Consider the following 139365-nt stretch of genomic DNA (forward strand, 5'->3'; position numbering starts at 1 on the left):
GTAGATTGACTGTAGCCACTGGAGAAACCATATGTCCGTGTTTTTAGTGCAGCTTCATAGTGTCATGTGAGAAAACAACCTTATAAGCTTGTGATTTAGTGCCGGCGGTGGTTGATTGGTTGTTGCCGGGGTGGCAACAACCACTCAACCACCGCCGGCGTCATGGGTCTGATTCTCAGCCTTGAGCATTTGCTGAATGTCTCTACCTTCTCTTTAGCCATTTCACACTACAGCCTTCGGGACAGAATTGTGATTCCATGTGATGGCAGAATGTACTGTATGTCTGGCCACAGTGAAGCTGAGTAATTCACCGGCCGGAGGAGCTGTCGGCACCTAATTGGTGTAAATGGACCATTTTATTCCCCCACATATGTCCTGATCTTTGGGTCGAGGTTAATACAGTGCATCATGTTTGGTTACATCCCACTCTTAAGATGTGTTGCTACTGAATAGATAATATGTCCCCCTAGAAATATAGGTTTCCAATGTCTTTGTCAAAATTCATATCTTCTTGTTTGTTAACCATGAATATCTTCTGTACAGTACACTTTCAGCATGATTTTTTTTTTTAGGATTTCATGCTTTTATCAATTTCCATGTTCCTTTTTGCTGTACGAGTGGTCAGAACTTGAAACTTCAATGTCTCAGATCTACACAGAACTCGGATATAAATCCCTATAATTCTAGGGGAACAAAATAGTTTTGTGCATTCAGTGTCAGTGACGTTCTATCTATATTTCTAACCAGCTCCTCTTTTTGTCGGCAGGTTCTGTGATGAGGTGTTTCACGGCCCGGTCTCGGTCCAGGAGAAGTGGATCGAACATTTGCAGAAGCACATCCGGACCCTGGGATACAAAGGCAAAGCGTCTCCTCCCTCTGCGCCAGTGAAGGCCCCGGCTCTGGTCCGCGCAGTCGCCGTTTAACTAAAAAATACCTGCGTTCAAAAGAAAACAAAAAAAAAACGTCTATTCAAAGAAGATCCAGTTGTGTCCTCCAGAGGGCAGTTGTGAGCCACAAAAAGATTATGATCACTGTGGTATTTAGTGTGCCGTGTTAAATGTATCATGATATTTCTGAAAGAATGTTTGTGCTACTGAAGAGACCAGCCTGTGTTTATTTCTCATTTATTAGACATTTCTAAAGTAAAAATCTCCAGATGTTTTTATACTTACTTTTTAGCTACAATCTGATTCTGATTTCTAATGTCTTGTGTCAGTCAATGGCACTTCAACCAGCATCAATGTGTACCTTAAACTATATGAACTTCACTGTGTCACTGCATTTGCCTTTACGTGAGAAATTAGTACCTGTAATTGCTATTTTCTTGAGGCATAATAAAAAAAAAAAAAGTTTACAATGACATTTCTTTCAGAGTGGTGAGTTCATCCTACCCACATATACACATAAATGCTGTGGGAAACGGCCCATTTAATTAAATTTTCTCCTCCATATACCGCTAAAGTGGTCATTAACTTTAACACCTTTTGTGATTGAGCCGCACGTTAACCACGACCTGCTGCTGGATGAACTGATGAAAATGGGATGTGTTGGAACAAACTGACAATATTTGCAAATCAATGTCAACTAACTGACTCAATTGAATACAGATCAGGTAGATTATTATCTTTGTAGCATTAGTTGTGAGTTTGACGTTCTGCCCTTCATTTCATAACCAGTGTGTCATTGTAAGGGTGTTTTCTGTGTATAAAATGACTTCATATGTGTCAAACTATAACCAATACATTCAGTTTTATGCTCTGTTTTAAACATAACCTTTCTGGTGGAGGGAACAACACCAGCTGGTCTCCATGGAGATGTTACTGCTTTGCATGGAACGTTCCACAATTACAAATATACAGCATTAATTCAATAATGATGGTGATTTTATTGCTCAAAATGACCTTGCAATGCACGTTTTCTCTGCACCACGCGACGGTCTCCACGGATATAAAAGCTTCATGCCATAATGTGGCACATTCTAGGCAAAGCAGTAACATGGCCGTGCAGACGAGCAGGATGCGCCCCCTTCAGCCATCAGAAAAGTTACATTGTGCACCTTTAACTTAAAGAGGATTTGATTTTTCATGACCCAATTTCATCATCACATATTCATTATTAATTGACTGTTTATTAATCTTAGCGTTTATATTATTACCAAAGTCTGGAGCAGAGTTAATGTTCTGAAATGGGGAAACTTGACAGTGGAAGAAGTGCAGATCCCAGGAATATGATTCATAATGCAGTTCACATTTACTCCATAGATGGTCCGAGCGTCTCTGCTCTAAGTCACTGTCTGTGGATGATATTACCTCCAATGGCCTCGGAAGACTCATTACAGCAACAAACGACTATTGGTCACGGCTAAGCTCCGAGCCAACCTTCAGAGTGACGGATAAACGTGGCACTAGACCCGTTTGTTTAGAGAGGGTTACCTGGCCCGACTGTTTGTCAAAGCAACACTCAACACTGGATAAAGGTGTGAGGAGAAAACACATTTAAAACATCTGTCTTCATGAGTTGGGGAATTGAAATTTAATAATAGTTGAAAGAACAGGGCAGTGGGTTGAGGTCCTGAAATTGAAATGTAATCAAATTAGGGTGCAATGACCAGGCGCAGACAAGAAATTCACAAAAGTGTCAGTTTTTAGAGATGCTCTGTCCAACTTTCTTTCCCTGCTCAAACTCAAATGTCTCTTTTTAAACATTTCAAGTATAGCACCCAAAAATAGGAGCAAAACTGTCATTGCACACTTCACACATCAATTATCGTCATATTATTCTGGCTGTTCTGTGAGTGAACGAAATGGTTGCCTTCACATTTACATGAATTGAAAGCAGACATGTAACAAAAGCGCGTCATGTAATCTCCACTGTGGTGTCTGTCTGCTGCAATACAACCTCCTCTGGATGATAATGTCTCTTCAAAGACTTAATATCTGAAAAGTCCCAGCTACTTTAGGAGGTCACATTACATCTGACTGTAAGAAACAGGGGAATAGAATACAGTTTTGAATGTGTTTTCTTTGTTTTGATTTCACTTTTACGTCTGTTAGACTCGTGGGTGTTTGACATGTCCCAATATTCTGAGCACAAAATGATCAGATTACACTTGTTTTTGTCTTTTTTTTTGTCATTTTATTTTTTGTTAAAGTGACACCATGTGACGTTCTGGAGGTGTGTGATTCCATGGAAATTGAAAACCATACTTTGGAACTTCGAATAATCAATTTGTCTTTGTTTAGAGAGAGCTCAAGGTGACCAGAGTGCTTCACAATAAAAAACTAGGGAGTGTCTGCAGTGCCGCGGCGCGCAGCCGAAACTGCCATGTTATTTTTGTGCCGGCCGCGCGCCGCGGCTCCTGAAACTGCGCCGCTATTTGACCGCGTTTTAGCGCCGTTTTAGACCTCGCCGGGTTAGGGTTAAGGTTAATGTTAAGGTTAAGGTTAAGGTTAGGGTTAAGGTTAAGGTTAGGGTTAGGGTTAGGGTTAGGGTTAAGGTTAAGGTTAAGGTTAAGGTTAAGGTTAAGGTTAAGGTTAAGGTTAGGGTTAAGGTTAAGGTTAAGGTTAAGGTTAGGGTTAAGGTTAGGGTTAGGGTTAAGGTTAAGGTTAAGGTTAAGGTTAAGGTTAGGGTTAGGGTTAGGGTTAAGGTTAAGGTTAAGGTTAAGGTTAGGGTTAAGGTTAGGGTTAGGGTTAGGGTTATGGTTAGGGTTAAGGTTAAGGTTAGGGTTAAGGTTAGGGTTAGGGTTAGGGTTAAGGTTATGGTTAAGGTTAGGGTTAAGGTTAAGGTTAAGGTTAGGGTTAAGGTTAGGGTTAGGGTTAGGGTTATGGTTAGGGTTAAGGTTAAGGTTAAGGTTAGGGTTAGGGTTAAGGTTAAGGTTAAGGTTAAGGTTAGGGTTAGGGTTAAGGTTAAGGTTAAAGTTAGGGTTAGGGTTAGGGTTAGGGTTAGGGTTAAGGTTAGGGTTAAGGTTAGGGTTAGGGTTAAGGTTAAGGTTAGGGTTAAGGTTAGGGTTAGGGTTAAGGTTAGGGTTAAGGTTAGGGTTAAGGTTAGGGTTAAGGTTAAGGTTAGGGTTAAGGTTAAGGTTAGGGTTAAGGTTAGGGTTAGGGTTAAGGTTAAGGTTAGGGTTAAGGTTAGGGTTAGGGTTAGGGTTAGGGTTAAGGTTAGGGTTAAGGTCAGGGTTAAGGTTAGGGTTAGGGTTAGGGTTAGGGTTAGGGTTAAGGTTAAGGTTAAGGTTAGGGTTAGGGTTAAGGTTAAGGTTAGGGTTAAGGTTAGGGTTAGGGTTAAGGTTAAGGTTAAGGTTAAGGTTAAGGTTAGGGTTAAGGTTAAGGTTATGGTTAGGGTTAGGGTTAGGGTTAAGGTTAGGGTTAAGGTTAAGGTTAAGGTTAAGGTTAGGGTTAAGGTTAAGGTTAGGGTTAGGGTTAGGGTTAGGGTTAGGGTTAGGGTTAAGGTTAAGGTTAAGGTTAGGGTTAAGGTTAGGGTTAAGGTTAGGGTTAGGGTTAGGGTTAAGGTTAAGGTTAAGGTTAGGGTTAGGGTTAAGGTTAGGGTTAGGGTTAAGGTTAAGGTTAGGGTTAAGGTTAAGGTTAAGGTTAGGGTTAAGGTTAGGGTTAGGGTTAAGGTTAAGGTTAGGGTTAGGGTTAGGGTTAGGGTTAGGGTCAGCCATGACGCTATAAGAAAAGTCAGGGTTAGGGTTAGGGTTAGGGTTAAGGTTAGGGTTAGGGTTAGGGTTAGGGTTAGGGTTAGGGTCAGCCATGACGCTATAAGAGAAGTCAGGGTTAGGGTTAGGGTTAGGGTTAGGGTTAAGGTTAAGGTTAGGGTTAGGGTTAAGGTTAGGGTTAGGGTTAGGGTTAAGGTTAGGGTTAGGGTTAGGGTCAGCCATGACGCTATAAGAGAAGTCAGGGTTAGGGTTAGGGTTAGGGCCAGCCATGACGCTATAAGAAAAGTCAGGGTTAGGGTTAGGGTTAGGGTTAGGGTTAAGGTTAGGGTTAGGGTTAGGGTTAGGGTTAGGGTTAGGGTTAGGGTTAAGGTTAGGGTTAGGGTTAAGGTTAAGGTTAGGGTTAAGGGTTAGGGTTAGGGTTAGGGTTAGGGTTAGGGTTAGGGTTAGGGTTAGGGTTAGGGTCAGCCATGACGCTATAAGAGAAGTCAGGGTTAGGGTTAGGGTTAGGGCCAGCCATGACGCTATAAGAAAAGTCAGGGTTAGGGTTAGGGTTAGGGTTAGGGTTAGGGTTAAGGTTAGGGTTAGGGTTAGGGTTAGGGTTAGGGTTAGGGTTAGGGTTAGGGTTAGGGTTAGGGTTAAGGTTAGGGTTAGGGTTAAGGTTAAGGTTAGGGTTAAGGTTAGGGTTAGGGTCAGCTATGACGCTATAAGAGAAGTCCTGCGGTTCCCGTGCGGTTCTGCAGCCACGGCCTAAAAATTAAGGCAATACAAAAACTGTGTAAAAACTGAGTGACTGAGTGTTAAAAGCCAGTTTGAATAAACACATTTTGAGCCTAGATTTAAATTCAATTAGATGTAAGGACACAGGTTTTTATACATATTTAGTGCAATAAAAACCTGAAAAACAACAACAAAAACATACACCGGTATCACTTTATAATAATTACACCTTGATTTGCCTTAACAAAGCATGAGCAAATTGTTTTTCAAGCATGATTCGGATTCAGACTTAATAACTAATTAATAATGGTTAGGGTTAGATTCTTACTTAACTAGTTACTAAGCCTGACTCATTATTAATAAACTATTTGTTCACTAAGAATGAAGTCTTTGTTCATACTTTAATCGGGCAGGAATAAGTGTCTATTTCTGTGGGTCTTTTAAGTATTTTATTGATTTAACTGGTGTTAATTCACTGCTGGGCTACTCCTGCTGTTCAAATACACAGCAGATTTCATGTAAGTATCACTTTTCAGTTTTGGGGCAGACGTGACCTCACACAGCCCAGAGTCTAAACCAGGCCGAGGCTCTCACCTTAAAGTCTGCTGCTGCGAGCGGATATTTAGTGAGAAACAACACACAACAAGACTTGAACATTAGTGCAAGTGACAGAGATGTCCATTAAACACAAAGCAACTCTTAACATGTTGTCACATCTATAGACTATATTCTCATTTTCAGACATCTTATTTGAGTGAAGTCGCTATTGAAAGTTTAAGTCAAATTGTGAAATAGCAAATTGGAAATCAACAAAATACAAAATTTAATAATTTAAAACACAGGCCAATTTACTGCAATATGTCAAACCATGTGACATAAGGAGTGTGACTGAGCACCATATACTGTAAATGCCCATTAGGTTTTTTTACTTAGAAAAACTGACACATTTTGTGGTCAGATTTTGCTGATGTAGAACTTATGTCTCACTGGTTAACAAACAAGTTCTGGTTTAGTCCTGGTTTAGTCCTGGTTTAGTCCTAGTTTATTCCTGGTTTAGGGCAGTGGATACTCAATCAGAGCAGTCATAGTAAAGGAAATTTTAGTTTACAAAAGTTTACTGACTGGTAGTGAATACTATTAGGTTGGAAATTGCCCAAAGAAAAGAAAATACAAAATACAAAAATGTAATGTAAACATGAGTCAATTTACATATAAAAAACAAAAACAGCATTCAACACTTTAAAATGTTGAATGCTGATCTTCAAAAGTAAATTGGCTTTCATTATTGGAGCGATGACTTAAGCCGGAGCTCAGATGAGTCTGTGTCAATAATCCAAACAAACCGAGCGGGACTCAAGGTCAGTGGAGCAGAGTGGACTCATAAATCATGATACGGCAGTGAAAAGTGATCCTCCACCTGCGAGTTACACCACCAACTCTCAAACGTCCTGTTTGTCATTTGTATCATTTATGTACAGTATTTCAAAAAGAGAACATGTTTTCATTCACAGTGAAGACTTGGTCCAGAAACAGAAGACTGAAGAATAGAGAAAGAAAGAATAAATACATGTGATACAAACAGAGCCTTTGTAGAGGTTTTAGAATGAAGGATGGTTAAAGTCAGGGATCATGGAGTGATGGACAGATTTCATTTTGGAAGGACAAAAGTGACACAAATGAGTCAAGAGATTATCCCTGTAAATGGCTTCAGGTGTTTTTGGAAATGTGTTGGATTATTCTGGAGTAGAATTGTAATGTTGAGTGACCAAAACAAACAATTTTCCTGTTTTTAGATCTGTGGAGAGGTGACACGTCTCAGTATAATCACATTAAAAACTCCACATAACTGACTGTAATGTCCTTATTATGCCCTTTATGCTGCTGCTCAGACCATACTGTCTATAACACGGCTTTACTGTGCTAATGTTTAGCATATTGCACCTTTGTAAGGCAGAAAAAAGTATGCACTGTTTGATGCTATAAACACAATGTCTTTGTTTTCTATGAAAATGAAAATAACATTTTGAATTTAATTGAGTAAGAATTTGTTTTTCTTCAAATGTATTTATTTATGGCATGGCATGTGCTCATATTTTTATTTATTAAAACCTAAAACCTAAAACATGAAATGCGACACAGAAACATCAAGACAGCAAATCGAATAAAATATGTCAAACTAAAATTACAGCTTCTTCCGTGTCCAGAGTCCTTCTGGTCCAAAGACTGTCAAAAGGTCCATTTTCAATTGAGTCTGAATGTAATTTTTTTCAATTTTTCAAACGTCAGCTATAAAATGGGTCCAGTTCTTGGTTGTTGGTGAAGTTTGCACAATCCATTTCTTTGGTAAGCCATTTTTCAAGGCAATTAAAAAGAGGTTTTCTCACAGGTTTTATTCAATGCTGTTCACTCAGTTCAAAAGAGTTCATTCATGACATCTGCGCTTCTTTCAAACACATGTGCACATTATTATGACTCTTTACCCTTTACTTCCCATTCTTGTAGTCTCTAATCTCCTTCCCAATTCAATCAATGGATATTATTTTCAGGACTTGGCTACACAGATGTACTGACTCGAAAGTGCAACTCAAGCTTGTTTCCCATCCGCAAAGACATTTCCACTGAGGTCCAATAACAATTAACAGATTCAGTTTCTGGTTCATTGAGAAGGAAGTCATTTCACTAATCCTCGTTGGACAAGCACTTAAACAGCTGCACAAAGCCAACACAGAATCTTAAATGAGCTGAAAGCGTCTGTAAACTTGGTGCAAAGGGCTTTTGCTTGACGCTGCCACATTTCACCGATCCATGACATGTGAGAGATATTTCAAAATGATTTAAATAACCGAAAACATGTTTCTGAGCAAACTGTTAAGCCACTTTGGTGTTAAATGTTAAATGCACCACATAAACATTCAAAAGCATTGTAATAAAACTGACAATTGCCATCTTCCACATTAACCATCAATGTATGTCTAAACTGGCGACATGTACAGAACTGAGAGAATCATCGGAGAGCTCTTTTTAACGTCTGTCTAACATCACGTGGACACAGAGAGACCACAGTTTGGCTCCTTTCGAGGGTTCTTAATGTGAGCGTGTCGGGTTTCGAGATGTCCACAAACCTTGTACTTCGGTTTCTTATTGAAAGAAAGAAAAATTGGGCTAATCATGTATGTCTAAGTCGCCCGATAAGATGACTTAATGTGGTTTTGAGGGAATTATTGATCTTTTACTGGAAAAGTTACACATTAAATAGGACAGATACTGAAGATGCTTGAATTCAGCACGAAGGACACTTGTATTTTCTGTTGTTGAGAAAACTACAGCATCACCCTCGTCCGCTTGGCTTAAATATTTATAGCATTTACCTTTTGATTTGGTTTGGGCTTTGGGGAAAGTCATGTTATGCAAAATGTAAGGCAAGGCAAGTTTATTTGTAGAGCACATTTCATACACAAGGCAATTCAAAGTGCTTCACAAAACAGGGGGGGAAATGCATTCAAATCACAAAGAAATGACTTGTTATATATCTATTTTGAGTTGCCTCATCATCATTCATTTCACATGTATTTATAAACCAGATTATTGTCAAAAGTGATTCGATGACGTGTGTAATGTGGGGACTGTGTGGTTGTTTAAACTAACAATTCATATCATTGTTTGGTTTGAAGAAACACGTCCAATACACAACTTTGCCAAGACGAAATAATAAATCCTTCCTGGATCAAGATTTCATTTTAAAAATACACAGAGAATAAACACATTTTCCCCCCTTTAAGTGGCTTTAACCTCACATATTTAATAATGGACTCTGGAGTGCTGTGTTTTTTCCCTATTGACCTCATTCCGTCCTGCCAACCTTTTCCTCTTTATTGCACTTCTGGTCAAGCAGGAACTCCGGTCTAATTACAAAATAAAACATAATATCGACATGCGTAAAATCACCTGAAATCAGAGTATTTAGTGACAAGACAAATTGAATTGGAGCGTTCTCTGTTCATCTAAACGCAACGTGTTTGAGCTCAGTGGGTCATTGTCTTTTCCTGCTTTGTACCAGTAAGCAACCCCTTCGATAGCTCAGTTGGTAGAGCGGAGGACTGTAGAGGACACAGCTGGAATCCTTAGGTCGCTGGTTCAAATCCGGCTTGAAGGAGTAATTTTTTTCTCCTCATATTGAATTTTTCTGAACGTTTAGATCAATCATTACATTTTAGGCAAGATCTATGCGAGCGGAAATACACTCATGCATTAATTTACATTATTTTTCAATATAGATCCACTGCATTAGAGTGTGATGTACTTATATTTGGCAGGTATTGCTCGGTGACTCTGTTGTGTCCTCAAACAGACACTCCCTCTCAGACTCTTAACACTGAGCAGATCGACTCCACATTTGGAACAATCAAAATTCGGCACAAAATGTCTGAGAGGCTCTGCAGTTCTGTGTTTACAATAAAGCCCCGCGTAATGGTGGTGGTTTTGATCCTCTGTAGTGCTCCTGTCGAATGTGGCTCCCGAGTGTCAGCCGGTTCATAACATCTCATTACAAGTCGTCGCTCATCGCTGGATTTGTGTCCGGCCTCGACTTTGTCTCCAGCAAACTCACAATGATACTAAAAAAGCTATGAATAGATTTTGGAACTCTACACTACGCTATGACGTTTCCAACATGAAATTAATATGAAATTGGTGGAACAAGCCTTGAGCGTGCGACTAAACCAAAAGACGAAAACAAAAACAGAACCACGTCAAAGTCAAAATGTTAAATTCAGTTATTGGATCAAAAACTAAATTAAAAAAATACCCACAACGTCTATTTAAGTCTCACTGAGATTCAGAATCTATTTTATTGACCCAAACTCCACAAACAAAATATAACATACAGAACACATAGGGATATAAAATAATATGACATGTTTGAAAGCTTGTTTGTTGTTGTTTGTTTAATAATATGTCATTACTGTAATAAGTAATGACATATTTTTATTATTATATTATTATAAAGACATTTCCGGACTGAAAACAGTTTAGTCTCTGTCGTGGTTTTTCATTCTTAATATTTGAATATGTATAAATCTATAAATCACTTCACCCTTGTGTCTTGGATGTTGTGATGGCAACATGTTTTGAGCACGTCTTATTCTTTTCATAAAAACATTTGCAATAATCAGTCACGCTCTGTGAAACAAACATGGAGCCAACCAAAGCACATGGCAGACTTAGACCAGTGGTTCTCCAGCGTTTAACACAGAGTAGAAAATGTTTAATAATAATATTTGGCATTCCAAGTACTGCAGATGTAACCCCGACTGTATCAGGTCTAAATGGGGGCTGAAAATGGAGTAAAACAAGCATAAATCACGGATAAGCTAGAAATTCATCCACAAAAGAGGACAAAAACAATAAAAATCTGCATCTGGTGTCGTTTTGTTTAGTTTAGTTTAGTTTAGTTTAGTTTGGTGTTTTTTTTCCTGCCTGTGCACAACGAATGAAATCTAGTTATTGTGCCAACTCATACATATACTTATTTTGAAGCTGACAGTGATTAATAAGCACATGTCTTAATTCGAATTACATAAAAAATAAGTAGAATAGAATAATCAATTTGCAAAAGGTCACAGTTTGAGACAAACTTGTTTAGACCCATCCGAGCAAAAAAGGTCCAAAAGATGAGCAATAATGTCTACTCAAGGTTGACTCTCAAAATAAGATTTGCATATATGCTTTGTCGTGGTTTTTTCTCTATTTTAAATATACTTGTGTTTCCAAATGACGTGAAAGTGGCAGCAACATTGTGCAACATTTAACATAAAAAGAGCCCTCATAAAGCCAGAAACGTTTGGATGGGAGTGATCTTTACCGAGCGTTTAGCCTCCTCCAATATTTTCCACATGTAATCCACGCACAGACCTCAGTGTCATAAGACAGATGCGCTTGAGAGCCTCCTGAAATGGCAGCGGCTCCCTAATGACCTTTCCATAATGAATGCTGTTTACCCACTTGTATCGACGACCTGTTGGTGAAGTGCAATTTGCTGTGGGCCCCATGACAGCGGCCACAGACCTCGATTTGATTAAATCAAAGCAGGGAAACCGAGGGAAGAGGCCGGCGTAGATAAAGAGATGCCATAATGCCCTTCCACGTTTGTCCGCTGCATTTCAAGCTTTTCAAATGAATTACAATCCCGTTTTAGACGATCTGGGAGGAAAGCCAACAGGCGGTGCCTTCGAATGGGGGACTAACAACTCAAGAGATAAGTCAACAGAAGGGAGTCACTTGTGTTTTATGCTGTTTTCTTTCATCCTAAACTTGTTACAGGGAAACACAGCACCCAAGCGACTGTAGATAAACTCACATTTGAAGAAAAATGTTGATCCAAATTGAGCAAAGGCATGTCTCTTGCTTAAAGGAGGGGAATGTCATACGGAGGTACAATGAACTCATGGAAATAAAATAATATTACCCATGTAAATGAAAGTTGGTCATTTATGGTTTCATGGATTTTAATAAAATAAAAAATAACAAAAGAAAACAAATAAATCATGTTGTCAGGTTGAAAATGATCTCTCTTCACAATTTTCCCACGTGGACTATGAGCAGTATTATGTGTGCAGCCAGTGTGTTGCACAAACCAATGAAACAGTCCAATACCCCACCTAAACATTTGGAAACAGTGTTTCCATCACCCCTGAGCCTCTTTCCTCACTTTGCTCTGAAGAGTTCAATCATTTGGAAAGCCCTTAAAGATGGTCAGCAATGGTTGAGAAATCATGTCTTTATGATTTGATATTTTTAAGTTCAAAGTATTAAAGGAAAGTTTGGTGAAAGGACGAAGATTTGTTTAAAGAAGACATTTTGCAAACTGTTCTTGACAACAAATGGATAAGTAGTGGTCTGAGGAAGGGCATCTGCATTTTTGCGATCTGCCATCAGAGAAAATGCATCACTGTGTACTTTTTCTGATTCATTGAGACAACAAGGCAGTGTGGGATTGGAAGCAAGAGGCGCCACTGGGTCAAGTTACAGGCAAGATCTGTGTAGAAGCAAGAAGCAAGAATAAAACACTTCACAGATGAGTTGAATGCCATATGTCAGAACAGATAAAACAATAACACAGAGACAATCAGTTGCCTGACCCTTCTATATTTGGTCTAGAATCGCACCACAAGGGGCGTAAAAAATAAAAAAAAATAAAACACAAACACAGGATCTAATTTGTAGCACATGCTTCTCAAACACAGGGGACTTAGCCTCTGAATATAACATTCAGAACAGAATATATAACTTCTTTTACCTCAGACTTGCATTGTTTAGTGTTTCTCTTGTGTAAATCTTGTGCAATACTGTCATATTCATGTGCAATAGTGTTTTGTGCAATATTCTCTGTCCATATAACAGCTGTAAATAAGAGTGTCACTATTGTTATTATTATATAGTATAAGAGTTTTTATAAGAGCTTTTTTATAAGAGTATTTTTAATAAGTTTTTTATAAGTTATCTGTTTTCTACTATTTACTTCTGTACCTACTTTGTGTTGCAGCATTAGAATTTCCCAATTGTGGGACAAATAAAGGCTTAACTTGTCTTGAATCCACTCCATTTCTCGGTCATTTCCTTTTTCCCTCATGAGCTGCCATGTTTATTCATACACAGACACACGATGAGGGGCTTTTTAAATTCCGTATGGATTAATACCGTTTCTTCAGTCTTTTCTCTCGGGCTGTAATTTGTCTCCTGTCCGCCTGCGTACGACAGCAAAGATCAAACGATTTAACTAAGATCTTTGAAATGCATCATGTACGAACAACCTGCATCTGATTTGTTCATTTAGTCGATATTTTGTTCCCAGTTTTAGGTGTGTGGTGATGCCCTTTCTGTCACAACTAACCACAAACTGTGAGTGGAAAAAGCATGTGCTAGTACGAGCTTTGGACTGGCAGCGTTTGGGTTTGTGAAAAACAGTCTAAACCCACTGCAGCGACCCCAAATTATATCTGTTACAGTGCTATTAATATTGTTGGTAAGCGATGCCTTCAATAAGCATTTTCACATTAGTTCAGGTCTATTGGCTGCAGATTTTGGTGCATGTTTATCATCGTGTTTTCTCACAGTGTCAATACTGGCAACACTTTGCGCCGAGGGAAACATAAATCACACTTTTGACCCACTTCGTAACCAGCGATGAAGCGATTAAAACCACATTTCCGTCAGTTTTCAACCAGTCTGCAAGGAGGACAGTGAATATAAAGAAGCACAAATTGACACATGATTGTAAAGGTGCCTAAACGTGATTGGAACAAGTCTCGACGATCTGAAACTGGTAATAACAAATGTATCCGGCTGTTGCATTTACAGAGAAATGGAAATTCAATAGAGCAATGTTGGCTCCAACCTTCAGCACAGAAGATACTTGCCCTGATGTGCTGTTCGCTGTTCTCGCTGTAGAACAATGAACCTGACAACAACGTATTACAGTCGCTTTCAAAATCAAAACTACGAAACACTTTTTGCAAAACCTAAAACACTTTTTGAACACAGATTGCTCTTTGCATGTTCTACAGTCTATCCACCTAATGCTTAAAAGAAAAATACTATTTGTTGTATAATTTTTACACATATTTGCAGCATAAACCTCACTCTCAAATGACAGAAAGTGTGATGGTCCTACAGGTCACTAACTCACACACACACACACACACGCACACACGCACACACACACACACACACGCACACACACACGCACGCGCACACACACGCACGCACGCACGCACGCATGCGCGCGCGCGCACACACATATTACATATCACTTTTCACCTGGTTACAGCAGCGTTTCCTCATCATTCGCATTCTCAAACTTGTATTTTGATTTTGCATGTTTGAGTTAATCCTGTAATGTCCTGCAACAGAGACTCAAGTGCTCCCATTCCCATTTCCACCTACCTCCTATCCCCGCCCACATCCCTCCTCTTAGTTGCGATTATTAAAAAAATTCAACCTGTTCAAAAATGTCAGATTGCCATTTTTTAAACAATTAAAACATATATGCTACGTCACTGTGAAGAGTCTTAACAGTTCTGCAGTTTTGAACAGGAAGTCAAAGGGCTTGTTTTGTGGTTTACAATTAAGAAAATATAAAATGATGATGTACTTCTCTTATACATCAATACTAAGTATACAAAAAAAAACACAGTATGGCTCCTACAAGTTCATAATGTTCATCAGCTCTGCATTTATTTGTAGAGTTCAAACGGATTTTGTTCTATAGATTTTTACTGAAAAACACTCGGAAAAGAATCATATTTTAAACGGAAAAGCCTTGTTTGTGTTGCGTTCTTGTTGAAGTTTACACATTGACACTAGTGTGAATATTTGACACAAACACTGGAAAATACTACACTGTAAAACGAGGTTAGCTCCAGTTTGCAGCCGGGACGATGTGAGACACTGAGCTCTGCACTGAAGCTCCACAGCACTTGACCATTTTGTTGGATTGTGGTCAGGGGCCGAGGGCCAAACGTGTTGTTCAGGTTTAGAGCCGGAGAGACTGACATCCTTTTGGTAACGCTCTTCACACAGGACGCTCTGCAGTGAAGGCACCTGTGCTTCTCCGTGCTTCAGGACACACGCTGCAGATGTGAAACTGTCTGTCTTCAAGATTCATTGACAACCACTGGTGGAACAAGTACTCAATTCTGTTACTTAAGTAAAAGTACAGATACTGAAGCAAAAGAAATTCAAGTAAAAGTAAAAGTAGCACATAAAAAGTCCACTTAAGAATATGTTTTAAAGTATTAGCATAAAATGTACTTTAAGAGTAAAAAGTATTTCACACCGATTTTGACACAATTAAAGTTAAATTTAGTCATTTTGATGAAATTATTTCACTGAGCTTTGTCAACAGTAGCATTTTTCTAGTTCGTATTGTTGTGAAATCATAGACAAAGCAGATATAAGAGTACACTTTCTCTAATAAACCTGTGCATAAGCTTTCAGCGGCAAAATTATATTGACTTTGGTAATACTTGTTGTGCATTGTCAATCAGGCTTTGCTGACACAACAACTTCAAACATAACAGGCTCGTCCTCCAGGCCAAACAAATATGAAAGTCACTGCTTCTGCACCACACTAAATATAACTACAAAACAGGTTAATATGTTATGTAAATCCTCACTAATGAAGTGGAAACGGCAGCAGGTCATTTCTCTGTCTGGGACAAGATAATCTATGTGTGGGTGAATTTACGTTTCTCCTATGAATGATTTTGTGTTGTTGCAGAAGCACCACTCACTTTTGGGTCCATTTATAATAATAAAAAAAAAAAAAACAGTGTGCATCCGTTTTTGCAGTTATTACAGTGTGCTTTTCTTACGTTGTGATAAATGACCCTTTTAGGAGAGAGGACAAACCATCTATCAGGTTAAAAAGGTTAGACAAGGACGTTAAGCACAGCATGATCGCCTCCATCAGCAAAACCCTGCTGGCTCAAAGACATCACTGCATCGATGTGTGTGCCATAATGCGAGAGGCAGCACGAGCCAAAGGAGAGAGAGGGACATCCTGCAGTCGTGTTAGTGTGGTGTGGCTCTTCTGGTTTTACTAACTTCAAATAAAGTCAGTGAAAGCATCAGTATTTATTATTTATTGTAATAGAAAACTAGTTCATCATTTTGTGTTGAAGGTGTACTATGGGTTTGTCACTTACTTGTCTCTATAGAGAAGGTATTTTTCTGCAATCTCAAACAGTGTGTCAATAAACATATCTACAGTATCTTGAATTTACTGAATTACGTGTGTTTTATTGCTCAAAATGACAGTGAACACATGCATTCTTACTGTGAGCTGCCACACCTGCCGCTCCACAGATCTGGAGTCTACGTTTGTGATCTATATAAAGACACTCTAGACTTTCAGAGACAAGGCAGAAGATGATATGAACTCAAGAGGCAAAAAATAACCAAGTTTAAGGAAGTTTGTGTTTGTAAATGGATTAATAAATGAGACCCCTGATCTATAGCTTGTCCTGGTGGTGCCACTTACGTGTCTCTGTGGCAATAGATAAGTTTAATGGCATACACTGAAACTTACCACACAAAGAAAAGTTATAATATTGTTAAAATGTTACAGTTGTACCAGTGCATGTGGAGCTCATGATTGTGACACATCAGTAGAATTTTCAGTCACTGGTGCTCTAATGTGATTTTAAGATGCTTAATACTAAACTCAGCCCTCATTTTGCCACTATTATCATAACTCATTGTTGTGTGTGGCACCTTAATGCCAAAGCAAGTTCAATGGCAATAAACCCCTTTCTGATTCTGATTCATTCATACGTATTCTGACTGATGAATGAATGAATGTATTTACCAGTAGTGACCCAGACGTTTATTGCTCCACAGTCCTATATTTTACTTTTTCACTATATTTTGGCTAGTATATCTCTATGGCCGATTAGCGCACCAATTGTAAATATTTCCATGGTAATGTTTTCTTCTTTCAGCCCCAGGGCAGCTGTGACTACTACAGAGTTGTCTTACCATCTGGAGTAAATGTGATATAAAAACATGCCATTATAGAGGGCCCGTGGGGGAAAAGTCAAGTTTGTGTTCTATCCACACATCTGCTCCTTCTCTGAAACCTAATGAATGAAGACTATTTACCAGATTGGCCCCATATTTTCCAAGTGCTTAACTTATATATTTTTCTATACCGTTTGACAAAGTGATCATGGCGGCAGGAAGAATGAACATCTGAGCTCCATTTGAGTAGTCAAGTGTTTAAAGCTCTATATAAGCTTTATGGTGTTTACATGCCACCTGCCTGACGTTGTTTAGGTAATAGCTGTAGCAGCATCTAAAATGGATGATTTATTGGTTTATTTATAGCAAATAGCACTGATTGCCAAAACATTCTTACAAAGTAAAAACTCAGTTCCATCTTACACTAGGTGGTGAAAAAAATATTATAAACGGCAGATTATCTGTAAAAATGATTAAATTAAAGCTGGCATACCTGATTTTGTCCCTTGCTCTGACAAACCGACAAACCCTTTGGCACCTTGTTAATATTCACATTCATTCATTTTTGGGCTCGCTCACAGCTTTAACTCTACTTTTTCAGACATCAAAGTGAAACTAGGGTTGACCGCCCCAAGCGCAGCCAATCAGAGCGCTGCTTTTGGCTCTTACTTCCACGTCGACAAGGCAGAAAATACTTTATTATTATTAGCTGCAGACAGCGTACATCTGCCTATTTTTTGTTAGAAAACACAAAAATGTACTTATCTACAGACAAACAAAAATGGGTCACCCCAGAGAAATGAGGACTGGGATTTTACCTCAACTATCCAAACTAAACCAGGAAATGCACAATGTACCACACAACAATGTTTTGGTACCACACGAATTAGAAAAAAACCTGTACCGCAGTACTGCAGTTGTCAAGCCCTTTAACCTTTATATTATGAAACCTTTTAAGAGGAATATATGGAAAGTCTTGCATGCACCTTCATCAAGGATCCAGATGTGCTCCACGAGCTCCAACGTTGATGGTTTTTACAGCTGCATTTGGAAAAACACATCAATTTCTTTCTTTGATTGACAGTGATGTCTGGGAGGAAACAGTGGCCATGTTTGTTTTCATTTTACAAGCATGGCTGGCACCGAAAGGCCACATATTACGCAGATTGGAGCTTGGACACAAGCATAACTCCAGGCTGGCGGCAAGTTCAGTGCGGAGTAGGGCACTGACACCAAAATTGGTTTGAAAACACATGAGAGAGACAGCGGATGGGAAGGCTCTCCCAGTTGGCTATAGACTTAGACCGTAATGGGCTAAATGGTCCCAAAGATTACTGCAGTATGGGGCTTTTGGCAGAACTGACATGCTAAGAGTCAGTTCCCAGAAGTAGCCTACAGAGTTATGTTTGACTAAAGTACTTTTATTTTACATAGAAGAAGAAAAAAAACACTATTGTTGACTTCATGGACTGTTAAAGTCTGAACTGGGGAATCTTTAACGTTGACATTGGTATTATTATTGAATTATTGCGGTATTTTAAGCAAACAACGGCTGGCAGAGCTGTAATAATAACAATGTCTGTCTAGTGTTGAACTCCACAACATTGTACACGACAGTATGAATTGCCGGGGCAGGTTTCAAAGATGAACCCTTTATAGCCTCGGAAACGGAAAGCCGAACTTTAAGAGCTGTGACATTTTGGCCACTGCATAGTCACTTACTGTTTCTAATCATGTGGTTTACTCCGATTCAACAAAAAAACTCAATTGAAAACACATGGATCATAACAGAGATGGACAAGACCACCCAAAGACAGCTCACATAACTGTAGAGGAATCATTTTGATTTAGATTCTATCATGATTTCGAAGCGCATTGTACATTTTATAGTCCAGTTTACCAAATTATTGGTCTTGGACAATCACTGCCGTCTGATGGTCTTCCCCTCCCTGAGCCTTTTTAGTCCAACAATCAAAAGTCTGGCCCTTGAATGCATATTTCCTGTAGTGGAAGAAGACCCCCGCCGCTCTATTATCCTCATCACTTGCTCCTGGAAACGGTGCGTTTTTGGTCTCCGCACTTCACCTACTCTTCCAATACTAAGTCTGTACACTTTATGAGGTTCCTCCTTCCCTCCACTTTTCCACCGACCACAGAATCAAAGGCTACATTCTTCAGGTCTGACCCTGCCATTTTTACTTGTAAAACAAAACAATTTTAATCTGAGTTCTAAAAAGGCAGCTTGTTTTTGCGTTGCACGTCTTGAAACGAGTGGATTTTGGCCTCAGCTTTCTCCCACAACTGTTTTGCGGTTTCATTTTAGTCCATGCAAAATCTGAACCTTCTGCAGAGCACTCTTTGCGTCAAGTACATCTCACATTTGTATTATTTCAAAAACTTGAAATGGACAGGTCGTCAGCTTGCCAACTACCAAAACAAATAATTGTTTAAACTACCAGTCTACATACCTGATGTTTTAGTTAGTAGTTCATGACAGACTGTGCATTTCATTAAAACATAGTGAACATGATTATATACTCAATTGAGTAAAAATTGTGCCTATTTTCCCACGGTTTGACCATTTTAGTGAAGTTTACAACGTTACTTCCTGGTTGGACATGAGCAGCAGATGTGACATTGGTTGAGGTCATTCCACAACGGTTACCTAGCAACTGTACTGTAAACATAGGGCCAAAATCCCTATAAATTACACAATGGCTATGATTTGACAAACAATACTTGATAACACATTTATTTTGTTGAATGATTGTTTAAACTGTCAGAAAATGGTGTCCGTTAATTGTCCCTGTGTTTTGGAGGTGTTCATTCAGTTAATTCCTGTAATTCGCAAACTTTCCTAACTGCAACTTGACTGAGGTAAAACTATGATAAATATTTACCACCAAACTACGTCAGACTTGGAAAAAACCTGTCATATGCACTTTAAAGTGAACAGTGAGATGTACTCAGAACTGCACCTACAAAAGGTGAAACTCATGAATACATCTAGAAGGAACTGATGTTTTAAATTTGTTTTTATTGAATTGAATTGAATTAATTTGTGGCAGGATATTAAGGTTTCTGTCGAGATACTAGACGCCGGCTGCTTTTGGTGGGTGCCACACACTCTAATAAAGTAACACCAGATACAGCTGATATTTGTCCACAATAGAGACTGATTTATTCTTTTCATATCCCTTCCACGTACGTGGCTCCTGCTCAGTGCTATGGATCTTCTCTGCACCTGTTCGCCACATGCTGCTCTTTTAGCACCTGGTTTGTGTATCTACAGCTCTTGGAAACTTGTGTGTAATCCAGTTAACAACGGATCCAGCTTTCACAGCAAATAAATAATATACAAATGATTCACTGGCACAAACTTTACATTTAAATATTCTCATTATAAACTCTAGTGTCTTGTGAATCTGTTTAATAGCCCTGTTGTGATGGGTCATATTCTCCAGACAGATAGTGTAGAAAAGCAACATTATATTGTGATCAAATTGTGCAGTTCAGCATCTTCTTCCCATATGTCAATAATGCGTGTACATTTATTACTGGAGTCAGCATGATATCAACAGGATCCGCTGGAATATCACTTTCTATTGATTGCCTGAAAATAGCGGGAGGAGAATCTAATAATAACTTTTTACGTCAATTGCTGTACGCAGAATGTCACAGTAGAATTCAAGATATTTACTATATTTACCATAGTACAAAGATATAATTGTGCTGTGACAGTAAATGTATTTGAGTTATGCTATACCGATACATGACCATAAACTATTTCTCCAGACTTGGGACTGGCACAAAAAGGAAAGTTTCTTACTCTTGTTTGTTGTGAGGGATAATTTGTGGCAGAATAGGCTGAATAAAGACTCTTGACATGACAGCAGATAAGAAAACCTAGGGGCACAATGGGCCCGGTGGTACCATAGCAAAAAAGACTGGCCCTTTCCAAGTATGTAGGCTCTTGAGCCGGTCACGTGACATGGACATTACAGGCACAACATGATCTAAAGAGTAGAAGTAGTAACAGTGTCAACGCTTACAAGACATGAGGGGGTGCACTGAAGGTTAAAACAGACGCGATTGAAAGAAAAAAACGTGCGTGTGTTGGCTCGGGTCCTTCACAGCCTTCAGTCTGCCTCAGGAGCCGGAGCAGGAGCCGAGTGAAGCGGAGTCAGACCGTAGACATGGAGAGGACGCGGGGACGAGCGCATCTCACTGCTCCTGCGAGGGGCGAGAAGACACGCACTGCTGTGGGATTTATTTCTACTGTTTAACACACGTTCAAAAGGCAGAGGAGCAGGCCGCTATTTTTCAAACAGGGTGAGTAGGTTTTTTGTTTTTAAATAATATATAAAAGCGTCCAAACTGTCACAGGGGCAACGAGCCCGTCCAAATGAATGAGTTACTTATTTACAGAAGGAAAAACACTCTCTAATTACTCAGCATCATTCACAATACAAGGCATACATTTTAATGGCAAATGAATATCACAATTTTCTTGAGCATTAATTAATTGTTGTTGTTGTTGTTTCATTAAAAACTAAAGCTTTTTGCTGCTTCTGAAAGTTCATGCCTAACTGTGATTGGTTAAATGGACCTGTCACTGTCACAATGTGCCTATGTTTACATGCAAACAGAAAATATGATCATTATCTGATTTATGGAGATATCGTATTAATTGTAATGTAAAGAGGTACAGCTTGTCATAGTGTTATTGCCAGAACAGGGTTTGACAAAGAAAATGAAGCAAAAAGGCTAAACTAATAAGGAAAAGATAAAGATGAAAGAGAGAACGTTAAAGATTGAAAGAGTTATTTCAAATTTATTATACTTCATCTGGAGTTTTTGATGATCAGATTGAGCGTGTGCATGTAAACAGTAAACACACACACGCACGCGCACACACACACACACAATCTGATTTTACTATATTGGGTTCTCTGATTATTCTAGTTATCTGGTGTTTTTCTGTCCTTGTAAATGTTCAGTTCATGATGGAGACTGACCAATAGAAGCAGTGGGAGGGGTTTGCGCATGGAGCTGAATGAATCCGAAAATCACTGAATTAAAATAAGAATATCACCAAAAGAGCATGACATCACAGATTAGCTCGTGATTCGATTTTAAACGCCATTTTGCCGATTCACTTCAATACGCACCAATCACTGTCCCTGGTTCCTGCTGTTGTCTCAGTAATTGGGTGCGTTCATGTTGACTATATTTCTGAGGAGGCTGACAGGCTTAACTGCTCTGTTCAAATGTGACTCTGAGGCCCCAGTAAACCTCTGTCAGCGTAAGATTGAATGTGAGTGAAAGACTGTAGAACAATGCCATGGCAATTCCAATGTCAAGTTAACTGTTTTCATGTCTCCTCTGGGGGTGCAGGGTGCCAATTCCCCCCATGTGTGCTGTAGATTTTTCTCACATGGCAATTTGCTTCCATCTTTGCAGAGCAGGATTAAGCAGCTTTTTCATAAGATAACCTCAGAGTGATTCAGAGGTATTGGCTACTTCAACAATGGAATCACTATACTTTACTTCTCATTACTTCTAAATTAATCCAAAACAGGTGGGCCCACTGCAAATCAATAAAAATGTCCTCGTACTATTACGGCATCATTATATTACAGCAACAGTGGTAACAGGAAGGCATTGTGAGATTCCACAAAGTTACCACATTTAATTTACTTTTATGGGGGATATAAAAATCGATATAGTATGCAGGTGCAACACATGGCAAAAGTTCAGAAATTTGCCCATGTTTTTCTTTTAATCCTAAACCAACTCAAATATGAACTGCTCACCCAACACAAGGATAGCGTTTGCTGTTTGCTAATTAATAATTCCAAATAACAGTAATGAAAACTGTATTTATACAGCACGGTAGACCCTCAAATCCAGTGGTAAACTACCGTATTTTCCGGACTATAAGTTGCACCAGCCAAAAAATGCATAATAGAGAAGAAAAAAACATATATAAGTTGCACTGGAGTATGAAATGTGGTTGCAAGTGTGAAAATAACAAATAATATCACATATAAGTCGCACCGGAGTATAAATATAAGTATATAAGTATAAATATAAGTATAAGTTGCAACCAGACCAAAACTATGAAAAAAGATGCAACTTACAGTCCGGAAAATACGGTACATCTGTAGCCACAGCTGCCCTGGGCTAAACGGAATTGAGGCTGTAACCAGTATTTCAGTATTTGACTTGCACCCTTTTATTCCTTCTCTTGCAGACTTCCTTTGGTATGAATCTAACCATGCGAGTTGTGGAGCGATGTTAGCCCTGAGTCACTACAACTCCACCAGCTCCCTGCTCCGTACACGGCTATGCAATGACAGTGAAGGGAGCGTGGAGGCCAGGCTGGCTTTGGATGTCCTCGCCCGACAGGAAAACTTCACTTTTGTGCGCCCGACGACAAGTGGAATCATAATTGTGGTGCTGTCTATGACTCTGGGTATAGTCTCCAACATAGTGGCGTTGTTTATTTTGGCCAATGCCTACACACTCCAGCGAAGACGATCCAAAGCCACTTTCCTGCTGTTTGCCACTTCACTTGTTGTCACTGATTTCATTGGACATTTGATTCCTGGAGCACTTGTTCTCAGACTTTATCTTTCTGGAGGGGTTCGTCCTGAAGACCACAGCTCCACAGATGGGATGTGTCAATTCTTGGGGGGCAGCATGGTGTTTTTTGGCCTGTGCCCGCTGTTCCTTGGATGTGCGATGGCAGCGGAGCGTTGCCTGGGTGTCACTAAACCCCTTCTGCACTCGTCTTTGGTCACAACCACACGAACAAAAGCCAGTCTATGTGGGATTTGGCTGGCTGCTCTCTCTGTAGCCTTGTTGCCCTGCTTCAAGTTAGGCTCCTACACCTATCAGGACCCTGGGACGTGGTGCTTTATAAAGGTCCTAAATGACATTGGAGAGGTGGATGTAGCATTTGTGGTGCTCTTCTCAGGATTAGGTCTGACCTCACTGGCTGTAGCGCTGGTCTGTAATACAATAAGTGGACTGACGTTGGTTTTGGCACGGCTGAGGAGGAGACCGAGGACGCATCCTTCAGCAAACACCCACGACATTGAGATGGTGGTGCAGCTGCTTGGCATCATGATCACTTCCTGCATCTGCTGGAGCCCTCTTCTGGTGAGAACTGCAAAGTACAAACAATGTCAGTTATCAAAGTGGGGCTAATCCAAGGAACAACAAAGCCTACTGACTACCTAACCTAATGTATGCATATTTCTACATTTTTATCATAACATTTAAAAAGACAAAGTACATTAAAAAGATTGCTTACAAAAATGATTCATCCATCAATTTTGCAGTTAAGATAGATATTAAGCCCACAATGGTGAAGTTATTAGACTCTAAAGCTATGTTTTTAAATCTATACGATATTCACATTGTTACATATTAACCCAAAATGTCTATAGGGCAAAAAATATAAATTATGGCAATTTACAAATAATAAGCGATGCAGTGCTTTTTAAATTGTTTTATACAATTTTCTCTTGCAGGTCTTTGGCTTGATGACAGCATTGCACTCTTATACTGGATCTATTGGAGAGGATTTGTTGACATATAAAACTTTGATGCTGAAGGGCGTGAGACTGGCAACATGGAACCAAATCCTGGATCCTTGGGTCTACATTCTGCTACGTCGCACTGTCCTCCGGAAGATCTACCTCATCGCCAAGTGCCAGGCCGGTCTAAGGAGCAGTGTGCTGGGGCGCTGGGAGCCCACGTCCTACCCGAGCTCGGACAAGAACCAGGTGGATCAAGTCTAACTGGAGAAGAGGCTGTAGTATGCACTGTCAACAGCTGCCTAAAACTGTATCAAAAACAGCATTCTGCCAGGAGCCCTTAAAAATGAATAAAAATCCACCCTGCATTTGCAAATTAAATCATTTTACTGTTGTGTTGGTCCAGGAATTCTGTCAGTCATCAGTCAAACTTCATACTAATCTAACATATCTCACTACTAGACCTCCCAATTTATGTAAAAAAATGCATGTCTTTTTTATGTGTCTATTTGTGGGTAGTTCATTACATATGCATACCATTTACATAATGGGCTGTGTTCACATTATGTCAGCCAATAGTGTGAGGCGGATTGAGGAACTTTTTACCTTTTAGGTTAATGTCTTTCTTATTGAAACAAAAAAGCACTAATTGTTCTGTCAGCTCAATATGAAGTGAGATTAGAGGGGATTTTGGATATCATATTTAGTTTTTGAGTAATCCTAAAGAAAAATGCCATAAATACTAACATATTGCCTCATTTTTTGGAGTTAAAACCAACAGGCTTAGAATTAGGCATCAACAAACCCTGTACGACTCATCAATATATCGTCAAGTGCAAAGTTTGAAGTGTTGTACTTCTTTAAGAAGCGGCCTTTATATATATATATATATATATATATATATATATATATATATATATATATATATATATATATATATATATATATATATATATATATATATATATATATATATATATATACATATCCACATATCTACAAAAAATACATTATGAGAAAACAACATTTGAAGTTACAATGTCCCATTTATGGATGGAAATGGATTCAATAATAAAACAATGTTGTTTTTAGGTAAAAGCATATTATCTTGAGATAACAAACAGACCAAACTGACCGTAGTGTTTCGCTTTGGAGTTCATTTGTGTACCCAAGCTCTAGGAAAGAGTGTCAGATAAATTTTTTTGGCCCTCAGGCCTCATTACTGTTCCAAGCCTCTTTAAAAGTACAGTATGTTAGCTCAGTCAAAGACATGTAAAATGCATCCATATGAATAGTTTTCTGATGAACATTAGTGTTCCCCTGGTAAAAAGTTTGGACACTGCTAAACATTTGTTGGTTGAATTGCCTAAAACATCTTTTGACCAATTACATTGTCAATGGAAATAAAACTTCCTTAAACATGTGCCTGTTTTTTGTGTCCAAATGTATTGAAGTTCATACAAAAAAGTTCAAATTAGGAGAGACAAAAGTAATAGAAGAAAGTAATTCTGTCTCCTATTGTCCCTGATGGGGGCGTACGTGGGGGGCGTGTAGACCAAGCGTGACGTCTATACTGTGCGACAGTGGATCCAAGCAGCAAACAGAGGCTAAAAGCTAACAATATCATCATCTAGAAAAGGTTACCTCGGCAACAACTACTTACCTTTTTCTTTATAAAGGGTAAGTAGCGTTTGAAAAGCATATGCAAACAGATTCATTAGTAGTTGTTTGGTGTCGTTCATCCTTTGTACATCTACGAAGAAGTAAAAGAACCACTGCTCAGCTAAAGATGTAGCGCCATTAACTATAAAACCGTAATTTGTGCATTATGACTTATTGATTCCTGTTTAACTCTACCGAAGTGCTGTAAATTGGATCACCTATTCATCTGTCAACAAATAACCCTGAGTAAATTGCTTGGGTGATTCATTTCTTTATTCGCATGTCGTGCACACGGCGCCACCCCTTGGCTTATAAGTGTCTGTTTTATTTACACATCACGCATCCGTTTCAGTAAAGCATCATTGCAAAGAGATCTCTTGTTTTATGCACAGTTTAGTGCTGTTGCGAGGAGCATGGCCGCTCAGACAAAGTGGGACGAGCGCGAGGCTTATGAGGAGCTGCTGTACTGGGACGAGATGATCCAGAGGGGCCACCGGCTGCACCCACACGACTATGACAGGTACACACCGACCCCCCTTTAGAGAAGTTAGATTATAGATGGGAGTCAAACGATATGTTGTTTTACCCTTTCAGATATGAAGAGTTGAGGTACTGGTATGACTGCCTTTGCTATGAAGAAGATCTAAGACAATACCATGACTATCTTGCAGCTGTGGAGCAAATCGAAGGTCAAATGCAACAAGAGGTTGGTACTGTAATAAATTATGCATTTTTGTTTCTGTCCCATAGCCTTTTTGTTAACCTTGAATACAACAACTAAATACAATCTCCTCTAAAGCAAACATGTCCTCGACCGTATGATCGTCACGTGATGGCCAAACATTCGGATATCTATCCTTCGGCAAAACTCCTGGATGCTGTCCAAATGATCATCTCCCATGTGGAACACGCTATGAAGTCTGTTTCTAATCAAATGGATGCTACACCCACGTAAGAAACGCCTTTGATTTCACACTCTGTATTGTAGAGCAATTAAACGTTTGTTTGTGTGAATAACTTCTTTTCCATCATTTTAGCGACTTCAGTGATGAACAAGGCCGTGTCTTGCGTGGCGTTATGAGGGTCGGGTTGGTTGCTAAAGGACTTATACTGAAGGGTGATAAAGATCTTGAGCTGATCTTGCTTTCATCAAAAAAGCCAACAGTCTCTCTCCTCAGACAAGTAACAGAAAAGCTAGCAGTAGAGCTAGAGGTATATAATTAAAAAAACGATTTGTGCTGTCACAGCCAACATTTGTTAATACCTTGTTCTTTTGCTTCTTAACTTTCAGACTATTTCACCAGGAATGTACACAACAGCTGACAGCCCTGAAAATACTGCTATTGTTGTCCAAAGCACCACTAAGCCTATCCTGACTCTTCAGGTCTATTTGACGTCTCCTCTGGTCAGGATTGTAAAAGACACAGAGACAAATGAAGGTATGTATAACATGGACCTTATGTGTGACGCCAAAACACACCTCGACTTCACTTCATAGCTGTATTTCATCAGTGGAACTGTGCAGTGAATGTCTTGCTCCGGAACAATTTAATATTGGCTCGTGCCAAAGTGGTCGTCGACTTACGATAAACTTGGTTTTGTAAGCATTTAGATTTTAAATTCCAAATTTGTCTAATTTCTTAGTCCAATGTTAAAGCGCGGCTTAATTTAATAGTAACATTTGACACCATCTGCAGCAAAACTGATTTAAGTGTCATTCAGGGTAGTTTCTACTAGTGTTTTAAATAACATTTATTTCTTTTTATCCTTTTACGTTAATGGTGCTGTGAAAGTGGTCAGGTTTGTAAATATAGATTTGCAGTAATAGGAATTATTGGACCGACATTAGGAATGCAGTCCTAGTAGATCCTGTTCATCATCAAGCTGTGGAACTGTATCAAGTATGAACTCTCTAGGTCAAAACAGGGACTCAGTTTTGCTGCACTGAAGGGAAAGTCAAACTGTTGAGTGCTTGTAACTTGTTACTGATCATCTTCTAGTTTGTGAAGTTTTTTAGGAAAGCTGGACCTTTGACCAATTGGATACGCTGTCTCAGGAAAGGAGGAAACTGCCAACCCTGACCAAAGGAATGTGGAAAGGATAAATTATATTTACAAGTTAAATGTTAATACTATTTGAAATTGATTTGATTTACCTTTCATCAATTTTTATTTTCATGAAGATGAAACATTGGTTAATTTGTTAGGAACTTGGTTTCTCCTTTCCTCAATACCTCTGGTTTGGGAAAGCTACTCCATAAACTTCAAGACAGAGCCAAGCCCTTGGTCAAACTGTACCTTTTCTTCTTACTCCACCTCGTCAATAGAAACGCAAACGGTCACCGATCCGCCGGACATTCTGGATAGGCAGAAATGCCTTACTGCCTTGGCATCTCTTCGCCATGCCAAGTGGTTCCAGGTTTGCATTCACGTCCTTATTTGTACGTAAGATTGTCTAGTCTTTAATAATATTAACTTCTCTTCACATCCAATAAAACATCAAACTTGATTGAACGGAATAAAAAAAGAAAATACTGTGTCATTGGTGACAACATTGGCATATTAACCATTCTCCAATATGAAGTAATAGTTGAGCCATCTCAAAATCAACCCTGGTTTTCACTTTGTGTATTGCAAATTAGAGTTGATGGTGAGATTCGCTAATTCAACTGTCTTTAAAGGAATCTACACCCTTTGTCTTTTTAATTGTATTTTCTCCATAGGCTAAAGTCAATGAGCTGAGCTCTGCGCTTGTTGTGATCCGGATCTTGAGAGACTTGTGTAACCGCGTTCCCACCTGGCAGCCACTCTCTGGATGGGTAGGTTTTGTTTTTCTTTCTAAACATGGCACATCCATTGATATACATTGTTTTGAATTTGCCTACCTGATCATAAAGCTGTATGTTTTCTTTAGCCTCTTGAGCTGCTGGTGGAGAAAGCCATTGTGACATCTGAGAGACCTCTGGGAGCTGGAGAGGCTTTGCGCAGATTCTTTGAATCCATCTCTTCTGGACTGCTTTTAGAAGGTTGCTCACTGCCTTAAGTGTAACATTGAAGGTTTTATGTGACTGCTAAGGTCATTTGTTTTTGCTCAAAGATGGCCCTGGAATCAAGGACCCCTGTGAGAAGGATCCTGTAGACGCCATTAAACACTTGTCAACGCAGCAGCGTGAAGACATTACAAAGAATGCACAGGTAAATTATTACCATTTAAGTTAAAAAAAAAAACACTCGTATCGTCTTGACATTTATTTTTTTACAGCATATCCTGAGGCAGTGGGCATTTGGACAGATACACAAAGTCCTGGGAATGGGTGCAAAACCCAAGAAACCCCAGAAACCTGAGGCCTCCTCTGCAAATGTTTTAGGTATACTAGTGTACTTCTTTTGCTTTTAAAGGCTCAAATTTGACAATGATGTTCAATTTGTGTTATAGCACCAGGACCACGCTTTTACCCTCCAGCTAAGAGACCTTTTTCAGCTATAGATGCCGTAAACGAACAGTCACATCTTAACAGCAAACAACGCAAGTTTCAAAAGCGCTTTCAGAGAAAACCATGTTAGTAACTAAATCAATCATCAGCTCATATTGGGGTGACAAATGTCGATGTTGATGTGATTATGTGCCTCCCTCACAGTCAGTGATGACATAAACATGAATGCTGTGATGCGTCTAAACCAGTACAGGCCTGGCCTGGCGTATCGCCTCACATCCCAAAGTGGGCCTGTGCATGAGCCAGTGTTCACGATGGCTGTGGACTTTGATGGGAAGACTTATGAAGCTACAGGTCCTTCCAAACGATCAGCAAAGATTAATGTAGCCACCAAGGTACATTTTAATTAGACCTTTAAACTGTGTATACATACAAGCAAGCAATTTTGTTGTAGTGAATGTAAACTCTGACTTTTAGGTCTTGCAAGATCTTGGTCTTTCAACTGCTGCCGCTGAATCTAATAGTTCAAATGGAGGACAGGACAAGGGGAAAGCCACCGCCACCGCCACAACCACAACTACATCTGAGGAGGTGGGCATGCTTCCTGTAACTGTGATCTGTGAGACACAATTGTATCTCTAACAGAGATCCTATTTTTTGGGGCAGGGAGGTCTAGGTCCCATATTGACCAAAAATGGCAAGAATCCAGTGATGGAGTTGAACGAAAAACGCCGCAGTTTGAGGTATGAGCTCTCGGCAGAAACTGGGGGATCCCATGAGAAGTGCTTTGTTATTGAGGTCAGTGTCATTAAAATGTACTCTAATTTACCAAGTTGAGTATATTGACAAAATTATAATAATTTTACTGCATTTTAGGTTGATGTTGATGGACAAAAATTCAAAGGAAGTGGCTCAAACAAGAAGGAGGCAAAGGCCCGTGCTGCCCTGGCTGCTTTGGAGAGCTTATTCCCTGAAGATCCTTCGAGATTTTATCAAAAGAAGAAGGTCACCTACACAGATATGGTAAGAGATCGTTTTAAACCTGAAATATACAAATTACTGTTCTTTTTAATGTTTTGAAGTGACCAAACAATCGGCTAAGTATACTTTGTTCCCAGCACATCCCGGGCTTTGGCACCATCCGTGGGATCCCCACTGACACTGGGTCTCGGGGCAGAGGCCGAGGCAGAGGCCGGGGCAGAGACAAACCCACCTCTGGACCCAGCTACAACAAAAGTAAGGAAATACTCACATCCAAACACTCAACTAAAACAAAGGTGCTTTGGACTTCTTTGACTTTTCTTCTTCCTGTTTTTAAAAGCCAACTATTGCTATGAAAGCAGCACTGGCTCAAGCTATCGTACGTGTCTAATTTAAGCAAAAATATTAAACCGTACCTTTTTGGCTGAACTAGCACCCATCAGGCATAACATACTAATATTGTGTTATGACCATAAACATATCAATTTCCAGTTGTTACTATCAGTTTGTGAGAATGAGCATCACCGTCTTCAATCAATGTTAAAATCCAAAGGACTTAAGAATTAGATTTTAAAATATACTAATTTAAGTCTAGTTCATATGTACAATAAAACATTGGGAAGTTGAACTCAAAAATAATAATCTTTGGACTTCCGGAAGCAAGTGAAGGTGGGTCAATTGTCTTTGCCCAAGGACAGGGGTTCCCAAACCTTTTCAGGCCGGGACTCCCAAAATAACTATACAACCAACTCAAGACCCCCACAGTAAAATGAAAGACGTCTCCTAATAGTTTCAATTTGTAAATCTATTTAAATAAGGCTGATTTGTATATTTGTTTTGTAGTTTATTGTGTTGTATGACCCAATTTCACTTAAACATTCTGTCTTTTAATAAAAAAAATGGACACCACTGCCTAAGGACACGCAGCAGTGTGCTTTACCAGTAGAGGGAAGTAAACTGTACCTCTGGGTCTGTGGCCAAACATCAACTCAATGACTAAACACCTTCAGAACACAGAACAACTCTCTGTTAGTGCTGTGGTCATTATGTCATGCCTGATCAGTGTATTTGGATCTTAAAAGTATGCTATTGTAAGCTTGAACTCAAAAGTGTCTCATTTCATAGATAAACTCTATGGGAGCGGGAGTGACATCAGCGCGACGGAGACCAGTAACAACTATGGCACCTTTTACCCCGAAACTACTACACAAGCTGCTGCCGCCGCCGCCGCACCACCTGCCTCCAACACAGCCCCCATCCCCACTACCACCACTTCACAGCCCAATTACACAGCAATGCCGCCCCCTGTTGACCAGCAAAGTCCCTACAGCTACGGCTATGGAGGAGAGAAGAAGAAGATGCTGACTGAAGAACAAAACTATTCCTTGTACTCCACCGCTTACCCCAGTTCAGTGACAGGAGGGCAGGACTATAGCACCTATGGTAAGATATTTGGATCAATTAACATGTTCACCGTATTTAAAAAAAGACAAAAAAAAACGGTGCCTCGTTGTGTATATTTCGCCACATTTGATACCCGTGTGTTACTATTTCAAAAGGTTTTGTTCATGAACATTAGTTTTATGGGTATAGGCATTGTTAATAGATTTACTGTTAACAATGTTTAATGATTGGCTTTAAGATCTTCATTCTTGACTAAAAATACAAGTATGAAAAATTGCCTGGAAATGTGTTCAAAGAGCACATACTCTTGCGTGTCACTGGCCAATTTTACATGTACACCAGAAATCTGATCATTATCTGCTTTCTGAAGTTGTCAGACTATTGAATTCAACTGAAAACAGCAAAATTGATTGACATGATTGATGGACCTGTGCATGTGTTAATGAGGAATATACAGGGAGGAAAAAGAAAACTAGTGTAGCAAATGCAATGCGTTACAGACAAAATATAATTGAAGAAAATCTTTTTTACTTAATATGTTCAAATATCTTATTGTATGTTTTATTGACACTTTATCATGATATTCTGTACTGTATTTGCTTTATGTGTATTTTGTGAGCACAGGGTAAACATGAAAAAGAGCTTCTCTCATTGAGGCCCTCCCCTGTATAAAAGTCAAAAACAAACATGTAAACATACAGCTATAGTCAGATTGATGTTATCCAATTACTCCAGTTATTGGATTTTAGCACGCAAAACAATGAATGCAGCGCACAATCTATTGAACTTTGCTCAGGTCATTTGTAAAGCGCTGCAGGCAAACTGATTATATCCGTGGTGAAAAAATGCCCTTTACTATTACATTCTTACACCGAATAGTTATAGATTTTAATTTTGTTTTCTCAGGTTGGGGACCGCAGACCTGGGACGCTCAGAACTACACGTACCAGAGTTACACGGGACAAGACCAGACTTCATACCCGGGTTACAGTGGTACCAGTTACTAATTGGCATTGTGCTGCATTTAAAGTGGATTTGTCAAGTTTTATTTCTCTCGTCACCTTTTACCTTACTTGATGTGGGATGTACGATGAAAGCAGATGTTTTCTTTTTACTGAAGGACTGGGTCATATCGATGTTGAATGGAAGTACCTTAATAATCCCTTTCTCTTTGTGACCCTTTGTCATTTTCATATTGCAAACTGTTTCTGTTACACTTTCTTTCACACAACACTGTTTAAGCTAAGAGTATATTTGTGTGCTCTACCCCTTGTCAAATAAATTATTTTAGTGGAATTGGCTTTGGCTCCTGTTTTGATGTATTGTCAAGTTTTTTACACAAGCCACCATTGTTATTGCTACACATTCATGCTTATGAATAGTGGGAAAATAAGGACTACTGCAAAACAAAACATGATGGCAAGTCAAATGGGGTAAAGTAAGACACTATTGAGAAGTATGTCAATGCAACAATGGAACAACAACTGTGTTTGTTCTACATTGTTTCCAAAATCTGAAAATAAAAGGGGAGAGAGAAGGAAAGGTGTGATTAACTTGGAAATGTCTGGACACTCAACATAACATCCACAGAGTCACATGTTTCCCTGAAAACGCTTTAGTCTCGACTGAGTCAAAGATATGAGCCATGGTCATGCCTCGTGGGTGTGGGCTGCCTCTGTGTGGCCTGAGAGAGCAGACTGTAGATGTAGAGGGGCCACAAGTCCAGCCGTGAGTCACTCGATCTTTTGTGATGCATTTCTAAACTCCACATCAGGATTAGTATCAATTGACATATTGATGCATTGTGACCCTTCACCTTCTCAGTTGCATGCAACAACATGCTTTGATTAACTTCATTAGTTCCAGCTTGTATTTGTTTGCTGCAGCCAATGACATGGCAACTAAAGTGTTGTTGTTCGGAGGAGGAGGAGGAGGAGGAGGAGGACTTGGTTCTGCAACAGCTGACCACACACTATTTAGGCTGCGCTTTTACTTCCTTGTTATGGAGTTTTTGTTTTTTTCCATTTGGGTTACGTCTGGACTTTGTATAGCTAGAGCTAGGTTTAACTAGATATATTTCAACTGTTCTGTTTTTAAGATGGTACTTGCTCTGATCTCCATCCTCATTGCCGTTCCAGTGGCCTCCTGCTTCCCAGCGGCCTACCAGGAACTTGTAGAAACTGGCAGTAAGTATCAAATCATGGCTAAAGGGGATATTTAGCTTTTAACCATGCATTCCCTTATCACTAACTCACACTTTTTTTATTTTGATTGATTGATTGATTGATTGATGTGTTTGGTTAATCCTGCGTTTGAGGCTTGAATGCTCCTACTCCTATATAGGGTTAAAAAAAAAAGTTATAAATCAGTATTAGTTTTCAAAATGTAAAATAATGATCTACGCATGATATTGCTCATACTATATACTGAGAAAAAAACATTACTTTAAATGCTTTAAACATCTTTCTTTAATGCTGTTTTTTCCCTGATAGAGAACAGGACTTCTATAAAGTTCCTGGCCATAGGGGATTGGGGCGGAGTGCCCTATCCACCGTACATCACTGCTGTGCAGAAGACTACAGCTCAAGAGATGAGTAAAGTAGCAGAGCAGGTGGGAGCAGATTTTATTCTGGCTCTTGGAGACAACTTCTACTACAAAGGTGTGGACAGTGTGGACTCACCTCGATTCAAAGCAAGTTAATCCTTTTCAGGATGCATTGTAGATTTGATCACATCTACTATGTATCACGTTGTAAATAATGTTGTTTATGTGCAGAGCACGTTTGAGTCAGTTTACTCGGCCAAGTCACTGAGGATCCCCTGGTACGTCGTGGCTGGGAACCACGACCACATTGGAAATGTGAAGGCTCAGATTGAGTACAGCCAGAGGTCCAGCAGATGGTCTGTTTAATACAAATGCATGTAGAGCAGATGGTTTGTCCCACTTTGTCTTAATGGTCTTTTGTCTGTAGGAAGTTTCCTGACTATTATTATGAACTGAACTTCCGCATTCCCAACACTCATAAGTCCCTGACCATCATCATGCTGGACACTGTGATGCTGTGTGGAAACTCAAACGACTACTCGGACGCACAGCCCAAAGGTCCTCTGCGGCAGGTGGATGCAAACCGTCAGCTGGTGTGGCTTCAGGACAGGATCGCCCGCTCCAAGGCAGACTTTCTGTTGGTGGCGGGACACTACCCTGTGTGGTCTGTGTCTGAACATGGGCCCACCCAGTGTCTGGTGAAGCAAGTGCATCCTCTGCTCGTCAAATATAAGGCTACAGCTTACCTCTGCGGGCATGACCACAATCTGCAGGTCAGTACATAAATCCTCCTGATAGATCCTGGAATATCAACAAAATAATACAACTTTTTCTGTTCTCAGTACATTGAGGAGTCCGGTGTTGGATATGTGGTCAGTGGAGCAGGGAACTTTCTGGACCCTGATATCCGTCACTGGAACCATGTTCCCAAAGGCTCGATAAAGTTCTTTACAGGACAGGCCTCGACTTTGGGAGGGTTTGTTCATGTAGAGGTGGCACAGGACAAAATGATTGTTACCTTTTACCAGGCCAAAGGCACTTCTCTTTATCGCACTGTTCTTACCCAGAGGAAACTCGACTAATACTCTTATTTTTACTTATAATTAAATAATTTAAATTCCTTATATACTTTTGCATCTGCAAAAGGTAATTTTGTTGTCTTCGACTTATGACCTGACACAGCAGATTTTAGAAGACAAACCTTTAAATATTCTTTCTTAAATTGTTGAAAAGTGCTTTAAACAGGATATTTTTCTGTTATTTTAACTGGTGAGACCACTTTTTGGTGGCATATATACTATAAACTGATTTCTAACATGTTATTTTGGTCTGATTAATTTGTGTACTACCCTCAAAGATGGTGTGCGGGTTAAAAACATGTTTTTGTGTGTTGGAGGGAGGGGTGTCATCCAGACCTGAAGATAGTGCTTTATCCAGTATCTACTCTTGAGTTTTGAATGGCCTTTGCTGTCAGGGATGTAACCTCATGTTGCTCTGGTGAAGGACTAATCCAATCAGGATGTGTTACAATTTGTTAGTGTCATCATGCCACATTAGGCTAAGAAGTAAGTTAATGCCAATAAAGAACCATAAGCCTGAGAAAAGTCAAGGGCAGGAGGGATCACCTAACCCAGGCTGACCTAAACCTGGACCATGGCCGCTAAACTAATATAATGTACTAATGTACTTTTATTTTTATTTTCAGAGAAGTGAAGTTTTGACTCAAAGAGACTTAAAAATGTTCTGTTGTCCCATTTGAAAAAAATGTAGATAAGATTACTTTGATTTGAAAAGTATTTTCAGATTGTATACAAATGAACTGTTAACCTCACACTCAAATCAGTTACAATAAATCAGGCATGTCTAAACTAGGGCCCGGGGGCCAAATGCGGCCCTCAGACCATTTTTTGTTGGCCCTCCAGCTTCCTGCTATGTCGGCCCAAACAACAAAAAATAGTACTTTTTACTGTGAAATTGTGAAAATTCAGGCATATTGATGTTATACCAACCTAATATTAATGTTCTAGGTATAATTAAAGCTGTGGAGGCTCATCGCAATTACATCAAATGCAAAATTTTGAATGATTCACTTTGATTCACAACAAATTCGACATTGTCAAGTTGTTTGTGGCCCTCTGCCCCGTTTAAGTTTCAAAATGCGGCCCTTGCAATAAATGATTAATTAAAACGCAATAACTTCCCAATATTGTTCAACATAAATTCTTATATGTTGTGAGTTTATGGATTAATGAACTTTGTCTTAATCGTAGAAGCAGGCCAAGTCTGATTATCTAATTCTATAAAAGACCCTGAATTAAAAGATAAGCTTCTCATCTAATCCTTTCCCTCCTAATCTCAATCCTTGACTCAATACTTATCGTTCAATGATCACTGAAATGTTTAAATAACATCTGCAAATAGAAAATCCCTCATATTAAAAAGTATTAATTTTTATTAATGTGAAATTCAATAAAAATATATTGACTAAATAATTGGTGACAACAAACAATAGTCGTCTCTTAACAGATCCAAAAGACAGTGTTTCCATGTTGTGTAACGGGAACAAGTGTTTAAAATCAGACTAAACAAATCCATCTGCACAGCTGTGTTCAAGCCGCACTCCAGCTGTTTGAACAAAACATCAGGATTACGGCTCAAACAAACACACAACATACGACAAATGTGTGGTTACAGTTTCAGAACAAATGTGTTGTGCATTTGACTCATTGTAAACATAACTTTGACAGTCCAGAGACCACAGATCATTGATTTATAGACTAGTTAACTGTATTTTGTTATACAAAGTATTTTGTTTTTCTGTTTGTTTGATAGATTTTTCTCAATTAATGGCTACCCGAATCATTCATATAGTGTAAATGTATGTAACATCTGATTGCTGAGCAACAAAAATCGTTTTGATTAGTGTAATAATTGGAATTAAAGCTACTGTGTCACATTTGCCACGTTTACTAATTGAATTGGACAGACTTTTACTTAACCCCACAGTAAATAATGAGGCTTCGTAGCCACAGTATATTTAAGATAAATAAGGTGCACACAACAGCAAACATAATTTAAGTTTGTTGCAGTCACGTTCTAGAATTTGATATATCACAAATTCAGATGGAGGGCAGGGCCTTTATAAAGCTTTGAAAGATTTACTGCACAAATGTTGAACCTTACCATTATTTGTTTGGGATTAACTTAACAAACCCTAAACTGACACTTTAATCATTTGTATTGACAGACAAAGTGTTAAAAAGTGTTTTTGTTTCATGTGGACAGGCCCGGTAATTACAGAGGTATGAACCATAAACCAAGCGAAAAATCTGCAAATAAACAGCAAATCCTATTAAATCTGACACAAATATGCAAGATCACCTCATAAAAGAATCCTTCTGTGGTGTGAAATGTGTATGCAAGAAGTAACAAACTGATTGTGTGACATCCCACGCATTGTCGCAGTGAATGAAAGCTTAATTGCTGTAGAGAATTGAGTAAGACAAAAGGATTCACATTAAAGGGAAGTGACTTATTTCAATGTAAATACATAAGAAATAGTGTCTCCACTTCTGAAATTAACACTCACATTGTTGCCATGTTCCACGAAATACAATAACAAATGATTTGAACTTAGTGTTGAAGTAGTGAAACGATTGTATCAGGTTTCCACAGGGACAAATAGTTGGCTGAGAAGTGGAGAGTGATCTTGGTGCACTAACTTGTTACAAACCCTATTAAGAAGAATTAAGAACTAAGAAGACAAGACAGGGTCAAGACTCACATGTCAACTCAAGCCTCCAAAATAAAATCATGTTTCCACTTTTTGCACGTTTGCAGATTCTTTTATGCTCTTAAAATAATATTCACGAGGGCAAGAAGGTTTGACTGTGGGCCTTTCTGTGTGAAGTTTGCAACAACGTTCATTTTGCCTTCTTGTGTCTGGGTGGGTTTCCTCCAGGAGCTCCGGTTTTCCCCATAAACCCAAACATGCACAATAGGTAAAAATCCTCCAGCAAAGGGTCTGACCAAGCAGAGTTTAAGATCTAAAGATGGCTCCCCGGGCGCTGTGCTGTGCAACCCAACTGGTGGCCCACGTGGCATTGGAGTCAAATGCAGAGGACAATGAAATGAACCATAACATTATGAATCACAAAGTTTGCAGATTATCTTATCCACACAAATTGAATCCGCTCCCTCGTTTATGACTTATCCTTGGCAGTTGGCACCCTATCCAAGTGAAAAACAAAAAACTGTACAGCACACGCACATACTGTTTGTTGGTTTTAGGTTTAAATTCTTAGGGGAACAGGCTTTTCTCTCCTGTTTGTAGCGTCGTTATATCTGTTGTTTTGGTATCTGTTCAAGCTTCACTCTCCCTGGGGCTCAGGTACTCTTTGAGGTGCATTGGGCTGCTGATGTGGTGAATGGCGTGGGGGAAGAACGAGGGTATGTACGGGATCACTGCCACCATAGGGCTGTGGACCGGGGTGTCGATGTGGGGCGTCATGGGGATGACAACGTCGTCCTGTTCCCACACGTGGAAGGCGTTCTGGTGCGCGTGGCTCACGGAGGCTGTGATGTGCAGCGAGCTCAGGGCCTCTGCCTCCCCATCCTTCTTCAGGTCATCCTCTAACGGTCCTAACAAACAATCTGGACAGAAAATAAGGACACAAACATTATAATTCATCATATTCAGTGCTTTTCTGCCCCTATTTTACGGCAATTGTTGCATGTTGGGCAAGATGATACATTCTGGACATTCTTTTTTATTAACATCCATTCATTTTGACTGAAATACCTGTTATATCCAGCATGAGGTCTTTGATGAGATGACCCACGATGGCATAAGCCACAGCGACCATCACCAGAGCAGCCATGAGGAGGTACAGCACAGATTTAGGCAGCTGGATCAGGTCTCTGGGAGGGGGCTTGTATTCCTTATAGAGGGGTTCCATGTTCTGGGCTGAATACAGGAACGGGTTGGCTCCTTTACCTGTGTAGTTGAAGCTGTCCATAGTCCCAGAGTATCCAGTTTGACAGAGTGGAATTAGTCCATAGTTGTTCAGATTAAAAAAATCAAAAAAAAATCAGGGGGTTCTACTTAAAACAACAAACATTAAAACAGCATATGGGCCACTTCTATGCCATATCCAAACACATTTAAATAAAGGGACTGCGGGGCTGGCATCATTTGGTATTTAAAAAAGAATAATAATAATACACTTTTGCTGACTACGCTGTCCTCGTGGTTGGCTGTGTCAGGTCTGTGTGCAACGAGCTCTCCGGGGGATTAATGAGTGAGGAGAGTGAGGGAGAAGAGAGAGAGACAGATTACAGTCCCCGTCACAGCCCAGATCAATCAGCCTGTGCCCTGTCCCTACACCAATCTAGCACTGCCCTGTCCCACTCAGATTAGCCTAATCCAATATAGCAATCTCCACTCCCTCCACCGGGCCCTCTCTTCTTATATCAAATAGCCACAGGCCCTTAAATAAGACATGCCATAATGCTAAACAGTAGAGGCGAAATGAAGTAGGACATATAATAGGCTACATTTTCTAAATCAGACCTCAAATCAAAATCAAAATGATTTTAAGTCTTTATAACAATTAAGCAACTGGTTTGAATTTTCAGGGTATTAATTGTACTTTTCATTACTCTTAAGGAAGTGAAAATAGGATAGCCTCGATAAAATAACACACTTTTGTGGAGGAAGTATCGTATTCTCCTATTAAATGTAAATTTCTTTAAACTATGTCTTAAAAAATGTCTATAAAATATCATTCACATGTATCTGACAGTGGTTTTCATTTGCCAATTTCTCTTAGATTTTTTTCATATTTTGGGATATTCTGTTTTTTGCCATTTAAATCACGGTATGTTAACTTTCTTCTGTTTGATTTATTATTATTATTATTATTATTATTATTATTATTATTATTATTATATTTAAGTAACTTTGTATTAATATAAGCCTGTTTTGCCTCCTTGTATTATTATTATTAATCAGATTAACTTTACTATTATTTTTGGTGTGGTTAGGAGACAAAACTATAAGTCATTATAATAGATCCATGTATAATACTACGTTCGCAAAGTAACCAGTGGTAACTAACTAGCCGTTTGCTACAAGGCTACTAAACTTTGCTAATTTGTTTGTGACAGAAGAAGTAAGAACTTTCTGTCATTTAAAGAAAACACTGTTGCTATAATCAGGGAAAAGGGTGACTGTTGTCTTAATTATAGTTATATATACTTTTCAGACAAGCGTAATTGTTATTTAGTTTGATGATGACGTTAGCTAACATATTAGCATTAGCATACACGTTTAGCTAGCCGTCCACATTAGCTCTACAGTTTTGATTTCAAAATTTTCTCATGTTTCAGAGACAAACGACCATGAATTGTTTCTTTGACGATGAGTTACCTTCAAGTGCTTTACCTAATTCTAAAGGAGCACAAACGGTGAGTTAATTAAGAAAACACCGACTAGACACTGAGTATGGCCCCCAATCATCAGCATTTATCACTCATTAAGATACTGTTAAGTCGGTCATTATATTTAAAAATGTGTTAGTAACATTGTAGTGCATAATGTTTGTAAAATAACGCTTCGTATCTTAAACTATTTGCAGATGACTGGTGCTTTGTCAAAGGGAGACACCAGCCACTCCTCAAGTATGAATGAGTCTGATCAGTCTTCCAGGTAACACACTGAAGTAAAGCTGCAGCTGCTGATCAGATAAAACACCATTTATTGTGTTGAAGTAATAACTGTAAGCTATTTTGGTTGTATGTATATGATAAGCATGGTTCAACTCAGAAATAAAGTGGAAGAATTGGTGGAAAGGATCAACACAAGCCGCTCCAGTGACCAGAAAGAGATGGAGAGCTATCAGAAGACATTCTCTGACCGGGTATATCCTCCTACTAACGCTTTACCTTTTCTTATACACCTCAAATTACATAGATATATTGTATACATTTTGCATTGGCCAGTTGGCAGAGATGTGTCAGCAGTTGAAGGATCATCTGTACTCAGTGTATGAAGCCAACAGTGTTAAGATAGAGGAGAAGCTGACTGAGCTGTCTGTGATCTTGAACAACTGTGATCAGTTCTATGAGGAGCTGCATGAGGCCACCCAGGCCCTGTCACGTCTCAGAGACACGTTCTGAACATCCAGATACACACACTGCACTCAACTGTTCATTGAAGCACACAAATGTTTACAAGGCTGTTTTTTTTTTATATTCAATGCAGCTGCTGAAATGCTTATTTAATAATTGTATGTAATTTTCAACAAAAATAAAGAAACTTTTCAACACATTTAATTTGAGGTATTTTTATAGCACATTTTAAGTTACAACAAACAAATTATTCATCATTAAGTTCATACACTAAGACCTTTACAAGCTCTAAGTTGATCCCTGTACAGAACGTCCAAAAAATAGTTCCTATGAGGAACAAAGCTTCATCCCAAAACAAAATGCTGTTACATTTGAAATACAATTTTATTGCTACATATGTGACCTACAATAGATTGCACACGTTTTTCATGTTTTATAAAAATCCAAATTTACTTTCCAACAGTAAATGACTGAAGTCCAGTGATAGCTCTGCCCAAGATCAGTGCATGTATGTCATGAGTTCCTATAAGAAAAACAGAAAAAAAAAGTTTTATGTGACTTGTACAGCATTAACATTGAGATAGCAATATAAATGCTGCCCTCTGGTGGTAGAGATGCGTAAACATTGTGAAGAGAACCAGAAATCAATACTATTTGATTTACCCTCATATGTGTTTACAGCCTCCAGGTTCATAACGTGGCGGATGATGTGGTACTCGTCCGAAATCCCATTTCCTCCCAACATATCGCGGGACTGTCGTGCAATGTCTAGAGCTTTGCCACAACTATTCCTCTTCAGCATTGAGATCATTTCAGGAGCCGCTCTGCCATGGTAAAGGATCAAGGTGTTTTAGCAATTCCATGTGCAATAGATTACTTTCAACGCCAGCAGAAACATACTTTTTCTCATCAATCAGCCGCCCCAGAGCCAGGCACGATTGTAGACCAAGTGAGATTTCAGTCAACATATCAGCCATTTTCTTCTGCATGAGCTGGTTTCTGGCAAGAGGCACACCAAACTGGATTCTGTTTGGGGAATATAAAAACACATTTAATTGTCACTGATAAGCGTTTCAAATATGTTTTTGTCCTACTTTACAGTACAATAATAGCATAGTGATAGGATGGAAATAGCATGGTAAACGGTAACTGGGATAATGCCATAAATAAATGTCGGAGTAGTCCCTCATTCGTCCAGGAGAGTTCCATTGTAGAAAAAGGTTCAGTTGATGTCTACAGATGACTACCACTGAACCCTTTACTACAACGCAATGCATAAATACAACTTTCTTCTAGTAGTAGTCTTTATACTGGGTTAGGGTCAGGACTAATTCTTATAACCATGAAATTACAGTAGAATGACAGATATGACTCATGCTATTTCCATGATATTTGCTGTATAGTTAAGTGCTACCAATTGTTTGTCTAGATATATGATCACAACATCCACCTGTCCAGGGTGTACTGTCTGGCGGCATGGAAACAAAACTCTGCCGCTCCCAGGGCCCCCCACGCGATGCCGTAGCGAGCATTGTTGAGGCAGCCAAAAGGACCCTGTTTGGCCACAGAGAGTGTTATTACGGTTTATGTCTTTGGTCAGAGCAGCACTAACAGCAGAGACAAAGCACTTACAGCCAGACCAGACACATTGGGCAGCAGGTTCTCCTGAGGGACCTCCACTTCATCCATCAGGATCATACCAGTCGCAGAGGCTCGCAGGGAAAATTTTCCTTCAATTTTAGGAGTGGTGAACCCTTTCATCCCGCGCTCCAAAATGAAACCCCTCACTCTGTTGTCTTCACATTTAGCCCAGACAACGGCAATGTCTGCTTCTGGCGAATTTGTGATCCTGGCAGGAAATAAAATACAATCATAATTTTTACTGTACTGACTGGTGCATCTTTGGTGTTGTTCATCTGTCACAAAATGACTCACCATGTTTTTGCTCCACTGATGCTGAAAGTGCCACTTGAAGGGTTGTATTTAGCTTTGGTCTCCATGCCGCTAGGATCACTGCCGTGGTTTGGTTCAGTCAAACCAAAACAGCCCAGGATTTCTCCACGAGCTGCAACACAAGTCAATTAATTAAAACCCTCTATTGAAATATAAGATAAGATAAGATAAGATATTCCTTTATTGTCCCACATGGGGAAATTTCATTGGTGCAACGCAGGTAGATACAGAGGTAGATACAGAAGAACAGATCACTTATAGGAAGTCTGAAAAACACTTTCAGTAGAAGATCTCCTATAAACAAAAACTCCCATAGACAAGATAGATAAAAATAAATAACTAAATGAATAAATACATAAATACCATTGCAATACAATATAGGTGTAATTTTAACATGCACAATGTCACTTTTCTGGTGGAAGTTACGGCACTTGCTTGTCTCCATCATGATATTATTGCTATTCATGAAATAAGTTTAATGCTTTGTTTCTGTAGCATCTCCATAGCGACAAGCAGCAGGCCAACCCCTCACAAAGAAAGTTACAAAGTGTGTATTTAACATATAGAATGAAACAGTATCTCACCGAGCCTGGGCAGGTACTTGTCCTTCTGGGCGTCTGTGCCATATGCATTGATTGGATGCATGACCAGTGAAGACTGAACACTCATGACTGACCGATATCCACTGTCCACTCGCTCCACCTCCCGGGCAATCAAACCATACGCTACGTAACTAGTGCCTGCACAGCCATATCCTGAAAATAACCCAAAAAAACAATGTTATAAAGCGTTACAAATGTCACCAGAATAATACATCTCGCATCTAAACCTATGAAAATTCACCTTTAATAGTTGGTCCCAAAACTCCCAGCTCTCCCATCTCAGAGACAATTTCACGGTGGAACTCTGAAAGACAAAACCCTCAAATATTTACACCTATTCTCCAAACTCTAATCCTGTATTCATGCGGCTGACTCACTTTCATGTCTGTTTGCCATCAGGATGCGTGGCATGAGTTTGTCCTGACAATAGTCCCTGAAGGAATCCCTGATCATAACTTCCTCCTCTGTCAGCTGACCCTCCAAATTCAAAGCATCCCGCCAGTCGAAAGTCACCTTAGCTGTGTGGAAATAAGAGCGGCCCTCACTGATTATGTCACACGCATATGTAAAAGAAACCAGAGCCTATGAACCAATGTTTACTTACGTGGTTTAACAGATGTCTTCGGAACTTCTTCAGCATCTTTAAGAGAATTTCAAGTGGGTTATTAAGTGTTAAAGACAATATTAAGGATAGGTTTATACTTCATTTGCTACAGTATTTATTTCAAGGAGCCTTTTATGGTGTTTCCTCAACAGTTTTAACAGAATAATTAACACATACCGTTAAGCTGTGCTGAAACTGTCCCTTGTGCTCTAGATGTCAAAACTGCAGCACATTTGTGAGAATTGGCCAGAAGGCGAAAGGCAGCACTTTTAAGGGCCATTTAGCTGAAAAAAATAGGTGGAATGATATAATATTAGTAAGTATACATGTAAGTGAATTGTTGGTCACAGTTAATCACAATGAATAGATTTGTACAGCAACTAAAAGCAACTAAAGGTGTCAAACTCCTTGAGCTTAATGCGTGGTGTTATGTCATGGAAGGCTTGTAACAAAGAGATGTTTTAGCACAGACAAGCACACAAAGAGCTCAGTATTTAAAGACCAGAAGAAAAGCACAGTACCTGGTGGTCTTCTCCCGGTGTGAACGGCTCAAAGATCGATCCAAAAGACTTGGAAAAAGCCTTGTGAAAGTTGCTTAAGTAACTCCAGCCCAGTGAAACGTCACATGGATACGTAACAGTACAGACGCTGCTGCGGGACAGTGGCAGAAGCAACACGAGCCCTCGAGTTGAGCAACTTGTTACACAACTGACCTTCACCGAGTTCAAGCTTTGTTCTGAAATATCTTTTATGTATTATTTAGATGACCATACAGCTCAAGTAGCGTGTAGTATCCCGACTGTTCAGTTAATAACCAATATTAGATTTTTTTCCACCCCGAATATTTGTAGGTTATAGAGACGTGGAGGGTGTGGCCGCAGCCTGCAGCTCATTGGCTGTTCAATAAGGAAACAGCGCGTGTCTGTCCCGCTCACTTCAACCTACAGAGGGAGTCACAAGAACAGCACCTACTTCACTGAGGATCACAATGTACGCTGCTGTGGGAGTAGTAGTAGTAGTAGTAGTAGTAGTAGTAATAATTATAATAGTAATAGTAATAGTAATAGTAATAGTAATAATAGTAATAGTAGTAGTAGTAGTAGTAGTAGTAGTAATAGTAATAATAGTAATAGTAATAGCAATAGTAGTAGTAGTAGTATTAATAGTAATAGTAGTAGTAGTAATAGTAATAGTAGTAGTAGTAATAGTAATAGTAGTAGTAGTAATAGTAACAGCAATAGTAATAGTAGTAGTAGTAGTAGTAGTAGTAGTAGTAGTAATAGTAATAGTAGTAATAGTAATAGTAATAGTAGTAGTAGTAGTAGTAGTAATAGCAGTAATAGTAATAGTAATAATAGTAGTAGTAATAGTAGTTGTAATAATCTCAGCAGCCCTATTCTTCCACAAAAAATAAATACATGAATAAAATAACACAGTTTTATAGGTTTTAATACTCCACCTGCATAAACAGAGGCTCCTTAAACATCTGCCTCACATTACAACAAATTCAAACTTTAAATCAAAGCCTTCTGTCTCAGTGTGATCACATTTCAGAGTGAAGTGAGCAGCACATTCCTCTGAAGTAGCTGCGGTGAGATTCTGATTGGACCCGCTGGAGACGCTCGTGCTCAAATGCACATGTTCCTGCTGTGCGCCCGGAGTTGGAGTCCGACTCTCAACAATTTGCTGCATGTCATTCCCTATTCTCGTTCCCATTCCGCGTTACGGTTTCCGGCCGAGTCCATGAGACCAAAATAATCATCAAAATAACGAAAAAAAGTAAAGATTCTGTTTGGCTAACAGAGCCGTCACTCAAAAGAATGTCGCCTTCTGATTGGCCCCCACACCCCGAGGGCGGCTCCTCCCGCAGTGGTCTTTCTGCTGGGATGGTCCTCACTCCGTTTGTAGCGGCAGCAGCGTGTTAGTTATTGGTGTTTTTCCCTCTCGACATTTCCATGGTAACTGTCCTGTCCGCTTTGATAGCTTGAAGAGTGCCGTGTGCAAGAATGGAGATGGAGGAGAAGAACCCGGACCCCAAATATGGTGAGAACAGATTTTACTCTTTTGGTCTTTATTTTCTTTGGGCGTAGAACTGGAAACAATGACTGCAATGGATGGATGGGTGTGGACTTCAGATCTAGCGGACCATCCTGAGCACTGCGGCTCCTCGAATAGCTCTATTTATGAAACACCACTATTCCCTCCATGTTAAGACCCCCATATAAAGACCTCGCCCATTTGTTGTTGTGCTGAACAGCGTTGAGGAGCGATACGCGATGTCAGTGAATTGACATTATGTGCGTTTCCTCCCCTATAAAGGCCAGACCCCGATTTGAAGGCAAAGACTTATTGAATTGAATTTTGAATTAATTGCCTGTAATTTCCCTCATGAATTAGGACACCATTCATTGATTATTACTTTTGGAAAAGTAGTTTTAAAGAGACCCCCATTTATCATAATAGCCCTGGCTATGTGTGTGTGTGTGTGTGTGTGTGTGTGAGAACAGGCCTTCGACAGCAAGATGGATAAGTGTGTTGGGTTTTTTTTTTCACTTGCTCTCCAAAACCATCTGTAGCTTGTCAAATGGTGTCTCTATCCAAAGCCAACCACAAACAGATTATGTTATTATTGTGTTGTAACAGTTTTGTGTATAATAGAAGAAAAACAGTCTCTGGTTGCTGCTCCAGACATGACTCACTCAGTGCTGATTATCATGTGTGTCATGCATGTATTTTCTGCACTGGCACAGGCTCTGACCATAGCTGATATTCTGTGGTCTTATGCTGAGTACGTTCTGGGTAGTTCATGTGCGCCGTCGAGTCATGAATTCTTGATAATCAGTGTTATTGCTGTCATGTTAAGAGAGAAAATGCCCGCTCAAGAGGAAAAACCACAGCCCAGACTCACGTTACAGTTCCACTAATGCCCTCTGCCTCCAAGATCTACCCATTCTTTCACAATAAGCCGCCTCAAGAGCCCACACCCGCAATATGAAGTGCACATCTTCCGCTCTGTCCATAGTGTTTCCTTGCTACTTCCCCCGTTACCATGCAAACACCCGCTTTCCCCTTCCCCTCCGCGAAGGCTAAAAGGCCACGCGCCATCTGAAAATAGAGATGAAGCTTTAACAACGACACAGGCAATGCACATTTGAGTTCACACGTCACTATAGACTAAATGATTTGAAATTCTCGCCGCTCGTGTAGGCAGGTCTGAGCGTGCTTTACTCGGCTCTGTTCAGCCTTGTACTCGTCCCACTCAACAGACAAGCTCCGATCCCATCCAACAGAAAGTGCCAAGATCTTTTACCGCTTTTTACACACGCTACATACACACACGGACAGTGCTAAATGTTTGACCCTGATGAAGACCATCTGTTACGATGCTTGACAGAGTTAAAGAGAGGGATCCACTCATCCAAGGGAGAGTTTGTCACTTTTAATACTTCCGAAGTGGCTTTGGTGCTTCTTCTTGTTCTTGTTTTCAGGCTAATTAGCGCTAATGTCAGAGGTTGTAGAAGATGTGTTCAAGTCGAGTAGCGCTTCATTACGCTCAATCGCAGTATATTAAGTAATCAAGTCAAATTAACTCTGAAAACAGCATTAAAGCAGCTGGTTCATACACAACCTCAACAGCCTTTAATATCATCACTGCTGTAACTCAAACACAACAGAGAGTCTAAAATCTATGTCCTGATCCCAATTTAGCCCACAGTTTTTAGCCTGACATCTAATTAGAAAATTACAACGGTGAAATGGTGAAGAAGCTAATCAGATTATTGTGTCATGTTGTCGTTTTAAAGTACAGATTGTTCCTGAGTATTGGCCATAATTAGGCTATGGTGTCATTTTACTATAAAGGAGTTAATTATTTTTACATTTGTTATAGGTTATACTTTAAACAGCAACAAGGAAACATGCTATAATTGTTTTTATTTAGCTATTTTAGGGATGGGTGGTATTGGCAAAAATCATTATCTTGTATTTTTGTGGGTAAATATCTTTCAAGTTTAAAATGAACCACACAAAAAAGCAGAAATATCACTTGATACTGTTGTTTGGGTGATTACCGTAGCCGTTTCTGTGTCTTTTTAAATAGTTTTTAATTGTAGACACTCAACATTTCCCAAATCCCCCTCCAATTATACAGGGATTAGGATATATTGGGATATATTAGGCATGATGGTTCGGAGCACTGACTTGTTATGGCCCGATTCAGAAAAACACTACGTCATTACCCATTTGAACTTGAAAATCAGACATGCAAACTATTTTCTGCATCCTCTGGGACTCCGATCATCTCACGCTTTTCCAAATGAAGAAATACAAAATACGATTCACGCTCTTGTTTGAGAAATCGGTCACAGCTTCCGTGTATAAACAGCGGCGCAATGTAATTATCTTCTAATTGCATCAACTTGGCTAATTACAAAAACACGCAGGGCCATTTATAAGACGTTTAGTGGTTGGTGGTGAGCGCATTAGCCGCTGGGCCTTTTGAACACAATAAGATAAGATAAGATATTCCTTTATTGTCCCACATGGGGAAATTTCATTGGTGCAACGCAGGTAGATACAGAGGTAGATACAGAAGAAAAGAACAGATCACTTATAGGAAGTCTGAAAAACACTTTCAGTAGAAGATCTCCTATAAATAAATAAAAACTCCCATAGACAAATAAATAAATACATAAATACCATTGGATGTGATCACGACAGTAATTGCACATGAATATGTGTCACGACAGCACATAGATTGCACATGAATTTCACAGTAATTGCACATGAATTGCACATGAATTCCAACAGCAATTGCACATATGACAGAATTGCACAATTCAATAAGACGTTGTTTTACGACACAAAACAGCCAAAGAGACAGCTGATTGACTGGTTTAATAAGACCCCTTAGATTGACTCATTCTCAAACAAAAGCCGTACAGAAAACCAGATTGAAAATGGACGCTTTTGTGCATTTGGTGTAAACAAGCAGGAACATCCTTGCAGACATTTCCTCACAGCAATAAAGGATTTTTCAGCCTTTCATGATGCTTTTTTTAGCTGTTTGTGCCTCGAGTTGAAATATAATGAACATGCATCAAAAGCTTACTGCAGGTTCGACCATAGTGCGCCTCTCTATCTTTATTTATACTCTCAAGTGACGTCATGATGTTGAATTGAAGAAAACATGTTGTATTCTAATGCAGAATAGATGATTTTAAAGGTTCTAGTACATAAAAAGCCATTAAAAACGCATAAACATAACTTTTTTCAATACTTATAGTTCTTTATATTTTAGTTTTTGGCGTGCTGCTTTGCCCTTGTCGCAGGTTAGTGTTTCCGATCAATAGTTGGCCTTGTGTTTCTTGATATGGCGTACTGCAGTCCCATCACATGCAGGAGGTGGGTTTGTCTGTGCCATATTGTCTACACGCCTCCTGTGTCAAATATGCAGAGATCGAGATAAGTGACTTCACAGCAATAAGAGACATTTAACTGTGAACGGTCACAGGAGCAGAGCGTCACTGTGTTAGTGACAGAAATGTGAAACATATTTTTAGTATTCATTTAGTTAATAATTATGAATTAGTTAAACATTATAAATTTTTCATAATTAAATTAACATTGTATAACATCCAGGGCTGTGTAATTAAGATAATTATATCTAATTCAAGTCATTTTAAATTGTCTGTGATCACTGGGTCAGTATAAGCCTATGGTTTGGAGCAATTAATTGGACATTGGCACCGACTAAAATTCTGACTTGTTTATGTTCATGAAATGAAGAATAAAAGTAGGGGTGGGCGATACTGACAAAATATAGTACAAAATTCAGACAATGTCATGTCAGTCCAACTAAAATGTGTTAAAATATGTCTTTGAAAATATTATTGGAGGTTTAATTATCAAACAAATGTGAAATGTCTATAAAATGAATCACAGAAGTGCAGAGATGTCACCTTCTACATGTATTTAACCTTGTAGTTTTTTTTTTTTTTTTTTTTTTTTTTAAATAAACATACTAGTCAATATTCAAATTTTGAATATCTTCAAACCAACATTAACAATATTATCTAAATTCGGATCTCTTGCCCACCTATAACTGGAAGCCAATTGTATTTGTTTTCAATTAGAAAATATACAATACAATCAGTATGATGAACAACTGCATAGTTAATTTGTCTCAGGTGTCAGCAGTGTGAATTATTAATTCTCCTTTTTCGGAATAAGTCCTGACAATTCTTGGAATACAATTAAATAATTAAACACAATTGAAATGTTTACTTGTTATTCTGTCAAAAATAATGAGAAATGAAAATGCAAAAATGCTGTGGAGTCCTCATTAACTACTTTTGTCATGTTCTTGGTTTTAATATTTGGTGCTTTGTCTAAAGAGTGAAGCGAGAGGCGCCTCATGTCTCGTTTTACCAGTCCCCTGTCAGTTTGAACACCTGTTGTGTCTGTTCCCCTGACACACAGCCACAAGAGGGACCAGAGAGACAGAATCTTATATTTGTCTAAGAGGGAAGTGAGATTTAGAGGGTCATATTATGAAAGAAAGCAGGAAATGTGAATTCACAACATAGCGAGGTATTGAAACGGAGTACAACAAAATGACAAACTATAAAAAAGGTAAGATATGATAAAACATCAAGGTTCATTGTGACTATTAGCTAGCTCTATTATGAGTAGTTTTTTGGGGTTTGTACGTGAGTCTGAATGTCTAGTCTGGTCGTCTAATAAGCCACGATCTTGTGTTACAGTCTGAAACGGTAGAGCTACGTGTGTGTATCAAGTATTATAGCCAAATGTCAGCGCAGCAGATATAGCCAGAAGTGAAAAGACATAGTGCCTGGTTTGTGCCGCCAGAGCTTGTACACTATGTCAAAGGATGTGACACAGTAGCATTTTGCAAAAGGATGTCGTAGCAACACAAGCACAACTCTGACAAGCTGCTTTCCTGAACGAACAGATGGGGGAGGAAAGAAAATATGTTGTTAAAATGGGATCAAATAAAGACCTGTCATATCATCTACATAGACACAGAGTCAAAAGTAATGGCAGTATTTGGCAATGAGGCTTAAATTAGGCTCAATTACAAGGGAAGAGGCAGAGAAATTGTGTTTTATATTTGTATTTGCCATCGCTGGACATGTGTTGCAACAGTAGATCACAGCCATAGTAAAGTGTGGGTGAGGGTTTGTCTCTGCTGCGTCTGAGGTGTTTCCATGGCGCCTGCCGTCTGTAGGGAGACATTTTGTGGGTTGCTGCTTGCCATGACAGTGAGGCTGAAAAAACCCTTTGTGTTGCTCGATGTACTGCAGGTTTATACAGTATAAATCAAACGGTAATATGTGGTTCAGCAGAAAAGAGGGCAAAGTCTTACTGCAGGAGGCTCTGACGAAAGAGTGGCATCGCTGTACAAAAATACACATTGTTGGAAACGAGAAGTGAAACCTAAACATATTTTCACCCAGGGAATCTGCTCTCAGTAACAATAAAGAGCCATCTTCTAGCTTAAGGGCTCCAGGTCGTGAAAAGGAGACTTAGATCTCGATTGACAACATGATATAAACATGGTCGCCATATTTTAAAAACTATTGAAAACTATTGAATTCATATTTGGCTTGAGTTGATGTTAATTACTGGCATTGGTCTTAATGGAGTGACTCAGAATCAGCCCCGTGAATCATATATCAGTTTACACAAATGTTTTGGCCGGTTAATGTAGAGTGAAGTAGTTGACTGAGCTTAAGCTGTCTGTTTATACATAATACATTTTTTCATCATCATGATCATCATTAGCTTTATATTGGACGCTTACTTATTCCATAAAATAAAAGACAACACACGGACAAACGTACAACAAAGACAAAAGGTACAGAATTATTTCCGTAGAGGCTCCGACGCCACTGTTTGTTTTATGTTTATGAGTTATAATGAACTTGTTCTTTGCAAATATATAATTCACCTTTTTCTGTGTGTTCTAGGAGAGTCCAGAAAGTTTGATCCAAGTTTCAAAGGACCAATCCAAAACAGGTGAGACGATCATGAGGTTTTGTATTTGTCACAAACAGTGTTTGAACTCTCTCCTCCTCCTCAGGGGCTGCACTGACATCCTCTGCTGCATTCTCTTCTTCCTCGCCGTGTTGGGATACTTCGCTGTGGGTATTCTGGGTGAGTCCGGTTATCAAAGTTACACATTTGCAAAGCTGTGAATTTTGCACTGAATTCATTCATGGATGATTTACAGTTTTTATTTAAACCAAGAAAAAATCTGTTAATTGGGCTGAAATACTTTTTAAAGCTGTATTTTGATCTGAGTTTGGACTATGTAAATCTCATAACATTAAATATTTGCCATTTAATAATGACATTTTAAACAAATGAGTATTTATTTTTCTTTTCCATGTTAAATTTTGGTTGTTGTTTTGCAGCCTGGTCCCAAGGCGATCCCAGGAAGGTGATCTATCCGACCGACAGCAGGGGGCAGTTCTGTGGACAGGCCGGGACGCCCCTCGCGTGAGTCAGACACACCCATTATGTGCCACTGAAAGCCCTGGCCCTGGACAACAACATAATGTCATCAAATATCTCTGACTGAGTTCTGAGTGATGATGATTTGATTCAATATCTATTTCCTTTTTACAGGAACAAGCCATTTTTGTTCTATTTTAACATCCTAAAATGCGCCAGCCCATTGGTTCTGCTGGAGTTACAGTGTCCCACCACACAAGTCAGTATTTCTAAAAAACATTATTGACTTATTTTTGTGTTTTCAACTACATTTATTGCTGTTTTCTGGGATTCAGCTTTGTGTGGAGAAATGTCCCGACAAACATCTGACACTGATAAAAGCCAAACTTATGGGCGAGCAGGAATACTACAAGCAGTTCTGTAAGGACGGAGTGGACTTCAGCAAGGTAAATATTTCTTCTTTGATTACAATTACACATCGCAAGTATCTGAACCTGATGTAATGGTTAATAGAGTCCTCCTGAGCTCCTGAGAGACGGCCTCTGTCCTGCCATGCTGATGCCGAGTAAACCCTGTAAGTCTGTTGTTCTGGCTTTACATAACTAATATTAGGAATTATAACAACGCTTTCTTTGTGCAGTCACGCGGCGCTGCCTTCCTGCTTTGGGCACGATGAAAGGCGGAGTCATTGTCGTGGGCAATGAGACCAGTTTCGACACCGGAGAAGGAACCAGCATAAACGCCACTGATGTGCTGGAGGCATCAAAGTCAGTCTCATTTCCATCATTTGTATACGTTTTTTTTTTTCAAATTCAAAGTTTTTTAAATGTGAAGTAGGAGACCACACGCGCAATGAAGAGTTAAAGGTTGAATAGAGGATTTTTGGTGACAAATCAGAGTCTCATTTCCTCGTGTTTGGTATCTCGTGCTGTTTCATCTGACTGCATCATTGCATGTTCCATTGATTTTAACGTTCCATTTGCATTGCTCTATTTTTATAGTAACCATTGGTTACTAGGCTTCTACCATTAGCTCTTACTTGGTTTAGTCTTAATTTAGTTTTATTGTGAGATGTTAATCGTGTCAGTGAAAGCATAGAGTTCAGAATTTGGAGGAATACATTTTAGTATTTTTGTGTTGAATTACAATTATTAAAAGTTGTTTATATTCTTGAAATCAAGTTCAGTGGACATTTTCCTCAGATTGGAGTTCATGTTAGTCCACTGTAGATGACTCCTGTGACACATACAGTTTGACAACCTTGAGCTGCAGCGGTACCAACTTGTTTATGTTTTTTTCAATACAGGAAGTCAAATGCGGTTGTTGAAGCACGTCAAGTCGCGATGAGGATCTTTGAAGACTACACACAATCCTGGCACTGGATACTGCTGTAGGTCTTTTGCTGTCCTCACACTCTCTTCACAACACTGTACGGGCCTATAATATTCAAAAGAGAAGGGAGGGCAGGTAAAATGAGTATTGTTTGTGTTTACATTTTGTTGTAAAATGGCAAGGTCAAGTACACAATCTTTCTACACTTTAAACTAAGACAAATAGCCTGGAACCGTGTCCTGTCTGCACAAATTAATAAAAAAGAAATAAAAAGAAATAACACGGAGGACAGACAGACAGCGAGGACTTCTGCAGAATAAACACGCAACGCACTAAAACTCTGTTAATCTGAGCTAAATGACAATATTTTGCTTAGAATAATACAACATGCAAGAGAAGTTTTCTGCTTTTGAGTGACGTGGGCAACAAATACACGCCTGGGATTGGATCGTCCCAAAATTTGACAGCTGCCTGGCTCTTTCTTCTGAAATTTCTTATGCGTATTCCAATGTAATCTGTAGAGCTCGCGATCAAACAGGAAAAACTTTACATTAATGATCAGATCGAAAATGTCAATAAACCGGTGCCAAATATCCATGGAGATAAGTAAACCAAAGAACCAATAAGCTGCTGGATCACAACTGGTAAATACTTTCGAATGACGTTTAACAGCATCTTAAAATCTACATTAACTGAAAACTCGTGACAATCAGAGACATTTCTTTTCTTTGGGGAAACAGTCTCTTGCCCCCAGGCTGGAGTATCACTCGCTCTAGACTATGTACAGTATCTGTACAAATATAAGCATCATTTTCATATTTGTAGCATTTATAGAGCCTAATTGCTACAACTGACATGACTTTTCCATTCCCGTCACAGTGGGCTGGTGATCGCCATGGTTGTCAGCTTGATCTTCATTGTGCTGCTGCGATTCTTGGCTGGAATTATGGTGTGGGTCATGATTATCCTGGTCATTCTCGTCATTGGTTATGGTAAGGGCGGGAACCGTTTGGTACCGATTAACAGCGCTCTACGCGGCTGTTAACTTTGAGCGATGCGATTTTTTTCCAGGGATTTTCCACTGCTACATGGAGTTTGCCAGTCTGAAGGGCGAGCCAGGAGCCGATGTCACCATTCGAGATCTGGGCGTGCAGACGGACTTCTCTGTGTATCTGCAAATCAGGCAGACATGGCTAGCTTTCAGTACGTGCATTCAACCTTTACACTTTGGGTCATTTTACGTGTAATAATCCTCAAAAACTGCTCTCTTACAGTGATAATCCTGTGCATTGTGGAGTTTGTCATCATTTTGCTGCTCATATTCATGAGGAAAAGACTTCTCATTGCCATCGCCCTCATCAAAGAAGCCAGCAGGTCAGCGTCGCTTTGTAGTCACGTGCTGTCGCTGTCACATTTACTCTGTTTTCACTCTATGTAATCCTTGTTTTTAAAGAGCTATAGGTCATGTGATGTCTGCCCTGTTTTACCCACTGCTGACCTTTGTCCTTTTGGCCGTGGTGATTGCGTACTGGGCCATTACTGCTGTGTATCCTTCCATAAATTATGTTGTGTTAGTTATAGAGCATTTTCTATCCGCGGTATGTTTTGTCTAGCGTATAGAATCTACATTATATTCACACAACCACATTTTTTACGGCACTGCAGACATTTTCCTGAACCCGTGTGCCCAGATTCTTGTCCACCTCTAATGAGCAGGTGTACAAAGTGTTCAATAACTCGGAGTGTGAATATGCACGGGACACTTGTGACCCCAAGGTAACATTAACATATTATCATCAGTACAACACAGACAAAACATGCGATTGAGACTTCACGTTTGCGTTCTCTGTTAAATTAATATGATCGTTCTCTCTCCAGACTTTCAACACGTCCAACATCTCGCAGCAGTGTCCAGACGCCGAGTGCCTGTTTGCGTTTTACGGCGGCGAGACCCTGTATCACAAATATCTCATCCTGTTCCAGTTCTACAACGTCTTCCTCTTCTTCTGGTGCGCCAATTTTGTGACCGCCCTGGGGCAGGTCACTCTGGCGGGGGCGTTTGCCTCGTATTACTGGGCCTTTAAGAAGCCGGAGGACGTCCCAGCTTACCCCATTTTCTCCTCACTGGGACGAGCGCTAAGGTATCCACACAGAAGTTTGTACACCCTATCAAAGACTTTAATTTAATACCACTTTTTATATTTTTAACTTGTATAATATGCTGCAATAAAATAAGAACCAAATGTCCCATATTTTTAGAGAAAAAACATGTTGTCCCTGTAGTTTGGACCTCTACAAACACATTCTTGGGATTATTGTGTATGTTTATTGGTCCATATTTCAGTTTTCTCTCAAATGTTTCTGCTCCTGGAGAAAGTTGTTTACAATGTGCACTTTGAACACAGCAAATCTAATCGCAATGGCAAATCGCAATTCCATTTTTTTACAGAGTTGTTCAGCCCGTACTGTATTTGTAACACAATCTTAATTTATGTTCGGATCAGTCCATATTTGTTTCAAACGTGACCAACCCGCTCTAATCTCTCATCTTGCCATAATTTACCATCTTTAATGCCATTTTACAGGTATTATTATGTATTACAATAGAAAACCTGGTTACTGATTATTGTTTTTAGGCTGGGAAGACATTTCGGCACGACATTTGAAATTCATTAAGCATAAAAAGAGGTTATATAAACATCATGCATTTTTCTTTCGTTTTAATTTGGATAAAACAAGAAATGCAAACAAAAAACAAGACACAGAGAGAAGAGGAAACATTTAAACAAAGACAGGCATTTGTTGACTGGCATGTCTGACCCAATTATGTCTGGCAATAATGTCATTTTCCTGTATGTCCATAGTTATTTGTGGCCAGACCTTGAATGTCACGTCGTGGATTTTTCGAGCGCCCCTAAAGAGCCCTAGAATGGAAACACAATCAAACATGATATGCTTCTCCAGTTGTTCCTTCTATAAATATTCTAGCCGAGTTTAATCTTTGTCGCGTCCACTGTTGGAGAGAACAGAGAAATGCCTGAAAGTTTTGGGGAAATTGCCTCTGCGTGTGACAGATGGCATTGTCTGTAGGAGGATTGGCGACTGGGAAAAGAGTGTTTTTGAGCTCTCAGCCAGACTCCCTCCTTCTGTTCAGATACCACACGGGCTCCCTGGCGTTTGGCTCCCTCATCCTGTCCATAGTCCAGGTCATCCGGGTCCTTCTGGAGTATCTGGATCACAAACTGAAAGGTGCAGACATTTTAACAAGGAGTCCAATTTTCTGTCGTACATTTGTGGGGTGCACGGTGGCACCTCTGGTGATCTCTCTGGGTGGAGTCTGCATGTCCTCCCCGTGTTACCGTGGGTTCTCTCCGCGTTCTTCGGCTCCTCCCACCGTCCAAAGACATGCATGTGTTAGTGTTAGGCAAAATTGGTGACTCTAAATTGGCCCTAGTGAATGAATGTGAGAGTGAACTGTTTGTAATGTCTATGTCTCTGTGTTGGCCCTGCGACAAGTTGGCCACTGTCCAGGGTGTACCCCCGCCTAAGGCCCAAAGTCACTGGGATAGGCTCCAGTCCCCCGCGACCCTGAAAGGGAACAAGCGGTAGAAAATGGATTGCAAAATGGATGCATTTGTGATGTTATAACGAGTGTTTTCCTCATTCCCAGGGGCTCAGAACAAGTGTGCCAAATTCATGCTGAGCTGTATGAAGTGCTGCTTCTGGTGTCTCGAGAAATGCCTCAAGTTCCTAAACAGGAACGCCTACATCATGGTGAGTTTACTGAGCTCATTTCAAACCCTGGACGTCTGTGTTTGTGTGTGTGTTGGGATAAGTGGTGTATTTTTTCCACACAGGTCGCCATCTACGGGAAAAGCTTCTGCTCTTCTGCTAAAGACGCGTTCTTCCTACTCATGAGAAACATCGTCAGGTCTGGATCATTTATAACTCAAAACTATAAAACTTTCCACACATTTCAGCTCAGCTCAACTTTTTTTGTTTTACAGAGTGGCTGTTTTGGATAAAGTCACAGATTTTCTGCTGTTTCTTGGAAAACTGCTTATTGTTGGAATTGTTGGTGCGTTTAAACTTGAGTCATATTTTCCCTTGGCGGCTTATGGCGGATTAGACTACACATTTCACTCAAATGTAGTACAATTATATGATATTTTACCAAAAATGTAGCCTAGTTTTCATATTTTGTCACTTAGTTTTTGACACTTCTTTTTTGGACATGAGCAGCATAAGTAGAAATTATTTATACCAGTAAACAAGGGCCAAAGCTTGTCTAATTTACACAATAGTTATAATTTGATTAATTAAAAAGCATTACATGCAAATGTGATCATTGTGCTTAACTAGTCCCTGCATTTTAGATGGAATGAAATGGAATCACTCACTCACTTCCTGTAATATTAAACTTTTTTCTTTTCAACGTTACTTCACAAAAGGCCACTAGACTTATATAAAACTATATTAAGTATTTACTACAGGTACTATCTCACCAAACTAAGTAATAAGTAGAAACACATATGCACTTTAAGTTATATAAAAAAGCAGCATAGAAAACAATAATATAATTATTATTTTTGCAGGAATCTTCTCTTTCTTCTTCTTCTCCGGGAGAATTAAGGCAGTTGAAGATGCTGCTCCATCTCTCAACTACTACTGGGTGCCAATCATGGTGAGATGAACACATGATCTTATAATCGCTGCACACTGAAGTATATTTAACAAAAATCAATTTTAGTTACATATAAGTATGTGTACGTTACATATTACCTGATTTTATTCTTAATATTTACAAAAAAGCCAGTCTGTAACGGCTGCAGGTGCTTAACACTTTGTGGCTGCTTTTTAGGACAGAGATATTTGTAACACAAGCTGTACTAAGAACTCTCAATTACAGTTTCATTTTAAGTCCTGTTGTCACTCACTAATATAATATTCAGTGCAGTTCATTATCAGTCCATGTAAAGTCACTGTGTTTTTATTTAAAACATTAAAATGGCCCTAAAGTCCAGAATAAATTTCAACTGATTTTAGTTTATTGAACTTATAACTACTGTGTATTTTTCAGACGGTTGTTGTGGGGTCCTACCTCATCGCACACGGATTCTTCAGTGTTTACGGCATGTGTGTCGACACACTCTTCCTCTGTTTCTGTAAGTACCTTTATGTAACAAAAAATAATTATTTTCTTTAAAACTACTTTATTTTTATTGCTACCTTTTCTAACTCTCCTTCTCGTTTCTCTCTCCCACAAATTTTTTCACATTCATTTTCACACTTTTAATATTATTTCTGGCTTTTATTTAATCCATTTTCCCCATTAACCATCTCAATCACATCACATTATGTACACTTAACACTGAAAAGGCGAAGATTTAGAAAGAAACGACGGCTCCTCGGACAAGCCCTACTTCATGTCGCCCGAGTTACATGACATTTTGTCCAAAACTAAGACGGTGGAAGAGGAGTGCGATGGCGCCGAGCCACTGGAATCGGTAAACGTGGATGAGGTCAAGTGCGAAGAAGAAACTCCACTACAGCAGCAGCAAGATGGAGAGATTCAGCTAAAGCAACAATCTGTGCTCACGAAGGAGAACGAGGAAGAGCAACCGCTGCAGGCCAACGGCGATACTACAACAGAGGAGAGCAAGGTGGTGCAGAACGACCTCCACGCTAACAACATCGAACAGAAGCCTGAAATCAAAGAACCCGAGGAGAAGGAAGAGGCAAAGGTTGAGAAAAAGACTGAGGAGGCGCCTACTCCAAAAGAAGAGGTCAATACAGAGGAAATAGTTGATAAGAAAGATGAAGATCCCAAGCAAGACACTGACGCAACATCCGCTTCTCCAAAAGAATGAATTGCAGAGCGTTAAAATGAAACTACAACCGTTTTCGTGGTATGGACCTGTTCAATGTGTGGCAAATCCTTTTAAATATTCAGATTATCTTTTTTGCTTTGTGAGTGTTGTACCATCTCAGCTGAAGGAGTGGACTAACCGCGACGACTCAAGCAGGTTTGATCAAAGCCCAGTGCATCTCTGTAGCTTGGAAATGGCTTCTGTGGCTCAAAGTTGGTCAGTGTTGGTTTTATATTGTGAAGATCCGTCAAAAACAAAAACAAAAATCTAATTGTGAGTGCTGAACCTGTGCCTGATGTTCTGTTGTCTTAATTAATGCAATTCAGGATTGCCATGTTTACAGTCAAACAACACGTCCGAATGGTGACGCTGCATTTCGCAGTTTACAATAATACCAGCTGACGCCAAAATGAAACGGACATATTTGATAAACTGGTCTTGCTTTTTCCACATGGGACTTGTGTGTAAGCTGCAGTGTCGTTCATATTTGGCCTCAGGCTTGTCAAAATCCATAACGGTGTCCCGAGTATTGTATTGCCACCTTCTTGCCTCTCAGAATGCTGTAAGAGTGCTGTGATTGTAGAACTAACTCTTGTGACCTCTCTTTGCTGACTAAGGCTGCATCATATGAGAACAATGTTGGGATTTGAAATTGAAATGTTGACTACTGCAGTGTGATAATTGTGTATGCTCTTGTACGCTTATGTCGGTCGAATCAATCCACAAAGGATAGGTTGCAATGTACTTGTCAAACATTAAAAATAAGCAGATAATAATAGAAATAAACCAAAACGTGACTTTTTAACACAATTGTATTTTGTCACACAACACATTTTACATTGTTTTTTTAATTGATTTGGAGTAAAACAACGAAGACAAGTTAGTGTCCACTTTATAAAAAAGAACCATCACACAAGGCGTCGCAACTTAAAATCTCTTAACAAACTAAATAAAAGGCCCATTTGCCCCTCTGTGCATGTCATTTCACTCAAGGGTGTGACAGTAAAATAACAGTAATCAATCAGATATAACACTGTAACTATTTTGTAATGTTTTTTTTTTTTTTTTGTCTTAAAATTAACTTAATGAATTTGAATTGTATTTGTATAAAAAGGTAAATTGTGGGACATGTCATGCAGCCTTAAACGATACCCACGTGTTTACTGACCTGCGCCGGCCTTGCTCTGTCTCTCCTCTGTCTCTCTTCTACTGTCTAAGTGCTGCATGATGTCCACTTGGTCTTTGAATGCTTGCTAACATTTTGTCTTGATGCTTTTGTAATTCTTCTTCTTCTTTGTCATCTTGTGAAATGTGTACAATGATTTTCCAACTGATGACATTCCATATTTACTGGACAATGTATATCTTTATTAAAAGTGATTGTATTTAATACAAAGTGTACATTTTAACTGGGGGATTTCTAACTGTGAGCAGGTAAGTTTATATCGTAAAGGGTACAATAATAAACTGTAGATAGTTAAATATATAACCTTCTGTGTGTGCCACAGTGGAAGACCTTGAACGTAACGATGGGTCAGCGGAGCGGCCGTTCTTCATGTCCCAGGGCCTCCTCGAGCTTCTGAATAAAACCAATGAACAGCCCAAACAAGTGGACTGACTCACACATGTCATGAATGTGCTTTTGTATCTTCTCAAATACAATTACTAAAAAAGTCCAAGTGCCGTCTTGTTCAAGATGCACTCGTCTATTCATGGGGTTCAGCTTCCTGTTTATGAGGGATATTTTGAGGAACCTTGACGATTCAAAAGATGTAATATTTTGTTTTGAATTGTTAATTATTATGGCAACAGTGCTAGATTTCCATCCCTCTGAAACCCATTGATTGTGTCAAATACTTGTATTGTGAAGTATTTGAAGAGGATTACCACCGAAGGAATTATAGGCTGTAGTAGAGTAACTACTGCATGATTTATTATTGTATTTGTCTTTGGTTTTGTTGACATGTTTACATGAGTGTGTTATTTGTTCAAACTGCCATGTAGTCTGATTATGCTTTGAAGTAATGTGGCAGAGAGCCACTATGAATAATGGAATGTCTGTTTTAAAAGCCTTTTGCACTGTCTTGACCACTTACCAAAGCTTAAACTAAAATTAAAATAATGTTGTTGTTGTTGTTGTTGTTGTTGTTGTTGTTGTTGTTGTTGTTGTTTTATAGCGGTTGGCATCCGAGTGTTGCATTACCGCCAAGCTTGATATGATCTAATATGACCTAAGAACTTTTACATGACAGAGTGCCTTAACTCAAGCAGTGTTCTATTTTTTGTATTAAAGTGTTTATTCATTTCTGAAACACGTTTGTTTTATATGTAAAAATACATTTCTTTAAAAAAAAAAAATGTTTTATGTGGATTTAATAAAATTGCCACTATAAAAGTGTTATTTCACCTTGGTGCGGTGACTCCATGCGGCCGCAGGGGGCCTTCAGGATTCTCCGGGTTTGTGACAAGTTGCTTAGCAACAGTCTGAGCTGTTTGGTTGAGTTTGAGATAAAAAACACGGATGGTTTTCGCTCCATCGCTGCTAAAACATCATCATGCCGTGGAGCGCAGAGGCACACAAACCTCCACTGAGCGACCAGATCACCGATCTGCAGCGGAGAATTCAACTTTTAGGTGAAACTACGTGTATTTATTTATCATTAACTGGTAGTTTGGCGGATCATACGCCAAACTGAAGGCAAAGCTAAGTTTATTTGTAGAGAACAATCCGTACCCGAAGTAGTTCAAAATGCTTTACAAAACAGGAAAGGGCGCATTCAAATGACAATACAAACAGATAATCATTATAACTGTACTAGTGTTGAGAGAAGAGAGCAGATAATGAAACAACGGCTTTGAGCCTAGATTTGAACAGATTTTGTGTTACACACTTATTTTATGGCTCATAACATCACTACAGTTTTTAAGTTGCACATTGAGTCGTCGGTTAAGTATAGAACGTAAACGTACATTTAAAAAATGCAGGCGTTTCTCACTTTTTAATTCACGTGTAAGTGATGCATGTGTCCACCAGAGGGAGACAGGACTGCGTTTTATGAAAGCTCACAAGCCTCGATCAGAAAGAACAGAGAGACCGTGCAGCGACTGAGAGAGGACAACACCAGACTGTACAAGAAGCTCGCTGCAGCCACTGAGGTGAGTCCGGTCCAGTCCGGTCAAAACAAAACAAGCCAAATCAAATCAAGTCAAGTCAAATCAAATCAAATCAAGACAAATTAAGTCAAAACAAGTCAAATCAAGACAAATTAAGTCAAAACAAGTCAAATCAAGACAAATTAAGTCAAAACAAGTCAAATCAAGTCAAGACAAATCAAATCAAGACAAAATAAATCAAATCAAGACAAATCCAGACAAATCAAGCCAAATCAAGTCAAATAAAATCAAGACAAAGCCAGTCAAATCAAGTCAACCCAAATCAAGTCAAGTCAGGTCAAATCCAGTCAAATCAAGTCAATTGTAGTGAATTCAATTGTAGAATGCTGCTGTGAGATCTGTCAAAAAACATTACTAACTCAATGTGCTTTGTATTTTCAGGGGGATAAACATGTCGTCAAAGTGGCTTTTCATAATGTGGACAACATCTCTGAGAAAGAGGCCTTCCGCAACATGTCAGGAAAGGTAAATGTCCTTTTCTCACGTGAAACACACGTAACATCAAATCATGGTTACATTTTTCCCCGCTCATGCAGACCGCTCATGCATCTCTGGACAGAAAGCTTCAAACAAAGAAGAAGCATCTGAATGCTCAAAAACACATCACACAGTCAATGCAGCAGCGCGTCAATGAGCTCAAGTCAGAGTATGAACGACGTAAACCCGAGCGCAGCACTAAAACCACCGACGCCCGAGCTCAGAAAAAAGAGGAAGATGCAATGGTGATTGTTATGGCAGCTAAAGATATGTTTGCTTTATCTATTTGAGCCTTTATCCTCATGTTTTCTTTCTGTCAGAAACTGCGAACACTGGAGAATAACTTGGAGAAGACTCAGTTGAAATGTAAAGAGGCAGAAAACATTACTAGGAATTACCTGACGCTCAAAAGCCATCTACAGGTAACAGCCACAGACTCATCTATGTCTTTGAATGAATCTACTTTACTACCTCTTATGCTTAGGGCGTCCCACATTGGACTTTTTATTTATTTATATCATTTTGTCCATCATCTGATAAAAGGGAACTCTCAAGCTGCTTGAATAAAATATAAATTAACCCTCTTATTTCCAGTCACATCAATCATTCTGTGAAGCATCAGGGTCAGTTTGTACTCTAAATCCACAAATAAAAATGACCCTAAAATAAAATGAAAAATGAATAGGACTTTTATATGGATTCTGCCTGGACCTTTTAGCTTTATTACTCATTTTTTGTTCATTTACCTTCAGCTTTTAAAAGATAATTGTCCAAACCCAACAGATGCTCAGTTTTGTGTCAATCAGACCATCCTTCCAGAAACCAGCTTTACTCATTTATATTTTTAACAAAGAAAATGTTGGCGGAATTTAAAATCATATTTCCCAAGTTCTGTCCAGAGGAAATAACTTATTTCTACTGACAATTAAAGTAAAACAGACATCAGAGTCCAAAACTACAGAGTCTCAGCTTCACAAAGGTTTCAGTCAATTGTCTGTGCTCCAGAGGCTTCGGGAACAACTTCAGTTTGAAATATGGCACATTTTTTTCAGGCAAATGTGAAAATCTGTACGTAAAGAACAAACTTAACGTAACTACTTTTTGTGATTAGAACAGTAGATCAGACCAGACCATTGTTCTGGGGCAAATGCAGAGGACAGATTCCCCCACAGAGACAGTGAAGTGTACCCATAATACCCATAATAGCCATAATCACGTGTTACAGGACGAGAGTCTGAATTTCTCGGGTCAGCTGGACAGTCTGGAGGCAGGAATCCTGAGGCACAAAGAGGAGGTTCACAGCCTGCAGGCCATGAACCGTGCTGCCTTGCTCTCCGCAGAGACTTCCAAGGTAATGCTCTCTCTCTTGAAATGCACCGTAATATAATGTGAAAATGTATGTATAATATGTAGCTGTATCTGTACGGTGTTGTGTCCAGGCCGAGCTACAGCAAAGAGAGGAACTGCTCTACAAAGATCGTAAGGAGAGGGAGCGCTACAAGAACAAAGTGGAGGAGCGCAAAATCCTGGCAGAAAAAGTGGAAAGAAAGGTAATGAATGTGTCACATCACGATATCACATTTTCATCAGTGTTATGAGAAAAAACATCACGATTTAACGATGATTCTTGTTTATTGAGACTGTGACCAAACAACAGGGAAATCTTTAATTATTTTCTTTCATTCCCATCATCTAACACTAATACTGTTCCTCAAGTTTGTGACTGACAAAATAAATTCAAATCAGCCAGTAGAAAAAAGTTATTTACATGTAAGTCTAGTTTTTGGACGATAGATTGAACAAAAATACTTAATTATGCTTTTAAAATGTTCACGATTATTGTTCTTTGGTGCTCAGGATTACATTGTGACCTGAATAATCACAATTATCGATTAACCTCATCATCTTCACGTCCCTAGTCACATCATTTTCAGCTGTGTGCTTGAATGGAGTATCTATCTTTGAGACTGAGCTGTCATAACGCTTGTCAATAACCTTCATTTTAAGAAAAGATGCCCCTTTCTGAGACACTTGTGGACACTACAGTAAAATGTAAATGAATACTGGTTGTAATGGTGCAGGCGCAGAGGCCGGTGGTGCCGGTGGACGACCTGAGCAGCGAGGCCCAGCGCAGCACCACCAGGACGGCCGGAGACGAGGACAAAGTCATGTCCACGTTTGAGGACGTGTTTCGACAAATCAAGGAGGCGACAGGAGTTACTGACATACAGGTGACGACGGCGCACATAACGCTATCCAATTACATTTCAGTTTACACGAGCCACACAGAGAAAGCATCAACGTGATCATTATTTAGTAAGATAAGTTGCACCGGAGTATAAGTCGCACCAGCCAAAATATGCATAATAGAGAAGAAAAAGTGTGAAAATGACAAATAATATCACATATAAGTCGCTCCGGAGTATAAGTACAAGTAAATTAGTATATATCTAAGTATAAGTTGCACCACGGCCAAAACTATGAAAAAAAGTGCAACTTATAGTCCGGAAAATACGGTACTTCATTCTGTTGTTTTGTAGGAGGTCGCCGGGCGCTTCGCCACGCAGAGAGGGATCCGCGAGCATCTGGAGAAACTGGCAGAGGAAAATAAAAACACTTTGGCGCAGCTGAGGGAACAGAAGGAGCAGCTGGATCAAGAGTTTGAAGACAAGAAATATTCCGGAGAAGCAAAAATATCCAGGTAACCGCTGATCCCGTCACAAACCCAATCGTGCTGTGGATTATGACATGCACAGCCTCTCCAGGTAAAGCTAAATTGTTGTTATAGCAAAAGTTTTGTCAGTCCTATTTCATGCTATTTCACAACCAAACAATTCATAGCACATTAATTATGTACACTGCCCTGATCAGATGACACAGAGTCCATACTGCATGAAAGTATTTACCGTATAAGTCGCACCAGCCAAATAATGCATAATAGAGAGGAAAAAAACATATATAAGTTGCACTGGAGTATGAAATGCGGTTGCAAGTGTGAAAATAACAAATAATATCACATATAAGTCGCTTCGGAGTATAAGTATAAGTAAATAAGCCAAAACTATGAAAAAAGGTGCGATTATAGTCCGGAAAATACGGTACTCACTTGTTCCTTTCACACTTGGTCACAAGTGTTTTTCAAATTTCCTATAAGTGATCTGTTCTTTTCCTCTGTATCTACCTCTGTATCTACCTGCGTTGCAACAATGAAATTTCCCCATGTGTGGACAATAAAGGAATATCTTATCTTATCTTATCTTATCATGCTACGAAAAGGTTCTTCTGCCGTTCTCTGTTTGCTCAGGGACCAGAACGTCCTGGAGGAGCGAGAGCAGCAGCTTCAGGCCGCTCAGAGGAGGAGCGACGAGGCCAAAGAGAGTCTGAGCGTCCTCGACAAAACCCTGAGCACGGTCCAGGCCGGAGTGGAGCACCTGGCGGACAAACTTCAACACGTCGCCCTGGTAACCGGGTCACACATGTCATGCTACGATCTCAAGAAAGGAGGGAGAAAAAGGACTGATGAACCTGCAGTTGGAGGGCGAGACAGTTGACTGCACATGTATTTTCTGCACTTACGTTCTCAAGTAGACGAATGACAAATGCTACTGTGCTTTATATTGCTACGATAATACTGAAACTGCTTTATACTACTGACTCTAGAGCAGGATAAAACCCCTTTCTCAATGTAGAATATAAGTCAAAAACATAAATAAATAGCAGAATGAAAGTTTGTATCTATAATGAGTTTTCAAAGTTACTTATTCGACCCTTGACAGCTCGAATCTGACCTTTTTACCACAAAAAGAACATTTACTCACTAAAGCAAAGAACAAGTTCACATGATTAAATACTAAGCCCTAAAAACTAGTCAGGACAGCAATTATTCATTTGAAGTAAAATGATAAGCGCCTTGTGTTTCTCTGAGGTGCAAATATCTGAGCGCTGACATTTGATAAAGCACATTTATGTCGATGGTAAAACAGAGCAGACCAAGCTGTATTTACATAGCACATTCTACTGTCCAAAGTGCAGTACGTAATCAAAGGTGCAATGACATGATATAAATAAAACAAGAGTAACATGAATATATAATGCCCCACTCAAACTGTGTTAAAAGCCAGTCTGAAGCGATACATCTGCCTATGAAGTGTACATTTAAATCCTTTGTTTATGTGTGACTTGAGTGTTTATCTGTGGCTTGAGTGTTTATGTGTGGCTTGTTTCTGAGGAGGACCCTGCCACCACAGCGTCCACCGACTCCGGGCTGGTGGTCCTGCTGAGCGAGTGCGAGCTGAAGCTGGGGGCCCTCCACGCCGAGCTCCTGGGTAAAGACCTCTCTGCCATCGTGAAGATGATGGAGGAGGAAAAGGTAACAAGTCGCGTTCACAGCGCGGTGATTCAGTCCGTCGCTATTCTGACGTTCAAATCCAGCGGAGAAGCCTGCAGAGACTCACCCGAGCACGTCTCAGTCCTGCGCTGATTAAAGGGAATGCTTGGCACGCCGGTTTGTGTTCATCCTGATGTCACTCGCATTCACTCGTTCGTGTTTTTATAATGTCAGTGACGCACGTGTGGTTAAGAGCGAGAGGACTCCTTTTATATTATGCTCTGTTTGTATTTGGAGGCCATTCAATTGCCTAGAAACACTATTTAAATGTACAGAGAGCGTGTGGTTCAATTTTCACTGCTGTGGCTCGTCCGGTGGAGTCTATAACAATCTGGAATGACAAATTTATGTATGCTCAGTTTTCATACAGTGTAGAGCAAAATGTGTCTCTCATTTGTGCTGTGTATTTTCATTGGAGCCATTATCAGTCTGACCCACACACGAAACACTCATATTCATATTCATACAACACATTTTCTGAACAGAACAGAGACAGAAAACAATAAAAACATAAGTTATACGTGCGCAATCTTATTAATCATAAAAAATACAAAACAAGTACAATCAAATAAAGGAAAAAACATAATATCTCTATAAATAAGTTGTTTTTACAAGGGGAGCACTTTAGTTTTCTTATGATTGGAACAAAATGTAAAATTGTGTTTGTTATTTAGCTCCATCTTTATAAATGTTGTCGCTCTTCTCGTTGTAGTTTTTGGTTACGATGATGTCATTAATTTACCTACAGATGATCGAAGCCTAAATCATATCATTTATTGTTTGATTGTTTAAATCCATTAAGCCTCTGTCTATTCCAAGTGTTTGGAAGATCTAGCATGTGCATAAAAATAGGTTTCCTCTTAAGGATTGGGCCTGTAACACTGGTTTTCTTCCTTTGAGCAGTTCTTTCTCAAAATCGAGGAGAAGTTGCCGACCTTTAACACTCGCGTCCTGCTGCCCGAGGACCAGAGACAGGAAACGTTGGATGAAGGTGAAGGCGCAGACACAAACCTTATTCAACGTATTTATCAAAGTGTCGTCCTTAAATCTGTGACTGCGTTTCAGAAGAAGAGAGCGACGAGGACGAGGCGGGAATCATCTCGCGAGAGGCGCTGAAGCGACAATCGCAGATGATCGTCGACTCCAAGTTCAAGAAAAAGCCTTGGAAAAAGAAGTGAAAACACAATACAGTCTGTGATATTCGTAATGTGTGTGTGGGATCTCATATAAATGTTCTCATACATATTACACATTTAAAAAGTAATATCTTGAAGCCTCTGTCTATGATTGTCATTGTAGCGTCTGGTTTATGATGAATTACTTTTTCTGTGATTGACTCTGGAACGTCAGGTAATAATTCATTTTCACACTGAATTGCAGAGGAGGAGGAGGAGCTTCTATTTTTGCTCAGTGGTGACGCATTAGAGTCCTAATTGGGGAAATGACTCATTGAAAAGCTCACCAAAGACATCATCACTGTGTCAAAATGTGGCTTAATTTACCTGGTTGACGATTACATCTCCAGATTTGTTTTGTTTTGTTTTGCTCTGTAACTGTACAAAATAAACCTTGATCCTTTTTTACTTTTGTGTGTTGTATGCAAGTATAATGAAGCACCGAGCTATTTATCATACAGACTCATTTTAGTTGCAGGGAAATATTGTAGCATCCAATGACATCAAATGGATGAAAAGTTAGAAGTGCTTATGTTTTTACGATTTTCTCATTTTGACTTTATTTGGTGTGTTTATACCTGTGTTTATACCTGTGTTTATACCTGTACATATAAACTATAGTTTTACACCAATAATCGAGTAGGTATTTGTGACATAAACTTGACATCACACTAAGGATACTCATTCCAGTCAAAGTTTATGCATAATGTAAACACAGAAAATCAAATGTTTTGAGTTCTTGGCTCTCTATACTTTAATTCAACAAAATAAGGTGCTCTCATATAGTTCCATTTGTCAAATATTAAAAACATTAGACATTAGATGTGTTTTTGCCCAGTTTCTGCTGGGTAATTTCCTAGTGTGATGTCATCAATTCCAAACAGGAATTGAAATTATAAACCTAAAAATGTTGCTATTTTTATCATTCTTTTTAGCAAAATTCTAAATATATTTAACTTAACTTCAACTTAACTGCATTTTTCTTCAATGCATTTTACTTCAATGAGTAATCCAACCTGCCAGAAGCACTTAAAATAACTGCCCCACCCCAAAAACAAGTAAAAATAAAATGACACATGGTAGTTAATAGATCACAAAAGACAAATATTTTAAAAGCTATTAGTGAAAGTCCAAAAATAAAACACTGACGCAAAGAAAAACCAGCCAATCAGAGGCAGAGGCGGACTAGCGCTTCCGGGTGCGCGGAGGTTTGAACCTGGTTTGTACGGACGCCAAAGGCACAAACACGCATGTCTGTTTTTATGAGTCTGACAGTAAACCGCAGACAAAATGTAACATGTATTCACCCTCATTCTTGTCTTTTATCACGTGTAGTTTGTGTTTTTGCTCTTTTTACCTCTCAAAACCGTCAAATCATAGCGAGCACAAAGGTAAGTTCTGCCTGTCAATCACACAAACAACAACAACGCCTCTGGTCAAATACTCAAAAGTATGTTTAAATGCAAATGATGAGTTACTTTCGCTTTAAAATATGTGGATGGCTAAATGCTGATAGTGCATGTATTCTAATGAGCAAAAAAAAAAGAAAAGAAACTAGAAATATCCCCACGCTTCAGTGCATAACAACAAGAAGAGAACCAGGACACACACACACACACACACACACTTGTACACACACACACACACACATATGTACACACCATTATAATAGATCCATGGTACACACACACATGTACACACAAACACACACACATGTACACACACATGTACACACAAACACACATGTACACACACACACACACATGTACACACACATGTACACACACACGCACACACATGTACACACACACACACACACACACACATGTACACACAAACACACATGTACACACACACACACATGTACACACACACTCACATGTACACACACACACACACACACACACACACACACACACATGGCAAGGCAAGTTTATTTGTAGAGCACATTTCATACACAAGGCAATTCAAAGTGCTTCACAGCAGGAAAAATGCATTCAAATCACAAAGAAATTAAAGAAACAGAAATACAATAAAATTAACTAAATTAAAAATTATCAATCCAACTGATTTTCTAAACTAATAAAATCACAAACAAAAGAGAAGAGTGCAAAGAAAAAATTGTTTCAGTCATATGCGCAGCTAAACAAAACTGTTTTTAGCTTAGATTTGAACATTGTCAGAGTAGAAGCCTGTCTCACATCTTCAGGAAGACTGTTCCATATTTTAGCTGCATAAAACTGAAACGCAGATTCCCCATGTTTGGTCCTGACTCTGGGCACCAGCAGGAGGCCGGTCCCTGAGGTCCTCAGAGTCCGAGATGGTTCATATGGCACTAACATGTCTGAGATGTACTTTGGTACTAGGCCGTGGAGAGACTTGTACACAAGCAGAGCTGCTTTAAAGTCTATTCTCTGAGCCACAGGAGCCAGTGCAGAGACCTGAGAACAGGACTAATGTGATCATACTTCCTGGTTCTAGTCAGGACCCGAGCAGCAGCGTTCTGGATGTACTGCAGCTGTTTTACAGCTCGTTTGGAGAGACCAGTGAGCAGGCCGTTACAGTAGTCTAATCTACTGGAGACAAACGCATGGATAAGTCTCTCTAAATCTGGTTTTGACACTATATTTTTGATTTTGGCAATGTTTTTTAGATGGTAAAAAGCTGCTGATGTTATTGATTTGACGTGGCTATTAAAGTTCAAGTCTGAGTCCATTATTACCCCCAGATTTCTAATTTGGTTTGTAGGTTTTAGAGCGAGACTCTGGAGGTGACCGCTAACACTTTCTCTTTGTTTCTGTGGGCCAAAAATGATTATTTCAGTCTTGTCTGAGTTCAGCTGGAGAAAGTTGTTTTGCATCCACAAACTGATCTGTTGGATGCAGTGACAGAGTGAATCTACTGGTCCATAGTCACCTGCCGATAGTGAAACATAGATCTGAGTGTCGTCTGCATAATTGTGATAGGACACATTTTCACTGCGTATCAACTGACCTAACGGCAGCATGTAGAGATTGAACAGAAGGGGACCCAGGACTGACCCTTGGGGCACTCCACAGGTCAGGGTCATGTGGTCTGAGACACAGCTACCAATTTCAACAAAGTACTTCCTGTCTTCCAGATAGGACCTTAACCAGTTTAGGGCAGTGCCAGTGATGCCCACCCAGTCCTCTAGTCTCTGTAAGAGGATCCCATGATCGACAGTGTCAAAAGCAGCACTCAGATCTAACAGAATTAAGACTGAGGCTGATGCCCGTGTCAGTGTTCAGGCGGATGTCATTTGTCACCTTGACAAGAGCAGTCTCAGTGCTGTGATGAGGTCTAAAACCTGACTGAAAAACATCAAATGAGTTTTTTATTAAGAGGAAATCTGTGAGCTGTTGGTAAACAACCTTTTCAAGGACTTTGCCCCAAAATGGCAGATTAGAGATGGGCCGGTAATGACTCAGTACTGCGGCATCAAGACTGCTCTTCTTTAGGAGAGGCTTTATGACCGCAGTTTTCAAAGATATTGGGAATGTTCCAGATTGAAGCGACATGTTAACTATGTGAGTGAATGGTGCTAACAAACTGTTCAGCACAGACTTTAGACATCTGGTGGGTAACACATCAAGGCAGCATGTAAATGAACTCAGACTGGTGATGATTTCATGGACAGTTTTGTCAGTTACTGGTGCAAAGTGAGTTAGCTCTAAGTGTCTTGGTGGTTTTAGGGTAATTTTTTGCATTGTGGGATTTATAGCATTTTTAATGCCCTGAACTTTGTCATTAAAGAATAATGCAAACTCATTACACTTGGATGTGGAAATGAGTTCTAACGGCAGCTGAGCTGGAGGGTTTGTTAATCTGTTTACTGTGGCAAACGGGACACGCGAGTTGTTACTGCAGCTTCCAATTATTTCAGAAAAATATCTTTCCCTAGTTCTACATAAGATTAGGTTGTACATGTTCAGCTTTTCTTTGTAAATCTCTTTTTGAACCTGGAGCTTTGACTTGCGCCATTTCCGTTCGGCCCTGCGGCACTCCCTTTTCTGTGCCCTGACCGAATCATCATTTCTCCACGACGCCTTCTGCTTATTTTTAACCATTTTAGCCTTTATAGGGGCAATGGTGTCCAGAACATTCAAAACACTAGATGTAACAGAGTTCAACAAATCATTTACACCTCATTTGAGGTTTTTTTTGTAGTTTTTCCTGGCCGAGAAGGAGAGTCTAAGGACAGAGGACCCTGGGACATCGTCCCTCGCCACCACAGACATTGTCTGACTTCATCGCCACCACAGACATTGTCTGACTCCATCGCCACCACAGACATTGTTGATTCATTTCTCCCTGTGGCCCTCAGAGGCAACTGTTGTTGTGATTTTGGGCCTTACAAAAATAAATTGATTTGATTTGATTTGATTTACATTAGAACATGAGACATTTTCAAAGTTTATCATTTCCATAAACAGTGCACCTGTGCCATCACTTATGTGTCTCCTCTGAACAACTGCAGGACCAACCGGTGGTTTGGGAGAAATGATCAGACAGAGCAACATCGATCACATTAACATTTTAAATATTTACCCCCTTTGTAATTATGAGATCTAGAGTGTGTCCTTTGCTGTGGGTGGGGCCTCTCACATGCTGAGTAAGACTGAAGGTTTCAAGGACAGCATCAAGCTCTTTAGCGTTTCTGTCACAAATATTATCAACATGCACATTGAATTCACCTGTAATGACCAAACCATCAAAGTCTGTGCATATGACTGAAAGCATCTCAGTAAAATCATCAATAAAACTTTGGCAGTGCTGGGGAGGCTTGTATAAAACAATGAAGAGAATGGATGGAGACCGTTTTAGCTCCATTTTAAAGGATACATACTCAAATGATGAAAACACCCCAAAAGACAACCTGCGGGTAATTATTTCATCTCTAAAGACAGCACAGACTCCACCCCCTTTTTTGTTTTCTCGTGTTTCAGATTCAAACTTAAATTTGGGTGGAGCAGATTCTATCAGAACTACATTTCCTGTGATTTTGTCAAGCCATGTTTCAGTTAAAAACATAAAATCAAGATTATAAGAAGAAATAAAATTATTAATTAAGAGAGATTTGTTACATAAGGATCTGACATCTAGCACAGCAAGTTTCAGACTAGTTTCAGTGGGACTGGGCTTTATCTTTTCACAGGGAATATGAATCACATTTCTCAGATTGGGCTTGGCTCGCATTTTGTTTTTCCATCTGTGTGATGATGTGACTACAGAAATAGCACTAGGGGGGGCTCTTTTTACATAGGGCCCCGGGATGGTTTGATTTTTAATGTGACAATAAGTCCCGGCAACGCTGAGACCCAGTGCATCCTAGCTATGGGAGATACCAGGTGAAAGGCGAGGTTGGATGGGTGGTGGGGCTTTTGTAGCCAAGGAGAGTTTGGGACCAGGTGAGAGGCGAGGGAAGAGTTGATACGTATTGACAAAGCCCTTGCTATATTGGGCGTGAGTGGAGCCATCTTAATGCCTGATTTGATCAGACTTTCAAAATGGCTGGGAAATTGTACACATGTACACACACACACACATGTACACACACATGTACACACACACATGTACACACACACACACACACACACACATGTACACACACATGTACACACATGTACACACACACACACACACACACACAGTCAGACTCCTCCCACAAACACGAGGAACAACCATTCCTGTGATAAATGCCAGAAACAAATCCAACTGCATACCGTGTGCACCTCACTCTCTGCAGATCCTTCAGCTGAGCAAACATGACGAGACCACTTCAGGATTCAAAACTACTTTTACTGTAAGTCCCTGTTTTTTTTGTTTTTATCAATATAGAGTAGGCCTAGAACTGTTATAATTAGTCTTTGTTGGGTAATGTGTCTGTTGGTTCATCATGTCAGGGTTGTCAAAGTTTTGGAATTAAACGTTTTGGCTGTCTAATTCATGCTGAATAATCAATACTAGAAAAAATAATAATAATTATAATAAAATTATAATAATAAAAATAATCAGATCAGTAGGAGAGAATGTCTTAGGTTTAGAATGATCTTGACCTTTATCACAGTTAATATAAGACCACTTGATGAAACTACTCTTATTGTGTGTTCAAAATATATTCTATTGTCTAAGAATTGTGGTATCAAAATTGTTATTGTCTAGCTTTTTCCTTAATATTGAAATCAAGTTTGAAATATTAGTATTCCGATGGTTGTTTTTGGAACAGCAGGATTATTGGTCAATTTTCTGTTTAGATTATTTATAAATTAATTGTGTAATATAAGAATTATCATTGTCATAGTAAATATTTTTCATGACTTTTCTCCCAGTTTTATGCTTTTTTTTTTATTATTAACAAGAAGCCCATAATGTTTAGATCACTTACGTCAATGTGCTGCTGCTGTTTCATTGAATCGGTCTATTTTGTACCTCTCCTCTAATTCAATAACGCTAGATTCAAAATAGCATTCCTGTCCTGACCCAGATTATGAATTGAAATAACCAGACAAATGTTGAAATTCCACTGCAGTTTTGTACAGGCAGAAGTGGTTACATATGTGTGTGATTTGCCTCTCAGATGAAGGTGTGTGGGAGTCCCGACGAGGCGGGCTGGCTCGTGCTGCTCCGACACTGAGTGGGACATGAGGACCGTGCTGCCTGTGTGGGGGGGCGGAGGAGAGCGCCGGGACCTCCGCAGTAAAGTGGGCTCCCTCCAAAAGCGGCTTCGGCTCGGGAGAAACGTCAGCGAGGACATCCACACGGACAGCGAGCCCGGCGTGTGGCTCAGGGGGTTTCAGTCGCTGGATTTAGACAGACAAGAGGAGGTATGGACAAAACAACACCTGTGATCTTAGGTCTTTGCTGTGCCTTTGCTGCCGGATTTATTTACCCAAAACAAAGAAATTATGATTTACATTTAAAATTCATTGTATCTGGGCCTGAGCAAAGGACCGGAACAAAGTTACACTGGATTGTGACTGGATAAAATCTTCAAATCTGTTCAAATCTGTGGGTTTCAAGTCATATTTAGACAGTGTTTAAACTATTTTGCAACTTTTCTTTTTTCTATATTTTGAATTGTCCTCAAAATGGCGTACATAACAGGATAAAGTAAATTCACTGAAGTCTAAAGTACAAGTTGTCAAGGCTGTTCTCCTTAGATTTCATGATTTTAGTTGGTATTTAGTATTTATTTCACTTAGAGGTGCAATAAACATAAAAAAATCAACACCCCTTTAGCTCAAATTAAGAAAAATTGTAAGTTGTCTCAAGAGGAATAGAAGATTGATTTGTCTAAATAAAACATCTAAACAAATATAAACACATACAGGTAAGCAAATCATTAAAACGCCTGTGTATAAAATATGGAAATGTTGTGGGAAAATGTGCAAACACAATCAGAAGGTCGTAGATTGGAGACCCAAAAAAATCAAACCAACCAAGTGTAAAAGTGTCATATGGCAGGACACAACACTTTGAATCTAGCACAGATAAGTTTGTATTTATATCTGAATAATTATAACGTAAATAGTTGAGTCAAAATGCACTTTTCAAAGTTGTGATCAGCCAATGGCACAGCACACGGAACAGTTTTCCGTGATCACCTGATGAATTCCTCACAGTCACTTGTAGGTTTTTCCAGTTTTACTTCACAGCATAACCTCATCACTCATTCTGAAGAACACGATACAAACGTGCCTCTTATCACATGTCACACTCAAACCTCTCACACTTCTAAGGGTGTGAAAATAGTTTTGAAACACATCATATATTGTACACTAAGTAAATTCTTGTGAGGGGAGTCTGCACGGATATCACAATGACTTTTATTCATCCCCATATGAACAAATCAATTTACATTTGAACTCAACTTAAATATAAAGAGCTGAGTAAGATATATACAAGTGAAACAGAGTAGCCGGTGTGAGGGTAAGTCCAGAATAGTCATGATGTTATTGCTTTTTTCACTTTAATGTTCCACAATATGGCTTAAAATGTAAGTTTCCAGCATTTATCCACAACTTTCACTTTTCTAATACTAAAAAAGTCCTTGGAAAAAGACATTCTTATTCACTTTGCCACAGAACTTGGCCCAGTGGCGTGACCTACTTCCTCCACGGAGATGGACACGTTTAATGCCATACTATGGAACATTCCACGCAAAGTAAACACACAAAACACAAAACCAATGAATTCAAGCAGGTGCCGGACCCTTTTGAAATGATGGCAAAGGTGCTGTATTATAAATCGATATGATCTCTTATCAGTATTGTCGTCCAGTTTCAGTATGAGCTCATCGTTTACGTCTTCCTTGTTCCGTGTGGTAATTTCATTGAACAAGAAGCAAGTCCATGAACTATTGTATAAAAAAGAAAGAAAGAAAATTAAACTATTGTGCATTTAGTTCCTGCTTGTTTCCTAGTTGGCTGCCACATCATCATCATCTATTCATGTGTCTAATAGGGACTAATGGACGGACTTCCTGTTACCGTGTCCATGCTCCATTGTGCACACTTAATTGAAGGAGCATTTCTGTTTTGGAGAGAAACTCATTAGTGAAACAACACGTCAACTGTTTGCAAAACCTCAACCTCTGAATACACCAGTGGTTCTCAACACTGGTGTTCTGGTTCAATTAATTAGAATTCCGTCGGGACAGGCCGCTTTGTTTATAGGCTAAAGTGTACATTTTATTTAATTTCTGTCCTTTCCAATTTTAAAGTTTAGCAGCATTTTAGGAGATTGTTTTGTCCTGGTTTATCTGGTATTGTGACATGATTACTAAAGTCCCAAATAGTGTGGATCCGTGAACCTAGGTGTGGGCGATATTGACAAAAATAAATACCTTGATATTTTCTGGGAGCCTATTTTAACAATATTGTGGCAGTTCTTCAGAAATGTGCCTGTAAATATCACCGATGGCATTCAACGCTCGCACAAAATATGAATAGACAGTGGAATTGACCACAAACGTTCTAATGTATCACTTGTTTTTTGTATTGGCCGCATTTTTATTAGTTTTTATTATAGACCATGCTTGAAATTCAAATATTTGACCATTTATATTATCATTTTTATATAATTCTTCTCCCACTTTTACTCAAATGCTTTAACCTCTGTGACTTTAGTTATGCATAAGGTTTTAACTGAAAAGCATTTATAATTATATTCTAAGGCCGTAATTTGTCCGAAATTAGAGTAGAGGATTAAATGCTCTATATTTGTTCGTGTTGCTAATGGTGTGGCTATTTTAAGGCTGTCAGACCTGTTTGGTGTGGTGTGTTCCCTCCACGCCCCTGACACCATGAGAAGAAACCGATGACCGCTGTGAAAACTGCACCGACTGGATTCTTGCAAGGCCAAAGCACTGAATATGGCCCCAGTTTGTTGATGCAGAACACGGATCACATCTAGAACCATCAGTTTGATTCTGATCTATGAATCCTGGATGACTTTTGCATGAAAGGAAGTCATTCAGGGCTAAAGCACTGCCACTGGCGATCAGCACAAATTAAATACAACTACAAATATAAAATAAAACTAAAATGTCTGCAAAAAGGCTTCCAAAAAACTGAAAAAATAAAGTGACATTTCAAGTGTGTGTAGTGATGAAACCAAAAGAAAGACATGTTTTAACACCTTTCTGTTGGATTGACAAAATATCTGAATATTGTTTGCCCAATACCTTATATATTTCATATGCTAAAGAAGATGATTGACATTTATCAATTTAAAATCTGAATAAAATGGAAGTAGATAATATCATTCATAATATTGTAATAAATAGTTACACTAGTAAAACTACACTTGATGCTTGTGACTGTACTTTTCAGAACTGTTGATGGATTATTAATTATCAATTCCCATTATGAAAAATAAAATATATTATAATTTCAAAACACTTTTCTTCTGCTCTTGTAGCCATAGAAACAGGCCTACTTAATTTGTCAAACAAAACGACTTCATGTAATCTAGGTTTGATCTGTTATTGACTCAATACACAGTCATATAACGGCCCTTATTGTAGTACGTCATAATCTTATCTTTTACATGTTTACTGTTCGTCTCTTTCCATGTTTTCCACGCACCTCATTGGCCTGCTCCATCCAAGTACCCCCCACACCTGTCCCTAAGCCCCGCCCACACCTGTCCCTAAGCCCCGCCCCCGTTTACCATTGCTTTGACATGCGCCGCCAGTCTCACGCATCAACGCACTGCTCTCACGTCCCAAACCAAAAGCTTTTCAACCTTTTTCAACCCTTTTACAAATGGATGTATCGCATTCGATGGATTTAAACGGCCTAACTGAGGAGATACGTCCTTAAAGTCAACACGTGCCTCTGTTTACAAAGACCATGGTTTCTTCAGTCAAGCTGGATATGATGGATAAATGGCAGTTCTCAATGGTAGGTCAACATCTCTCAAGATCGCCTTTTAGTTATTCTGAAGCTAATTCTAATTTTATCAGTGGCACGACACGCGAAACTACCGGTGCTTTTCAGGACAAACTGATTGATACTGGCTCTTGCTTCGTGACTGGACAGTGCGCTGGTTTCTGTCACGCGATATGCAGAGTTTTCATTGTGGTTTGTGTCCATTGTTGCGAGTGAAATGGCAGAAAACAATGTGGTGGTTTGGTTTCGCGAAGCCTGCACAGGGACGAGGCTGCTGCAGGGTCAAAGACTGAGATGACTCATGCACCTTTAGTCTCGGAGTGTTTACACGTTCACACAGTGTTACCGTGGCCCAGTCCAGCCTCTCTCCAGAGCAGGCCTGTTGTCTTCTGCAGCTACAGTAGGGGCCATTTGTCAGGGGGGTTTGTAGTTTGTTGTAGTTTGATTCTCTTTTAGGGCTGGGTGATGAGACACAAATATAAAACAATAGGGAGTGTCTACAGAGCCGCGGCTACTGAAACTGCTGGGCTATTTGCGCCGCGGCTCTGTAGCCACGGCCAAAAAAGTAAATCACTCATCATATTAATCTTTTCATATCATTCTTTTTTTAACCTTTTTTTGAGCCATCATAATTTGCAATTTGATGTCTTTTAAAATGTATATAGTTTTAATTTCCTGCACATAAACAATACAGACTTTTAATCATTGACATTTAACACATGTTTAGATTAAAATAGTAGTGTAATAGTAGCATCATTGCAGTGAAATGGTGGCTGGCGTGACATGTCTTTGCACAAATTGTGTCCATTATTGTATAAATGTATTAATATACTATTTTACTGCCAGAATGAAATCAAACCTCATTCAGTCCACATGTTTAGGATACGTTCTCACTGGTTTGAGCCCATGTTTAGTCAGTTCTAAAGTCCCCAGTTCTAGTCCTGGTCTTGCGTAAGTTTAGGTCCAGGTTTAGTGCCAGTTTTGGTCCCAGTGTGCTCGGACCATTGTCCTCTCGTTTAACTGTGTTAGAGTTCAGGACTGGGTCTCCAACACCAGTTAATTGTGTTAAAAAGAGCCATTATGAATAGGCTTAATGTGTTTGTTATGACCTATGCATCTCTAACTAGACAAGGCCATATTGTTCTCACTCACAGCACCTCCGACTCGGGCAACCTTTTTTTTTTTTTACCATTATTATTAGTATTATTTTGCCTTACACTAGCTGTTTTTATTTTCTTTATTTATTTTCCCCATCCATTCCTTATTAAGAAATGAGAGGTTCTGTCTATAGGAGTTTTTGTTTATAAGAGTTCTTCTATTAAGAAAATTCCCCATGTGTGGACAATAAAGGAATATCTTATCTTATCTAACCTACACATTTACTTGGTCATGGCCTCTCGATTGCACAATCATACTTTTAATACTGTTCAATTTATAATGAGGAAATCAATGAGCATAAAACAAACGGATAAAGGTTTTAATATGTACATATTTGCAACAACGGTTATAAAGCCAAACAATGATTTCTATTGTGCATTTCTAATAATTTTTTAGCCAAATAAAGATTGAAATATAGTGACTGAGAACTTCTAGCGTGTATTATTAATGAAAATCTGAAATGGTTAATTATTTATTGACGTTTTGATCCAATAATCCCACTGTCTTTGCCAGAAAAAAGGTCTGTTCGCTTGTGTCTTAGTCTGTATAGTCCAGATAACGATGACGCTCATCAAAATATGTGTGATTTCTTTTTTAAATAGTGGACTAGTAGATTAGTAGATCACGATTAGTCAATTAATCGTCATGCTCTCTCAAGTCATGATAAGTTGCAGGAAAATAAAGCATGATAAACTAACAAATAAACAAGATTTTAAGGGAGCAATAAACATGGTGCGATATTATCAGTGGACTAGAGTAACTGTTGTTGTTGTTGCAGGATCCAGTGCAGGAGTGGGGGGAGGAGGAGGACAACGGCGCAGTTTTTGGCATCACTCTTCGTCGAGACCCCGTCGTACCAAGTCCGGACTCTCCAGATCTGCCCATGAGCTTCAGTTTCTCCCAGTACCACACGGTGAAGCTGCGCAGACTCAAGGCGGCCTCTCTGGAGCGGCTCGTCTCTCATCTGCTGGACCACGAAAACCAAGAACCGGACTTCGCTCGGGTCTTCCTGTCCACGTACAGGGCCTTCACCTCCTCAACTGCCCTCATCGAGCTGCTGTTTCAGAGGTGAGCAGGCAACACGGGACATGTGGGCGCGTCAGGGCAGTGTTTGTGGTTTACTCACAGCATTAGCACTTATTTACAGGTAAACAATGAAAGCAGCATAACTATTAGTTTAGTTTGTGTTTTTACCACTCTTAGTGATCTGGCCTTTAAACTGTGCTCTAGTAAGAACCCTTACAGCAAGAAACAAAACAAAAATAATGTATTTAATTGGAGCAATCAATTAGAATAATCAAATAAAATGTATAAATGACTGAGTAATTCCTCTGTTCCGGTCGCCACGGCAAAAGAAGGTTCAATTATTTAAACTGAACAATGTATTTCAAACTTTGCAACTCTTTCAAAGAGATCCTTCACTTTTGACTGGCCAGTCTTTTACCAAAATCAGACCTGAACCAGAAAGAACGTAGTCCAGTTGGCATAATTTGATCTCCTTTTGCAACATTCACAGCACATTTTGTGGACCCGTAGCCATAAACTATGCAATTTAAACACGTTAAACATCCATATCTGACATACTGTTGAAGTGCCCTGCTTAAAGACACGATGACTCACTGTGTCACCATGATAACCTCACCCACAATTAACAGCTCATGTATTTATTGAGTTTATTTATTGACTTCAACTTCCATCAATAAGTCTAATACAATTAATTAAATAGATTTGTGGGTTCTCAGATATACACACTTTTACGTATAATTACAATGTTTTAGACACAGTTTCACAATGCACAATTCGACAGACAAACGGTTAGTGGCCCATCTACCAGAAAAGTTACACAGTGACCCTTTAACCCTACGGCTAAGTATACATGCCCTACTTTTCTCATCATTCACCTGTCTGGCTTTGTGTCTTTATGACGTGAACCTTTTCACGATGATCCCATTGTTATCGCCCATGGACACGTCACTGAACTTCTGCCTCTGGTGATGTGAACAGTTATTACATCGTCACGTTTTAAACAAACAAATCACCACCTTTGGACCTTTGGGAACTGCCCTTCTCCTTTTTCAAACGCTTCTCTTCTTTGCTAAACCTGACAACGAGGATAGTTATCTTTTTATACCTTTGATCAAGTTTGAAAAATGCTTCCTTAGTCAATACAAATGTACATGGGATATGATTTAATGTTTGTTTTTCCTCATAGGTGTGTTGCTATTGACAACACGTCTTCTACAAAAGCTTTTGGAGATTAATTTACTTCCAGGCAAATAAAACGTTTACCTTTTGTTTGTAGTGCGAACAAAATATAGTGTTTTATTACCATTAGAGTTGACCACACCGAAGAATCGCATGAATACCAGTTTGAATCCAACTACGTGTGTAAATATTGTAGGATATATTTGAATATCACTCAACATAATCATGATTGACTGTATGTACTATATTTTTCTATATTACTCTAGTCCAAAGCTTTTGTAGACGAAACTGCCATGACAACTGAAAGTCAAGTGGGGATTACATCGTTGTTTGAACTGGGCGTATTTAATTGTATTCTTATCAAAGTCAGATGGAGAATTCAATTTGCTTTCTCGATAAAGCTTGAACGGTATCGAGCGCCGTTAAAGACGAATTACACTGGTACTTGCTAGTTGAAAAAATAGAGGGCATTGAATAATAGATGGGACAAGTAGTGGCCCTTCGTAAAAGTAAAAACTACATTTGTTCACCCCCATTTTTTGGTGGTACTTTTCATATTTATTATCTTTAGTGCAGATACTTTAAGTACACGACCACATTTGCACATTCACCACATCAAAATTAGGACTAAACAAGGACTAAACAAGGACTAAACCGGGACTAAACCGGTACTAAACCGGGTCTAAACCGGGACTATACCGGGTCTAAACCGGGACTATACCGGGTCTAAACTGGGACTATACCCGGACTAAACTGGGACTAGGTCAGGATTAAACGAGGATTAGAACAGGACCAAACCAAGTCCACATAAGTACCAAAATGTGCTAAAATTTAGGACCAAATAACGTATTTCTACTGCATACTTTTGGTGTGGCTGCATTTGGCCTCCGCACTCGGTTCACACGCGGTTCATGGTCTTTACTGCCGTTGCTGGACAGTTCCACAGGATGATGTATGTTCTTGTTTACAGGATTTCCCACTTTTCAATTGGGACCTGAGTGTTCCCGTCTGAATATTATGACCGTTTTCAAATGTGACCTTGACAAATGACATGTGTTTGTTTTTTCCTTTTCCGCAGGGATGAAGGCATGGTCAACTCCGATAACACCTTTTGCGCTCGCAGGTGAGTGCGGCCTCAAAGTCTGGAACAATTACAGATAACGCATGGAATAACCCGCACTACAACGCACTGAATACACCGCTGTTTGACTTTCTCAGGGTGACTGCGGCGTTTATACTGTTATTTTTTTACTGTGTTCAATCATGTCGCCCTATGAGCTGGTGGGCACACCTTGAGCTCTGTGTGTGCCTCTGTGTGAAACAGCCTCTACACAAGAGGCTTTATCAGCACAGAAGAAATACAAGTTCAGGACCTCAGAGTGCCGTGCATCTCCATCTTGAAGCCTCTAATCACTCGTTTGAAGACGGTGAGGTGAAGGTTTTAAGCAGGGAGAAAAGATGGTTTGAAAGAGGAGTCAAGGAAGCTATTTTTGTTAAAAAAGAAAGACCTTCTTTAAACAGAAATGGAGGGTTAAGATTCAATCTTCCTGGTATCTATAATGGTATACTGAACCCCTGGAAAGGTAGAGGACATTCAGATGCTAATCAGGTACTCAGGGTGGTTGAGCCAGGGTCTCACAAAGACAAAGAGGATTCTAATAGCCCATTAAAATTCTGAATAGGCTAGCTCGGTAGATACAAGGGGGGAGTTTCTGTTGAAACAAACAACTCTTTCTACTTCAGGAAGGCTCCGCCCAATGGGTGGGTCTTACCACAGAACAGTATTAATATCGGAGTTCTCGATCTAAATTCTTTTATTGACAATGACTCTTGGATGAGAGTCGAAACGTCTATTTTCTCTAACTGAGTCCAGATGACTACAACTGAAGCTTTTTCTACTATGTGTTCAATCATATTTTTATGATTGAATGATGCCCACTTTTTAATGGTGATTTTGTGCTGACATAATGATAATTATATTCAGACATACATCAGACACACATTTCTGCAGAAATGAAATGTCAGTCAAATTAATCACAAAATGCAGCAGAAAAGTCACCTTCTACTTCTATTTGAAACTTTACATTACTTTTTCATTTATTATTTTTAATCAGTTCATTTCATTCATTCATACAGTTTAACTGTAAATGATATACTCAAATCTCTTCAAAGCTACATTTAAAATTTTGATATATTGCCCACTTCTTGTAAAATATCTAAACTACTTCATTAGACACAAGGTTAGAGCAACAGAAGTAGTAATACCCTTGTGTAGTAACTTGTGGATGCATAAAATCTGTTACAATTATGAATCATTGACTCATTATTCTCCTGTGTCGACAGTGGCTTGTCTCCAGTGGTGCGTCTGTGGCTGGAGGAGTTCAGTGACGACTTCCATGAGCCTCCTCAGTTCCAGACCCTGAGGCTGCTCTGCTCCAAACTCAAGAGGAGGGTCTTTTTTCGACGCTTGGCCCAACCGGTGGAAAACCTCCTCAAGAGACTCCAAGAGCAAGGTAACAGAGGACAAGCTGTTACGCAGCTATTGTTTGTGTACTGCAATACGAGGCCGTGAAATGGGTATGGTGGTAAAGCAAATGTGTGTGCCAGGTTGCAGCACATTAGGTAACTTAAAGGTGCCATAACATGCTTTTTTTCACGTTTCGTAGTCTATCCTAAGTGTATAATTGATAATAATAAGGGTTGTGCAACACCCTTAACATATTAGTTAAGAAATATCATCCAGACCTTGGACCCCCTCACCAACCCGGAAATGCAGACGGCTTGGTTTGATATTCGCCCCCACCCTTGCGAAGAGCAATCTGGCTCCCCCGCCCAACCTGTGACGTAGTCTCAGAGAGCCTGTGTGCCCCGCCCACCCGTGACGTAGTCCCACAGCTGTCAGCTCCACGCTGCGCCGCTCCTGCCGCGCCAGTGAGTGAGAAACGATAGAACTTCAGATCAACACTACTCACTAAGTCTTATGTCCATCGCGCTCTTATTTCCTGGTTTTTCGGTATCGGATAGAACTTCTCTCCGTTTATTTTCCCGCAACTGCCACATCAACCTTCACCATTGTGATAATAGTATTTAATTTTATCTATTATTTTTAAATTTATTTTCATTTTTATGCTTTTAATGGCAAAACGTGTTTAAAATGTGTTTACTATTCTCTGATTCAATTAAACGCACGCTTGTTATTGTTATTTTGTCTTACATTGAGCCCATTATAGTCCTAATTTGGACTTGGTTTGGTCCTGTTCTAGTCTTTGTTTAGTCCTGATCTGGTCCAGGTTTACTCTTGAAGGTAGTCCTGGTTCAGTCCCAATTTCGATGTGGTGAACCGTAATGTAAAAAAAGCCCCTCTTGGGTTTTAGCAACTTTCTTCTGCATCTGATTTTCTGCACCACAGTATCTAAAGATCTGGACAATGAGCTTCATAGTCATTTTTATATTCTGTGTGTTTTAGAATACGCCCAGGTGCCATTGCTGCGTCTGAACCACCCGCAGCAAGAGGAAGTGTCGATCAGTTCAGGGAAAGACAAAACCGTCCTGGACTTTCTTGTGAGAGAAGTGGCAGAGCAGCTCACCAGACTGGACGCGGTACGTTCTTTTGGACTAATAATCTATTTCCTCCGATCAGGGTTTTTGATAAACAACAGGTCAATAAGAGATTTTACACAAGCACCTGCATGTGACTATTACATGTTGTCTCAGCCTGAAACATGCGCTCACCGGGTGAAATCCTTCAGCTTTCTGGATCTGTAAGATTATTTAAATGACGTGCAAGCTGCAAAATCTGATCAGAAGAACCGTCGTCATAATAATCTAAAATCCTGTTGTAATCAGATTTTGAATTGGGACAGTATGTAACCATAGCCACTGAAGGATGAGTCAAATGCAGAGGACCAATTCCACTACAGGGGTATTAAAGTGTACCCTACATATTACTTCATAGTTGATGTGTTTAAAAGCAAGAAGAGAAATGCAGAGAGGCAACTGTTTTGGTGCATTTCCTAAAGATCGTCTGCTCGGGAGGAATGGAAGTTAGGACTCAAACCTTGTTCTTAAATATTATTATTTTTTCTAATCCCAAGCCTGACTAGAACCTGTTTCTTGACCTTAATCCTGTCACTGTTCCTAAAATGTCTTCACTTTGAATGACCACGGCAGACCGTCCCTCCGGAGCCCACTATCATGCACTTTCCAAAACTGTCGCGTCAGCGCAATAATCCTGGTCTGATGTTGACGACTTTTGTATTATCTAATTGTCATTTAAATCATTTTGCAGGAGCTGTTCGTCAAAGTCCAGCCCTTCCACTGCCTTGGCTGCGTCTGGTCCCAGCGCGACAAAAAGGAAAACCCAAGTCTGGCCCCGAGCGTCCGCGCCACCATCTCGCAGTTCAACGCAGTGACCAACTGTGTCATCACGTCGCTGCTGCGTGACGGGACGCCGCCCGCCTCGTCCTCTCCCAATTCATCCCCCCGCTCCTCCATCATCTTCCTCTCCGCCCCCTCGTCCTGCCCGGGGTCGCCTCGGGGGTCTCACACGAACCCCGCCCACAGAGCTCACGTCATAGAGAGGTGGATCGCCGTGGCGCAGGTGAGAAATGCGGCGGACATTGTTTTAGATTGAGGCGGGTAGATGGTGCTCAAAAAAAGAGAAAAACGTTACTTCAAGATAATACTGCTTCAAGATAATGTAAAAGTACAAAGTAGTGGTCTAAGAAACTACTCAAGGAAAATAAACTGTCTGAACGTAACATCTCATTTGTAATTTTAAGTAAATGAAAGGGCAGAACATTAAATAAAGCACAAAATCTGACACAAAACTGAGAAAAACAATCATATCTGAAGGAGCGGCGCAAGAAACACAAATGTTGAAGTCATAAAATATTGTCAATATTCGGCCACTTGTGGGAAGAGGAACCATAACTTTTTGCTCAAGTAAGATATAAGTATAGTTACTTCCATGAAAATATTACATAAATATTTTGTAAGAGTAAAGGTAACTTGGTACAACCCACCTTTGTTTTAGTTTATTGAAAGTACAACTCAAAAAGTAAACATTTGAACCACAAATTACTGAAAATATTGATAATTTGAATGAAAATTATTTTTACTGATGCTTTATTAAATCAGATTAATATTTATTGCATCAAATATGAAATTATTACCGGTATTAATATTATGTTTTGTTTTTTTAATGTGTCTATAAATTAATCATTTGAAAACACAACCTAACAGATCATTATTCAAAACTTAAATATGCCTATGATCCTGAATGTTGTGAAGTAACTTTGAGAGGACGAGAAAAGTAAATATGTAAATATATTTGTTTGTTTTGCAGGAGTGCAGAGAGCTGAAGAACTTCTCTTCCCTCAGAGCGATCCTCTCCGCTCTTCAGTCCAACGCCGTGTATCGCCTCAAGAAGACCTGGGCAGCGCTCAGCAGGTCAGCGTTTAAATACACATGTTCTGTTTGTATGTGGCGTCTCCATTTACAGCCTTTAAAGAGTCAGGACTATTCAGTTAATCAATAATTGTGATTATTTAGGTCACAATATAATCTTAAGAACTGAGAATAATAATATTAGCAACAATTTTTAGAAACAATCAAAAAAGAAAAACTGTTTTACTGTTTGGTCATGTCAGTAACTGTAAATAAACGTAAAATTGTGATGTTTCTAATCACAATACTTGTATAGAATTGTACAGTATATTATTGTTGGTGTATGAGGAAGTTTAATGTTTATTCACTTAAGTAATTAGAATGTTCTGTGTTTTCAGGGAAAGCATGGTTGCATTTGAACACCTCTGTGAGGCTTTTCCCGATGAAAACTGTGTGTTCACGAGTCGGGAGGATCTTGTCGAGGTAATTACACCGTGTCTATAATGAAAGACTTTGATAATGTACGTTCAAATCTACTTTGTGTTTCTGTGTTGAATGTGACTCTGTGTCTGGTATGTTGTACTGCAGCATCGCTCGGCTTCTTTACTCGTGTGTTAACGCCTTTAGACTGCACCTACTTTAGTGACACACGACCAGCACAACATGATTTAAAATACTGTTGAATATCTGTGCTGAAAATGCATAATGTGACTTTGATTACCTCTTATTGTTGTCGTTTCTAAAAGTTTCTTTTGCTGCCAACTCAATCCAAACAAGTGTGAGTCATTGAATTTAGCAATGGGTTGTTAATTAATCCAGGACATTGTGTTCATTTGGTCATTTATTTATTTCAGCAGAATGGCACTGCCAATCGCCACAGCTCTGCCCCAGTTTGACTTTATGGAAGTTTGGCTTTTTTAATTTGAGGCCCAGCAAATATAAAGTTTCTCTCTCTATTTATCAGAATCAGAAAAGGTTTATTGCCATTGCCAAAGAACATAATTCTCAAACATAGGAACTTGCTTTGGAGATTCGGTGCAACATAAAACAATGAACAAAGATAAAACGACCTACATCAAATCAAAAAGGGCATGCATTCAAGAGAAACAATTTAAATCTGCTATAGGATAAAAATAAAAATGGGTTTACTTTGTACACAAAATGTACAGATAAATTGCACCGGAATAAAGTTCTGCTGACACACATATCTACACTACGCACATATCTACACACATCTACACACATATCCACGCACATATCTACGCACATATCTACGCTACATACATATCTACACACATATCTACGTTACACACATATCTACGCACATATCTATGCTACACACATATCTACACACATATCTACGCTACACACATATCTACGCTACACACATATCTACATACATATCTACACATATATCTACGCTACACACATCTACGCTACGCACATATCTACGCTACACACATATCTACGCACATATCTATGCTACACACATATCTACACACATATCTGCGCTACACACATCTACACACATATCTATGCCACACACATATCTATGCTACACACATATTTACGCACATGAGTTCCCGTTGACCTTAAAGGAAAATGACCATGAGGAGTGCAATATTTCCCATGATTTAGTGGTTAGTTCAGTGACATTTACGACTTTTATCGCCCTCTTCGTCACGTTGAGCAAACACAAATGAACAGATGTTGACCTTTTTAAATGATCTTAGGACCAAAACGTTTTACACAGTTATAAAAAGTTTGGTGGTGTCTTATGTTTTTAGACGGGGAGCTGTGGCGTGATCCCATATTTGGGGACTTACCTGACCGTCCTGACCATGCTGGACACGGCCCTCAGCGACACAGTGGAGGTGAGAACGTGTAAATCTGTTAACGCACTAAATAGCTAGTTGGACTCTATGTTTCTAAGTCACTGGTAGAATTAGGAGGATTACCTGACACTTATGTTGTATGCGTTTTCCTTCCATCACAGTGTGGACTCATCAACTTTGAGAAACGGAGACGAGTAAGTGTCGCCACCTACTGGTTATTCAAAAACTATTACAGGTTTTTTTGGTCCATTCTTTGCTAATAATAATGATTTCATTTGCACTTCAGGAGTGTGACATTCTTACTCACATCAAGCAGCTCCAGACGTCTTGCTCTCACTACAATTTCGCCGTGAACTCAGAAATCACCGACTGGATTCAAGGCCACACGATGCTCACCGATCAAGAGAGGTAAAAAACGAGATTTAACCGACAAATGTATTGATTTTTGTGCTAATATTTTATGTGATTAAAGCAAACATGGTGCGATAATCTGTGCTTTTTCCCGTTGAAGCTATGACCTGTCCCGTAAGCTCGAGCCCCCCATCGACCCTTGTCCACACTCTCCAAATTTGTGGGGCCACCGCCTTCGAACAAAGAAAATAACACTGTAAGTCTGCACCATCGGCATCGTTTATTTGCAGAATGGATGGATTATGTTCAATTTCAGGCATAACCGATAATAAAAGCTGTGAATGAGAACACGTAGTGAGATGTTTGCTGTGTTCTGGCAGGCTGCGCTCCGGCAGTGACGGCTCATCACGACGGACTCACGCGGATCAGATCAGCGTTTGCTCGTCTGGCTCCAGCAGCTCAGACCTGGAGGAGCTCAACGTGCCCAACCCGTATCCGCTCAGGCTCAAACTCAAGGTGAGGTTCCAATGATTCACTATCACCGTCACATAACACTGTATCGCCGGTGTGTTTTGGTCGAACCGCTTGATTGTGATGTAAGTGGGGACAAAGGGGATTGAAATTACCTCAGAAATGTGACCAGCTACGGAAAGTTTGTAGCTTTAAATCTCATCATTATCCTTTAAAGGTTCTCATAGTGCGAACATTTCAAAGTCAATTTCGATACTAAGAAATAAGCTTGACCTAGATACCACAACGATAACACATAATGCTCTTTTTTTGACAGTAGACATACATTTTCAACACAAAATAATAATACTTTCTTCATGTTACACTATGATGTTATGAAAAAGCTCAAGATCGTTCTAAAACTGTTCAGAACGTCAAATTTTGTTCTGTTAATGTGATTTTTATATCGGTTCAGTTTAGTATCGATTAGTGTCTGATTTCCGATACTTTTGCCAGCTCAATTTGTGACACTTTGACACATAACATCACAGTTATTGACTGACATTCTTGATTGACTCTCCTCTTCAGTCTCTGTCCGGCTCCCTGCGCAACGTCGCTGAGGACTTCTCCATGTCCTCCCCGTCTCCCACTTTGTCCCGCTCGTCCTGCAGCTCGTCCCACCCGGACCTGAGCCCCGCCTCCCTGGGTCCCGGTCCAGAGCGCAGCCCCTCCCCCTCACCTGGCCCTTCCCACAGCCCACAGCCGCTCTACAACAAGCAGGTGTCGGACTCCTGCATCATCCGGGTCAGCGTGGAGACCGGCAGCAACGGGAACGTCTACAAGAGCATTCTGGTGAGGACTGCTTCAAAATATATCTACTACTACTACAACAAGTACCTCTATTACCTCAGTACACAGAGTATTACTACTATTACAGCTTTTATTACCGTTACTACTACTATTACTACTACAACAACTTCTACAACTACAACCGCAACTACTACTACTACAACTACTACTACAACTGAACTAAAACCACAACTACTACTACTACTACTACTGCAACTACAACTACTACTACTACAACTACAACTACAACTGAACTACAACCACAACTACTACTACAACTACAAGTACAACTACTACTACAACTGTACTACAACTACTACAACTACAACTGAACTACAACCACAACTACTACAACTACTACTGCAACTGAACTAAAACCACAACTACTACTACTACTACTACTGCAACTACAACTACTACTACTACAACTACAACTACAACTGAACTACAACCACAACTACTACTACAACTACAAGTACAACTACTACTACAACTGTACTACAACTACTACAACTACAACTGAACTACAACCACAACTACTACAACTACTACTGCAACTCCAACTACCACTACAACAACTACTACTACAACTACAACCACACCTACCACTAGAACTGAACTACAACCACTACTACTACCACAACTGATTGTCTTTCAGAAAGTTCAGTTTCGTAAAGCTGATCTCAAACCTGAGGAAAAGTAACATTTTAGACAACGGGAATGAAAGTAAATTAAAGATTTCACTGATGTTTGGTCACAGTCTCAATTACCGTAAATAATAGTTAAATCGAGAGTTTTTTTCCTCACAATAATCGTAACGCTAAAGTTTGATATTGTGACATACCTAGCTGCTACTACTACTGTTCTAACTACTTTAATTTACTTTTAATCTCACTCACTCAACTTTGATTGCAATTTCGCTTTGATTCCAATGTATTGTTTACCTCAACTTCTAATAAAGTGACTGTTACTTGACTTGTGTGTCGTATGTTGTGTGTTTTGTGTAGCTGACGAGCCAGGACCACACGCCTCAGGTCGTACAGAGAGCGCTGGACAAACACAACATGGAGGACCACAGCTGCACACACTTCAGCCTCTTCCAGAAGCTCAGCCATGGGAAAGGTAAGGCACAAACTCCTCTTTTACCTTCGAATGCTCAAGACATCTATTCTCTCTCCTGTCAGTCTGAACTCTGGATCGGCAACAGCACAAAACTATTCATCAACGTGTTTTACCGCGTAGTAATAATCACATACATGTTGCACTGCTCCGTGTTGATCTTTAGGTCTGCGTTTTCAGTCTTGGATGTTATTCTTTATTTGATCATTAGGCGAGCTTTGAATCGTTTGAACGCTTAACTCGCCGCGTCGCCACATTTACCCTATTTACAAATACAATAATGATGCGTAACACTTATGCAGCTCTTTTCCTGACATTCAATAGCACTTCACGGTTTAGGACGGGCGAAAACAAATAAAATAATAAGGCTTTTGTTGAAAATATGTTGTTTTTTTGGGGAAATGCGTCTGAATTTAATTGTAACAAAGAGTAAGAAATGATTCAAGTGAAGATGCTCATATATAAAGCTAAAGAAGGAACTTCATGTCTACACTATTGCTAATTTATAGTTTTACTGTCACTCCGTTTGTTTTATTTATTTATTATTGCTCATAAATGTATTTTTCCTTGATTTGCATGGCTTGTCTTGCACTCTTTTTTTTACCCTCTGCACTTTGTCTATTGAGCTGCTATTTTTCTACTGTAAAATCATGAAAATTGTATTAAATATCAAAATATCCGTTTTTTCCCCGCAGAGCTCCAAATTCCCGACAAAGCCAACGTGTTTTACGCCATGTGCCCCACGGACAATTACGACTTTGTGTTGCGGCAGCGATGGAAGAGCCACGGGAAGCGGTTCGGCCCGTCGTCGAGTCCCGGCTACAACCACAAAACGCGCTTTGGCAGGTGAAAAGAACCACGGCGGAACATTTTCACAACAAGACTGTGACTTCTGTGCAGAGAAAGGAAACCTGCCCCTGCACGGATACAACTACTACAACATACGGCTTGTTTGCACACGTCTAGAAACTATGATGAAGTCGTGAAGATGTTTTCCCCTCTGGTTGCCACAGTAGCTTACACTGGTTTCCATAGTGATTCCTGAGTATTCCTGATACAAGCTCCAGTTTTCCAGATTTGGGACCTCTTCTTCTTCTGCACGTTTTGGAAATATCTTGCCAGTTCCGGAAAGGGATTTGTTAAAAAAGGAATACAACTAAGATGCACAGACTTAAGATGAACAGTTCTTGTCTTGCCACAGTTTTGATTGCCTTTTGCTCGTTGTAATTTATGTAAATAATATGTATTAGGATTATTTATTGCATATCAGTATTCAGCTTTTATAGAAAACATAAAAAGAAATTGGCGCATGTGGTTATTCGTTTTAATCACAGTCCCTCAGTCCTTTGTAAATAAGCTGTAAATCTATTTTGAAAAGCACAGTTCTAGTTAGTATTATGGTAAATGAAGGATCTGCAACTGCTATGTCACTTAACCACTTTATTGACTTGTGTATCATTATCTTTCTAACGGCAAAACGTGTTGATGGCTGTGAAAGTACGAGGAAAGTCTCCGAATATGAAGATGAAACGTTATGAATGATGAATATTGTATGAAGCATTGAGTCCAGTGATGCAAAGCTGTCTTCAAAAAAGGTTTAAGTTGTTGGGTTTGGAGGAGTTTGCATCACTGTCTTTTGCTTACAAAACATAAGCTGAAGTGAATCTAAGATGTGTGACTGTCTGAACACTTTTGCCCGGCTCAAGTGCAATTCAACTTGTTTCTTAAACGTGTACGATACAAAGTATTTTTGGCCACTTTGTGCATGTTCTCATTTTTATTTAATGCTCCAAACTGTTCTTAAACCATATACATATACATAAGCACTTAAATATAAATAAAATAAAGTATATCAATTATTCTTCAAAGCGTCTTGTGTGTCGTTGCATCTCTTGTTTTAATTTGCTTCTAGCATATGCCCTGAATAAAGAAAGAATAATATGTATAATAATCTGTACTGTATTATTAGTATCTTTTGTAGTTTTTATAGTATTTTTATTGCTTACTTTTCCGTCCCTGGATCTAGCGCCATCTAGTGACTGTCATTGTCTCGTCATTCTGAACATGAACACTAGGTGGCGCATGAAACCACGTGTTGATTCCAGACACGAGGTCGTCTGTGTTCCTGTTTGACAAAATGAACTCTGGGAAGGTAGTTATGATATAAATAATACAATAATAAATGTGTGTGATTATGTAAGCAGTTTAACAACAGGCTCGAGGTAAGACCACTCACGTTTACTTTCACTAAATGATGATGATTATTGTTGCAACTGTTTAAAGTCTGTTAATTGTCCGGTTTCCGGTTTATTTTCCATAAAACACCTCATTCACAAACAGTTGTCTTTGGTGAATATGAAGCTGCTGTTGGGAGTTTGGACAGTAAACTGAGCATAAGTTGTGTTTGGACCATTTATTTTTCAAAGCTAAAGCAAATTTAATCAAACATGAGTTTTAGGGACTTGTGATAAAGTAAAAATGAAAAAAATAATAAAAAATACAAATGAAGTAAATAATTAAAAAAAAAGTTTAATCTTTTTTTAAAATGTAAGGGTCATTATTTTGATTGTTTTTTTTGTGTGTGAACTTTCTTATTTTACATCTCCAGGAGCTTGGTACATACTTTTTATCAGATGGTGGGCTTTTAAAAGGGGCTTCTTGTTGTGACACATCACTTTATCTGAGTCCGGAGAGTCTGTGATGGACCAAATGTGATTTGTTGTGCCAATGTCTGGTCCAAGTTGTTTTTAGGCTGAACTCTGTTTATTTTTGTTTTTTTGCACTGATATTTAATTCATATTTATGATCACATGACCCCACTCCAACTACATATAAGCGAGACAGAGGGGGGGACTGAAGATTTTGAACTGCATTATTGTATAATGTGATGGATGACTCTGGACTCCAACAACCTGAAATAATAAAGAACTTTAGAAACAGAGAAATGGCACTAGCGGGACTTTTAACACTCCCTCACCAACAACCTCCAATCAACATATGTATGGATTTAAAAATAGAGAGAAAGAGCAGAGACCGAGAGAGGAGAGGAACGTTAAAAATACAGGTTGAGGTTTTATATGTTCAGTTGTGGTTTGTGAGTGTCCTGCTTTACCCTCCTCAGTACTGTTGACTGAGGAACACTTCAGGACACTCCCCTCACATGAACCTTACAGACGCCAGTGTGCAGCTAAATGTATATTTTCAGCCGATACAGATGTTTGTCTCACTGTTGTGGCCCAAACCGATTTAATCTATAGCAAGGCCCACAATTTGTTGTAAAGTAAGGGTGGATAATGATATTCTGACAATCCAATAGAAATGTGCTAAAACGTCTTTAAATGTATTATTAACATACATATTTATAGAGTAAAACTGTATAGACTATAGAGACATTTTTGAGATCAAGTTATGCATATTTGATATCATCCTTTCCAAGCATCAAAAATATGTGTGTTTGTGCATTAAAATTAGTTAACATTTACACAGATGTTCATGTGTTTGACACCATATGCAAGAACATTTCATTAGCTTTCATTTGGTACCACTTTCAATGCTATAGCATCAACCTCTGGGAAGCTACAAAGAAAACAAGGACATAATATCCCAAATTTTAGTTTTTTTGAAAAAACTACATGGCTCTTGAGACCAAGGTCCAAGATCAAAGTAACTGTTATATTTAGTTAAGTTATGACCTCGGAGAATGGGAATAATATCAGTTTGCATAAGTTTGATGAAAACGGTCTAATTTGAAGAGGTCTGGTGATACTGATATTTACCAAATTGCAGTCAAAAAAATATGTTGTAAAATCACCCCAAAACACTCCTTAGCAATATATTGATGCAGCGGCCCACAATATAAATACTATATCATCAAATTTAGTTTGACAATATCTGTACTTCAGTGTTTTAGTGCAGCTGTTTGTGAGACAGGTTTGAGCACAGACATAAAGCAAGTTCAAGTAATAATTCAGTCTGGGACATTGTGTTGAACTTAAATGTGTGGTATTAAATTAAGATTCTTCTTCTGGGTGTGGCTCCTGACCTAAAATCCTCCCTCATCGACTGAATATGATTTATGATAAACAATAAATAAATAACCACACGGGGGCCGTTTAGGATCTGTTACAATGAGCCGCTCCTGTGTCCGCACTATCAAGGCAATTAAAGGAGCTGGTTAAGGAACTTGGTTAACTGGTCAGTTCAGTTCAGAAAACTTGTTTGTAGTCATAAACACACACACACACACACACACACACACACTCATACATATACATACATACACATACACATACACATACACACACACACACACACACACACACACACACACACACACAGAAAGCATAAAGCAAATGGATTTGTTTCCTTGCTGGAGGCGGGATAGCGCCTCCCAGAGGACATCAGGAGAACCTCTCTTTAAGAACGTGATCGGAGATGCCAATGATACATTTGGCCTCCTGAAGCACTTTCCTCATAAAGAATGAAGGTCGAGCATCTGCAGACCTATAATCTTTGAACAGGTCTTTACAGTGTTGTTCAGGCAATTTTTCTCTTTGACTGATAATCCATAAAACAGATAAACGAAAAGGTCAAGAGGCTCTCAATAAAAGAATGATTAAAAGCACATAAGATTGGCTTTGACACATTAAAAGAGTTGAATTTACACCTGAGGAGAAGGTGTTATAAGCTCAGGCATCTGCCTTTACCCTTTCAGACTTTATGCACATATTTGTTTATATTGCTTTGGCCTTTGGGAGAATGTCAATCAAACCAAACCAAATTGAAAGACTAATTATCCTTGTTATGCAATTATGATGTTTGTTGTTTTGTGATCATGACATTTATACAAAATGTAGCACAAACTATATTATCGTTTACTGTCCGGTCCCTAGTCTAAAGTACTTTTTTATGTGGCTGTTTAGGTGACAATATCATTACTTTTTCCTTCAAACGGTCATGACTAATTATAAAATTGTGATGTTTCTTCTCATAATAATTGTAACGCTAACATTTAATATTATGACGGAAGTTTTATTGTCAGTGAAAATACATTACAAACTAATGTGATTTGGCAATACAATGCAACACCAAACAATGTATAACAATTGTAAAATATAAACAAGCATGAAATAAGGTGTTGGAATAAAAATATAGACTTTAACTGAATATAAACACAAACAGGCCCTTGTGTACATACTAGTCACATTCTTATTTCACCTTTCTGTCTGAACATTATGAGTATTTCTGCCCTTAAACTCTTTGATTTATTTTTGAACTTTGCATTACTCCATAACTTGCTCTTACGACCACAAAAGGGTAAAGCCGTCCCATGCCACTGCATCCCGTGTGCTCGAGATAAATCTGCTCTAATCTGGGCTTTACTGTACCTCATGTGAGTGGCCGTTTGGCTCACTGGGTCACTGGGTCACAGGGTCAGACTCCTGTAAACATGTTTAAGGTTTCTTGTTCTTCCTCCTTGTGCCGTGTGGAGTACAGTGGGCCTCAGACAGATGGAAAATAGCCTAGACTAATCTGGAGAGGTAAATCCTCTTAATAATAACCAGCCGCCGCAGAGGGGAGCTGTCGTTTGTCTGTACCATATAATGTAAACATATGAGCAACGCCTAATGTGCATTGTTTAGTACTTTAAACCACTGTTTAGTACTTTAAGCCACTGTTTAGTACTTTAAAGCACTGTTTAGTACTTTAAAGCAGTGTTTAGTACTCTAAAGCACTAGTTAGTACTCTAAAGCACTATTTATTACATTAAAGCACTACTTGTTTAATCAAATTTGGGATATAATGGTGATTATCGAAGCCACAATAGGTTTTCTCTGGGTACTCACTCCACAATTTTTTTTTTACAATAATACACTGGTGTATGAATAAGTGTATTAGAATGTTTTGTGAGAGTGACAACGAATGGAAATTAGCTACAATGGCTACATCCGGCGTGTTTACAGTATGTATTTCATGTATGTTCATTAACATACACTGTCCCGAACAAATAAATAAACAACAAACAGTATTAATCATTTGGTTAAAGGCATTGCTCTCAATGTCGTAAATGTAATAAATTAATAAAATAATACATTTGTTATTTTTATAATATAATATTATTATTATTGTTATTATTATATATATTGCTAGTCAGTGATTATTGTTTTTTTTTTTTTATTAGTAAACCATATACAAAATACTTTGAGACGAGCAGGAGCAGCAGGAAAAGTTACATAATGCTCGTTTTAAATAGAGCGTATCGTCTCTACAGGAGAATCTTTTCATTTTCTCTCAGGTCATTTGTACCTCACCTATAAGAGATGATTGTGCCTGGCCCATAAACACTGCTCTGTCTGCACCTTCCTCTTTAGACACAAACAAAAGCCATGCCAGCAGACAACTTCCTGCAACGCGAGGAGACGGGATCTGGTAATGTGAGCTCAGAGCGGTTTAAGCATTGCATAACGCTGAGCTGATTCATCACACGCCCATAGTTATTCCTGTTGCCCTACTTTCAGTTCAGTCAACCCTTTTGGCCTATATCTCGTGCTTTGTGCCTTTGAGTGCGTCCAGCGTATTATGAGGCTCTTATGTGGTTCTGAGGTAACAAGAGGGAAGTTGGAAGAGCTCCTATTTCGACATTTCACTGCAAAAGGTCAATACGCAAATGAGCAGAATCATAATCGATCCTTATTTGGGCGGTTTCCTTTCTTTAAAACAAAATGATCTGCTAGCGAGTAAGCAAAATTGTACTTGTGATGTATAAATGCGTGTTTCAGTGGTGTTTCAATATTATTACCTGGAAAAAAAGGGTTGGGATTATTACCGTTTCCGTGTACAAAAATCCCAGACTGCGGATTTGCTTTGTTGATATGACGCAACATAAAGCTGTGAACAATGAATAAAACCATGAATGAAACGAAGGATGACAGACGTGTCCTGGTTCCATAAGTAATCAACAAGCTATTACCGTTATTACATGTTCAGTCAATGTGCTATTTCAGCCTATTACCTGTTATTCTTCTTTCAAATTGAATGTGCACCTTTGCGGCGAAGGGTCCGTCACCTGCTTGACTCATGAAAGTGTTAATGCTTTGCCTGGAATGATCTATAATATAACATAAACCTATCTACCTTTCATATATATTCAATTACTTTACTACACGTTTATTGCCACAGAGTTTGTTTCCACAGAGAGCAAATAGACTTTGGTTAAAAGATAAACTTGTAAATGTGATGTGTGTCAAAATATAAGTAATATAAGTGAGTTTTGTTTTTTCTTCTTGTTTAATGCAATATTGAACAATATTCCGGGGAAAACAACATTTCCAAGGAAAAATGAAGGGCCCTCCACCTAAACTCAGATTGTGCTCTTGTCAAATCCAGGTTAACTTTCTGGATTGAAGTCATTTCACTGTTTGCCGTGGTGTCGTTTCCAGATGTGCAAAGTCTGCCTCGCAGTCGGTGCATGTTGAATGTTGACCTACTTTTTGGGGAGGATTGGGGCAGTGGCGCTGAATGGGTCACGACAGACAACATAACTGAGCCAGCCAAGCAGCATGTTTAACCGTTGGGCTTTTTCCCCTCCTGTCTGCCGCGCCTCCTGGAAACTTGTAACAAATCTTGCACCCATTAACAGTGGCCGAGATGTAACTTTGTGCTATGTTTATGGTTTGGAAACATTTGAAAAGAAGGTGGAAAGAAAATTTGTCACATCGTTACTCTTTTTGTAGACTTAAAAGAGTAACAATATATCATAAAGTTATGAGACATATTTATAAAGTGTACAAATACTAAATGACTCATGGTCTGACGAAAGCTTCACCAGATACATTACAATCCTTTCCAAATTATCTTCAATGTGCAGGGATTTGCATGTTAATATGACCTTCCTACCAAGACTAAATCCAAATCTAAGCCTGTACTAGAACAGGACCAAACCATGTCCACAGCAAAGGGTTCGATTTAGGACCAAATAACAGCAAGATTGTGTTCACATTTGGCCCTGGTTTGGGTTGGATCTGGTTTAGCCCTGATGTAGACTTGGTTTGATCCTGTTCTAGTCCTCGTTTAGTCCTGGTCCATCCAAGTTTATCTCTGGATTTCGTCTCTTTTTTGCTGTGATGCGTACAAGTGTTCACGCTTGCGCACACAATTGAGACTAAACTGGGACTAAACCTCAACTATGCCAGGACTAAACCAGCACAAGACCAAACCAAGTCTACGTCTCAGCTAAACTGGACTCAAACCAGGACCAAATCAGGACTAGAGTAATCATGCCCCAGTTTGAAACCATTAGGTACAGCCTTTCTTGACCGTTTTATCGCTTGCTTAAACTTGCCAAAACAATTCAAAGTCATCGTGATTAGCCACTGTCTTCACTGAGTGGATTTTTGGCGGCAAATGAATGCGCCAATAAGTTTGATCCAGATTTAAAATGGTTCACAATTGGAGCAATAAACTTTTGTCACAACTTAGATAAGATTATCACGATTCCTGTCTATAGTCCACATTACGGTAGCGGCGGTTTCTGTGGTTTTGCCGTGCCGCATAGTTCGCATGGTTCAAAGTCTTTATCTGATTCGACCCACAGCCGTACTGCGTGTTTTAGTGCTGACGTCAGTGTGACTAAGCTTTTTGTTTCTTCAGCTTTAACGAGGAAATGTTTTATACAAGTATTACAGCTTGGTGAGCGTGTGGAAAGTAGGCCGTTTGAGCGAACACAAAGGTTAATGTTTGACTTTGGCTCGTTGCTGTTGCATCAGTTGGTTCAATAGGGCCGCTCCTTTCTTTTTATGCAAACAATAAACTGTTAACGTTGTGTGGTTTTAGTATTACGAGCCTGTTATATAAGTTTAAACATGAATGGATTCTGTTGACTTTAGCTGAAGGATGTGGGAGTGTGAAGGTTGACGCAAAGGAGATCTTAAGTTAAAGGTGCACTATGTCACTTTTTCCCACGCTGAATGCTGTGTTTAAGTATTAAAGCATTAAACAGCAAGGTCTGTTCTCTGAAGGAAGTTGTTGTGTGGTGTTCTTAAAGTTCTTTCAATTGTTCTCTATGGACCACTTTGTGTCCGAAATAAAGTGTGTGGGGTCTGAGCCCTGCTGGTTTCTATGGAGACATTAAACATATCTGTCGTGCATTTATTTATTCAATTACTTGAAAAACGTAATTTCTTCATGTCGCCTCTTCATAGATGAGTTTACTGCTATAGTGTGGACAAGCAGGTGGTGGACCCTCCCATGAAAAGTTACATGATGGGTCTTTTAAATGTGTGTTTTGAAAGATGCCTTACTTTGTACCGGTATTTGTTTTATTTTTTTCATTTTGTAGAGACACTGATTTTGCCTTTTTATTGTGGCTTGGGAGTGATACAAAAGGTCCGTCTGTAAACCCCTTTTTAATTATATATTCAATTTCATTCATTTTTTTTAATGACATTTTATATTTGATTAAAAAAGGGGGTTCATTAAAAAAATATATATGTATAATAATATTAATAATAATAAGTCACTTGCCAGAAATAGGGACAACTTGAGTTTCAATTAAACTTCAACAAATGTCAAAATAGCACAAATTAACTAAAACGTGAGCAATTCACTTACTAAATATAACATTGTGCAAATTCGTGTGCCACCATTTCTTATTTGCAGCCAAGACATTTTAAACTTACATAATAAATCTGGAGAAGGCTTTTGACCGTGTCCCTCGGGGTGTCCTTTGGGGGGTGCTCCGGGAGTACGGGGTCCGGGGCCCTTTGCTCAGGGCTGTCCGGTCCCTGTATGACCGGAGCAGGAGCTGTGTTCGCATTGCCGGCAGTAAGTCAGACCTGTTCCCAGTGCATGTTGGACTCCGCCAGGGCTGCCCTTTGTCACCGGTTCTGTTCATAATTTTTATGGACAGAATTTCTAGGCGCAGTCAGGGGTCGGAGGGGGTCCGGTTTGGGGACCACAGGATCTCATCTCTGCTGTTTGCAGACGATGTTGTCCTGATGGCTCCATCAAACCCGGACCTGCAACATGCACTGGGACGGTTTGCAGTGAGTGTGAAGCGGCTGGGATGAGAATCAGCACCTCCAAATCCGAGGCCATGGTTCTCGACCGGAAAAAGGTGGCTTGCCCTCTCCAGGTGGGTGGGGTGTCCTTGCCCCAAGTGGAGGAGTTCAAGTATCTCGGGGTCTTGTTCACGAGTGAGGGAAGGATGGAGCGTGAGATCGACAGGCGGATCGGTGCAGCGGCTGCAGTGATGCAGTTGTGGTAAAGAGGGAGCTGAGCCGAAAGGCAAAGCTCTCTATTTACCGGTCGGTCTACGTTCCTACCCTCACCTATGGTCATGAGCTTTGGGTAGTGACCGAAAGAACAAGATCGCGGATACAAGCGGTCGAAATGAGTTTCCTCCGCCGGGTGGCTGGGCGCTCCCTTAGAGATAAGGTGAGGAGCTCGGCCACACGGGGGGAGCTCGGAGTAGAGCCGCTGCTCCTCCACGTCGAGAGGAGCCAGCTGAGGTGGCTCGGGCATCTGTTCCGGATGCCTCCTGGGCGCCTCCCTCGGGAGGTGTTTCAGGCATGTCCCACCGGGAAGAGGCCCCGGGGAAGACCCAGGACACGCTGGAGAGACTATGTCTCTTGGCTGGCCTGGGAACGCCTCGGGATCCCCCCGGAGGAGTTAGAGGAAGTGTCTGGGGAGAAGGAAGTCTGGGAGTCCCTGCTCAGACTGCTGCCCCCGCGACCCGGCCCCGGATAAAGCGGCAGAAGATGGATGGATGGATGGAATAAATAATCTTTGTCAACTCAGCATGATTTATTTAATCAGCTCAACGACAAATGTACAGCACATTGGTAAAGCCTTAACTTCCTGAACATTTCCCATCGTCTTTATGGGGCTGCTGCATTACATAACCTAATCCTCTAACGTAACTCTTTCTCTTTCAGATTCCTGCGCTTGACCGCCTGAGTGTGCGGCATCTGGACGCCATGACGACTCCTGTGTCCAAACCCCTTCTCCTCCTCCTCCTCCTCCTCTTCCTCCAGCTCCAGTGACTCAGAAGTAGGTTGCTCTCGCTCGGGTGAATAGTTGCTCAGTTCTTACCCCACGGCTGGCTCTCCCTGTGCTGCTGTGCTGACCTACATGCTGCAGCATCCAGCGTTACGTAACCGAGACTCATAACCGCAAGCCGCTCAGGGCCAACGCCTCTTCCTTTCATCACTCTCTCTATATATCTATTTTTTTCCCCTTCTCCCTCCTTTTCTCTTCCCTCTTTATCATTCGCTTTCCCCTTTAATCTCCCTCTTTTCTCTGCTCTTTCATCCCTTTTTGTTCTCTCTCTTTCGCGCTCTCTCTCTCTCTCCGTCTCTTGCCCCTCTCTCCACCTTCCCTTCATCTCCTTTTAACCCTCTGCTTGCTATTTGTCCTCTTTCTCTACCTTGTTTTCGCTCTACCTTCTTGGTTCTTCTCTTTGTCACTCTTCCCCTTTTTTCTCCCTCTCTCCTAGTTCTCTCTCTTTCTCCCCTCTCCCTGTCTCTTTCTTGCATTCCTTCCTCTCCATCGCTCTCAAACACACAAACAAAACTCCTTTTCGCCCTCCGTTTCCCCCCTCAATCTTTCTCTCCCCTTTCCATTTCTCTCTTCCCTTATTCACTCCTTCTCACTCCTCTCTCACTCTCATTCACTCTCATTCACTCTCATTCACTCTCATTCACTCTCATTCACTCACATTCACTCTCATTCACTCACATTCACTCTCATTCACTCACATTCACTCACATTCACTCTCATTCGCTCTCATTCACTCACATTCACTCACATTCACTCACATTCACTCTCATTCACTCACATTCACTCACATTCACTCACATTCACTCACATTCACTCACATTCACTCTCATTCACTCACATTCACTTACATTCACTCTCATTCACTCACATTCACTCTCATTCACTCACATATACTCACATTCACTCACATTCACTCTCATTTACTCACATTCACCCACATTCACTCTCATTCACTCACATTCACTCTCATTCACTCACATTCACTCTCATTCACTCACATTCACTCTCATTCACTCTCATTCACTCACATTCACCCACATTCACTCACATTCACTCACATTCACTCACATTCACTCTCATTCACTCACATTCACCCACATTCACTCTCATTCACTCACATTCACTCTCATCCACTCACATTCACTCTCATTCACTCTCATTCACTTACATTCACTCACATTCACTCACATTCACTCACATTCACTCTCATTCACTTACATTCACTCACATTCACTCACATTCACTCACATTCACTCTCATTCACTCACATTCACCCACATTCACTCACATTCACCCACATTCACTCTCATTCACTCTCATTCACTCACATTCACTCACATTCACTCACATTCACTCTCATTCACTCACATTCACTCACATTCACTCTCATTCACTCACATTCACTCTCATTCACTCACATTCACTCACATTCACTCACATTCACTCTCATTCACTCACATTCACTCACATTCACTCTCATTCACTCTCATTCTTCACTCACATTCACTCACATTCACTCTCATTCACTTACATTCACTCACTCACTTTCACTCACATTCACTTACATTCACTCTCATTCTTCACTCTCATTCACTCACATTCACTCTCATTCACTCTCATTCACTCACATTCACTCACATTCACTCTCATTCACTCACATTCACTCACATTCACTCACATTCACTCACATTCACTCTCATTCACTCACATTCACTCACATTCACTCTCATTCACTCTCATTCACTTACATTCACTCACATTCACTCACATTCACTCTCATTCACTCTCATTCACTCACATTCACTTACATTCACTTACATTCACTCTCATTCACTCTCATTCACTCACATTCACTCACATTCACTCTCATTCACTTACATTCACTCTCATTCACTCTCATTCACTCTCATTCACTCTCATTCACTCACATTCACTCACATTCACTCTCATTCACTCTCATTCACTCTCATTCACTCACATTCACTCACATTCACTCACATTCACTCTCATTCACTTACATTCACTCTCATTCACTCTCATTCACTCTCATTCACTCTCATTCACTCTCATTCACTCACATTCACTCTCATTCACTCACATTCACTCTCATTCACTTACATTCACTCTCATTCACTCTCATTCACTCACATTCACTCTCATTCACTCACATTCACTCACATTCACTCTCATTCACTTACATTCACTCTCATTCACTCTCATTCACTCTCATTCACTCTCATTCACTCACATTCACTCTCATTCACTCACATTCACTCTCATTCACTCTCATTCACTCACATCCACTCACATTCACTCACATTCACTCACATTCACTCTCATTCACTCTCATTCACTCACATTCACTCTCATTCACTCTCATTCACTCACATTCACTCTCATTCACTCACATTCACTCACATTCACTCACATTCACTTACATTCACTCACATTCACTCTCATTCACTCACATTCACTCTCATTCACTCACATATACTCACATTCACTCACATTCACTCTCATTTACTCACATTCACCCACATTCACTCTCATTCACTCACATTCACTCACATTCACCCACATTCACTCTCATTCACCCACATTCACTCTCATTCACTCACATTCACTCTCATTCACTCACATTCACTCTCATTCACTCACATTCACTCACATTCACTCTCATTCACTCACATTCACCCACATTCACTCACATTCACTCTCATTCACTTACATTCACTCACATTCACTCACATTCACTCACATTCACTCTCATTCACTTACATTCACTCACATTCACTCACATTCACTCACATTCACTCACATTCACTCTCATTCACTCACATATACTCACATTCACTCTCATTCACTCACATTCACCCACATTCACTCTCATTCACTCACATTCACTCACATTCACTCACATTCACTCACATTCACTCTCATTCACTCTCATTCTTCACTCACATTCACTCACATTCACTCTCATTCACTCACATTCACTTACATTCACTCACTTTCACTCACATTCACTTACATTCACTCACATTCACTCTCATTCACTCTCATTCACTCTCATTCACTCACATTCACTCACATTCACTCACTTTCACTCACATTCACTTACATTCACTCTCATTCACTCACATTCACTCACATTCACTCACATTCACTCTCATTCACTCTCATTCACTCACATTCACTCACATTCACCCACATTCACTCTCATTCACTCTCATTCACTCACATTCACTCACATTCACTCACATTCACTCTCATTCACTCTCATTCACTCACATTCACTCACATTCACTCTCATTCACTCACATTCACTCACATTCACTCACATTCACTCACATTCACTCTCATTCACTCACATTCACTCTCATTCACTCTCATTCACTCACATTCACTCACATTCACTCACATTCACTCTCATTCACTCACATTCACTCACATTCACTCTCATTCACTCTCATTCACTCACATTCACTCACATTCACTCTCATTCACTCTCATTCTTCACTCACATTCACTCTCATTCACTCACATTCACTTACATTCACTCACTTTCACTCACATTCACTCACATTCACTCTCATTCACTCACATTCACTCTCATTCACTCTCATTCACTCACATTCACTCTCATTCACTCTCATTCATGCCCCGTCTCTTTTCAGAATCCACACAGCGTTACTCACAGGGCGTTACTCATTCATCATATTTTGCTGTATAAAATATTGTTCGTTTTTCATGCCTATTGTGAAATGGTGTTTTTATTTCAGCTGTTTAGATCAAGAAATAACATGCATTCAGTTTTCTTTTCTTTGACTTCTTCTTTATCTATTTCATCATGCAGAAACACATTTAATCAGTCACAAGGCACTGAAGTCATCCTTTATTTTAAGATCAAAAAGTCACTCCAAAGCAAAGTTATTAAATTATCATTTCCTCGTTATTGATGCAGAAAATGGCCTTCTTGCCAAGTGATAAGTAACGTATTATTTGGACTAATGCCCTATGAACCTTTCAAGTTATGAGATAAATCTGACCTAGTTTGAAACCGACAGCTGAAAATGTGTCACTCCTCTCCCAGAGTAATTAGATCTGGCCTCAATGTTGACCAGTGATTTCGTGCTAGGACAGACATGAGACATTTGAATTCTGTTACTTTTATGATTGTTTTTGTGAAATAAATCTGACGTTATACCAAAATATTTTCTCACTTTTTAGTTTTAGTTTAGAGTGTAGGGCTGGACAATTCAAATTTCTTCCTCCAAAGTTTGAACTCTGCTCCAAACCGCATGCTTTTACAGTATATATACTTTGACTTTGGACTTCAGTTAAAATCTGAATTGAAATGTAATTATTAATTTCATGGTCCTAATTGAGTGAATAAACCTGAATAAACCTTAAGTCTGCCTATGGATTAAATTTGAACTAAATTAGAACAAGATCTTAACTGTGACATAACAAGGACTACAACAGTAACTACGACTATAGCAGGACCAAATCCAAAGTATATTCCGTCATTAAAGAACATCTGTGATACATATTATAACTACTATAAAGTTAGTTTGGTGTTTTTTGTGTGTAAATACGCGGAACACCAATCCAACCGTGACTGTATGCGCCACTAACCCAGTCCCTGAGGCGCACAAATGAGTCAAGTTTTTTTCTTTTTTTCTTCTTGCAGCAAAGGCATGTGATGTAACCCGCGCCGCTCACTCAATAACAACCCCTCTTTCTCTCCATCCTCCCATTTCTCCCTCCACTGTGACCTACTTTTCACTCTCCTGTCCTGTTCTCGCAACAATACTCAATATCTCCGCACAATACAAAGCAGCTTTTACTACTCAAAGATGGGCTGGGTCGGACCGGGGAAGGGGGGGGCCTGCAGAGGGGTGAACGAGGAAGAGAGGGGCTAAGAAAGAGGGAAATATATAGAGAGCGGAGGGGGCAATGCACCATACAATGCAATGCGGTTTTCACAAGAATGTCACCTTGTTAGAGCCAGTGTAGGAAAGGGCAGCTCTTGCAAAGATCCAGAACTATTCCCCAGATACAGTAACATACGCAGTAGGTGAAATGTTGCATAGTCAGTGCATCTTTCCTCTTTTAACTGAATTATTCTGCTGTGTGTGCTGAGTGTGAGTGTGTAATATGTGTCTAAATGTTGGTGTTGGTCTGAAATTGCGACACTTCTGTTACGAGATAGTCCACTGGCCCTCCCCTCGATACTTATGTAAGCCTCGCCAGTGGCACTGCTCTGCCCGATCAAACGCGTTGTTGTTCCCATCAGCTATTGCTCCATTAAGAGGCTGCTTCTTCTCTCACAGCAGCGCACTTGTATAACCGGTTATGCCATGTTTTTCTTTCAAGATTTTCTGGCCCGCAGGCTTTATTAGACAGGACAGATGAGTGTGAAATGGGGGATGAGAGAGAAGGGAGGACATTCAGTAAGTTATCAGAATCGGGATTCGAAATATGTGCCTCAACCACTCGACCAATTTAATTATATAGTAAACAACCGCTAAACTATGTTGACACTTGCAAGCTGCCAGAGCCTGGTGCTTTTTCTGTGTAATGATCTGTTGACCCGCCATTGAAAGCTGTATTATGTAACATTTTAAACTTGTAAACAAATTCATATGGAGTTATTCAGTTTAATACTCTTATGTGCTACGTATACTACACGTGTGGTTTATGCTTATATCAATATGTCTAATCTGTATTTCAGAAGCTAATGTGCGTGGCATTTAGCTCAGTTTTTATAACATTAAGGTGAAAAACATTCCTTTTAATGTGCTTGGGTTAAATAAGTCATGTTCAGTCACCTTCTGTTTCATTATAATTGATTAAGATTAAATGAGCCATCCTTTGATGAATAATTATCAAATATAAAGGTCTAAGACTGTTTAATTAAGTGCATGCACTGGACTACTTCCCAGTGGACTATTAGGGATTTATAACCTCTAACTATATTATTATCACTATTACAATGTAACTAGTAACTACTATCATATATGATCATATACGAGTATGAGTAATATGTTTATATGTTATACAAATATATTGTATTGTTATGTGTTGGTCATTAAGTCTTATGCTATAGAATGCATTGCATCAGGAATGAATGATTATAGAACAACAGACTCAGAAGTAAATTCAACAACTTTTTTTTAATTTTTCCCATTTTGAGTAGTTCACAATACAAAATGATTTTTTGTAACCATTTGCATATCCACGTGAAGTATCGCATTACATAATAACTTCTGGACAAGGCTTACTTATTCAGTTTTTTCCGTTTTTGTTTTGTCTTTCGTCAAACAGCGTAGGTTATACAGTAACACAGTACAAATGGTAACTGGGGCAAGGGGTAAATACACGGCACAAGGAAGAGCATCGATCAAAATGACACAATATGATGACAAACACAGTAATAAAAATAATCACTTATAATAGAAAATAACAATATTAATAAAATAATATTAAAATAATGACAGTAGTATACAAGAGATAGACAACTTTACATTTATACATGTGGCCAGAGGCAGGCACCAGGAAGTGTACAGACTGATACTGCAGCTACAGGAGCTAGACTCAGTGCATGAGGGGCATTTGAGATCATTATGGAACAAGGGACAAACAATAACAGGCACCGCATGAAAAGAGCAGCTTTGCTGGTAGTGATTAAAGAGCATTTCATTTATTCAGCAGACAACTTTGTGTCTGATTTATGGAGCTAAACAAGGCTTACCTTGTGCTTGTCAGGGCTAGCCAACATCTGTCATCTACATAGCCTTGACTGATATGAAAAACTGGCCTTGACTTTAAAAGTTCTGGTCATCTCATCACCTAGAACTTTTGGAAAATACCTCATACACTGTTTTTCGAAGTTGTGGCTCTTCTTTCAGTTTTAGTAAAAAGAAAATCTTTGTGGCATTTTAGACAAAGGGCTGTACAAGGTGTATCACTAAGAACAAGCGAATCACTTGATGTCTACGACTGCATTACACAATTTTGTCTTTGTTGTTTTTTGACTTTTTTTTTCTTAAAATATATAATCATATTCAAATTCATATGTCACAGTATAATACAATCTAAGTGCTTCAGAAGAGAAGGGACTTGTGTGCAGATGAGCGAGAGAGGGAACAATGTAACTTGTAAAAGTGTGTTACTAAACGGATGTGTTTCTTTGGTTGAAGGAATGTTCCTATAATGCCACAGTAGAAGTGCTGGCTAGAGCCTCAAAGGCAGTTAATAGTGAATAATCTGTACATGTCCGACTCAAGAGAAGATTTTCTGATCTTAGTTTTGGGAGGTAGGAAAGACAGGAAAGAAGTGACACAGTGAAGACTGAAGGGGAAATCCCAGGTTTAAGTGTTGTTTTTGTGAAAGGGCTGGGATGAGGGACGTCCTACACCTGTGTCAGTGCTGCAGTGCCCCATTCAACCCTTTGACAAAACACTTTATCACATTGCGTACACCACAGAACACTGTCTCCTTCTCTGTGTTTGAACAGTCCATTATCAAATACAAATATGTCCCAGTTGTCTTCAATCTCGTTTCTTACTGCGTCCGCCCCGAGAGCCCCCTAAGTTTTTTTTCCATCCTTCTTTCTTGGCCTCCGAATACTCGTTCCCCTGAGATTGGACCTCTTCGGGGAACTCAGTCTGGTTGTCCTCTTTGCTGTCTACCAGTGTGTGGCTCGGAAGGTTCCCAGGCAGGGCCAGGTATGGGTGCTGGGGCAGAGTGGGTGAGGGGGACAAGGAAACAGGGGTAGGTTCCTGCATCACCACTCCATTAGACAGAGCTCTGTATTTAAGGCGCAGTTTGTGAGGCAGAGCTGTGCCTTTGACCTCAGCCGGGCTCTCTGCATGTGAGCTGATGACTGTGGACTTCTGGTGGTAGTTGCTGATGTCTGAGGAGGAGGATGAGGGGGACTCGTCATCTGTGGATCCCTCTTTGTCAGAGCTTCGTGGATCGCCGTCACTAGATGACGTGTCTTTGCCCGAGGAGTTCTCCTGGAAGAACCTGTCTGTCCTGGGACCTCCCTCGTACGTGAGAACTGGAGGCTCTTCGTCCAGAGAGGTGAGGTAGGCGTTGTGCTGCAGGTAGGAGGACTGTCCCTCCTCAGTGTTGTGAATGAGGTTAGGGGCGAAGGGGTTTGGTTGAACAGCGTTTTCTGGGACCTGGTAACTGTAATGGTGCTTCTCACGCTGCTGTTGACTGCTGTAGTGCTGCAGCTTCTCTGGATCTTCGTGCCCGTCGCTGTATTCGTACTGAGGGGAGTCCATGGTTTTGGTCCTCTCCAGTTTCTCTGCCACCTCTGTGATGGTCATGGAGCAGTCACTGTACTTGGAGCTGTGTGAGTGTCTGCCCTGCTCCTCAGGCCGGTCCATGGGGTAACAGCCACTGCTGGAGCGGTACAGGATCACACTCCTTTGGGCTGGGGGTGCAGGGGGGGGCGGGCTGGACCTTTCCATGTGGCACTGGAGGTACTCAGAGTCTTCAGCCAGGACAGCGCTCTGGTGAGGGGAAACGATGGTGTTGCAGGAGCCATTAGAGATACCATTTGGAATGTCCTCCAGACGAGTCAGGTCCATGGAGGGCTCTGTCTTGATGCTGTAGCCCATGGGCTCTGGGCTGTCACGGGACGATCCATCAGACATGTCAGATATAGAGCCTCGAGGGGAGTATTTTTGAAAGGAACTGTGACAATCCCCACGGATGGACTGCTCCGTTTCAGACGAGTCCGAGTTCATCATGACCTGGGACGCGCTGGAGTAGCCGCTGCTGGAGAGGTAGGCGTTACTGTTGGGGGTCCCAGTGGAGCTATTCCCATTGCAACTGTTGACTGCTGCTGCTGCACTGTTGGAGATCTGTTGGCTTTTCTCCATGTAGGACGCGGCGCTGATGAGGCCGAAGCGCAGTTTGAGTTGCAGCAGCTCCGTCTTCAGCCGCACGTTCTCCTCATTCAGAGCCATCACTCTGTTCTCCAGCACCATGTCGTTCATGCGCCGCTTCTCCCTCGAGCGCTTGGCAGCCTCATTGTTCTTTCTGCGCTTTTCCCAGTACGAAGCATCTTTCTTTTCATCTGAGATGAACTCTCTTTTGCGGCGCGAGCTCATGCTCAGCTTGTTGGAACCTTTAGATGAGCGTTGTCCTGAAGAGTCTGGGCTTGGAGAGGGCATATTGTCACTGTAGGAGTATGAATCTACTTCCATGGCATTCTTGTTGCTGGTGGCAGAGAGGTGCAGACTGAGACTTTCCATGTTCTTTAGGCCAGTGCCAGAGAGTGACTCTGGGGGCAAAGGGGAAGGGGTAAAAGGACAACTATATGTGACTTCTTGGTTTGAATTTGAGTTTAACCTATGTCGCAGGATCAGCAAAAACTTCTTGATGAGGTATTTGTGCTCCACGGAAGGAGAGCCTCATTGATTTCTGTTGTAATGTTCTTACACTCAAGTATCCAAATTGGCTAAGAAGATTAAAAAGAGGTGGAACTCCAGAATAACCTTGTACATTGACGTAGTTTTGGGCTGAACTCAATGAAAAGTGTTATTTTAGTGTTTAGAGTTTTTTTTTTGTGGCCGATGGTTCAGAGGAGGCCCCTGTGCGTCGAGGTGAGTTTGAGTTTATCAGCTCTTCTCTCAATCTTCAGCAGGCGCTGGCTCTGGTCGTGCCAATGCCTCTTTCTGCACAAAGGATGTAGGTCAGTCTGTCTTCTTCAGCGCTCTCAGAGGATTTCACTGCCACTGTGTGCTGACCACTAACTGTGTTATGGAGACAAAGAGGGATGGGAGAGAGAGGAACACACGGTTAGAGTCAGTGTAAGACACAGTGCAGTTCATTGTGGCATTTATTCAGATTTCATTTAGGTCAAATTACAAAGAGACATTCTAACATTGATTTAGGTGGTGTGTGTCTAAAATCAATATGTCTATCCGTTCACCACATACAAATCTATGACATACGCTTCTAGTTGAGTTTTGCTTTTGTCTTTTGTCATAACTTGTATATAGTATTGTTGAATATTAGCTGGAAATATGAGGTTGCTGCAGAGCTGTTGTGTAAGAGGCTGATATCAGAGGCTTTTACCGACAAGAGGCAGACAGACAAGCATGACATTTATTTAATAATTGTTTTTTCTCTTTCGCTTTACATGGATGTTTGTGAAGATGATACAATTGAATCATCTGTATGCCTTATCTTCAACAATAATTCAGTCTGAATAATTTAAAGATTAACAGAAAAGTTAATTATTAAAACTACAAGGATTCTTACTGCAGAAAAACATTGTTACCTATACAATACTCTAATTTAAAAATAATAATATTTGAGCCCTTTTCTCTTTAGTCTTTAATGTGTTTTATTGCTGTGCCAGGCCTGGTCTAAGAATTGAAATTGTTTAAACTATCTAACAATTCATATTTCTCACAGGGCTATGTGAAACATACTGTATTGACTTCTACTCTGTAACGGCCTTAGAGGATTTGTTATGTCAGACTGTCTGTGGAAGAACTGGGGTGTCTCAGTTTCTCTCAAGCTGCTGAAACATCACAACATATCACAGTTCGCACACAGTTTGCCTTCTTGCCCAAACAATACTCAAGTGAGAAAGTCGCACGTTAACGCGAGCATTATGTAACAACTCTGACCATTCTCTTCTTTTAGTCATGTTTTCCTGTTGTTTTCCTCCTTCAGCTGCATAACATGGTTGATATATTCATTAGTTATTAACACATTGTTAGCCAAAGAAGCCCTAGAATCCTGAAGAATCTATTTTACACCACGCACAGCCACAGGTTTTAATCTAGGTCACCAAGCAAATAATGACTTAAAACATCTGGGTTAAGGTTCTCTTCCTATTTTGGTTATTTGGCCATGCAAAGTAGTTTGAATGCAAATTAAAACGATCAACAAAAGTATATGCATTAGTTTTGATAATATCACGCGATTTGAGGTGGATCTATGAATGGTGTGATCTATTTCATTTTTATAACAAAGGTTTCAAAGCTTGTAAATCTTCATCAATGCTATGTTAAGTTAAAAAAGTTGCAAGAGTTTCAACAATAGCCCACTAGAAAGTATAAAACCTTGAAAAAAAGAGGAAAACTGTATTTTTTTCTGTTACTTTTACATCTCAATGTAATTCCCCCACATTGCCCCAAACAAAAGCCTTGTGGAAGAAACGGGGTGCAGACGTCTGTACTGTCCCACTGACCTAGAAACGACGCTCAGCAGTAAACACTCCCTCTGCCTTTGACGGAGCGCCATAAAATAGGTCAGTGGGACTGCAAGGGAGGGAGGGCCGCGGAGGGAGGGAGAGAGAGAGAGAGAGAGTACCAGAGTGCACGCTAAAAATAGAGCGAGGGAACGGGGTTGAGGCCGGAGGAAGCGGAGCGGACTGGTGACGGCAAGAATTTGTTTTTAGGGACTGTGAGAGGAATCTTACAGACAGTCGGCAGAGTAACGGGGGCATGAAAACTAACACGCCCGCTGTAAGGGGAACGGCGTGGTTACGATTTGGTTACGACATTAATTCCTACGTGCTCCAGAAACCCCTGCTTTGCAGTGCATAACAATGTGCCTGAAATGGAGAGGGATAGGGTGAAGGGATTGACGTCAGAGCACACACCCATATCTGCAGCTAAACTCCACATAACAGCCCCGGCCTCTGTGGACAGCGCGGGGAGGGGCCGCCGCCGCCGCCGCTCGTAACGTACGTGCTCTGAATCCCTTGTACCGGAGCGCGGCTTGTGTAACAAATGCGTATTACAAAGAGGCGCAGGCTACAGGTTAATGGACGCCAAGACACTCCTTTAGAACACTCAGAGCGCCGAATAAAAGATAGCGCTATAAATCCATTATTGTGCAATCCAATTTTTAAATGTAAAACAATTATATAAGTAATAATGTTAAAATTCACCTGATTTTGTCTTCTTTTTTTCTTTTTAATATCTTAATACCTTGATTTCATGTCATTTTACTGTGATGTATTATGTCATATTGTTTCATTATCACTGTCAGGCTGTCATAACTTGCTCGTTTTTACTCATTTTGTCCAGCCACAAGCACTAAGATTTGGATTTAGGGCGCGGTACTTCTTTAGACTTAAGTTGAGCTGTTCCCAAACACTTGCCCCCAGTGTTTGTGGAGGAATGTTTGCCCTTTGCCCCCTGTGCAGCGAGTGTGAGTGTAACGCATGGCATCTTCTCTTTCCTTCCTCCCCCCGCCGCCATCTTTTTAAGTGATTCAACACCACACATGTGGAGGGGCCCCCGGTAGGTTAGGAGACTCCATTTTCCCCCCACGGCTTAATGTCAAAACACAAATAGGCTTCCAGACATACCAGGTCAGCCTAAAAACTGCATGCGCCATTTCACATGCTTAAACTAGATGTGATTAGATGGATGTTGTGTCTCTTATATATTTCTCCTTGTTTCCTTTTGTCATAGAAAATATGTTGGAATCGACTGTCAATTTCATGGAATTTGCCTTTACTTTTTAACCTGGATTTTACATCAGATTCCATTTCTAGTGTATCAAACAAAAAGACGTACACAGCCTTGATTTCCAGTTATAGTAAATAGACAAGTTAAGCAAAACTTCTTCACAGTCCTCTACGCTACACAGTGTCCCGGATTTGAAACTTAAGCTGCCGCACTTAAGCAGTATTAGTAGTACTAGAAGAAGTAGTAGTAGAGCTTAAGTCTAAATATGTTGTTGCATAGGCAGTGTTGAATCAGTCTGAGCGGCCTGTAAACCTCACCCACATACATGTCTGACCTATATTAGAGCGCTGGCTGGGACGCTGCAGTGAAGAGCTCGCTGAAATGGGACCAGTTGCTTGTGGCGGGACAAGTTTTTTTGTCTTCCAAACTTTAGTCTACTGGGGTTTCCGACTATTGCGTCACACCCTGGATCATGTAATTCCACATTATACAATCAGTTTACAGGGGAAATGTTTGAACGTTACACCGCCGGTCAACTTCTGCTATGATTGCTTACAAAAACAGAATTGTGTTAGGGTTAGAGCAAGTTAAAAATAGCTCAAATTTTTTTTAAGGTCTTGGAAAGCAGAGTGAATTATTAATCGCTTTGGAAATCGATACGATGCGGGATGGACAGTTTGAGGATGGTGTGTGAACGGGAATCAATTACAAAGTGTCCCAGGAGAGGGGCTGCTGTTTATGGCTTCTCCCTGCTGCGTGCTGGTTATGTCATAGCCTCAGACTGGCTCAAAGCAACACACACACACACACACACACACGCACACACACACACACGCACACACACACACACACACACACACACTGCTCTTTAGTTAACCACGGCCCCATAGACTCATCCAGTGAGTCACTCGGCATTTTCTTACTCAATTTAGGCTCAAGTGAGTGAAAAGGACACGTAATTGCAAAATATTATGACATATTTTGAAGTAACCATGAATGAAGAATTACAAGATGCACTCTATCCAAAAAGATAAAAATATTAGCTATTGGTACATGAATATGTTTCAGGCACAAGACAGCAAAAGGCCAATTGAAGCGCAGCAAATAAGATGAAAACATTTTTGTAACATATTGAAAGAAGAAATATATGTAATAAATAAACGAACAAATGAATAAATATAATTAGACTCTGAGGTTATACAGCTGTACGAGCGTGTCTGAAAATAGTACCACTTTGTTTTCTATTTTGGGAAGAATTTGTGTCCAAAAGGGAACGGTAATTGAATTAAAAAAAATCCGTAACTAAACTAAAATAGCACAAAATAGTATCCTGCCACATGTTGTGTCTGTACAATATAATGCAAAAGAGCCAGACACAGCAGCTGCCCCCGTTCCCTGGAAAAGACCACCATGAGGGACACTACCTCGCCTTGACATTGAATGCTTCAATGTGGGTTACGCATTTCCACGTTTTTTTTACCGGCTTTAGTTGTGCGCCGTAGATGGAACAAATTGTCCCCGCGCGCGGCCACGACCCAAATACCACCCGGTCGGAACAAAGTGCGGGGTTTGGCGTCCCCGGGAACCGGCCCGGAGCGCGTCAAAGTCACGGGCGCGCTGCGTATGTGCCGGCGCCATGTGAACAATGCCCGGCCCCGGAGCATCATGTCCTACAACGCGGCGCGCACGCGTCTGGGGCCGGCACGCGGGGACCGTACATCCACACACGGTAACGGGGGGGATAAAACTGACACAAAACCTGAGAATAAGATACACAAAAAAGCCGCCGCCTTTTTCAGTCAAAACATACCGTTCTGTGTCCGGGAGGAGGAGAAACATCCGCACGCGTCCACGACACAAAAGCAGTCTGGCTCCGCGCGCTTCCTCGTTTGTCTCTGAGCGAAAAGGCGAAAGGGGGAAAAAACACTTCTCCACAAAAATAAAAGCGTGTCCAAAAGTTTGTCTCGCCCGCTCGTTCCGGTGAGTTCTGGTGCGCGGTGGTTATGTCGGTAGTTTGAGTCGGTGATGCTGGTTCAGGCTCCGCGTGCTGTGTGCGCCACCGGACACTTTGCTCCAGTTTGTGCGGCTGCTTCCACAGATATGTGTTAGTAGGTCAGCGGTTGCATAACAGCGCTTAGCTGCCGTGTCACGTATTTGTCCTCTAGCTCTCCGCTCGCGCTGCTGGAGTGAAGTGTGTGTCTGTGGAACATGTTGTATGTTCTAATCCCACAGCCGGAGCACTTTGAGGATGTGCTTAAGTTTATAACCAGTATGAATGACTTTACGCACGCGCGCGCTCCGCGCCGGGGTGGCGCGTGTTGTCAATACAAACATGATCACCATTGTACTCAGCATGTCGGTTATTATGTTATGTAAGCTTACATTTATCTACGTCTTATCCTAAAAGTGTGTGTTCTTTATGAGGCTTGACCCTTTTACAGCCTCTCACTCAAGAGTGAAGTCAAATACAGATTCAGGTTTGTTCCATCATCGTGAAGAGTTTATACACAACAACCATTTAATTTAGCCTATTTATGATTATGTTTAAATCCTCTGGGTTTATTGTCAACTCGTGCTTCACTTTTAATATAGTCGTGTGATTAATGATATATGAACCTAACACAAATTCATGAATTACTTTTCATTGGGTCAAGAAAGAAGTCATGTCTTTAAACTTACCTGATTTTCAAAATCCGTTGGCTTTTACCTCAAAGGCCAAATGTAGGGACGCACCATGTTGCTTACAATTAAATAATAAAATAATAATACAAAATAATAAGACAAATCATTGAAATCTCTAAGATTTTAATGTTTAAGTTTTACATAAGGCAAGGTTTAGTTACAAAAAAGACAATATTTTCATGGATGAACTGGCTTTTCATTGTGCTGCCCAGTGGTCAAGTGGTTAGGTTTACTGCACACGTACGCCAGGCTCTAAGTGCAGCCGGCTGCAGTGTCGTGAGTTCAGATCCAGATCCCTTCTCTCTCATCCCCCATTCCCATTTACTTTGCTGTCTAATAAAGCCTATTGACAAAAAACAATAACAACAACTGGCTTTTCATAAAGAGATTTTCATTTTCATCAGGTCAGTCAAATAAGTTGATAAAGCCTTGTTTACACCATGCATGTAATAGATCATCTCTGCCTTTAGTGTGCAACATTACATCTTGGACAATTGACATTTCAATTTATATCAACGTAAAATAAAGGGACAGAGAAACTGGAACTAAAAAAATAATGAAATGATGAATATTTTACACCCAAATGTCTTTTACAACTGGATCAAAATGGGAAAGGACAAACTCTAAACCTAAATAACCACATCTATTGAGCATTCATTATTACTAACTCACACTATGGTAATTGGTTTCCGAATGGCGCACGGATAGTGACACATCTACAGCAGGTGTTGCTTGGCTATAGAAAAAACATCTACACTTTTACACGAGCAGTCTTTTATTCTAGATGGCGTCAGATTACAATCGCATTTAGTCATTAACTTCTGCTTATGACGATTAGTCTTGTGACAGATTCAGGCATTTCCTCCAGTCTGCTTTAAATATATGGCAGTTAAAATACTCCAATGTTTTGTCCCTTTGTGGATAAAATGGATGGGTTTTCTACTGCAGACCTTTTTCTTTTTTCTTTTTTTTTTACATGTTTTACTCCCTGTGATCGACCGTTGGGTCCTAACCAATAGTTTTGCATGTACGCGCAGTCTATTAGAGGATGTTTTCAAAGCACACCGGATTTAACCCTTTGTCTGCTCCACTGCCGCTAGACACTAGACACTTGGTGCATCATTTGGCTTTAGGCAGCAGAGCAAATATTTAATCTTAGTACCTTGTGTGTTTCATATAGATTGTGTTTAAATATATATATAATTCCCCTTTTTGTAAGCCTTCAATAATTCCTTTATTGTTTTGTACTGACCACTAAATAATTCACATCTGATTCTTTTGGATACCTTGAATCCTGATGCAACCCAGAGCGTGTGGTTAAAAATACACTGGGTCCTGATCACATTTATTCATTTTTTTCAAACAATTTGTGGAATTTGAACCGGATACAAGATTATTCCATGTATTATAGAAAATGTTCCACTTTAATTGCGCTAAAAAGGCTGGGGCACAACAAATCATTCCTGTTAGACAAGTAATCTTGAGAACTACATATTTGTCATTTAAATTATTGCTATTGTTCACTTTATTGTGCTATATTTGGATTATATGTTTGCTTGCTTTCTTCTAAATCCATGCACATTGAAATATCATGTAATCTATCATCATCATTTGTCATCTCGGAAATTATTATCACTTGTTTTTACACCTAGGCTATATTTCATGAGAGGAAAGCCAAGCCTATCTCCATCTCGCAGTAGCTTTTTTTCCATTACCCACAGCCTGTTGTCCTCATCAGCACCACCATATTTCATGTGCAGTTACGTCAGCCCTCTGTTTTGTATCAGATGCACTTCCAGCACCCCGTTCCTGCTCCCCTCCCCCTGCTTTGTCTGCTCCGCCACATGTGAGCAGCCACCACAGCCAGCACAGACCTTGAACTTGTCTCACTCCTCCCCCTTTCCTAACCAATATACTGCTCCCTTGTAACCATGTTCGCACCAACCCCCAACATTGATCTCCCAGCTGCCTTTGCATGCAGAAATTCCCTTGGCAACGGTGTCTGGTGTGGTTGGTGCCTGCCTAGCAACTCGTGGAAGCTTCCTCCTGGCTCATGGCTAATGGGGGTAGTGGTAGTAGTAGTAGCAGCAGTAGTAGTAGTGTTATTATGTATTGATCCATGACTATAACCTCACTCCGTTAGGATAAAACAGAGTTGTTTTAATGGAGCTTGAATAACCAGTTTTTCTACATACATGCAACATTTCTGACCTCTTATTTGCATCTCAGAATCTATTATAATGTCTTTAAATAATTGTCTTCCACCAGCTTCTTTGAGTGTCTGTTGTGTTTGTCAGTATTTCATTCAGTGGAGCGAGTGTAAAATGACCGTGTGAAATGACTGTGAACAACATGTGCCTCCAGAGAAAACACAATGGAAAATGGAACCTCTAGTAACACGCTGTTTGGTCAATGACTGACTGAATGAGACCTAGTGATACAGAGACAAACATGTTTGGCGCCACCTAGCGACCAGTGAACAGAATTCAACACGTTCATTGTTGAATTGAAGATCAGATTTACAGCTTTAGTAGTTTAGTTCATAATTGTATGTTCACACAGAGTAAAAGTGTGTTCTAAGTTCATCTATATTTGGCTTTGTAAGTTGTACAAGTAGCTCTTGTTAGGACTGCCGCGATAATCAATCCATCTACAATGTTATGTTTTTATATTGTTAATATTTACAATATTTTTAGAGGCTCAATATTTATCATGTGCATCTTTTCTTTGCACTAACAGGACAATTTTTTTTTATTTTTGACTTGTATATTCACATTTTAGCTGTAGAGTGTTTCATTCTGCTCTTTATTTATTACACCTTGTGATTTTTACCATACAGTTAATTTGGAATAGTGTTTTCTGGCATAAAGTAAGATTTCCTAGAACAATAAATCGCACTTCAAAACGTTTTATTGTGACATTGTGTTTTGACCTTCTGACCTTGAGAGAGCTTTACCCTCTCAAGGTCAGATATAAATCATGATGACTTGTTACCTGCTTGCAATATAAAGGTAAAGCGAGGTAAAGCGATGCTATACCTGAGTTTAACTTTGAATTGAACAAGGAAGGGAAAAATAACACAATAATAACAATGTATTGAATTTATAGTGCCTTTAAAGACACCTAAAACACACCTTTGTCAGCAATAATGATTTAACATTTTGTATATGGTCAATAGTGCAAAGTTAATTGAGTTAATTGAGCGTTTATTTGTGTAGTCTGGAACTTTCTTTTATTCTTTGCCTCAGCACTTTTCCCCAGGTATTAATAATGAATTCTGGGCCCGTAGTCGAAGTCTAAACCGGGCCAGTTCGTCTCAGAAGCAGCTGCGTCCAGCCTAAAAATAGCTTTTCCTTTGCTGACGTGACAATGACTCATGCAGACTTTTTCAGTTCACCTCCACTCGTCCCGTCTACACCCGCAGCCCATTCATTCAGAACCTCACCTCATGTTTTATGCACCGTCTGTTTTAAATAGAGCTTGTGAATGGTGGAGAGCGTTGTCTTTCCAGTGATGACTTTGTATTAGTTGGTAACACTGGATGCCAACTAACTAACACTTGCATGTCTTGAGATTTCTGGCAGTAAATGAGAAAATGTGTGATGATTCCATTCAATCCTTGTAAAAAGTAAAATAAAAAAATGGCACAAACAACTGCGTTAACTTTAGCTTTCATAAATGACAGGGACATTAACAAGTGAATAAACAGTATTTATATGGAAAAGCAAATAGGGCTTTCTATTGTACATTTAGATATTTTATTAGATTTTTACCAAACAAAAGGTTAAAATATTGTGACTGGAGGCTTCAAGATATTGAATACTACTAAAGTATTACAAATTAAGCGTATGATTGCGAAAATCAGATTTGAAAAAAAAAAAACACATTTCTGACATTTTTATTAATAATGTGGCTGTCTTTGTCAGCATAGCCCAGATATCGATAACAATTGTCAAAATACAATTACGACTAGTCATGATTATTATTATTTGTGGGCGCCCTGAAGCATAAATTATCACATCTTTTAGAAACAACATTGCATAATAAGCAAACACATAAAGAGTGGAGTACAACGTATGTGACACAGACTAAATGTTTTCGGCCCCATTTTCCTAAAATATTCCCTTTTTGTCTTATCAAAACTTCAAAAACAAACATTTTGGTGTAGTAAAGGTTCTACTGTCAAACCTCTGCTAAATGCACTTATCTAGTGAGTCATGAGTCTGTGGCGTTCTGCTTTGTATGTTTCCATTTGCAGATCTCGATGAAAACGTTTTGACAACCCTGGAATCGACACTGAAGTTTTTAAATGTTCACTCAATTTGGCACAAGTTATTCATTTCCTGGAGGCTCTATTCTGTTTATAGAAAGTAAATACCGTTTGCGTTCCCATTTGTTCTGTGGGTAATTTAGTTCTAAACACAACATACTCGATTTGTTGAGTAACATGTAACAACCTCAATACTGTTGTCTTCTTTTTCAGATTAATACAGGGTTTCTGACTCACCTGTTTTGTTATACAGATATACAGTATAATCATCATCAAAAATATAAGATCTAAACATCATTTCAATCCTTAAAGCACAAAATTCACTAAATGTACATGTGAATTGTCGATACAGTTATTTTCATCATACCTTTGTACAATTAAAACCGATGTTAAATCCGCTGTCTGTCACAATCTCACATTGTTTGAACTTTTAAGCTCAAGTCTTTTGGCTCAGGCGCTGACTTTTCCTGGGTTAAGACTTTAGGCGATCTTTGTGAGCAGCTGTTGGGAGAAGAGCCTTTTGAGCTGGGCCACCTCCTGGGACAGACAGCTGACCTGAGACTGGAGCCCCCTCTCCTCTGCAGGACCCTCTGTCATGTTTAAGGACGTGTAGGACAGACAGTTGCCCTCCTGACCGGCCCACACACTCTGCCCCTCAGCTCTGTCCCACGCCATCTGCGGCTGTGAGTTTATGTGGACGCTGGGACCTACAGTGGCGACAGGGGTGACTTTGGGTCTGGTCTCACTCGAGGGGGATAGCTGGACCCCCTCGCTGGTGGGACATTTAAACCTGAGCTTATGTGGCAGGCTTTTCAGGTTGTCAGGAGAATCTAGTCTGTTTGGATACTTGTCCTCAGCCGCTCCCAGTGAGCACACCTCCACCTGCCCTCGGGCCCTGCTCTGGTCTGTGGGGGGATCCTTAAAAATCACACTGGAGCCGGGGGACCCTTCAGACACAGTGTGGCCTGGTAAGTCTGCCCTTGTCCCATTTGTAAGCCCCTGATGTAGAGGGCTGCTCTGGGCGGGCTGGGTGCTCTGTGGTGCCCTCTGAGTTTGGTAGTGGTTTGAGCTGAGCGCTGCAGACAGTGGCAGGATGCTCACCTCTGAGGGGTCTTTAACAAGGCCGAAGCGAAACTTTAAAGCCAGCATCTCTGCCCTGAGCCGAGCGTTCTCCTCCAGCAGTCCCAGGACGCGCCTCTCCAGCACCATGTCGTTGGCTCGCCGCTTCTCTCTTGACCTTTTGGCAGCCTCGTTGTTCTTCTTGCGCTTGTCCCAGTACCCATCATCTTTCTTTTCATCTGGGATGAACTCTCTCTTTCGTCTCACAGAGTTACCGTTTGTCCCGTCCTCATCGCAGCTGCTCCCGGCTCTGGCCTCCACCTCAGCCTGGCTCAGATTCATAGTTCTCCCCAGAAGAGTGTGAGCGAAGTGGCTGGAGCCGAGGATCCCCAGGGCCTCCTGTTTCAGGTCTGTGTGCTCCTGTGCCTCCAGATTTAACAGAGAGGCCCCTGACTGGCCCTTCAGCAGGCACTCTTCAGTCATCTCAACAGGCTCTTAAAGCGTGATAAGAGCTCCACCTGCTGGGGAAAGACGAGCACACATACTGAAGTCAACATGGTGACATGAATCACAATTAAAACGCTTATTTTTTGGGAAATCAGACCAGCAGAATATTTCATGTAGCTATAAATTAAGCAGCTATTTCTAAAAAAGGAACATGTTAAAACTATAGGCTAATAGGCTTAGCCCACTCTTCTCTGTAAGCCTGTATATAACCTTTCAATAGTCGAATAAAGCGTTTGATGATTTGTTGATCATTGCATTCATTGAAAGTTATTCCGCACTAATTAACATAATATAATATAATATTAATAATATAATTTCCTTGTGTGGCAATAATGCCTACATGGCTATAAGAAGTCACGTAGAGCAACTAAAGTGCAGCGCAACAAAGCTTAGCTCTGGTACAATCAAACATGCCATGACGCAAATACACTGAGTGAAAGACGTGCACTTACGCTGGTCGCTGCAGAGTTGTTTCTGTCTCTTGGTTGTTTCTGTCTCTTGGTTGTTTCTGTCTCTTGGTTGTTTCTGTCTCTTGGTTGTTTCTGTCTCTTGGTTGTTTCTGTCTCTTGGTTGTTTCTGTCTCTTGGTTGTTTTTGTCTCTTGGTTGAGGCAGAGCTGAAGAAATCGCGTCTTGCTCTGCTGTTGTCCAGTAGATGTTTGAGCTCGCGCCTCCCGCTGCGTCCCCGCGCGCGGAGGTTCAGCCCGGGTCGGATCCTCACCCGGTCTGACCCTTCTTCCGTCCTGCCGCTCAAGCCCCGCCCTCCCTTGATTGACAGGCCTCTGCTGCAGTTGCGTAAAAGCCGTTGTAAAACCGCGGAAGAGAAAAGGAGAAGCTGCTGTGCGTCTGATGCATGGATCTGTTATAATATGGGTCTGATGTCTGTCTGCAGTTTATGACCTCTGCAAAGACCTGACTGTCAGAACTTTAGACACATTTAACTTCATGACAAATTAAAATAGCCTTTTTGTAAAGAAGTACCAAAAATAAAAAAAACACTATAGGATAGTATAGCCTATAGGATACTACTACAACTGAACCACAACCACAACTATTACTACTACTACTACAAATACAACTGAACTACTACTACTACTACTACTACTACTACTACTACTACTACTACAAATACAACTACTACTACTACTACTACTACAAATACAACTACTACTACTACTACTACTACTACTACTACTACCAATACAACTGAACTACTACTACTACTACTACTACCAATACAACTGAACTACTACTACTACCAATACAACTAAACTACTACTACTACTACTACGACTGGCTGTTGCTATAACCTGTATCTAAATCTAAGCCTTCAGAGCCTGGATTCATGGGCTGCAGTAAATAGAATGTTGCTATAGCTTTAGTATAAATGAAAATGAACTTCTTTGTGACAATAAACGGCATTAATCTTCTTGCAGATATAGGCCTATGATATAAGACCCCATGGCAACAGGATATTTTGTTGCAATGCACAAAATATAGACTATAATATCTTGCTCTTTTTATATCGTGATTTCAATTTGATTGTGATTATTCGTGCAAGTCTATTTGACAGCATTGCATTTTCCTCATGTGATGAGAACAATGGCCCATTGTCCTAATCAGAATTAATCTTTTCTCTTTTCTACATTACACAGGGACAGAAGGAAGTGAATGTCTCTTGATTTCACTCACGCATGTAGTCAATCAAGGCTTGTAGTAGTATAAATGTTGCCCTTTTTTAGTAGAAACAGATGCAAATATCTTTATTTTACCTTAATATTTAAGCATAATTTAGCTGTTTGAATGTGAATAGCGAGTTTGATCGTTGAGACAGTTTTTCATTCGTATATTATTTATTCCGGCTATAACACCCTGAGAAAAGTGAATCAACAGCTTTTATTTTCAAGTTTGATGCTTAACGGACTGAGAAACAAGTCTTAATCCACTTTTGATGTTTCATGACAAAATTGCCTTGTCATGAAGCCTTACTATACAAGCATATCCTGTTCATAATCATAGGCCTGCTGTTTGTTTACTACGAGTTTAAAACCAGTCTGATGACACACTTACTCGTCCACCTATTCTGTATAACGCAGGAGTTTGACATTCCAAAGTGTGGTGATAAAATAAAAAGTCACGAGGCATAAGTATGTATTGCTTAAGTTTACGGGAATTTAATCTCTTACAAAGCACTCTTGTTTACTTTTGTGCCAAATAGTACTCTTTCAAAATAAACTGCAGCATTCACACAACCTTCAGAGATTTTGGTTTAGCTTCACAACTTGCCGATCTGCTCAGTCAGTTATAGTCTGTATCATCTTTTGACTGTTTGCTGTTGGGAAAGCACTCTCCGAGAACATTCCTAGATGACCTTAAGCCGTTTCTTTGCACCGATTTCCTGCTGTTGCATCACGACGAACGCACAGCCGCCGCCACCGCCGTTGCTGCAGCTGTTAAAGCCTCACGTTGTAACATCCGCCAACAGGGCCAGGGGTCTCTGCTCTGAGAAAACACCCCCCGAATGACGCGTTCCCTTCAGCTGTGCCGTAGAGGGCCGAGCGAGGAGGAAGTGTCGTCTGCCGCAGATCGCTCGAAGAAAACAATGTCCCCTTTTTATTTTGAGCTCACCCCGGCTGAACTGGTATAGCTCCACTCCGTCCTCGCATGCCCCGAGCGAGCGGCGCGGGTTACGTAACTGCCTCTTCTCCTATGGGTGTCTTCAGCGTGTGCAAACCCTGTACTTACACAACTGTAGCTGTAGTTTGTGCAGTTTCAAATGTGCTTTGATGGTTTTATCACATGCGGTGGAGGAAGAAGTTAAGTAAAAGTATAGATACAGGAGCTAAAACAAAAAATCGCCGTAACTTTAAAGTATACGAGTGCATCTTAAAAGAATGTACTTGAAGAGTGAAACGTAAAACTAATTGGCACAGATTTTGAGAACTTTTAAAGCACTTTTAAGTCCAGTTAATTTTATTTGAAGGGACAATGTACAAAGACATTAAGCTCATAAAACAGAGATACGGCTAGATCTGTAGTTTCCATAGGTAGTCCCTGATTTACAGGAATACATGTTACAAAGCAAAATATACCCAGACAACAATAAGAACAATTCACAATATCCACAACAATCAGCAGGAATTTGCACAAACATTTGTCTCATAGAATATGCATAACCTACAATGTATTGTTTTTCACAATTAAATCAGGCCCTACATATTAAATACAAATAATACAAATACATACTAAATGGAGTAGTGGAGTAGGAAGTACAAATAACTGCTCTTAGTGAAGTAAAAGTAAAACGTAGCCACTATAAAAACCCAAAGAAATAAATATTGCGCAAGAAAAAAAGGGCGTGACTTTAGTGGCAAGTAACAGCTCCTACAAAACAATAGGTGTGTTTATTTATTTTTTTAATAGATTGCTGATAAAAAAAAGATTCTTCGTCAGATCATCCGGGTCAAGTTAAGAATGTGCTATTGTTGTGCTTTTTTCATGTGTTAAAAAGTGTACTACAAACAGAAGCTTCAATACTAGACTAAAAGTATTCCGTTGTTTACCTCCAGCTCAGTGGAATCACATACAGTTCCTTAATAACAGTGAAAACAGAACAAGAACAGACACATTGCTTCGCTGAAAGTTGTGGCCTTGAGAGATAAGATAAAAGGAGAATTGTTGTCTGTTAGGCTGAGGTAACACGCCTTAATAATGCAGAAGAAATCCATTTATAGATATAGGCTCGGGGGGAAGGACTGTTAAAATATTAAACTGTCCAATATGTTTCACAGTAGCACAGGTCAGTCTTGCAGATGCAGTTTCACTTTGGGTCAATGCAACAAAGTACATTATAATTCCCTTGAGTTTTAAAATTATGTGCAATGAGTTATTGGGTCGTGTGTCCTTAAAAAGCATAACAACACACTGATTATAATTCTTTTGTTGCCTTGATGAACCATAAATTGCACAATATTGAAGGAGTTAAGTAATGTTAATGGATGGCGACGGTTTGCAATCATGAAATGTAAACGTTTGCGTCCATCATTGTTCATCAAATTTAGAATGACTGAATTATCCTGGTGGTAATTGAGATTGTGAAGTGTCGCCTGACAATTTGTATCGTGTATTCCATTCAAACTCTGGACAGTTGCTGGTAAGTTGTTAAGCAGAGACACACATAATCGCGTTTCACTTTGAACAGTTTATTTATCGATTCACTTCATTCAACACATGGGTTTAAAAAAAAAAATAGTGACTGAAAACTAAAGCTCAGTCGCACTGGGTTTCCTACTACGTCCTAAATGGTTGAGACTTGTTAGGATATTGTAAAGTATATATACTGTATCTTTATTTTAGTCAAATTTATGAAAAAAAATGCTAAAATTGAGTAAAACATCTCAACTGCATCTCTTCACAACTATAATTAAGTCTTAACCGCTCCACTGCTGTGTGGCTCGGTCCATAGCCATCGGATTAATCATATAGTGCTTTAAGCCATGTATATAGTAATTAGATCAAATGGATTTTGTCTGCTGATTACACTAATATAATGAGTTGACAAGCAGGTGTAAAAAAGTGTTCTAGTAAAATGTATGCATAAACATGGAGAAAACCTAATAAATACCTACATATTGTTTACATACTCTGTGATATTCAGTTCATCAATGCAGAGCCCAACGATGTATAATCAATGCAGTTCACCGCAGAGTATTGGTAATTAACTGTTGGATGTATTTAGATCAAATGGGGCAATTCGACTTTGAAAATAGCCGTGTTACAATAGAAACCTACATTGGATTACGTAATTCATGCCTCTTCTGTCCTCAGTGTACTTACTACTATCCTTACAAAGCCTACGTTAAATAGAAATGTATGCGCTGTGATTGTGAATCTAAATAATTGTGTTTCCTGAATGTAATGCTTGTGGACGGCTCAATAATATGACGAAGACCACTGTTTGTCATAATCAGGCTGAATCAGAGTTACATAAGCAGATTTCCTCCGCTTCTCTGACTGTAAACACTCAGCACTCTGTTTACAGGTCTGCAGTGATGACAGACTGCCCTCTGTTGGCCACAGTCACACATGACAGAAAGCTCTGACATAATCCTGTGAGTCATTAGTGACTCAAAAAGACGCAGTGTGAGGAGGTCGTCACTGTAAAACAGCATACAAGTGGAGACCAATTTACAGCTCCAATATTTTATTTAAAATAACATACAATTAAAAAAGAAAACAGAATATAGAATATTAAACCCTTGCATGAATATAATTCTAATATAAAACATATCTCAATAAATATGCTACTACTTTTTAAACCTGAGAAAATTAAGTGATCCACAAAGACAACATAAGGCACTTTTTAAATAAATCCTACCACACAGTGATCCATAGCTAATAAGTAAAGTTACAAAGGTTAGAGTTGTTTTAGTGTTTCAATGCCCAGTGTCTACAGTGTATGTGTTTGGTCCTAATATCAGCTCTGCATTACTGAATGTATGTGACGCCTATAAATACTTGATAATATTCTTGAACGGGTTTGTGAATATTTCTCTCCAAATAGTAAATTAGTAAATCTCTCTGGCATTGATATTCTCATTAGTATTAACTGTATTCCTCACGCATGCCTCTTCATGTGCAGAGCCAGGTGGTCTGAGCGAGAGAAGGCCCTCTGACACAGCAGGCACTCGTAGGGCTTCTGACCCGTGTGTTTGCGAAAGTGGCGTGTCAGTTCATCTGAACGTGCAAACTTCCAGCTGCAGCCCTCCCAGGAGCAATGGTATGGCTTTTCACCTGATCAGACAAACTCCACTATTATCAAGTTATTATTACTATGAATATTGTTTTCTGCTTCCAGAGCCGTACCTGTGTGGGTCCTGAGGTGGGCCTTCAGGTGGGAGCTCTTGGTGTAGGTCTTGGAGCAGCCGGGGTACTCGCAGCTGTGTATGGCGGGCCTCTTCTTGCCCAGGGTCCGGCGTCCACGTTTGCCCTCTTGTGCCCCCGGGGGAAGAGGAGAGCCTAGGACCAGCCCGGGCTGGTTCAGGGGCACGTGGCCTAAAGTTGCACTGTAGTCACAGAAAACACTGCTGCTGCTGGGACCAAAGTGAGGCATATAGTGTGTATTGTAGTGTCTTGGGTCGGGGTGCACAGTTTGAGGAACGAGGAACCTGTGGTCTGTGTAGGCCACCATAGAAGGCTGCTGATGGGCGTAATATGGACTGAAGTCCCAGGATGGAATCCTGGTAGGATCTCCTCTGTTCTTGTCTATGCTGCTTGCATGAAGAAAGCCAAACTGATCCATGTTTGAGATGTGGCGTGTCCGTGCGGGCTGAGGATCAGTGTACCCAGGATGATACAGCACAGACTGGACTGTGGAGCTCTCGACTGTGGAGAGCAGTTCAGCCCCTTGACTGCCGCCCTGCTGGTCCATAAAGGAACAAGTCTCAATGAGCGACTTGTTGATGCTGATCTCTGGGAGCTCAGAGGGTGTGTTTGCACAGGACTCGGGCGAGGGGCTCAGGGCCCAGTCTGAAAGTAAAAGGTCAATGTCCCAAGATGCGTGGTTGCTGTTGTCCAGCTCCTCGAAGGTCAGGTGTTGAACCTGGAGCTGCTCATGCTCTGGGGGTAACATCTTGCTGCTGAGAGGGTCAACGGAGAGAGAACTAACCTCAAAATCCCAAACCTGAGGGTCAAAGAAGAAACACCTTTTCATCCATTTGCACACAGTGTATACTTGTATTTAAGTTCAATTCAATTGTTTTTTTTTTTGTGACGCCCGAAATCACAACAGCAGTTGCCTCGGGGGCGACAGTGAAAACAGATTAAACAATGTTCATAGGAATTTATCAATGTCCCAAGCTCCCGTGTCCTTAGATCCTCCTTCTCAACAAGGAAAAACTACAAAACCTCCTTGGGGAAAAGTAGAAACCTGGAGGAGTTCCACAGAGAAGGAGAGCTCCGACTCCCTCAGACAGACAGGCGGACGCAAGATAGATAGTGGAGCTGGAACCACTCAAGAGGAGAACCAGTTCTTTGAGGCAGTTAAGAACCGTTCAACACACTGCAGTCAATCTTTAATGTTCATTCACCATCACAATCTTTTCGATTGTGTTGGTGAATTTTTCTTGACTTAAATTATGACCAAAATTATGCACAGTTGAAATTAATAATAAAAAATACATTTAAAAAAAAGTTAAGAGACCATAAAACCACCAAACAGAATGATATGTAATCAAGACATTTTCCCCTATAGCACTGTGTACTTAATATAAAAAAATTTCCTCACCTTCATATCGTCAGGGGGGGTGAAGTTGGTGAAGGAGCTGAAGGAGGGAAGTGCAGCCTGTGTAACAGCCATCAAGAGCCTCAAATATTACAGACAGGCAGATTACAAATTGGACTTTCTGAACTTTAAAAATCGTTTGAAATGACCTCTAAATGTAACTAAAAACTCATCACCAAGCCCTTTCCCCCGGTTACAGTCCTGTTCAGAGGCTGCACAAACAGTTTCCTAAAGCTCCATAGCTCCACTGATATCTCACCTCCGTCTTGTCTATCTCTGTCAGCTGCAACTTCAACCCCAAATCTCACTTTTTCACGTAGGTTTTGACCGTTAGGAGGTGGAGCGTTAACTACTACGTGGTTTCATGTACTTGATACAAACATTAAGCTTCCTCTACTGTGGTTTCAGGTGAAATCTGCTAAAAACTATCGACAACTTTACCAAGAAACAAAAGTGTCAAAAAACTTGTTTACACAAAAATACTAAGGCTTTGTGTCATGTAGTGTGTCATGTGTAGAAGATCCTATATCTTGGATCCTTTTTCTGATCCAATAATTAATTCATTACTTTATAGAAGGTTCGAGGGTTAAAATCAAAATCACTTTTTAACACACGTATAAAAAAAAAATGTCTCAAGCATCATGGACTAAATAGTTAGTTAGTTAGTTAGAAATCTTGACTAAATATGTAAAAATAACAAAAAGCATATGGAAAGACAAAACATTTCTGTAAATAAAAAAAAAAATAAGGCATTCCTCTATTTTGATTTTAGAGAGTATGATATGGAAGCTATTGCTTCCATATCATACATATAATTATTCAGAATACGTTGCCTTTATTTAAAATTAACCCACGTTGTCCTACTTGACTCTCCTGACATCTCTGTTGGGACTTGTGGTTTTGACTTCTGAGAAAGCCCCTGTTTCTTAGTGATATTTGCTTATCTGAAAGTTGGGGCAGAGGCAGGCTGCTGTCTTTTCAGAGATAATGAACTAGTGAATGAAGTAGTGCTGGCCCTGATCAGGTGCACACCGCTGATAACCAGTGCAACCTCCGAGTGACGACATCTTCAGCCACTACAACAGGCTCCAATTCACAGTAACACCAACACAACCAGCCTGTTTGTGAGCCTTGCATAGAGTATCAATTAGAAGAAATTCATTATTTGTCAATTTAATGGACTAAACGAATGTAGCATATTTTTAGAGTACATTTTATTAAAAAAAAATAAAAGGATTGTTAACCAGCCTTTGTCCTTCGGGTCTTTGTTAATTTAGGTCCATTTTTGCAACACTGATCTACCACAAACACATAAAGTCAAACCATCAACGCCCCCATTGGACTGTGGTCACGTGTCAATGTACACTTCCGCATTCTCCGCTTCAACTTTTAGCGATACAGTCAATTAGGACAGAGCCTACATGTGTCAGGTTTTACCGAAATGAAAACACATGTTGATGTTAAATGAAAACTGTCTACAGCATTGATGTCAAACAACGCAAACAGAAGACGGACAACAACGATATTGCAACACATCCATGACAACAACACATCCATGACAACAATACATCCATGACAACAATACATCCATGACAACAATACATCCATGACAACAATACATCCATGACAACAATACATCCATGACGCGGACGCACGGAGCTTGTTGATGTCCAGTTGTCGTGGTAACCGCTCCAGAAAGCGCCTCCAGCACGTCCAAGTTTCATTTCTGATCTCAAAGGTTAGCCTAACGAAAACGACAGCTACATTTTAAAATAGTCTATTTCATTTAGACTTGTGGCCGTATAATGTACTTTCTTAACAGTTTGTTTGTCGATGAAAGTGTTTTTGCAGATGGACAAAGCGCGCGCGCGGCCCGGCGGCAGCGCGTACAGCCGCAGCCCGCAAACACAAGAGCTGCTCCACCGTGAGTCATTCTAAAGATGCTGTGTAAACCTTAACCAGGGAGATTTATTCACGGGGGCTATTATTGAAACAGTTAACGTTAAATTTGTTAAAAAACAACAACAACACAAGGCAAGAGCCCTTTCACTGGAAAACTGGCCACTAAATATCTTAAAATACTAAATAGCAAGTTGTTTTTGTCAAATGATACGTTACATGTGAGTGATGTCAGAGCCTGGTTAGAAAACAGATTACATTGTTTATTTAATTGGCTATGGGCTATGATTACACACACGTAAGCATTTTTGTTGAAGGAAAATGGATTATTTCTTATCTATGTTGAGCCCACAATTGTATTTCATTTTATCTAGATTTACTTCAGTCTCCACCACAAGTTTTTTTTATTTTTCTGAAGCTCAATTACTTCTATTAGGCTAGAAAACTGGACATTCAAATGCATTGTTTTTTGTGTGTTAGAAATACTATACATTCTCAGTAGTTAAATCTGATCCATTCTGAACACGGAGCATTTTAAAGAGTCTTTCAGATTTGCTACATGTGTTGATTATTACCTCATATCATTTTCCCCAGTGCTGATGGAGTCCCGTCTTACCAATGCTCAGAAAAGACAGATCCGTGAATGCCTCAAAAGTGAGTAGCATCATCCCACTTTATGCAACAAAATAACCAGAAATAAATATATGACATAAAAGTAAATGTGTAGCCCTAAATAAAAATGTGTTACCATTTAGTTACCTCTTTTTTTCAGTATATTGGCCGTTTAGATGTTTAGATGATAGAAGGGGTTCTGTAAATGTACCTCAATGTAGGCTATACTCAAACGCTAACTCAAGTGCATTGTTACAGATGAAAGTGTAATATTTGTGTATGATTGACATATAGATGGAGCACCTTTGCACTTGGCCTGTGCCTTGAATCCTCCTTCTCCTCCTCCTCCTCCTCCTCAGTCGAAACCAAATCGATCCACTTCTGGTCGACTGCCAAGCAAACCGCAGAAACGCAGCGCTGACCTGTGCAAAGCAGGGGACAGCTACGTCCGGGAGAGGTTTAGGCCCGGTCCCACACGTGAGTTTAGAGGTCAGGCTTTTTGCTTTCCGGTGACAAATGCACACTCGAGTTTTAAGCCTCGTGTTCTTCTGTAGGAGACCTCGAGAAGGAGAAACGCCGGCTTCAAAAAATCCTGGAAACAGGAAAAGATGAACCGAAAGTTACAATAAAACAAAGCCCCCCAAAAGAAGAAGAAAAGAAGGACCGGGTTGATGAAAGTAAGACTATCCAGTCAGAGTGATAACAAATTTGGGCTCTTCAATTAATCACATTTTAATGGAGATATACAGTACTGACAATTGAAATCATCAATGACAGCCAATCTTCTGTCAGTAAAAGCTTAGTGTTTGTGAAGCTGAGACTGTATTTTTGGGCAGTGACGTCTGTTTAGCTCTAATTAGAAGTAGAAACAAGCTCTGCACAGGAAATTACATTTTAAATTCAACCAAGTTTTTCTTTGTTAAATATATGAATGAGTAAAGCTGGTTTCTGGAGGGATTGGCTGACTGACATTAAGATGAGCATCTGTTGGGTTTTGACAATTATCTTTTTAAAGCTGAAAGTAAATGAAATAAAAATGAGTTTTAGGGACTTGTACTGAAGCAAAAATGTCCAAACAGAATCCATATAAAAGTCCTCTAAATTTTGGTTGGAAGTACAATCTGACCCTGATGCTTCCCAGAATGATTTGGCTGGAAATACAGTTTTATTTTTAAATACAACAAATCAAGCCGCTTGAGAGTTCCCTTTTATCAGATGTGGACGAAATGGAATAAATAAAGAAAAAGTTGCCCTAAGCATAAATCCCCTGATGCTTAGGGTATATTGCAGTAAACTCCAACGTATTGAACAGAAAAACACAATCTTTTAAGTTCATTATTATTTTTAATGGGTTTTGATTATGTTTGTCTTAGTAATGGAGGAGATTGAAGAAAGACGTCACTTTCTGGATGATATGGCGTCGCTGGGACAAGAGCAGATGTACGTCAGCGTCATCAACACTGAAATATCACAGGTAAAACAGCTCACTATGAATAAGAGCGTCACATTTGTCTTCTGGACGGACTTGGGGGTGATGTGCTCTTTACCGTTGTAGAGAATTAGAGAACTGGAGCTACTAAACCATTCCAGCGGTCGAACATCGGAGGGAGGATCATCGGAGAAGGATTAAAGTTGTTTCGACGTTTGCGGGTGGACTTAAGCAAGAGTTTAGACTTTTTGTGTGATGTTGAACCATAATTTTAAAGATATCATTTGCTAAACGTAAGTATGACTCTCATTAATGAGAAAATAATGCACCAGGAAGTATTTGAAAACATACACTCCAACACTGCGACAATGAAACAAAGCAGAGCAATTTAATACACCACATATTGAGGACTTTTGCTTGGGACATACACAGACAAGTCAGATAGAGAATGCAATTTTTCTTGGATATTTATGGACAATGCAAAATCCGTAAAAGCATTTAAATAGTCTCTCTTTACAGGCGACTCTTCGACACTTTAAGGCAAAATGACATGAAAGGCATTGTCGAAAATATAACTTAATGATTGCATATTTATATTTGAAGAGATCCCTGCTCTGAGATGCCCTTTCCATTATTATGAAATGTTAAATCTGTGAAGAATATATTCTGTACTATTTTTCTACACTCATGGACCAAAATGTGATGTGGTAAATGAATAAAACACAGTGTTATGCATATATAAAAGATTAAAACCAGGCTTAAAAATGGTAACTATAATATCAGCTTGATGAGGCTTCTGTTTGAAGGCAATAAATGAAGTACCACAGGATTAAAACAACCGCAACAAGTTACAAAAGTCTACGTAAACTCCAAAAGGGTTGAATTCAATGGAAAAGCGTAGGACATAGTTATCTGAAATAATAATAAACCTGCTTTCGACTGACTCCACGTGTCCCAAAACACTATAGTTTGTGTTGAGAGAAGCAGATGCCACTAAAGACCAGACTCTACACTTATTTCATGACATTTGACGTTTTTTAAAGCGACGCAAACCCGGCTGGAAATGTCTTGGAGCATTGCATAAAATCAAGTCGTCATTTCAAACATAATGAGCTGTTGTCAAACGAGTATTGGAGTTTGGTCTTTGCCTTCAACTGTTCCCATTTCCCTCAGGAGGATCGTGGTGGCACGTTTCAGCTCTTCTCTTTGCGTGGGCTCGGGCTCTTGCCTTGCTCTCCTTTGTGGCTCAGTCTTTTGAACACTTTTATGGGTTTGAACTTTGCCCCTTTTTTCTTTTGCTGGTCACACTCTGGTTCCTTTGAAAAGTCTAACAACAAAAAACACGAAAAGAACAAGTTTAACCGTGAATTCCTTCAATACACAGAATGCCACATATTTAGTCGTTGGTCTGTAAAAGAAATGCTACCTTTTTTCTTCAACATGGCTTCCATCAGTTTATCCTCCTCTTCTTCCCTGGAAAAGACATATATTGGATGAGTGCTACCGAATGAGGAGTTTTTTTCACTGTTTTAGTTGGGAGAGCTACTAAAAAAAGGTACAGATTTCTGATTCGTGACTCTGTTGCTGCTTTTGGGTTACTACCTTTCTTGTACTATTTTTTACAGTGTGATATGTTGTTGGAATTGAGGAAACCAGTATTATAACTAAATCATACTGCTACACGTCGTCTTCAACCAATTCTAATACATGTTTTGATTGTAAACTTGTAAGAAAGAGCTCAAATACTAATGTGCCACCCCAAAAAAGGGCACCGTACACACGATAAACAAGAAGAACGCATCAAACACACCAAATGAGTACGTCGATATAGTAATTATCGTGGCGTGGTTACAGTACTTACCTCTGCCTGTCCTGGTCCATGGTGTTGACGATTTGGTTCCGTTGTTCGATGATGGTGACGAGCTCGGCCATCAACTCCTGATCTCGGCTCTTGTCCTCATCTGTCCAGTCTTTCTCTGTAAAAAAGTGAGTGGGACTGTTTAGTTTTTATCCAGTAGAACCCAAACATGTTGAAATTCCACAAATCCGATGTAAGCCACACCTGGTTTATTGAGCAGACACCTCAGCTCATACTCTACATCAGCTTGTCTCTCCTCCAGATTTTGCTGCTTGGCCCTTGGATCACACAAAAGAGTAACATTCAGCGCGGAAACTATCGATAAAACGGACCGTAACGTGCTTGTGCTCACGTGTAGACAAGTTCTGCTTCCCTGCGAACTAAAATGTGTTTCTCGTGGATCAGAGTGAACCAATCCACCAACAAATGCTCCTCGTCTTCATCTGAAAAAGGTAACGGCACATGTTAGGGATGTCGCAATATCAAATGTGTGTGTTTTATTGTGAGAGAAAAACATCACGATTTAAGGATTATTCACGATTAATGAGACTAAACAACAGGGAAATCTTTTAAGTTTGCGACCTGCTTTACTAAATGTAACTTCCAGAAAGACCAATTCAAGTTTTTACATTCAGGTCTATATTTTTGGGATGATAGATTGAACTCAAAATCTGAATATTGACAATTATTGATTTAAACTAATAATCTTGACATGTAGATTCTGTGCCAGAAGATCCATTTGTTGAAGCGGAAGTACCCAAACTTTTGGTCATAAATTAGTAAATTCTGTTTCCCCCAAAAAGGTGTAACGTTAAACAAGAAATGTGTGATAAAAACATATTC

At 39.9% G+C, this 139365-nt stretch overlaps 15 protein-coding genes and 1 non-coding gene across 22 annotated transcripts in view; 10 read left to right on the top strand and 6 right to left on the bottom strand.

Annotated features, from left to right (window-relative positions):
- Positions 1–1362, top strand: part of wiza (WIZ zinc finger a) — a 5079-nt gene extending 3717 nt beyond the window's left edge. For both annotated transcript variants that reach the window (XM_072462524.1, XM_072462523.1), the window contains one exon: positions 767–1362. In XM_072462524.1, the coding sequence (XP_072318625.1) occupies positions 767–923 (157 nt within the window). In that variant the 3' untranslated portion in view covers positions 924–1362. The remainder of the gene's footprint in view (positions 1–766) is intronic.
- Positions 1363–9434: 8072 nt separating this feature from the next.
- Positions 9435–9521, top strand: trnay-gua (transfer RNA tyrosine (anticodon GUA)). The gene is given in 2 exon segments: positions 9435–9471; positions 9486–9521. It is a non-coding gene; the product is annotated as a tRNA-Tyr (tRNA).
- An 11536-nt stretch (positions 9522–21057) lies between these two features.
- LOC140377112 (prostaglandin E2 receptor EP1 subtype-like) lies at positions 21058–24880 on the top strand. Its single transcript, XM_072462414.1, has 3 exons — positions 21058–21217; positions 23142–24052; positions 24427–24880. The coding sequence occupies exons 2-3, from the start codon at positions 23183–23185 to the stop codon at positions 24694–24696; spliced, it is 1140 nt and encodes a 379-aa protein (XP_072318515.1). The 5' UTR covers positions 21058–21217; positions 23142–23182; the 3' UTR covers positions 24697–24880.
- A 1094-nt stretch (positions 24881–25974) lies between these two features.
- Positions 25975–33212, top strand: ilf3a (interleukin enhancer binding factor 3a). Its single transcript, XM_072462413.1, has 20 exons — positions 25975–26112; positions 26487–26614; positions 26689–26800; positions 26894–27045; positions 27132–27306; positions 27386–27533; positions 28421–28512; positions 28817–28912; positions 29008–29119; positions 29191–29288; positions 29356–29461; positions 29530–29652; positions 29732–29922; positions 30005–30118; positions 30194–30325; positions 30404–30550; positions 30646–30763; positions 30849–30887; positions 31634–31951; positions 32819–33212. The coding sequence occupies exons 2-20, from the start codon at positions 26508–26510 to the stop codon at positions 32917–32919; spliced, it is 2481 nt and encodes an 826-aa protein (XP_072318514.1). The 5' UTR covers positions 25975–26112; positions 26487–26507; the 3' UTR covers positions 32920–33212.
- Positions 33213–33867: 655 nt separating this feature from the next.
- acp5a (acid phosphatase 5a, tartrate resistant) lies at positions 33868–35605 on the top strand. The gene is made up of 5 exons (XM_072462851.1): positions 33868–34098; positions 34405–34604; positions 34689–34813; positions 34885–35230; positions 35300–35605. The coding sequence occupies exons 1-5, from the start codon at positions 34011–34013 to the stop codon at positions 35537–35539; spliced, it is 999 nt and encodes a 332-aa protein (XP_072318952.1). The 5' UTR covers positions 33868–34010; the 3' UTR covers positions 35540–35605.
- Positions 35606–38795: 3190 nt separating this feature from the next.
- Positions 38796–39538, bottom strand: LOC140377709 (uncharacterized). The gene is made up of 2 exons (XM_072463244.1): positions 39259–39538; positions 38796–39110 (listed from the first exon to the last, which is right to left on the bottom strand). The coding sequence occupies exons 1-2, from the start codon at positions 39473–39475 to the stop codon at positions 38821–38823; spliced, it is 507 nt and encodes a 168-aa protein (XP_072319345.1). The 5' UTR covers positions 39476–39538; the 3' UTR covers positions 38796–38820.
- Positions 39539–41100: 1562 nt separating this feature from the next.
- syce2 (synaptonemal complex central element protein 2) lies at positions 41101–41736 on the top strand. The gene is made up of 3 exons (XM_072463027.1): positions 41101–41166; positions 41269–41377; positions 41460–41736. Exons 1-3 carry the CDS (start codon positions 41141–41143, stop codon positions 41634–41636), a joined length of 312 nt encoding a protein of 103 aa, XP_072319128.1. The 5' UTR covers positions 41101–41140; the 3' UTR covers positions 41637–41736.
- A 270-nt stretch (positions 41737–42006) lies between these two features.
- Positions 42007–45367, bottom strand: LOC140377572 (glutaryl-CoA dehydrogenase, mitochondrial-like). Its single transcript, XM_072463026.1, has 12 exons — positions 45269–45367; positions 44925–45031; positions 44748–44783; positions 44521–44661; positions 44385–44447; positions 44126–44296; positions 43524–43653; positions 43221–43437; positions 43039–43142; positions 42489–42614; positions 42252–42412; positions 42007–42111 (listed from the first exon to the last, which is right to left on the bottom strand). The coding sequence occupies exons 2-12, from the start codon at positions 45025–45027 to the stop codon at positions 42038–42040; spliced, it is 1326 nt and encodes a 441-aa protein (XP_072319127.1). The 5' UTR covers positions 45028–45031; positions 45269–45367; the 3' UTR covers positions 42007–42037.
- Positions 45368–46620: 1253 nt separating this feature from the next.
- Positions 46621–62203, top strand: slc44a2 (solute carrier family 44 member 2 (CTL2 blood group)). Of its 3 annotated transcripts, none has more exons than XM_072463006.1 (22): positions 46621–46790; positions 52739–52787; positions 52852–52925; positions 53186–53270; positions 53400–53484; positions 53561–53671; positions 53739–53799; positions 53866–53992; positions 54532–54615; positions 55437–55549; positions 55629–55760; positions 55832–55931; positions 56011–56103; positions 56249–56333; positions 56436–56698; positions 57712–57806; positions 58228–58331; positions 58415–58488; positions 58565–58635; positions 59153–59241; positions 59638–59722; positions 61936–62203. In XM_072463006.1, the coding sequence occupies exons 1-22, from the start codon at positions 46754–46756 to the stop codon at positions 62043–62045; spliced, it is 2127 nt and encodes a 708-aa protein (XP_072319107.1). In that variant the 5' UTR covers positions 46621–46753; the 3' UTR covers positions 62046–62203. The 3 variants fall into 3 exon arrangements, with proteins under 3 accessions (XP_072319107.1, XP_072319104.1, XP_072319106.1); XM_072463003.1 differs by lacking the exon at positions 61936–62203 and adding an exon at positions 59937–61823; XM_072463005.1 differs by lacking the exons at positions 46621–46790; positions 61936–62203 and adding exons at positions 51317–51380; positions 59937–61823.
- A 694-nt stretch (positions 62204–62897) lies between these two features.
- Positions 62898–69678, top strand: odad3 (outer dynein arm docking complex subunit 3). 2 transcript variants are annotated; one of them, XM_072463886.1, is made up of 13 exons: positions 62898–63061; positions 63462–63583; positions 63983–64066; positions 64138–64323; positions 64399–64500; positions 65304–65429; positions 65518–65628; positions 66160–66309; positions 66619–66779; positions 67383–67539; positions 68307–68447; positions 69369–69456; positions 69531–69678. In XM_072463886.1, exons 1-13 carry the CDS (start codon positions 62983–62985, stop codon positions 69641–69643), a joined length of 1620 nt encoding a protein of 539 aa, XP_072319987.1. In that variant the 5' UTR covers positions 62898–62982; the 3' UTR covers positions 69644–69678. The 2 variants fall into 2 exon arrangements, with proteins under 2 accessions (XP_072319987.1, XP_072319988.1); XM_072463887.1 differs by having other exon boundaries at positions 64165–64323.
- Positions 69679–75349: 5671 nt separating this feature from the next.
- On the top strand, positions 75350–94263 carry rgl3a (ral guanine nucleotide dissociation stimulator-like 3a). The gene is made up of 17 exons (XM_072463281.1): positions 75350–75464; positions 76239–76485; positions 81992–82281; positions 84497–84541; positions 85762–85931; positions 86885–87018; positions 87707–88018; positions 88766–88869; positions 89205–89289; positions 90594–90680; positions 90803–90835; positions 90928–91049; positions 91153–91248; positions 91373–91508; positions 92031–92294; positions 93299–93413; positions 94106–94263. The coding sequence occupies exons 2-17, from the start codon at positions 76303–76305 to the stop codon at positions 94258–94260; spliced, it is 2331 nt and encodes a 776-aa protein (XP_072319382.1). The 5' UTR covers positions 75350–75464; positions 76239–76302; the 3' UTR covers positions 94261–94263.
- A 17144-nt stretch (positions 94264–111407) lies between these two features.
- On the bottom strand, positions 111408–119108 carry nfil3-5 (nuclear factor, interleukin 3 regulated, member 5). Of its 2 annotated transcripts, none has more exons than XM_072463008.1 (2): positions 118737–119108; positions 111408–114240 (listed from the first exon to the last, which is right to left on the bottom strand). In XM_072463008.1, exon 2 carries the CDS (start codon positions 113741–113743, stop codon positions 112025–112027), a length of 1719 nt encoding a protein of 572 aa, XP_072319109.1. In that variant the 5' UTR covers positions 113744–114240; positions 118737–119108; the 3' UTR covers positions 111408–112024. The 2 variants fall into 2 exon arrangements, with proteins under 2 accessions (XP_072319109.1, XP_072319108.1); XM_072463007.1 differs by having other exon boundaries at positions 111408–114244.
- Positions 119109–124126: 5018 nt separating this feature from the next.
- Positions 124127–125447, bottom strand: LOC140377824 (nuclear factor interleukin-3-regulated protein-like). Its single transcript, XM_072463424.1, has one exon. The coding sequence runs from the start codon at positions 125418–125420 to the stop codon at positions 124359–124361; it is 1062 nt and encodes a 353-aa protein (XP_072319525.1). The 5' UTR covers positions 125421–125447; the 3' UTR covers positions 124127–124358.
- A 5175-nt stretch (positions 125448–130622) lies between these two features.
- On the bottom strand, positions 130623–133083 carry klf1 (Kruppel like factor 1 (erythroid)). Its single transcript, XM_072463764.1, has 3 exons — positions 132728–133083; positions 131308–132124; positions 130623–131235 (listed from the first exon to the last, which is right to left on the bottom strand). Exons 1-3 carry the CDS (start codon positions 132797–132799, stop codon positions 131060–131062), a joined length of 1065 nt encoding a protein of 354 aa, XP_072319865.1. The 5' UTR covers positions 132800–133083; the 3' UTR covers positions 130623–131059.
- Positions 133084–135217: 2134 nt separating this feature from the next.
- On the top strand, positions 135218–136979 carry cunh22orf23 (chromosome unknown C22orf23 homolog). Its single transcript, XM_072462449.1, has 5 exons — positions 135218–135277; positions 135530–135712; positions 135790–135912; positions 136609–136709; positions 136791–136979. Exons 1-5 carry the CDS (start codon positions 135223–135225, stop codon positions 136863–136865), a joined length of 537 nt encoding a protein of 178 aa, XP_072318550.1. The 5' UTR covers positions 135218–135222; the 3' UTR covers positions 136866–136979.
- A 53-nt stretch (positions 136980–137032) lies between these two features.
- micall1a (MICAL-like 1a) overlaps positions 137033–139365 on the bottom strand; it is an 18697-nt gene continuing 16364 nt past the window's right edge. For both annotated transcript variants that reach the window (XM_072462447.1, XM_072462448.1), the window contains exons 12-16: positions 138875–138965; positions 138727–138800; positions 138526–138640; positions 138091–138137; positions 137033–137991 (exon numbers count right to left, since the gene is read on the bottom strand). In XM_072462447.1, the coding sequence (XP_072318548.1) occupies positions 137858–137991; positions 138091–138137; positions 138526–138640; positions 138727–138800; positions 138875–138965 (461 nt within the window). In that variant the 3' untranslated portion in view covers positions 137033–137857. The remainder of the gene's footprint in view (positions 137992–138090; positions 138138–138525; positions 138641–138726; positions 138801–138874; positions 138966–139365) is intronic.

Source organism: Eucyclogobius newberryi, unplaced genomic scaffold, assembly GCF_026437365.1.
Source record: "Eucyclogobius newberryi isolate DKJ021-1_F unplaced genomic scaffold, fEucNew1.0.hap1 SCAF_4, whole genome shotgun sequence".
Lineage (NCBI taxonomy): Eukaryota > Metazoa > Chordata > Actinopteri > Gobiiformes > Gobiidae > Eucyclogobius > Eucyclogobius newberryi.

What these genes read in the sequence shown, in the direction of transcription:
- rgl3a (XM_072463281.1), top strand. Translation starts at nt 76,303, where the DNA reads ATGAGGACCGTGCTGCCTGTGTGGGGGGGCGGAGGAGAGCGCCGGGAC. An exon ending in GGTGGATCGCCGTGGCGCAG is followed by an intron (nt 88,019 to 88,765) that starts GTGAGAAATGCG and finishes TTTGTTTTGCAG; the next exon opens with GAGTGCAGAGAGCTGAAGAA. An exon ending in CGCTCAGGCTCAAACTCAAG is followed by an intron (nt 91,509 to 92,030) that starts GTGAGGTTCCAA and finishes TCTCCTCTTCAG; the next exon opens with TCTCTGTCCGGCTCCCTGCG.
- LOC140377824 (XM_072463424.1), bottom strand. Translation starts at nt 125,420, where the DNA reads ATGACTGAAGAGTGCCTGCTGAAGGGCCAGTCAGGGGCCTCTCTGTTA.
- slc44a2 (XM_072463003.1), top strand. Translation starts at nt 46,754, where the DNA reads ATGGAGATGGAGGAGAAGAACCCGGACCCCAAATATG. An exon ending in GAACCCGGACCCCAAATATG is followed by an intron (nt 46,791 to 52,738) that starts GTGAGAACAGAT and finishes TGTGTGTTCTAG; the next exon opens with GAGAGTCCAGAAAGTTTGAT. An exon ending in CACACTCTTCCTCTGTTTCT is followed by an intron (nt 59,723 to 59,936) that starts GTAAGTACCTTT and finishes AACACTGAAAAG; the next exon opens with GCGAAGATTTAGAAAGAAAC.
- acp5a (XM_072462851.1), top strand. Translation starts at nt 34,011, where the DNA reads ATGGTACTTGCTCTGATCTCCATCCTCATTGCCGTTCCAGTGGCCTCC. An exon ending in GGAACTTGTAGAAACTGGCA is followed by an intron (nt 34,099 to 34,404) that starts GTAAGTATCAAA and finishes TTTCCCTGATAG; the next exon opens with AGAACAGGACTTCTATAAAG. An exon ending in TGGACTCACCTCGATTCAAA is followed by an intron (nt 34,605 to 34,688) that starts GCAAGTTAATCC and finishes GTTTATGTGCAG; the next exon opens with AGCACGTTTGAGTCAGTTTA.
- cunh22orf23 (XM_072462449.1), top strand. Translation starts at nt 135,223, where the DNA reads ATGGAGTCCCGTCTTACCAATGCTCAGAAAAGACAGATCCGTGAATGC. An exon ending in GATCCGTGAATGCCTCAAAA is followed by an intron (nt 135,278 to 135,529) that starts GTGAGTAGCATC and finishes ATTGACATATAG; the next exon opens with ATGGAGCACCTTTGCACTTG. An exon ending in GAAGGACCGGGTTGATGAAA is followed by an intron (nt 135,913 to 136,608) that starts GTAAGACTATCC and finishes TGTTTGTCTTAG; the next exon opens with TAATGGAGGAGATTGAAGAA.
- nfil3-5 (XM_072463008.1), bottom strand. Translation starts at nt 113,743, where the DNA reads ATGGAAAGTCTCAGTCTGCACCTCTCTGCCACCAGCAACAAGAATGCC.
- klf1 (XM_072463764.1), bottom strand. Translation starts at nt 132,799, where the DNA reads ATGGCTGTTACACAGGCTGCACTTCCCTCCTTCAGCTCCTTCACCAAC. An exon ending in CCCCCCCTGACGATATGAAG is followed by an intron (nt 132,125 to 132,727) that starts GTGAGGAAATTT and finishes TTTGACCCTCAG; the next exon opens with GTTTGGGATTTTGAGGTTAG. An exon ending in CCACCTCAGGACCCACACAG is followed by an intron (nt 131,236 to 131,307) that starts GTACGGCTCTGG and finishes TTGTCTGATCAG; the next exon opens with GTGAAAAGCCATACCATTGC.
- odad3 (XM_072463886.1), top strand. Translation starts at nt 62,983, where the DNA reads ATGCCGTGGAGCGCAGAGGCACACAAACCTCCACTGAGCGACCAGATC. An exon ending in GCGGAGAATTCAACTTTTAG is followed by an intron (nt 63,062 to 63,461) that starts GTGAAACTACGT and finishes TGTGTCCACCAG; the next exon opens with AGGGAGACAGGACTGCGTTT. An exon ending in TCCGCAACATGTCAGGAAAG is followed by an intron (nt 64,067 to 64,137) that starts GTAAATGTCCTT and finishes CCGCTCATGCAG; the next exon opens with ACCGCTCATGCATCTCTGGA.
- ilf3a (XM_072462413.1), top strand. Translation starts at nt 26,508, where the DNA reads ATGGCCGCTCAGACAAAGTGGGACGAGCGCGAGGCTTATGAGGAGCTG. An exon ending in GCCATGCCAAGTGGTTCCAG is followed by an intron (nt 28,513 to 28,816) that starts GTTTGCATTCAC and finishes TTTTCTCCATAG; the next exon opens with GCTAAAGTCAATGAGCTGAG. An exon ending in AGATTAATGTAGCCACCAAG is followed by an intron (nt 29,923 to 30,004) that starts GTACATTTTAAT and finishes TCTGACTTTTAG; the next exon opens with GTCTTGCAAGATCTTGGTCT.
- LOC140377709 (XM_072463244.1), bottom strand. Translation starts at nt 39,475, where the DNA reads ATGGACAGCTTCAACTACACAGGTAAAGGAGCCAACCCGTTCCTGTAT. An exon ending in CCTCATGCTGGATATAACAG is followed by an intron (nt 39,111 to 39,258) that starts GTATTTCAGTCA and finishes TTTTCTGTCCAG; the next exon opens with ATTGTTTGTTAGGACCGTTA.
- LOC140377112 (XM_072462414.1), top strand. Translation starts at nt 23,183, where the DNA reads ATGTTAGCCCTGAGTCACTACAACTCCACCAGCTCCCTGCTCCGTACA. An exon ending in TCTGCTGGAGCCCTCTTCTG is followed by an intron (nt 24,053 to 24,426) that starts GTGAGAACTGCA and finishes TTTCTCTTGCAG; the next exon opens with GTCTTTGGCTTGATGACAGC.
- syce2 (XM_072463027.1), top strand. Translation starts at nt 41,141, where the DNA reads ATGAATGAGTCTGATCAGTCTTCCAG. An exon ending in GAGTCTGATCAGTCTTCCAG is followed by an intron (nt 41,167 to 41,268) that starts GTAACACACTGA and finishes GTATATGATAAG; the next exon opens with CATGGTTCAACTCAGAAATA. An exon ending in AGAAGACATTCTCTGACCGG is followed by an intron (nt 41,378 to 41,459) that starts GTATATCCTCCT and finishes TGCATTGGCCAG; the next exon opens with TTGGCAGAGATGTGTCAGCA.
- LOC140377572 (XM_072463026.1), bottom strand. Translation starts at nt 45,027, where the DNA reads ATGGCCCTTAAAAGTGCTGCCTTTCGCCTTCTGGCCAATTCTCACAAA. An exon ending in ATCAGTGGAGCAAAAACATG is followed by an intron (nt 43,438 to 43,523) that starts GTGAGTCATTTT and finishes ATTTCCTGCCAG; the next exon opens with GATCACAAATTCGCCAGAAG. An exon ending in GGCTGTAAACACATATGAGG is followed by an intron (nt 42,112 to 42,251) that starts GTAAATCAAATA and finishes TTTTTCTTATAG; the next exon opens with GAACTCATGACATACATGCA.